Source organism: Hyla sarda, chromosome 3 (genome assembly GCF_029499605.1).
Source record: "Hyla sarda isolate aHylSar1 chromosome 3, aHylSar1.hap1, whole genome shotgun sequence".
NCBI lineage: Eukaryota > Metazoa > Chordata > Amphibia > Anura > Hylidae > Hyla > Hyla sarda.
In genome coordinates this window covers 354,093,573-354,237,751 of record NC_079191.1, presented here as the reverse complement: position 1 = coordinate 354,237,751, position 144,179 = coordinate 354,093,573, and positions in this window count along the sequence as shown.

Genomic DNA, 144,179 nt, shown 5'->3' with positions numbered 1-144,179 from the left:
CCCGGTGTCCTGTCAGCTGTTCGGGATGCCACGATTTCACCGCGGTGGTCCCGAACAGCCCGACTGAGCAGCTGGGTCACTTTCACTTTAGAAGCGGCGGTCAGCTTTGACCGCCGCTTCTAAAGGGTTAATACCACACATCGCCGCGATTGGCGATGTGTGGTATTAGCCGCGGGTCTTGGCCGTTGATGAGCGCCGGGACCGACGCGATATGATGCGGGATCGCGCTGCGATCCCGCTTCATATCGCGGGAGCCGGCGCAGGACGTAAATATACGTCCTGCATTGGGTTAAAGGGGTACTCCTGTGGAAAACTTTTTTTTTTTTTAAATCAACTTGTGCCAGAAAGTTAAACAGATTTGTAAATGACTTCTATTAAAAAATCTTATTCCTTCCAGTACTTTTTAGGGGCTGTATACTACAGAAGAAATGCCTTTCTTTTTGGATTTCTCTGATGTAACGACCACAGTGCTCTCTGTTGACCTCTGCTGTCCATTTTTGGAACTGTCCAGAGCAGGAGAAAATCCCCCTAGCAAACATATGCTGCTCTGGACAGTTGATGATGACATCAGAGAAATCCAAAAAGAAAAGCATTTCCTCTTTAGTATACAGAACACAAAATGTATTGGAAGGATTAAGATTTTTTTTTTTATAGAAGTAATTTACAAATCTGTTTAACTTTCTGCCACCAGTTGATTAAAAAAAAAAAGTTTTCCACAGGAGTACCCCTTTAACCCCTTCTTGACCAATGACATACATGTATGTCTTGACCGTGGAGGTTTTCCCGATCTGTGACACACATGTACGTCATACAGATACTGGCCGCTACTCGCGGCATCTCACTGCGCCCCGTAAGATCGTGGCTATCACTGATAGCCAGCCATCTTGCCTCAGGACCTAGGGGGGTTTCGTCCCCCCCCCCCTCACAGCGATTGCTCCTATCAGTGATGGCAGCGTTTCGCATAGAAAAATCCTGAGCAGTGCAGTGTGTGTCCCCCGATCATGGGGATCGGGACACACACACACTGCTCTACTAGGAGGCCCCAGAGTCCCTTATCTGTCCCCCTTCCCCCGGCGTCCCTTACCAGTCCCGAGCTGCTAATGTTGTGTCCTGCTGGCATGCTTTACTTTCACTTTCACTTCATTTTTTTTTTTTTTTTGTAAAGAAGCTGTTTAGTTGTGCAACAGCTCCCTGTGTCCTAAACCTGGTACTGCATGTTTTGTGCACTTGACACTAGGGGGGAGCCGTTGTACAGTAGTAAAAAATGTAAATAAAATTTAAATAAAATAAATATATATATATATATATATATACACGTATATATACATATATATATATATATATATATATATATATATATATAGTACAGACCAAAAGTTTGGACACACCTTCTCATTCAGAGTTTTCTTTATTTTCATGACTATGAAAATTGTAGATTCACACTGAAGGCATCAAAACTATGAATTAACACATGTGGAATTATATACATAACAAAAAGGTGTGAAACAACTGAAAATATGTCATATTCTAGGTTCTTCAAAGTAGCCACCTTTTGCTTTGATTACTGCTTTGCACACTCTTGGCATTCTCTTGTTGAGATTCAACACGTAGTCACCTGAAATGGTTTTCACTTCACAGGTGTGCTAGTGTGGAGGAGGAGGTGTGATGGTGTGGGGGTGCATTGCTGGTGACACTGTTGGGGATTTATTCAAAATTGAAGGCATACTGAACCAGCATGTCTACCACAGCATCTTGCAGCGGCATGCTATTCCATCCGGCTTGCGTTTAGTTGGACCATCATTTATTTTTCAACAGGACAATGACCCCAAACACACCTTCAGGCTGTGTAAGGGCTATTTGACCAAGAAGGAGAGTGATGGGGTGCTGCGCCAGATGACCTGGCCTCCACAGTCACTGGACCTGAACCCAATCGAGATGGTTTGGGGTGAGCTGGACCGCAGAGTGAAGGCAAAAAGGGCCAACAAGTGCTAAGCATCTTTGGGAACTCCTTCAAGACTGTTGGAAGACCATTTCAGGTGACTACCTCTTGAAGCTCATCAAGACAATTTCAAGAGTGTGCAAAGCAGTAATCAAAGCAAAAGGGGTCTAGAACCTAGAATATGACATATTTTCACACTTTTTTTGTTATGTATATAAATCCACAGGTGTTAATTCATAGTTTTGATGCCTTCAGTGTGAATCTACAATTTTCATAGTCATGAAAATAAAGAAAACTCTGAATGAGAAGGTGTGTCCAAACTTTTGGTCTGTACTGTGTGTATATATATATATATATATATATATATATATATATGCGTGTGTATATATATATATATATATATATATATATATATATATATACACACACACACATATAGATTCAAAATGTTATTGTTCCCCAAAAAAAGTGATTTTGAACTTTTGTAGAAAATTTGTCTACAGCAGCCCAGATTATCTTGAGGGAAAAAGAATTTCTCTACAAAGATCCTATAGCCCTGGAGGAAATCATCTACACAGTAAAAATATATGCAGACTTAACAACATACATAAAGTAAGCAATACAATTTAAATATTATACACATTTCTTTAAAGAAGATATCCAGCCAAAAGTGGTAAAAAAATAACTCAAGATATACATATATATATATATATATATATATATATATATATATATATATGCTCACCATGACTCCACAAGGCATCCAAGCTGATTTGTTTCAAAATCAGCCCCCCATAGCCCCCATAAACAGCCTGAAAATGCTGTAGAGTATGCAGAAAACTTCACACACTGGGTAAGTTTTTTTGTGTGAGCTGAGCAAAGAGGGGGGTGTTGCCCTCCAGCCAATCAGGGACACTCAAACACGGAAAACTGAATCTGTCAGCTCTATGAGCTGAGGAGAAGGGAGTGTGTAGTATCGTTTACGGTAGACGCTAGTTATCAGTGTGATAAAATCTCCTGGACTTCCTGCCTCGAGAGAAACAGGGTATGTGCTCAGTAAAGATTACACTTCACATTGCAAAGTTATATAACTTTATCACGTGCAGCTATATAACGGTAATTTCAATTGGCAGGAGTTCTCCTTTAAGGACAATATAAGACTCATTCTTAAAACAAGGATAAACATGTTGCAGAGCAGCCATGAGTTTAAATAATATATTCAAAGTTTTTGGCCCATTTTGTTGAGGCTTGAAAAACATCAGTTTTTTTTAGGAAAAAAAAAATATCTAAAACTGTTAAACATGTTTTTCAGCCTTCCTTTTGTATTTAGACTGCTTTTAAGGCAATTTATTATATTTTGTGGATGATTATCAGCTGTTTTTGGGCTCTAGCAAAAGCCATAGCCAAACATGTTTCTTTTAGATATTTACATAGACGTAGTAAAAAAGGAAATCTTTGATCTAGTGCATGGATAAAAGAACTTCCGAAGTTTATTACAGCAATATAATATATAAATCCATCCAGCAGTGATATATACAAAATAGTAATGGAAAAACAGTTGCCATGGGCGCAATCTACATGTTTCAGGCTGCTCTAGCCTTTAGTCAAGATTAAAATACAAAGAGGTAACAGGATATATGTAGCAATACAAGGAACCCCACCTACCTGCTGCCTAAATTATGTTAATCCATCCCAAAAAAATTGCATAATCACATCCATATCCATACTAATGTTCATATCCATAAACAATTGACATGTCAAAATTTGTTTTTAATGACAGTAATGCTATAAGGTAAATGCAAATGCTGTTTGTAATGTCTGGCTCTGGCCGAACATGAAGGAAGGTGTATCCCTGATCACCTGCCTGTATAAGCTAGGAGCAGTGATCAGTTCATTGTCTGTGAAAGGTTATACCTTAGCTGACACCTCCTGCTTACTGGATACCTGCTTGTTTATTGGTCTTTGGCTTTTCCCTTGACTCTTCTCTTGCTCTGCGTTCCTATACGCTGCTATTTCCTGGTACCGACCTTGGCTAGACTGACATTGATTTGACCGTGTGTGTCTTAGTGTATCACTATAAGTTTGTGTGCTTCCAGCTGTTTACCGACTCCTACTGTTTTTGTATTTTATTATTTTGACAACGCTGCCCTAGAAGGGAGTTTTTGTCATTGTGGTTGTCGATCAGTCACTTAGGGCGGATAGGCAATAGGTAGGGACAGTGGCTGTGGGTGAATTAGGGCTTAACTGTTCCCTTCCCATACGTGACACTCTTCTTGCTGCATTAATAATGTCTGGCACTTGCTAGAAGCTTCCATCCAAGTTAAATTGTGATTGGTGTAAGCTGCTGTCCTTACTCCTGCACATCAGCAGTCATAATCTCTGTAGGATGAACCAGTGAAAAGGGGCCTCTGATGTATAGTTAGGTGGGTTTTTAAGTGGGATGCCCTGATGGTAAGCTACATTAATCCGGCAGACACATTTCGATAAAGGTGCAATAACAAAGTATCTTTACTGAAGGATAATTCTCTTGACAAGTAGACACCATCTTAAAAATATACAGTTCCAACAGTTTGCTGTAAATGGTTCTAGTTAAGCGACATCCTTGGTGATATGCAGATCTTTAGAATAGTGGTCTCAGTGTTCTCTACTCTAGCTCCTTGAAATGTCTAAAGCCCAAATGTCTTTCTGTACTGAGGGGTCTCTCACTGGTTGGCCCAAAGTGGTGTACTCTTGTGTTGTATTGTGCTGCAATTCTCACTTCATGTGTGCTGATCATGATAGGTGTTAATTTGTCAGCCGTGAAGGATACTAGGCAAGGCTTGAAGCCCAAATGGTCCTAATGAAGCAATGGGATATTTATAGGCCTTCTCTTCTATGTCTACCTTATTCTTTCTTCTTCTCGTTTCTCTTCCTTAGAGTGGGCTGTGTGGTGCATGCACTTTCCACCACAATGGCTTGGATGCTCCAGGCATTCTCAGGGTTTGGGCTTAAAGGGGTACTCTGCCCCTAGACATCTTATCCCCTATCAAAGGATATGTCACAAACCTCCGGCACTGCACCCGATACTCAATACAAATGCTGGGTGTAGAAGGGAGATCGCGGGGGTCCCCAGCGGTGGGACCCTCACGATCAGACATCTTATCCCTATCCTTTGGATAGGGGGTAAGATGTCTAGGGGCCGAGTACCCCTTTAAATCTATAAAAAAGAGAAGTGTGGGCTCTCCTCTCACTCTAAACTAAGATAAATCTAGATTTCCTGTCTCGAGTGGCAGTGAGGCTGTGCCAGTCCTCCCACCTTACAGAGCCATCCCCATAGAAGTGTATGGGACAGTGTAGGGCAATTGTTGTAGTGCTGTGATGAATCGAAGACCTCAGGCTTTGTGCAGCTTTCAATGAGGCTCTGTGCAGCTTTCAGTGAGGCTCTGTACATCTGTCAATCAAGTTCAGTGCAGAGAAGCACTTCCTGAATTTGGTCTCCTGCCACGCCTGGAGAAGACCAAACTCACTGTATTAATTGTGGCAGGGAACAGAACAGTTTTTTCTATTACATTTTAAACATATTTATGTTGATAATTTTAAAAGCAAGTGAATATGAACACTATATTGAAAGTTTTAATTGGTAACAGGTACTTTTTAAGTTTTTTTATTGATATACTGCTCCTCAGATTATCAAATGTATAGCTGGAGTAGGCTGGTAAAGCCCTACTGCACTAGTTGTTCAGCATTACATGTCTATTTTATGTAAAAGATGCTCTTTAACCTGTTCAGGACTCAGGGTGTATCGGTATGCCCTGCATCCCAAGTCCTTAAGGATGCAGGGCGTACCTGTACGGCCTGGTCCAGTTTACCAGGTTTAAACCGCTCTCACCAGCGGATAACGGGTTAAACCTGGTGGGTCCCAGTTGCTGAGGGCAGCCAGGACCCACAGCTAATGCCGGGCACTGGCGATCGGGCCGATGCCCGGCATTCACCCTTTAGCTGCCACGAACAAAGTTGATCGCGGCGTCTAAAATGGAACTAAAAGTTTCCCAGCAGCTCAGTCAGGCTGATCTGGATAATCACCAAGTCCCGATAAGCTGAGAGGACGATGGGAGGATCCCTACCTGCTTCACCGTAATCCGATTGGCGTTCTGCTGCTCCATGCCTTTCCAGCAGGCAGGAGCAGCAGAGCCCCGAGAACACTGATCAGCGCTATGCTATGACAAAAAAAAAGTGTAAAAAAAGGTAATAAAAGTTATTTAACCCTTCCCTAATAAAAGTCCAAATCACCCCCCTTTTCCCATTTCTGAAAAAAAGGAAGTTAATAAAAATTTATATAAACATATGTGGTATTGCCGCGTGAGTAAATGTCCAAGTTATAAAAATATATCATTAATTAAACCACACTGTCAATGGCATACACGTAAAAAAATTCCAAAAAGTCCAAAATACAGTATTTTTGGTCACTTTTATGCCATAACAATATGAATAAAAAGCGATCAAAAAGTCCTATAAATACAGGAATGGCACCACTAAAAACTAAAGACCACGGCACAAAAAAATTAGCCCTCAAATAGCCCTGTAAACGGAAAAATAAAAAAATTATAGGGGTCGGAAGATGCCAGTTTTAAACATACTAATTTTGGGGCATGTAGCTTATCATGAATATAAATAAAACCCATATACTGTAAATTGGGTATCCTTTTACCATATTGACCTTGAGAATAAAGATAAGCTGTTATTTTTTACCAAAAAGTGCACAGAAGCCTCCAAAAGTGAAAATTGCCATTTTTTTTTTATTTCACCCCACATATATTTTTTTTCTAATTTTGGTGCAGATTATATTATAAAATAAGTTATGTCATTACACAGTACAATTGGTAATGCAAAAAACAAGCCCTTATATGGGTCTGTAGGTGAAATATTTTAAGCGTTATAATTTTTAGAAGGGAATGAGGAAAAAATGAAAATGCAAAAACTAAAATTTACTGCGTCCTTAAGGTGAAAATGAGTCTTTAAGGGGTTAATGCATTTTCTATATTCACATTTTGAAACTCTATATTCCTTTTGGAAGACACTTTGTACCTAAGATGATATATATGGTCATGGCTACCTATAGGTAAATATGGCCTTGGGAATAACCATACTGTATTTGTCATATTTGCAAAAGGGACAAAAAGATATTCCAAAACAGCTTACAGCCTCAAATAACATAATGCTTTGAGCCTAATAGTGACCAGGACTCTCTTTTAGAGCTTTTGTCATTGAACCCTTTTTTTAAGACGTATACTTACAAATACTCTCTGAAAATGTAGACTCTTTGACGTTCTGTTAATAAAGTGGAAAGGAGATTTATCAAGTTCCATGCACCAAAGCGAGAGTTCCCAGAAGATCTTAGGAAGCTGTCTGTCAGCATGAACGCTATGTACATGTGAATGGTGCCTAAGGAGGGAAGGAGTTAAGAGTCAGTACATGATTTAATGTAGGTCCCTTGAGGTAAAAGCTTACAACACTAAACCACTGCTAACCCACTTAGCCATTTTCATTTCCATACTGATGTATTTTTTAATTACTACATTAATGAAATCCACAGCGTTCTACTTGTTAAAAATGCAATGATATATGCAAACACATATCGTTAATGTACCTTCCATTACACAAACTAGAAGGTCAAAAGACAAAGTAGAACAAATTCAAGCACAAGACATATATTTTAAAAAGTTGAATGTTCTTTAAATAGACAGCGCTCAATAGAAAATGATTATAATTCAACCAAAGACAAGTTTCAAAATTAGCAAATTGTCTTATACCTTTTGGTGTCACACAACAGGCGTCATTTATCAGGGTCATTGAGGCACTAGTGAATTACTAGTTAACACTGGGACTTACTAATACTGTGCATTATATATGGGTTTGGTAAACAGATAAACATGGGACTGCGTTCTCTTTTAGTACAACTCCTATATGTCTGTTGTGTGGATTTGGACAAGACTTGATGTGCAGTGATCAACAGGGAAGGTGATTCTGGGGCAAGCTGGGAGATGTAGTACTTACAGTCAACAGGAATAGTAATACCGCAGCAGAAGTGGGACCTCTGGCTCTGCTGATCTCCACAGCAGTGATAAAGGGGTGCCCTAGTAATAAAAGTGCATCTTTCATCTAGCCTCAGTACAGAAATTAGGTTGATCATTATCGTAAAATGTTCCATTGAGGGGATCTTCATTTGTTAGGTCCTAGTGGGTAGAATAAAGGATTGAACTACAATTTCCTATCGCAAGATGCAGGTATGAATGGAGACGTGACAGCTATGGAATACCATTCCCAGTCAGAAGCCCTTGCAGGTACCAGAAGAAAGCAAAGAGACTCCTGTGACCCCTATCCTCTCTGAATTTATAACTCCCTCTTGGAGGTGGCAGAATATATCACTTCTCTGAAAGGGTAGAATATCTTGTAATTTTCATTAAATAGCACTGGAAAGTTCCCCAGGAGTTGATACTTCACATGAGTGAGATTACCCTGTGCGTTTCTGGGTATGGGGTGGAAGTTGTTCCTTTGTGATAAAGAGGCCACAGGATAAAAATGGATTTTGGCCTAGCTACATTAACTACGGCATCTCAGGTAGAGTTTTCTGCAGAGGCATGTGCTTAAAGAGTACCTGTCACCAAATAAACATTTCTATGTTCCCTAACTACTCCTAAAAACCCTCCCACCCTTAAAAAAAATTTCAGAGCTTTAAAAAGCTCTCTATCTTACCTTTATTCTTGCTCACATAGTGCAATCTCCCGGCAGGAGAAAGTGGGTGTTTCCAAGCAGGCATGACATCACTGAAGCCTGCTGAAGGACCACTTCCGCCCTCACATCATTGCAGTGCTGTGATGAATATGTTGTGTGCTGTAAATTTAGCAATGTTTAAATAGGGTCCTTTTTTTCACACATTTCCGCAGAAATCTGGCACTAGATGTCCGCAAAGCATAACGACACAAAAAGGACAGTGCAAGATAATTGTAGCAATGCACAGTGATAGAACCACAAATGCACAACAACCATCAACCCAAATATGGTGGCAGGGGGTACGCAAGCATAAGAAGCTCAAGGACAGCAGTAAAATATCTTAAAAAGTGTCACCCCTACCATGTGCCATTTACAAGTGTCTTTTAAAGGGGTATATTTTTTTATTTGCCTATGCTAAAGGGGCTGTAAAGTTGTTGTAGTTCAAAATATAGTGTCTGTACCTGTGTGTGATGGTGGTCTCACAATTCTTCTGTTATTTTTGCCCCAATATTTATTCTTAACAGCATACAAAATGACTCAGGTCTCAGAATTTCCCAGGTTGCAGTTCGTTGAGACATGACATCACTAGTCAGGTGTGCAAAGCGAAGCTTGAAAAAGGAAGAGATCTTGAAACATCTCCAGTAGCGCTCACAGGTGTGAGCTTTTTTCGCTGTCTGCCTGCAAGGAAAGCTGGGTGAACGGCTAGCATGAAAGCTCCGGCAGGAGCAAAAGACTTTTATCCAATGCCACAACCCTGATCAGCGATGAGAACTTGGGTGAATATTACATGTTCCATTTATACTGTTCCCGCATTTTAGAGTTTTTTGTATGAGAACACATGGATGAAGTATTGAAATTGAGAACATGAACTTTGTTGTACGAGTGCAATTCTTGTTGGATTGATTGACATTGTGCTGAGGACTTGTGGAGGCTCAGTTGCACTACGTCACATCCAGGTGTACCTCACTCTATCCATAGGTTTCAGTGAGTGCTAAGGGAGCCTGTTTGCTTCAAGGGGTGGAGCAACCGCTGGGTATGAAAGAGATCATTCTGCAACCAATTGTATTTTTGCAATAGCTGGAGGCCTCCTGTTAGAAAACACTGGACTTTTGAATGGAATGCAGCTCATTTGTTTTTCAATGGGTGGGGTGGCTGATGTGTGGGGAGGAGAAAAGTGACCCCACACTTACAAACAAGGAACTATGGGATATGTAGTTTGATAGAACAACTCCAACAGGAAATAGCTAGTTCACAAAAAGATAGCCTCAGTGTTATGGTAATCTCACAACCTAGCCCTTTAGCCCCTAGACAAGCACAGATCCTTCCTAAGTGTGATGTCTCAGCACCAAAGGCTGTCCTGTGGCTTTAGACTACTTCGGGCAGACCAGCAGCTTTGGTGTTGGGCCCACTGAGAGACTTCTTGACATATAAATTATGATTTGCACTTTATTAAGTAATATATTTTATAATTATTTTGTTGCTGTTAGCCTTATGTTATCTATACGTTGCTGTACCCTTATGAGAGGAGCTGTGTAAACCCCATGTGACCCTGCCTGCCAATGGGAGCCCCTAAATTCTAGCCCATATGGTGAGGGCAGGAGTTGCCCCAGTCTAAGAACAGTGTAGTTCCTGAGCTCAAGTATCTGTGGTGCCATAAACTGCCAAAAACATATATCTAGTCACCTTTTCACTGATAAACAATTAAATTGTTTATTAAATGTTAGTAGTTTTTTTTTTGACTGATTACTTTTATACATGACTGTAAGTTATAAATGTTCCCTTTGGGTGTGCTCTAAGGGGATACCCTTATCAAATCGACTTTATCTGGTCATTTGGCAAGGATCACCCGCACGTTGGAAGTTCATGCCCTGGTAGAGGAAGCTTCAAGACCTTAACAAAACCCTAGCTATTAGGATCAATCTTCAATTCTCACAAGTCAGTATCAATTTATTGGGTGAAAGCACAACAATTCCAAGCAGGGCAACAGGGCTCCCAAGGGGTTACGCTGCATCCTCCCGCTCTGCACCAGACTGTCTGTGTTATACTCTCTGCTCCCTGCTCAGTAAAGACAGTTATCCATAACCTGACATTGGTGTGTTCCTTTACTCCCCATGTCTGGCCCAGGAGAAGCTGTCTCCAACCTCAGACCATGTAAAGGATAACGGTGCCCTGGCATCACGAAGTGATATGGTATTTCCCTACACCAACCATGGTACCACAAAAGCATGTTCATTTCTGTCTGGCAGGGATGTGCCAAAATCACCTTATGGTGGATAACCCCATTAATGTAGCAGAGGGATCTTTAGGCCCACTTAGGCAACAAAGTTTGTTGTTACTTCACAAAGCAGCCTTTGTGGCTTAATGTTTCCTCATTAACCAGAGAGGTTTGGCGTGCAGTCATCTAGAGTATATTCTTAATTATAATTAAAGAATATATTTAAAGGAAAAGGTCACCTGTTCACCCACACTAAACCCAATACACCAGGTTATAGTGTGGGTGAACAAGAAACCCATGTCGGCTCTCTGCAGTCCGACGCCCGGTCCCTCTAGAGATCCTCTTCTGCTTTCTCTGAATTGCACGCTGGAGGTGGGCCCACCGGCTGGATTTGAATATTCATGGATGCTGGTCACGTAAGTGTTTGTGCCTACTGAGCGCTCATGTGACCAGCAACCATGAATGTTCAAATCCAGCAGGCGGGCCCACCTCCAGCGTGCAATTCAGAGAAAGCAGAAGAGGATCTTCAGGATACTAGACCTCATCAAGTGCATGTGTGCATTAAAGAAGATGTTATAGATATATATGACTTTGGGTAAATGTCTGTTAATGTGAAATCAGATAAGCATTGGGCAAGACAGTATATTGAAGGGGTTGGTTGGTGGTAAGTGTTTTTTCTTTTTATTTTTTTCTTAAGATGTCCAGGCTGTCTTTAATTAAAAAAAAACCTGCACATACTTTCTGTTCTCCCTGCTGCCACAGGTAATGCCACTTCCTGTTTCCGGTGTTCTCCTCTTTTGAGTGCTGGTGCCCAATACGTCAATTGTCGCTGCTCAACAGTGCTGCTCAGCCAATCACTGGATAAGGTGGGACACCACTGGAGCCAGTGATTGGCTGAGCAGCACTGTGACATATTGGGCCTCAGAATCAGGAAGAGGAGCATGACCAGGGCTGGGCCAAATATGTCAATTTCCACTTTGTCAATCACTGATTGAGGTGGGACATCGCTGTGGTCAGTAATTGGCTGAACTGCAGTTGACTTCTTGAGCACCAGTCTGCAGAAGTGGAGAGCACCGGAGACCGGGAGAGACATTAGAGGAGGTAACAGTTTTTATGTTATTTATTACAGATAGCCTGTGCATTTTTGGGGAAAAAAAATAAACACTTTCCACAGGATAACCCCTTTAATGTTGCCACATACTACCCATAGGTGTTTGAAATGACTGTAATAATGCAAACACTGCATTTAGTTTTCCTGTGGAAATATAAAGATTTTCCCAAAATGTAAGAATACACTTTCCCTATATCATATAGATGTGAAATTGCTTAGATTTCAGCATTGATTATCAATAAAATAAGTTCTGATTGTCACAATACTAGACAAACCCAATGTAAGTTATTATCACACAGTTTCATTATTTACTGAACATATTTAGTAAACATTTACAATATAAGGACAAAAAGTAAGTGAACCTTCCTGTTAAATACTAATCCAGGAGTTATTTGTGTAGTTCTTTCCAGTCTGACCGGAGTGCTCTCTGCTGAGTAAGAGAAAATCCCAATAGCAAACCTCTCCTGTTCTTGTCAGCTCCTGACACGGATAGAGGTGTCAGCAGAGAGCACTGAAATCTGTAGTTTTCATTGGAACCTTGTTTTTTTTCGAACGATTTTTTTGATCGCTTTTATAAAAAATGTTCTGGTGACCAAAATACAGCAAATTTTTACTTTTATAATGCTTACACCATTTGCCATGCGGTTACAGCAACATAATACTTTAACCACTTAAAGGGGTATTCTGGGCAAAAACATCTTAGCTAGAGATGAGCGAACTTACAGTAAATTCGATTCGTCACAAACTTCTTGGCTCGGCAGTTGATGACTTTTCCTGCATAAATTAGTTCAACATTCAGGTGCTCCCGTGAGCTGGAAAAGGTGGATACAGTCCTAGGAGACTCTTTCCTAGGACTGTATCCACCTTTTCCAGCCCACCGGAGCACCGGAAAGCTGAACTAATTTATGCAGGAAAAGTCAGCAACCTCCGAGCTGAGAAGTTCGTGACGAATCAAATTTACTGTAAGTTTGCTCATCTCTAATCTTAACCCCTAGCCACAGGATAGGGGATAGGATGTTTGATTGCAGGGGGCCCACCGCTAGGACCCCCGTGATCTCCCTGCAACACTCGCATTCTATGCGGGGCTGCGTCTCCAGTTTCGGAAAGCTCAGAGTTTTTGGGACTAGAGATGTGATGTAATGCCACGCCTCCTTGTGACGTCACGCTCCCTCCATTCATGTCTATGGGAGGGGGCGTAACGGCCATCACGCCCCCTCCCGTAGATATGAATGATGTGATGTCACGAGGGGGCATGGCGTAACGTCACGTCTCCAGTCCCGGAATTGGTAATCCAAAACTGCAGTCAGCCACGGCAGGCTGAAGAAATGGAGCACCAATAAGGCCCCTTTCACACTACCGGTATTTTCCTTCATTCTGACACCCGTTATTCAGCAATTAGGGGATATGAAAAAATTGATAAAATACCGTATATACTCGAGTATAAGCCGACCCGAGTATAAGCCGAGACCCCTAATTTCAACCCAAAATCCCAGGAAAAGTTATTGACTCGAGTATAAGCCTAGGGTGGGAAATACCTCATCCCCCCCTGTCATCATCCAGACCCGTCATTAACATCCTCATCATCCCCTTGTCATCATCCCACACATCCCCCCTTCATCATCCTCTTATCATCATCCCACACATCCCCTTATCATCCCACACATCCCCCCTTCATCATCCCCTTGTCATCATCCCACACATCCCCTTATCATCCCACACATCCCCCCTTCATCATCCCCTTGTCATCATCCCACACATCCCCTTATCATCCCACACATCCCCCCTTCATCATCCCCTTGTCATCATCCCACACATCCCCCCTTCATCATCCCCTTGTCATCATCCCACACATCCCCTTATCCCACACATCCCCCCTTCATCATCCCCTTGTCATCATCCCACACATCCCCCCTTCATCATCCTCTTATCATCATCCCACACATCCCCTTATCATCCCACACATCCCCCCTTCATCATCCCCTTGTCATCATCCCACACATCCCCTTATCATCCCACACATCCCCCCTTCATCATCCCCTTGTCATCATCCCACACATCCCCCCTTCATCATCCCCTTGTCATCATCCCACACATCCCCTTATCCCACACATCCCCCCTTCATCATCCCCTTGTCATCATCCCACACATCCCCTTATCCCACACATCCCCCCTTCATCATCCCCTTGTCATCATCCCACACATCCCCCCTTCATCATCCCCTTGTCATCATCCCACACATCCCCTTATCATCCCACACATCCCCCCTTCATCATCCCCTTGTAATCATCCCACACCCCCCCCTTCATCATCCCCACCCCCCTTCATCATCCCCACACCCCCCCCCCTTCATCATCCTCTTCTCATCATTCGCCCTCAGTGGTCTTCAACCTGCGGACCTCCAGAGGTTTCAAAACTACAACTCCCAGCAAGCCCGGGCAGCCATCGGCTGTCCGGGCTTGCTGGGAGTTGTAGTTTTGAAACCTCCGGAGGTCCGCAGGTTGAAGACCACTGCGGCCTTCAACATGCGGACCTCCAGAGGTTTCAAAACTACAACTCCCAGCAAGCCCGGGCAGCCATCGGCTGTCCGGGCTTGCTGGGAGTTGTAGTTTTGAAACCTCCGGAGGTCCGCAGGTTGAAGACCACTGCGGCCTTCAACATGCGGACCTCCAGAGGTTTCAAAACTACAACTCCCAGCAAGCCCGGGCAGCCATCGGCTGTCCGGGCTTGCTGGGAGTTGTAGTTTTGAAACCTCCGGAGGTCCGCAGGTTGAAGACCACTGCGGCCTTCAACATCATCCAGCCCCCTCTCACCCCCTTTAGTTCTGAGTACTCACCTCCGCTCGGCGCTGATCCGGTCCTGCAGGGCTGTCCGGTAAGGAGGTGGTCCGGTGAGGAGGTGGTCCGGGCTGCTATCTTCACCGGGGGGCGCCTCTTCTCCGCGCTTCCGGCCCGGAATAGAGCCGTTGCCTTGACAACGACGTATCTGCGTCGTTGTCAAGGCAACGTGACTATTCTGAGGCCGGGCCCGAAGCGCTTAGAAGAGGCCTCCCCGGTGAAGATAGCAGCCCGGACCACCTCCTCACCGGACCACCTCCTCACCGGACCACCTCCTTACCGGACAGCCCTGCAGGACCGGACCAGCGCCGAGCGGAGGTGAGTACTCAGAACTAAAGGGGGTGAGAGGGGGCTGGATGATGTTGAAGGCCGCAGTGGTCTTCAACCTGCGGACCTCCGGAGGTTTCAAAACTACAACTCCCAGCAAGCCCGGACAGCCGATGGCTGCCCGGGCTTGCTGGGAGTTGTAGTTTTGAAACCTCTGGAGGTCCGCAGGTTGAAGACCACTGCGGGTGGGGGAGTTCACTCGAGTATAAGCCGAGGGGGGTGTTTTCAGCACGAAAAATCGTGCTGAAAAACTCGGCCTATACTCGAGTATATACGGTAACTGAATACAACGGATGATAACTGATGACCAATTTTGATGGACATTCTGTCAAAATAACGGACATGTGCCATCGTTTATCACCCGTTATAATCCGTTATTTTATGATTGTTATTTTTTTTCCATGATACTTTCTGGTTGTGACGCTGTACTGAGCATTCTCAGTAGCAATAACGGATCATATCAGAACATAAAAATAACAGACAATAACGGATGTCATTTGTGAACATCCATCATCCATAGACTTCAATGTTAACATTTTAACGTCCGTTAGTCGGCCATTATTTTTGACCAGACAAAAATTTGTGCATGGACCATTATTCGCCCCGTCAAAAATAACGGATGTTAGTCACAACAGGACAGAACTGATGCTAAAGGATGGTCAAAAAGTCCCATTGACAAGAATGGGATTTTTTGACGGCCGTTTGATGGACTTTCTGATGGGAGTTCATGATGGAGGTTTTTACAGGAAGATAATGGTAGTGTGAAAGGGGCCTAACACTGATCAATGCTATGCTATGGCATATCATTGGACAGTGTAAGCAATCTGAAGATTTAAATCACCCCCCTTTCCCATAAAAAGAAATATATATATATAAACAAAAATAATCATAAACATATGTGGTATGTTCGAACTATAAAACTATAACATTATGTTAACTGCATGCTCAATGGCGTATACATTAAAAAATATCAAACTCCAGAATTGCATATTTTTGGTCACTTTGTATACACAAAAAATGTATAAAAGCAATCAAAAAGTTCCATCAAAGCAAAAATTGTACCAATAAAAACTAAAGATCACTGCACAAAAAATGAGCCCTCACATTTCCCTGTATATGGAAAAATAAAAGTTACAGGAGTCAGAAGAGGACATTTTAAAACATGTTAATTTTTGTACAAAAAGTTATAATTTTTTAAAAGAAGTAAAACAAAACCTATATAATTTGGGTATCATTGGAATCATATGGACCTGCAGAATGAATATAAAGTATCATTTTTACAGCAAAGTACACTGAGTAGAAGCAGCAGCAGCCCCCAAAATTTACAAAATTGTGTTTTTTTTTCTTCATTTTTGCCCCATAAATAATTTTTTGGGGGGGTTTGCCATAGATTTTGTAATGAAATGAGTGATGTCATTACAAAGTAAAGTTGGTGGCACAGAAAAAAGGCCTCATTTAGGTCTGTAGGTGTCAATAGAAAGCGTTATGATTTTTAGAAGGTGAGGTGGAAAAAACCTAAGTGCAAAAATGAGAAAACCTGATGTCCTTAAGGGGTTACCATTTCCGCATGTGGTGATACCAATATGTTTATTTTTTGTTTATATTATTTTATTTAACCTCTTAACGACGCAGGACGTATATTTACGTCCTGCGCCGGTTCCCGCGATATGAAGCGGGATCGCGCCGCGATCCTGCATCATATCGCGTCGGTCCCGGCGCTCATCAACGGCCGGGACCCGCGGCTAATACCACACATCGTCGATCGCGGCAATGTGCGGTATTAACCCTTTAGAAGCGGTGGTCAAAGCTGACCGCCGCTTCTAAATTGAAAGTGAAAGTGACCCGGCTGCTCAGTCGGGCTGTTCGGGACCGCCGCGGTGAAATCGCAGCGTCCCGAACAGCTGACAGGACACCGGGAGGGCCCCTACCTGCCTCCTTGGTGTCCGATCGGCGAATGACTGCTCCGTGCCTGAGATCCAGGCAGGAGCAGTCAAGCGCCGATAACACTGATCACAGGCGTGTTAATACACGCCTGTGATCTGTGTAGAAGATCAGTGTGTGCAGTGTTATAGGTCCCTATGGGACCTATAACACTGCAAAAAAAAATGTGAAAAAAAAGTGTTAATAAAGGTCATTTAACCCCTTCCCTAATAAAAGTTTGAATCGCCCCCCTTTTCCCATAAAAAAAATAAAACAGTGTAAAAAGAAAATAGAAATAAACATATGTGGTATCGCCGCGTGCGTAAATGTCCGAACTATAAAAATATATAATTAATTAAACCGCACGGTCAATGGCGTACGCGCCAAAAAATTCCAAATTCCAAAAAAGCGTATTTTGGTCACTTTTTATACCATTAAAAAATGAATAAAAAGTGATCAAAAAGTCTGATCAAAACAAAAATCATACCAATAAAAACTTCAGATCACGGCGCAAAAAATGAGTCTTCATACCGCCCTGTACGTGGAAAAATAAAAAAGTTATAGGGGTCAGAAGATGACATTTTTAAACGTTTAAATTTTCCTGCATGTAGTTATGATTTTTTTTCAGAAGTGCGACAAAATCAAACCTATATAAGTAGGGTATCATTTTAACCGTATGGACCTACAGAATAATGATAAGGTGTAATTTTTACCGAAATATGCACTGCGTAGAAACGGAAGCCCCCAAAATTTGCAAAATGGTGTTTTTTCTTCGATTTTGTCGCACAATGATTTTTTTTTGTTTCGCCGTGCATTTTTGGGTAAAATGACTAATGTCACTGCAAAGTAGAATTGGTGACCCAAAAAATAAGCCATAATATGGATTTTTAGGTGGAAAATTGAAAGGGTTATGATTTTTAAAAGGTAAGGAGGAAAAAACGAAAGTGCAAAAACGGAAAAACCCTGAGTCCTTAAGGGGTTAAAAAATGGTAAAGGGGGGGTATTCACTCTTTTGTTTGGGGAGGGGCTTATTCATATTTACGTCATGGATGGGAAGTTTTTAAGAAGATCTCAGAAGACATGCAGACACATCATGCACGTTATAATTGCACATTATGTGATGAAAAATAATGTGTTTTTAATGAAGAGAAAACATTATATTTTAATAAAAAGCCACCAAGTTATCTTGTGTTAATGTGCCAAGGTGCCATAAATATAATTGTCTATTTAAGGTAATTCTTTTTTTTTTTTAAGCCCAATTAATACACTAAACCTGTTGTATTGTTCCCTGACATATAATGTTCACAGGGTTCCATGAAGCCATAATATACTGTAGATATTTATTTAGCATGGGGCTTACACTGGAGGGCTGGTGGCAATAGGACATACTATTACTGTGTACAAAACAACGGTGACCCCTATTGCCATCAGGAGCGCTATTACAATGGTAGGGTCACTATAACATTCTGGGCCACAATGGTTGGGTATTTAATGTTGAGGTCTTGGAGTGCAGAATATGTAAAGAACATGCAAACTGGATGGATGACGTCTTCATGGTGGTCTGGGTTGGATGGAGAAAATGAATGACTCCAGAGACCATGTCTTGTCTGAGTTTTTGGATGTAGTGGACTTACGTGAAATTGGTATTTACCACAAATAAATTTACTGTATGGGGATGAATCACTGTTTGCTCTGCATTTTATCTGTGGTGCCATAAACTGCCAAAAACATATATCTAGTCACCTTTTCACTGATAAACAATTAAATTGTTTATTAAATGTTAGTAGTTTTTTTTTTTGTCTGATTACTTTTATACATGACTGTAAGTTATAAATGTTTCCTTTGGCCCTTTGGTGGGGTTTTTTTTAGATTATTTTTTTAACCTAAATCAAATACAGTTTGACATCCATTGAGGAATAACTTTCATTACAAACTGTTGGAAGAGCAATCCCTGTAGAATACTTATAAAACTGCTATTTTGACATTGATCTTTTTTAGAAATATTGTAGAAAGGGTGAAGATGTACATTCTGTGTTTGTTTTATTCTGTTGACCGTTAAATAAAAAAAAATAGTTTGAAAACATTTCAATAGGTGATATTGTAGGAGAAACTGATAAAGTATGAAAGCATTTTATTTCTTATTCTTTTCTCGCATTTGATGACAGGAGATGACAGGAGTTAAGTGAAATAAACCAAGTCAGTGTGCCTCAAGCAGCTTGGCATCACAGGGTATTATCAGAATAAAATATTTTCTTAAATGAATTTCATTATTTTTATATGTATATATGTTTAATGTGTTATTGTGCCTTTAAGGGGGCTACCCAAGAGACCCTGCAGTAAAACCCATGTGACCCTGCCTGCCAATGAGAACCCCAAAGTCTCCCCAGTATAGTGCTCTACTAGAATCTGAAGCAAAGGGGATCCTGAAACTAATGTCCAGGGTAATTTGGGTTTGAATGACAGATTAAACTTTAGTCCTTTTATTTAAAAAAAATAAATAAATAAAATAAAATATATGTATATATTTATGTTTTCTCATTATTGTCTTTTGTATACTCCATTTGCTGCTGTTTTGTATGTATGTCTTTTTTACACCGTTAACATCCCTTGCTCTGGTGTCACAGGGACAGGTGGATTTAACCACCCTGAAGTAGGAGCAGGGGCGTAATCAGTAGGGATGAGCGAATCGAATCTGACGAATCCCAATTCGTTAATAATTTCAGTAAATTTTATTTACAACAAATGCGAATATCGACGCAATTCATTAGACTGCATTTAGTGTGCTCCAGGCTCCAGGGCATCTAGAAATGGCGGATCCACATGTGAGGACATTGGGCAGGAGACAGCAGTGTGTGTAGCATAGAAAAGCATTTTTACAGTAGCAATTCACCTCCCAGTCACATCAGCGTTTTATTGCAGAGAGAGAGAGAAAGAGAGCAGTGTGTATTGCACAGAAAAGCTTTTTCACAGCAGCAATTCACCTCCCAGTCACATCAGCGTTCTATTGCAGAGAGGGACAGACAGCGGAGTGTGTTGCACAGAAAAGCATTTTTACAGCAGCAATTCACCTTAAGCCCAAATCCAGCCTAGAAGCACTGATAGGGAAGAGAGTGAAATTGAGAGTGCAATTTTGGGTGTAGTACACAGCGACTGTGTGCTGCAGCACTGGTGTGTACAGCAACTGAAAAGTTTAGCTAAAAGCTAAAGCCAGCACGTTAGGGTGAGCAGAGCACGAAAAGCATATTGTCCTCTATTAAGCGTAATCTGTGCGTACATCTAAGTGGTGTACCATTTTTTTCCTGTTAAGGTCTTAAGGGCCTAGATATTGTGAAAGGCCAGGCAAAAGTACACACCGGCTGGTGTTGTACACAAATACTGTTTTAAGCGTACTGGAGCACATTGTCTTCCCCTAATAAGTGCATACCACATACTTACATCTAAGTGGTGTACTATTTTGTTCCTGTTAAAGTCTTAATGGCCTTGATACTGTGAAAGGCCAGCCAAAAATACACACCTGCTGGGGTTGTAGGCAAATACTGTTTTAAGCGTAGTGGAGCGTATTGTACTCCCCTCATATACACACTAAGTATGCCAGGTAGAGAAATGCCAGGACATGCACAGAGGAGTGGCAGAGGCCTAAATTCATCAGGCAGAGGTCGCAGCAAACTAGGGGCGAGTGGCATCAGCGAGAGGCCTGAGCTCCCGATATCAGCTAGCGGTCGTGTCTCAACCAGAAACCCATCTGCCATCATCGATTGGTTAACATGGTCATCTACTTCATCACAAGTGACATCTGACACCCCCAGTCAACAGTTGGTGGGTTCCTCAGATACAACCCTCAGCTATCATGGCCTGGGAGAAGTCCCTGTCCTCCCATTGCCTCTGTTCTATGCGGTTTCCTCCCCCACAGAAGTATCTTATGCTGTGTGTTCAGCTCCACTATTTAGTGAGGACAATCTACTAGAGGACAATAAGCAGCTAATGCCCAGCCAAAAAGTGGAGGAGACATCCACCGCTTCCTCCGCTAGTCGGGCCAGTAGTGATGAGGAGAATCGCGTGGGAGGTGGTGTTGCAAGCGTTCAGGCTCCTGAAGCAGACACTGCTGACGAACCTGAGGAGGACATCAGTGATGTGAAGACAGAACTCGATGATGATGAAGCCAATCGCACTTGGGATCCGGGTGCAGAAGGGGCTTCCTCATCATCAGGAGAAGAGAGTTGCAGGTTCCCCGTGAGGCAGGAGCTGAGCCAGCAAGGTGGTAGCATGGTTGGCAGGGAGCATGGTGGCAGAAGGAGAAAGTCTGGAGCCAAACGTGCCTGGGGTAGACCACAAGCTTTGTGGTAGCCTACCTTCCCGGGAGATAGTGAAACAGGGGTTCCTGGAGTTGGCAGCAGTAGCAATCAATCAGTGCAGACTGTTGGTGGGAAAATCAGCTACTCGGCGGTGTGTGGCAGTTTTTCATCAAGCATCCGGAGGATGTTCACCTGGCTACACGCAAGATGTGTCGGCAGAAGGTGAAGCGTGGCCAGGGTCCCAATGTTGGCACCACGGCCCTGCATCAACATATGCAGCATCACCATAAATTGGCCTGAGAGAACCGTGACTCCAATTTGGCGGTCCAGCCTGCTGCATCACCTAGTGGCACGCCGCTCCCTGTTTCAGCCAGCCAAAGCTCCACCACCTCAACCGAAGGGAGCTGTGTATCATACCCATCTTCTGTCACTCCAGATGCTCCTGCTCCTCCTACTTCGAGTCACTCATTCTGCCAGCAATCCATCGGCAATGCCATGTCCAAGAGACAACAGTATGTGCTCACTCATCCCATAGAGCAGAAGCTGAATGTGCTCCTGTGCAAGTAGCTTGTGCTGCAGTCCCACCCTTTTCAAGTGGTGGACTCCGCACCTTTCAGAGAACTGATGGCTTGTGCTGAGCCGAGGTGGAGAGTCCCAAGCTGTCATTTCTTTGCGAAGAAGGCAGTACCAGCCCTACACAATTTTGTGGAAGAGAAGGTGGGCCAGTCCTTGAGTCTGTCGGTGTGTACCAAAGTGCACGGCAGCGCCGCCGTATGGAGCTGTAACTACAGTCAGGGACAATACATGTCCTTTACGGCCCACTTGGTGAATGTGGTTCCTTCACAGCCACAACAGCAACTTGGACAGGTCACGCCGCTTCCACCTCCACTCTCTTAGGCCGTTGGTCCTGTGACAGTCTGCAACTCCGCCTCCTCCACCGTGTCCTCAGCCTCCACTGCACGGACAAGTCTCAGTGCCCCTCCAGCATACCATGTGTGCAGGGCATGGCGGTGTCAGGCGGTTCTTCACATGGTTTGCCTTGGTGAACGGAGTCACACAGGGGAGGAACTGATAAAAGTAATTCATCCACATATTGAATCATGGCTTACTCCCCAAAAACTGGAAATGGGAACCATGGTGACTGACAACGGAAAGAACATCCTATCTTCGCTTTTACAAGGAAGACGGAGCCATGCGCCCTGTATGGCACAAGTGTTCAATCTGATTGTCAAGCGGTTCCTGAAGTGTTCCCCCCATCTACAATAAATTCTAACAGTGGGAAGGAAACTTTGCATGCACTTCAGCCACTCGTACACTGAAAAGCACACCCTCCTTGAGCTGCAGCGTCAGAACGGCATCCCCCAACATAGTCTGACTTGCGACGTTTCCACACGTTGGAATTCCACCCTCCATAAGTTGGACTGACCAAACAAACAGAGAAAGACATCACCTATTTCTTGATGATCCATGCAGATAGGGGGACTCCTCTGTGTAACTTCAATGTCGACCAGTGGCAGCTTATACGTGACACCTGACGTTTTCCTCAGGCCCTTTGAGGAAGCCACATTATAAGTCAGTCACCAGGATTATAGGATGAACAATGTCAATCCACTGCTTCATCTGCTACAACAGGTGTTGGAAACGATGGCTGGTCAGGGCACTGGAGACGTGGCGCCTACATCTTTTGGCCACATGAACCCTGTGGGGACTCAACTGGAGAAGGAGGAGGGGGAGGGGCACAGAGTAGCACAGTTTAGGTTTCGCGAGATTGGCTTTTTTTTTGTCAATACATTTCATACGGTACTTATTTATCTATGGGTCCCCATAGCCAGAGTCCCTAGGACTTAGTAATCTCTGTTAGTCAGTCCGCCCCTAGTCACCTCTATTGTAGTATATAGATTTCTAATTTGTCCATAGAATAATGTATATAGTATTATTTCTGTATATAAATGGTTAATTACTTGTTCCCATGGTGTTGCAGGGCCTTCGGGTCATGTGATGCTTTCCAAGTCTCATTCTGGATGCGTTCCAGGCCTTACTTTGGTATCTCTAGCCTCATTCTGGTTTTATAATGTATATAGATCCTGTGATGTAAGCAATCCCATCACACCATGTAAAGTGAATGGCAGACATTCGGACCAATCAGATTTGCCATGCCCCCTGCCCATATAAGGGAGCGGCGACCATTTTACTTTTCTTTCTCCTGGCTCTTGATGAGAGAAGACCTATATTGCAGTAGTCGCAGTGAGTTAGGCCTGAGCCTTGCGGCAACGGCTGAATGATCTAAATTATAGGGTGTATCATCCCCTAAGCACTCTGCAGTATCACCGGACTCAATATTTCCCCTAAATCCGGAAGGATCTGCACATCATTCCCTAAATTCAGAGACTACCAGTTTAATGCAAGGTCCGCAACTTCTGCCAGTAGATAAGCTAAAGTTAAATCTGCTTGTGGACCTTCAGTTATTTCATTGCACCTATCGCTTCTGGGAAGGCCGGCGATAGGCCGGAACATAGATTCAGCATACCAGCCCTCATCCTGGCGTCACGAGTGACTGGGTTAATATTAACCCCTCATATAACAACATTATACCATCCCTACCATACATCCCCCAAGGGCTACCACACACTCACCATCCCAGGGGACTTCAAACGGCAGCTTAATTCGGACACACTGAAAACATCGGCATGAGATGTGTAGACAGCGTTCCTATGCAGCAGCAAGTCAGGTGTGCGGGCGAGTGGAGCACAAGTGAGGGGCGTGGTGCTGGGGCGACGAACTCGTTTCACGTCATTGCTGATGCTTCATCCGGCCTCTTTTTTTTTAGTCATCTGACAGGAGAGGAGCAGGAGCTGCTAGAGGAGCTAGAGGGTTATGAGGAAGGCGAGACAGAGGACCCAGACACACCGTGACAGTATGCAGTGGAGATGGAGGCAGGGAGTCCTTCTGAGTCACTTGCACAAATGGCACAATGCATGTTCACTTGCTTGCGTAGTGGCTGCCGAATTGTCACCATTCAGCAGCGGGATGACAGAGACATCCTAAGTAGTCAGTTGGCCGATGCCTATATGCGGCATTGTCCATCTTCTCACAGGTCTGACTCGGGGGGCCCTCTGTGCTCACCTTCCACTGCCATGGCTGCTTGGGAGGAGTGAGGTGGCAGGAGCAGTGCGAGTGACATCAGCAGCAGCCTGAGTCTACAGTTGCTGATGAGTAGCTTTCTTCTCCTGCATAGTGAAGCAACTCATCAGCAGCAGGTAGACATGGAGCAGGACCTGAACCAGCAGGTGGTGACATACCTTTACATGACCATGCCAACACACCTTGAAGATCTGCTGGACTTCTGGGCAGCCAAATTTGATTAGTGGCCGCAACTTACAGAGTTTGCCCTGGAAAAGCTATCCTGCCCGGCCAGTAGTGTGCCATCAGAGCAGGTGTTTAGTGCGGCGGGGGCCACAGTAACCCCAAGGAGAACTTGTCTGTCCATGAAAAATGTGGAGAGACTGACCTTTGTGAAGATGAATCAGGCATGGATCAGCCAGGATTTCCACCCACCAATGCCTGATGCTTTAGAGTAGATTGACCATGGTGCCACACCAACAGTTTACAAATATGGATAGTGCTAAACATGTTTAAGGTGCTGCTAACTGGTTACAGAAATTCAAAGGCATCAGACCACAAGTAAGTATTGAGGATGTGCATTAGCTAAAACTTAACTTTTAGGAAAAAATATATGTACCTAAATTTTTTTTTTAAATCAAACAAAAGGAAAGGTGTGCAAAAAACACCATGTGCCACCTACACCACCAAGTATTGATGTCATGCAAATACCTCTAAAAGGTGGAAGGGAACAATGTATGGTGCATTGTAACCAGTGGGGGTAAAATCTTCCCCTATAAGGCCTTACTTTTGCATTATTAATTCCCTTCTTGGCAAGTGTTTCTTGCCCTAAAAAGGTGTATTTGGCACATGGTGTTTTTTGCACACCTTTCCTTTTGTTTGATTTAAAAAAAAAATTTGGGTCCATATATTTTATCCTAAGCATATTATTAAAAGTTTAGATTTACGTAATCATATCCTCAATACTTACTTGTGCACACTAACACTTTTACAAAAGAGACTGTTATCTTCTGCCTACCGGCCTCAGCTACTATTCTGATCCTGCCACCCGCCTGATGCCACACATCTGATGACAAGTTCTCTTTTTTTAACCTACCTTTGTCACCAGGCACTGGTATTGCTACCCACCGCACCACTCTGTCACCAAGTCACTTTCAGGACTCCTGATGCTGTTGCTGCCACCTCCAGGCTGTCTCGTTCTGCCACCATATGTTCTCCTCATGCTGATGCCACCTCCTGGCTGTCTCATTCTGCCACCATATGTTCTCCTCATGCTGATGCCAGCTCCAGGCTGTCTCATTCTACCACCATATGTTCTCCATATGTTGATGCCAGCTCCAAGCTGTCACATACTGCCACTATATGTTTTCTGTATGCTGCTGCCATCTCCAGGCTGTGTCATTCAGCCACTATATGTTCTCCTCATGCTGCCGCCACCTCCATGCTGTGTCATTCAGCCCCTATGTGGTCTCTAGTGTTGAGCGGCATAGGCCATATTCGAATTCGCGAATATTCGCGAATATATGGACGAATATTCGTCATATATTCGCGAATATTCGCATATTCGTTATACCCTCGTTTTATTTTCGCATATGCGAATATTCGCGTATGCGAAAATTAACATATGTGAAAAGTTGCATACACAAAATTAACGCATGCGAAAATTCGCATATGCGAAAATTAGCATGTGCTAATTTTCGCATATGCGAATTTCCGCACGCCAGTCTTACACAGTAGTATTACAGCCTTCTTTACACCACATAAGCTGGAAGCAGAGAGGGATGATCACTGTGATGTGTACTGTGAAGAAAAAAAAAAAAAAAAAAAAAAAAAAAAAAAAACGAATATTCGTAATTACGAATATATAGCGCTATATTCGCGAAATTCGCGAATTCGCGAATATGCGATATTCGCGAATAATATTCGAATTGCGAATATTCGCGAGCAACACTAGTGGTCTCCTCATGCAGCCGCACCTCCAGGCTGTGTTATTCAGCCACTATATGTTCTCCTCATGCTTCTGCAAACTCCAGGCAGTGTAATTCAGCCACTACATGCTGCCGCCAACTCCAGGCTGTGTCATTCAGCCACTATGTGTTCTCCTCATTCAGCCGCAAGCTCCAGGCTGTGTCACTCAGCCACTATATGCTGCCACCAACTCCAGGCTGTGTGATTCAGCCACTATGTGCTTTCCTCATGCTACCGCCAACTCCAGGCTGTCTCATTCAGCCACTATATTTTCTCCTCATGCTGCCGCCACCTCCAGGCTGTGTCATTCAGCCACTATGTGGTCTCCTCATGCTGCCACCAACTCCAGGCTGTGTCATTCAACCACTATATGTTTTCCTCATGCTGCCTCCACCTCCAAGCTGTGTCATTCAGCCACTATAGGGTCTCCTCATGCGACCGCCACCTCCACACTGTGTCATTCAGCCACTATAGCGTCTCCTCATGCTTCCGCCACCTCCAGGCTGTTCTCCTCATGCTGCCACAAAATTCAGGCTTTGTCATTCAGCCACTATATGCTGCCGCCAACTCCAGGCTGTGTCATTCAGCCACTATGTGTTCTCCTCATGCTGCCACCAACTTCAGGCTGTGTTATTCAGCCATTATATGTTCTCCTCATGCTGCCGCAAACTCCAGGCTGTGTCATTCAGCCACTATATGCTGCCACCAACTACAGGCTGTGTCATTCAGCCACTATGTGTTCTCCTCATACGGCCGCCACCTCCAAGCTGTTTCATTCAGCCCCTATAAGGTCTCTTCATGCTGCCGCCACCTCCACACTGTGTCATTCGGTCACTATAGGGTCTCCTCATGCTTCCGCCACCTCCAGGCTTTGTCATTCAACCACTATATTTTCTCCTCCTGCTGCAACAAACTCCAGGCTGTGTCATTCAGTCACTATGTGCTGCCGCCAACTCCAGGCTGTGTCTGTTATGTCCCGCGCTCCGGCCTCTGCAACAGCCGATAGCGCAATGTCCCCTTGTCCTCGGCTGCCGGCGGGGCTGGGATTCACATCGCGGGATGCGCCCGCATCCTAATCCCAGCTCGTCACTCCTCTCTCTCCTTCTGCCTCCGCTCTGTCTCAGCTCCTGCACGCGCGTCGCCGTCCCCTTAGGGTGCGTGCACCAGAGCTCGAAATTGAAAGGGCCACCACGCCCATAATTATTGTGTACACCTGACACTGTCCTATCTTCAGTGCCCCTAGCCTGAGATTAAGCATTCCATATTGCCTGTTTGCCTTACCAGTGTATCCAGACTTTCCGCTTTGTAATTTGACTCCGCACCTTTGACCTTCTGCTACATTTGACTACGCTACTGCCTTATTCTTTGGTACTTCGCCTTGCCCAGTTACCTGTGTGGTCAAGCCGTGTTGGGGGTAGTGACCTGGGTGTCGCCTGCCGCAGCAATCCCATCCTGCCTTGCAGTGGGCTCTGGTGAAGACCAGCGGCACCTTAGACTCCACTCCCCGATACAGTCTGAGTCATCAGCCACACAGGTTAGTGGATCCACATCCAGCTCCGTTACAGTGTCATTCAGCCACTATGTGGTCTCCTCATGCTGCCGCCAACTCCAGGCTGTGTCATTCAGCAACTATATGTTCTCCTCATGCTGCCGCCAACTCTAGGCTGTGTCATTCAGCCACTATGTGGTCTCCTCATGCTGCTGTCAACTCCAGGCTGTGTCATTCAGCCACTATATGTTCTCCTCATGCTGCCACCACCTCCACGCTGTGTCATTCAGCCACTATATGGTCTCCTCATACTAATGCCACTTCCAGGTTCTGTCATTGTGCGGCTCTGCGAGTGATTCTAATAGCAATGCCTCTGATCTGCATGTCAAACTGAATAACAGTATTATTTCACTAACCCACCACACACCCTATGCGTGCAACAGCAAGTCAAAGTGTTCTACACCCCTATTGAGGCTCTCTGTAGGCCAGACAAAGCCACTATATGGTCTCCTCATACTAATGCCACCTCCAGGCTCTGTCATTGTGCCACTCTTAATTCGCTCATCTCTAGCAGCAGCAGCTACAATCGTTTCTTATGTGACAGACTTCCGCAAACACATTTGTCATAGTATATTAAAAGTTTGCTCGGGTTCAGCCAAGTTAACAGCCATGGTATTCTTGAAAGAGCTGCCAATTTGAATGTCGCCTGTTTTGCTGTAATAAGTTAATCGTAAGCGCAAGTAAACACTGGCAGGGAAAATAAGGTGACGGAGCAGCCGGTCCATGAGCAAAGTTAGAAGATGATGTCTACTGTGACTCGGAAAGGATAAACACTACAGATGGTGTTTAAAATGAATATGTTGCTTTGTGAAGGACAAAGTCAGATATATCATTACAATTCTGCCAAATTACGTTTATGTGATCAACATGCACCTGGCAGCTGGCACATTAAGAAATCAAGTGATTCCGAATGGCTGCAAAATATTCTGTCATTTCTCCAACAAAGTTTTGCAGGTACAAAGCGCATATAATGTTATTCCATCAATATTTTTAGGGAAATTCTATGCTATATGAAATATTGTGCCTTGCTGAGTAATCTATTATAGTCTTTGAATGGATTTCCATGGCCATGCCATATTCTATAATTTATGATTTACACATAATTTACTCAAGGGTTGGATCAAACATTGCTATCAAAGCTATTTTGGAGCCCTTTTTGTAAAACAAACAAACAAACTCCACGTGACAATAATATGTAAATATACACTACATGAAGCATATCTGCAAAAAACATTATACTACATATGTGGTCTTGAATTGCAGAGTATTATAGCCAGTTTTTCCACAATTCTGCCTTATTCTAAGCTTGTATGAAAGGTGAAGATGTGTACTGTGAAAAAAAATTCAAGAACCTTTTTTGAAATGATAGGTGTCCTCCCTTCCTGAAGAAGAAAGTTCTAGTTCTGCCTTTGCTTTACATGTTTTATGCTAGCTATTGTGCCTTTATTTTCATGATGTATTGCAAAATAACTTAACCTATTCACTGTACTATATTTTATAGCCAGGGGTGAAGTTCCCTACCACCATGACCGCTGTCACGACCCCTCCCATAGACTTGTATTGAGGGGACGTGGCCATGATGTCACCAGTCTGCTCCACCAGATGTTCTAAACGGATGTGCTATCCTTCCTTGGATTGGAAGAGTTAATGCTCTCAGCCTATGATAGCTTGAGTGTGGTTTTAAAACCCGAGCTCTGCTGGAACTCTGGGTTAGGTCATTAGTACTTACTCTGAATGTGTTATGATTCACCTTTGCTATGTCTGTCTGTTTGAGTTTTAACCATGGTTAATAGTCCTGCTTATGATATAGATTTTAGTCTGCTTGGTTTTAGTAACCTTGTTATCTTAGTCTGTGTTCACACTGTGAGTCTTGTGCTTGTACCTGCACTCAGTATTTAGTATTCCTGTTTAGAGTCCTGACCCGTAGTCCTCCATGTTATGCAGTTTGGCTTTTGCAGTTTTCTCTGGAGTCTGTACAGACTCATCTGGTTCTCAGTCTAGTGTTCCATGTATAGTATTATATTTCTGCTTCCTTCTAGGCCAGTATCCTGATCACACGGTGGAGTGTGCCCGCTGGCTAGGAGTCTATTTGGCTTTGGTATTGATGTCCCTTCAATGTTTGGAGTGGGAAGTCTAGAGAGTTCATGATTTCTGATCTTTTGTGTTTTTAGTACATGCACTGATCATAGTGTACAAGATGTACTGTGTAGAGTGTCCATTGGTCTATAGTGTCCCCTGTACTTTAACACTGATCTGTGTCCTCTGAACTATTATCTGTTTGTGTACAGTGTTCTGTGTCCAGTGTGAACAGTGTTCTGTTTTCTGACCTGTTTAGAGTTTGACATTCAGTTCATCTGTTCATCCCCTGCATCTCCTGGTTTCTGCTGTATACTTATTTCATATCGAGTCTTGTTCATTTTTTCATATCTGCCCTTTATCTTTATTCCGGTTTCTGATCTGTATGTTAGTATGCTATATCCTGCCCTGTTTGTATATTTATATCATGCCTGGTATATCTGGTTGTTGGTTGCATTCCTATTCCGTTTCTGACCTGTCCCTGACTATTTACTGTATTATTTGTGTACCTTTATGCCCATTGAACTCTATTTACTGTATTATTTGTGTACCTTTACGCCCATTGCACTTTAGCACAGGAAGGGATCGGCTCCAAATTGTCAATCCTCCATTTATAGTGGATGGGCAAGTTGGCAGGGTGAGTGTTTCTAGGGACAGCTTAGGGCTCATGCTCTCTGTCCTCCCGGTCATGACAATGTAATCTGCCAACAAGTGTTTGTTTGTTTGTTATCTGATCTCTAAGCCCATTACATGGGACAAGATGGGCCTGTTTGAATGCAAGGTGATTGAAAATAATCTGTTGGGTTTTTGGAAACATATTTAGACCACACCCATTTTAGAGGATTTATGCCCCCTTTTCAGGTTTTATATGAAAAGTGGAAGATTTTTTTTTTTTTTTTTTTTGTCACACTCTGGCGCAGATTGTGTCACATTAGTCATGTGCCACACTTAACAAAGCCTGAGAAAAAAACCACTCGGGATCGTATAAGTAAATGACCCCATTGTCTTTTAACTATGTCACTGGTAATGGTCAGGGCTGTATTTACTATAGCTACATCAAGCAAAATGGCTTAATTTGATTGTAATAAAGAATACGGATATATATATATTTTCTATAAATGATGATAACCTGGTGTTCAGGCTATGAATTGATGTGAAATGGTATATATTTATATATATATATATATATATATATATATATATATATATATATATATATTTTTTTTTTTTTTTTTTTCCCATATATATATATATATATATATATATATATATATATATATATATACTGCAAACACATTCTTGGGTTTTTTAGTGTTAAATTAGTTATCAGAGTAGTGCATCCTTTCAGTGTCTTAAATTAACATTGATTGGATGCAAATAGTTCTCTAAAAGTATTCTAAAATAGTATTCTAAAATACCATTACCATCAGGGCTACAAGGATATCTCTTATCAGATTATATTTCCATATTATATTTATCAGCAAGCTCTCTATCTATACAAGCGCACGGTATAATGAGCAGATCATTGAGGCAAAACCAATTAATCTTACTTCTTCTGAAACAGACACACAATTACTATATTGGGTGCAAACTTTTTAACTGCATGTAGCCGAGCTGTCAGGATAATGTTGTTTCTGAATGTGTATCAATGAAGATAAATGTGTGTGTGTGTATATATATATATATATATATATATATATATATATATATCTTAAAAAATTATCAAAACTTTCCAAAGGACCCCCATGTGCATTGAGTCGATCTCTTTAAAACTTGTTAAAAAATTGCTGTTTATCAGAGACATTCACAAAAATCTGAGCCCCAGTATCAAAATTAGATCAGTAGGGGTCTGATTCGTGGAGCCCCTAATCAGCTGTTTAAATGGGTCACAGTGCTCATGTGTTCGTTGCATACCAGGCACAGCTCCATACATTTAGTAGTGGCTGTATTTGGTATTGCAGCTCATAATATAAAAGATTAAAAAACATAAAAAGATATCCCCCAAGATAACAATTTAAATCACCCTCCTTTTTCCATTGAAAAAAATAAAATAAAAATAAAATATACTTTATGAGGTACCTCCGCAGGCAAAACCACTGCTATTAGGCTACGTTCACACAGCGGAATTTCCAGAAAATTCTGCTTGGAAATTCCATTGCAACAGAACTCGATTGTTTTTAATGGAATTCTGCTGTTCAGTGTACATGGCAGAATTTTGGCGGCTGAAACATTTGCCGTGGAAATTCCCAAACCACTGACATGTTAAATTCTTTCTGTGGCATGTGTTCCGAAATGCATTTCCTAAGTGCATTTCCTAGTGGTCCAAGTCCCCCGCAGATTCTGCCAGCACCTGCCGCCTGCAAAATGTCCTCCCAGAAATTGTCATGGTGGACAAACTGCCGTCACGCTCCCTCCCATAGGCTTGCATTGAGGGGGGGAAGCATGACGTCACGTGAGAGCGGAGCCGTGATTCGTGATTCATCAGACCCGGAGCGGTGTTCGCTCCAGAGGCTGATGATAGCTGGGTGCTGAGTGAAAGATTGTGGGGAGTTCCAGCGCCGGGACCCCCACGATCAGGCATCTTATCCCCTATCCTTTGGATAGGGGATAAGATGCCTTAGGGCAGGAGTACCCCTTTAAAGTATTACATACCTGATTCCGCATGGTTAACAACGTGACTCAAAAATTTATGATTTTTGATCACATCAGAATTTTTATTTTTATATAAAAGTCAAATAGTCAATACTACTCAAATGAAACGTACATTATTAAAAGTTGGTAGAATTGGAATTGTACTGACCCGTAGAATAAAATAAGCTTGTCACTTTTGCCACATGATGAACTCATTTTTTCCCCTAAAAACAACTTGTCCCGCAAAAAAACAAAAGCCCTAAAAAATGTTATAGATCTTAGAAGATGCGGAGGAAGAAGGCGTAAGTCAAAAATTAAGATTTGGGAAAATTCAGGATGTCACGAGAGGCTAAATAGTCCATTCTAAGATTATGTTCACAAGGCGGAACGTCCGCCCAGAAAATTTCCAGACCAACATGCCGCATTCCAGATGGAACATGTCGCCACTAGGACTGCTTGGAAATATGCCGTTACCATAGACGGCAATGCATTTCTGAGTGGGTTCAGCAGAAAGAACAGACGTGTCTATTCTTAATGCGGACACCAGAATCGGGATTTCTGCAGCAAAAACATCTGTTGCGGAAATTCCGCTGTGTGCACAATGCAGCAGAATCCCATTGAAATCAATGGGTCTCTGCTGCAGCAGAATGTTCCGTTGTGTGAACATAGCCTAAGGATCTCCCATTCAGTGCTACATGACTGCAATGAATATGCTAGACCACATGTTTCCAAAATGTTGCCCCCCAGCTGTTGCAAAACTACAACTCCCAGGATGTCCGGACAGCCGTTGGCTGTCCGGACATGCTGGGGGTTGTAGTTTTGCAAAGTCTGGGGGACCACAATTTGAAGGCTGTGTATGACTACAGTTAGCATTACATTACATTACATTACATATAATGCACAGTATCAGATTTACCATGTATAACGCACAGACACTATTGATTTGCTACATTCATAATTTTGTTTTCAAAACATTGTATGCATTCATTTTATTTCAGAATCCTTCTCCGTTTATATAATAATTAAAATCGAATCCAGCCTTTATACATCACAAACAGCAGCCATGGGGCCATAAGATGAGACACATAATCGTGTCATCTGTGTGAATGAGTACCAACATTACAACATTTAGTCATCGTGCCCCTCCCAGGCACGCTGCCAGTGCAGCTGCCACCATTAGCACCTTCTGCAACCCTAATTGGCACTCTTCGGTTGTGCTTATTTCGGAATGAATAAAGAAACTGCATCTTAAATTCAAAATTTATGACACAAAAAAAAAAAAAATGATCGTACAATTTAGGCGAATATGACAATACAGCTGTCACTGACACTTGTCAGGTTATTCAGTGCCCTGTGGATTTTGGCAGAATATAAACCCCTGCACATTTTCGAAGTGTTATTGTGTAGATATCCAAGCGTTAAATAGCAGCCTCGTGTCTCAGACGCCGCTGGTACCTGCACAGAAGTCACAGCTTGCTCGGATTAATTGCAGAAGCGATCCGTGATGGGCATTTACTGAGGGTTTCACAAATGTCATTGTTGTGACACTTTTACTTTGGTGCAGTGAGGATAATTGCTTGCAATAGCGAAGGATGTAGCAGAGGAAATCTAAAGTAGTAAATTCGCTGATAGCTCTACGGCAAAATAAACAAGTATGTATACTATACACTGCTTTTTAGGCTGTGTTTGCACAGAGCATTTAACCCCTTAAAGGGGTACTCCGCCCCTAGACATGTGATCATGTCTAATCGTGGGGGGTCTGGCCGCTCGGACCTACGGGGTCTGGCCGCTCGGACCTACGGGGGACCTGATCATGGGGGGTCTGGCCACCCGGACCTACCTCAATCTCTGGGCCGGTGCTGTGGCGTTCGGAAGCCTGGGGCTATCGTGTTAATGACGTCATGCCAAGCCCCCTCTATTCATGTTTATGGGTGGGGGTGTTTCGGCTAGTACACAGCCGTCACGCCACCTCCTATCGACATGAATCGAGGGGGTCTGGCGGCTGTGGTCACCAGTCATCCGGCACGGAGCGGAGTTCGCTCTGTGCACCGGATAACTGGGATGCCATTGCGGAGATCACGGGTGTCCCCAGCAGCCGGACCCCCGAGATCAGACATTTTATCCCCTATCCTTTAAATAGGGGATAAAATGTCTAGTGGTGGATACCTCTTTAAGGACACAACAATGTTTCATTTTTGTACTTTTGTTTTTTACTCTTAGAAAAGTACATGCCTGTCGCTTTTGAAAACAAGTCCCTTATCCTGATGGTTTTGTTTTTGCAATGAAATCTTAAAATGTGAAATAATATCCAAAATCTCCAATTGGGTTTTGAATACACCCTGTGACCACAGAGTCAATTTTTTAACCAAGAGTTCACCTTCTAAAAGAACATTGAATACACTTTACTTTCAAGTGGCTCCTTCACAGAGAAATTCATTCTAATCTCAGTTGGTTGGGACTCGGGAGCAAATATTCTGATCTCTCTCAAGCACTGACATTATGTCATTCCTTATTTTTAACATGTAAAATGTCAATCCTTTCTACAGTTAAAACATAGATGTTGTCCCCCTTCTGATCATTCATCAAAATTAATTATGAAATGCCTGCCTGTGGCACAAAATTACAAAAATTTACTAAATTAGTACACACCCCAAGAAAAGAACGCCTAGAATAACTAAACCCCAAAATAAGAAAATAAATGTGAAACGAAGGACACGGATGAGGGGGGGGGGGGGAAGCAAAAGAACAAAAATCAAATCTCACAGTGCAAAAAAACTGAAAATAATAAACAAAATAAGATCCTCTCACTCACTACAACTAAGATAAATGAAAAAAACACAAAATAAACTAAGGATGGCAAAGATAAATCTAAGTTTTTAGCACAGATCTCAACAACACTTCTCTCTCTATCCACTTCTCTAACCCACAAAGAGCAGTCACATGATAACCCACAATCCAACCCCCAGCAGCTGAAAAATACATTTGATTGGATAGAAAGCGCCAGTCATGTGTTTAATCATGTCTTCGGTCATTCGAACGCATGATGGTTTTTAAAATCGGTTCGTTTGCGATCATCAGTTTCATACGCTTCAAAATCGTAAAAGTGTTCCGCTTCTGAAATTTGCGCCCTGAAGTTCCGGTTTCGTATGATTCCGGACACATTACGAGTCAGATAATCGGATGCTCTGACTTTCGGATTTTCCGAAGATTTGTCCGATTTTCGATTCGGAAAGAAACGAATCACACATGTCTAGTAATAATAACCTCTTGGTGTCCCACACAGTGGGTAGATAAGTGGGTTGGGGAAGAGGGGCTACGTCTCTCACATTGAGTAGTTAGGGTGCACCAGTAGGTAGAAAGGACCCTTCACATGCTTTTCCCCATTACGCGGGTGCCCCGAGAAGGTAGGTGCCACCTGTAGATAGCTGCCTCCTGTTGGCAGTAGCAGCCCCCTTTAGGTAGGGATTACTCCCCATAGGTAAGTTCCCCTGTACATAGTAGCTTCCTGTATATAGTTGCCGCCCTGTATATATAGTAGCAACAGTTCCCTTTTAGGTAGTAGTTGTAGAAGCCCCCTTTAGATAATAGTAGTAGCAGCAGCTCCCTTTAGGTAGTAACAGTAGCCTCCTTTAGGTGGTAGTAGTAGCAGCCCCATTTGGGTAGTAGTAGTAGTAGACCCCCTTTAGATAGTAATAGCAGCAGCCCCCATTTAGGTAGTAGCCCCCTGTAGGTAGTAAAAGCAGGAGCCCCTTCAGGTAGTTGTAGCCCCCTTTAGGTAGCAATAGTAGCCCCTTAAGGTATTATTAGTAGGCCCCTTTAGGTAGCAATAGTAGCCCCTTTAAGACGCGCCTATAATTAAACGAGTCCCGGACCGGCTGGGCTTATGGACAGCACAGCCCATATAAGACTGCATTAAGAAAACCAATGCATAAAAGAAAAAAAAAGACTAGTCCATGAGAAGTGTTGAAATGACACTTTAAAATTTTACATGATTACGCTGCTGCATTAAGAAGCAGGTTATGATGTCAGGCTAACGTGCCATAAGAAAGGGGAGCTGTGGACAACTCAGTGTACATATTTTTATATAAACACAAATATGCAAAAAAAAAATAGTCAATGTGACGTGTTGAAATTGCAATTTACAATTTAGCATGATCACAATGGTGCATTAGAAAGCCAGTTAACATGGCCAACTCCCAAAAAGTGCACACATACTTATATACACACACATATGCATATGAACACACACATTAGACATACTTATATACACGGACAATCATACAGTATACTGCATATACGCATGTGCACATGGAGTGCACACATATCTATACACACACACTAAACACATACCTGTATACACACACACAGACGCATGTATATACAGTACATACACACATGAATAATAATAATATTGTTAAAACTAATTTCATCCCCTTGTTTGCTATTGTGCTCGTGCTTAATTTCTGCATCCTAGTGCTCCTCTGCTGAGACAACAGGAAGGGGGGTTCACAATCACTAATAGGCAAGGCTGCAGTTTTAGTAGACCTTCCTTTGTGATCTTGTATTCCTGTGTCATCTCAATGTAACAACTTGCCTGCAGCCATCTTTGATAGAGGAGCAGCATTGTCACGATGCCGGCTGGCAGGTAGTGGATCCTCTGTGCCAGAGAGGGATTGGCGTGGACCGTGCTAGTGGACCGGTTCTAAGCCACTACTGGTTTTCACCAGAGCCCGCCGCAAAGCGGGATGGTCTTGCTGCGGCGGTAGTGACCAGGTCGTATCCACTAGCAACGGCTCACCTCTCTGGCTGCTGAAGATAGGCGCGGTACAAGGGAGTAGGCAAAAGCAAGGTCGGACGTAGCAGAAGGTCGGGGCAGGCAGCAAGGATCGTAGTCAGGGGCAACGGCAGAAGGTCTGGAAACACAGGCAAGGAACACACAAGGAACGCTTTCACTGGCACTAAGGCAACAAGATCCGGCGAGGGAGTGAAGGGGAAGTGAGGTGATATAGGGAAGTGCACAGGTGTAAACACTAATTGGAACCACTGCGCCAATCAGCGGCGCAGTGGCCCTTTAAATCGCAGAGACCCGGCGCGCGCGCGCCCTAGGGAGCGGGGCCGCGCGCGCCGGGACAGAACAGACGGAGAGCGAGTCAGGTAGGGGAGCCGGGGTGCGCATCGCGAGCGGGCGCTACCCGCATCGCGAATCGCATCCCGGCTGGCAGCGGAATCGCAGCGCCCCGGGTCAGAGGACGTGACCGGAGCGCTGCCGCGGGGAGAGTGAAGCGAGCGCTCCGGGGAGGAGCGGGGACCCGGAGCGCTCGGCGTAACAGTACCCCCCCCTTGGGTCTCCCCCTCTTCTTAGAGCCTGAGAACCTGAGGAGCAGACTTTTGTCTAGGATGTTGTCCTCAGGTTCCCAGGATCTCTCTTCAGGACCACAACCCTCCCAGTCCACTAAAAAAAAATTTCTCCCTCTGACCTTTTTGGCAGCTAAAATTTCTTTGACCGAGAAGATGTCCGAGGAGCCGGAAACAGGAGTGGGAGGAACAGACTTGGGAGAAAAACGGTTGAGGATGAGTGGTTTGAGAAGAGAGACGTGAAAGGCATTAGGGATACGAAGAGAGGGAGGAAGAAGTTTATAAGAGACAGGATTAATTTGACACAAAATTTTGAAAGGACCAAGATAGCGTGGTCCCAACTTGTAGCTAGGGACACGGAAGCGGACATATTTAGCGGAGAGCCATACCTTGTCTCCAGGGGAAAAAACGGGGGGAGCTCTTCTTTTCTTATCCGCGAACTTCTTCATGCGTGATGAAGCCTGTAAGAGAGAATTTTGGGTCTCTCTCCATATGATGGAAAGGTCACGAGAAATTTCATCCACAGCGGGCAGACCAGAGGGCAAGGGAGTAGGGAGGGGGGGAAGAGGGTGACGGCCGTACACCACGAAAAATGGGGATTTGGAGGAAGACTCAGAGACCCTGAAGTTATACGAGAATTCGGCCCATGGGAGAAGATCTGCCCAATCATCCTGGCGGGAGGAAACAAAATGTCGCAAATAATCACCCAAGATCTGGTTAATCCTTTCTACTTGTCCATTGGACTGGGGATGATATGCAGAAGAAAAATTTAATTTAATCTTGAGTTGTTTACAGAGAGCCCTCCAGAATTTAGACACGAATTGGACGCCTCTATCCGAGACAATCTGCGTAGGCAATCCGTGAAGACGAAAAATGTGTACAAAAAATTGTTTAGCCAACTGAGGCGCAGAAGGAAGACCAGGAAGAGGGATGAAATGTGCCATTTTGGAGAATCGATCAACGACCACCCAAATAACAGTGTTGCCACGGGAAGGGGGTAAATCAGTAATAAAATCCATACCAATCAGAGACCAAGGCTGTTCGGGGACAGGCAGAGGATGAAGAAAACCAGCGGGCTTCTGGCGAGGAGTCTTATCCCGGGCACAGATAGTGCAGGCTCGCACAAAGTCCACAACATCCGTCTCCAGAGTCGGCCACCAATAGAAGCGGGAGATGAGTTGCACAGATTTCTTGATACCCGCATGACCTGCGAGATGGGAGGAGTGACCCCATTTGAGGATTCCGAGGCGTTGGCGAGGAGAAACAAAGGTCTTTCCTGGAGGAGTCTGCCTGATGGAGGCAGGAGAAGTGGAGATCAGGCAGTCAGGTGGAATGATGTGTTGCGGAGAGAGTTCAATTTCTGAGGCATCCGAGGAACGAGAGAGAGCATCGGCCCTAATATTCTTATCGGCAGGACGAAAGTGAATTTCAAAATTAAATCGGGCAAAGAACAGAGACCACCGGGCCTGGCGAGGATTCAGCCGTTGGGCAGACTGGAGGTAGGAGAGGTTCTTGTGGTCGGTGTAGATAATAACAGGAGAACTTGATCCCTCCAGCAGATGCCTCCATTCCTCAAGTGCTAATTTAATGGCTAGAAGCTCTCGATCCCCGATGGAGTAGTTCCTCTCCGCTGGAGAGAAGGTCCTAGAGAAAAAACCACAAGTGACAGCATGCCCGGAAGAATTTTTTTGTAGAAGAACAGCTCCAGCTCCCACTGAGGAGGCATCAACCTCCAATAGGAAGGGTTTGGAAGGGTCAGGTCTGGAGAGGACGGGAGCCGAAGAAAAGGCAGATTTGAGTCGTTTAAAGGCGTCTTCTGCTTGAGGAGGCCAGGACTTGGGATCAGCATTTTTTTTGGTTAAAGCCACGATAGGAGCCACAATGGTAGAAAAATGTGGAATAAATTGCCTGTAATAATTGGCGAACCCCAAAAAGCGTTGGATAGCACGGAGTCCGGAGGGGCGTGGCCAATCTAAGACGGCAGAGAGTTTGTCTGGATCCATCTGTAGTCCCTGGCCAGAGACCAAATATCCTAGAAAAGGAAGAGATTGGCATTCAAACAGACATTTCTCAATTTTGGCATAGAGTTGGTTGTCACGAAGTCTCTGAAGAACCATACGGACATGCTGGCGGTGTTCTTCTAGATTGGCAGAAAAAATTAGGATATCGTCCAGATATACAACAACACAGGAGTATAACAGATCACGAAAAATTTCATTGACAAAGTCTTGGAAGACGGCAGGGGCGTTGCACAGTCCAAAGGGCATGACCAGATACTCAAAGTGTCCATCTCTGGTGTTAAATGCCGTTTTCCACTCGTCCCCCTCTCTGATGCGGATGAGGTTATAGGCGCCTCTTAAGTCCAATTTAGTGAAGATGTGGGCACCTTGGAGGCGATCAAAGAGTTCAGAGATGAGGGGTAAGGGGTAGCGGTTCTTAACCGTGATTTTATTAAGACCGCGGTAGTCAATGCAAGGACGTAGGGAGCCATCCTTTTTGGACACAAAGAAAAATCCGGCTCCGGCAGGAGAGGAGGATTTACGGATAAAGCCCTTTTTTAGATTCTCCTGGACGTATTCGGACATGGCAAGAGTCTCTGGGGCAGAGAGAGGATAAATTCTGCCCCGGGGTGGAGTAGTGCCCGGGAGGAGGTCGATAGGGCAATCATAAGGCCTGTGAGGAGGTAGAGTCTCAGCTTGTTTTTTGCAGAAAACATCCGCGAAGTCCATATAGGCCTTAGGGAGACCGGTTACTGGAGGAACCACAGAGTTACGGCAAGGGTTACTGGGAACCGGTTTTAGACAGTTCTTGGAACAAGAGGACCCCCAACTCTTGATCTCCCCAGTGGACCAATCCAGGGTAGGGGAATGAAGTTGAAGCCAGGGAAGTCCAAGGAGAATTTCCGAGGTGCAATTGGGGAGGACCAAAAGTTCAATCCTCTCATGATGAGATCCGATGCTCATAAGAAGGGGCTCCGTGCGGAAACGTATGGTACAGTCCAATCTTTCATTATTTACACAATTGATGTAGAGGGGTCTGGCGAGACTGGTCACCGGGATGTTGAACCTGTTGACGAGAGAGGCCAAAATAAAATTTCCTGCAGATCCTGAGTCCAAGAAGGCCACTGTAGAGAAGGAGAAGGCAGAGGCAGACATCCGCACAGGCACAGTAAGACGTGGAGAAGCAGAGTAGACATCAAGGACTGTCTCACCTTTGTGCGGAGTCAGCGTACGTCTTTCCAGGCGGGGAGGACGGATAGGACAATCTCTTAGGAAGTGTTCGGTACTAGCACAGTACAGGCAGAGGTTCTCCATACGGCGTCGTGTCCTCTCTTGAGGTGTCAGGCGAGACCGGTCGACCTGCATAGCCTCCACGGCGGGAGGCACAGGAACAGATTGCAGGGGACCAGAGGAGAGAGGAGCCGAGGAGGAGAAACGCCTCGTGCGAACAGAGTCCATATCTTGGCGGAGTTCCTGACGCCTTTCGGAAAAACGCATGTCAATGCGAGTGGCTAGGTGAATAAGTTCATGTAGATTAGCAGGAATTTCTCGTGCGGCCAGAACATCTTTAATGTTGCTGGATAGGCCTTTTTTGAAGGTCGCGCAGAGGGCCTCATTATTCCAGGACAATTCTGAAGCAAGAGTACGGAATTGTACGGCATACTCGCCAACGGAAGAATTACCCTGGACCAGGTTCAACAGGGCAGTCTCAGCAGAAGAGGCTCGGGCAGGTTCCTCAAAGACACTTCGGATTTCCGAGAAGAAGGAGTGTACAGAGGCAGTGACGGGGTCATTGCGGTCCCAGAGCGGTGTGGCCCATGACAGGGCTTTTCCGGACAGAAGGCTGACTACGAAAGCCACCTTAGACCTTTCAGTGGGAAACAGGTCCGACATCATCTCCAGATGCAGGGAACATTGGGAAAGAAAGCCACGGCAAAACTTAGAGTCCCCATCAAATTTATCCGGCAAGGATAAGCGTATCCCAGGAGCGGCCACTCGCTGCGGAGGAGGTGCAGGAGCTGGCGGAGGAGATGACTGCTGAAGCTGTGGTAGTAACTGTTGTAGCATAACGGTCAGTTGAGACAGCTGTTGGCCTTGTTGCGCTATCTGTTGTGACTGCTGGGCGACCACCGTGGTGAGGTCAGCGACAACTGGCAGAGGAACTTCAGCGGGATCCATGGCCGGATCTACTGTCACGATGCCGGCTGGCAGGTAGTGGATCCTCTGTGCCAGAGAGGGATTGGCGTGGACCGTGCTAGTGGACCGGTTCTAAGCCACTACTGGTTTTCACCAGAGCCCGCCGCAAAGCGGGATGGTCTTGCTGCGGCGGTAGTGACCAGGTCGTATCCACTAGCAACGGCTCACCTCTCTGGCTGCTGAAGATAGGCGCGGTACAAGGGAGTAGGCAAAAGCAAGGTCGGACGTAGCAGAAGGTCGGGGCAGGCAGCAAGGATCGTAGTCAGGGGCAACGGCAGAAGGTCTGGAAACACAGGCAAGGAACACACAAGGAACGCTTTCACTGGCACTAAGGCAACAAGATCCGGCGAGGGAGTGAAGGGGAAGTGAGGTGATATAGGGAAGTGCACAGGTGTAAACACTAATTGGAACCACTGCGCCAATCAGCGGCGCAGTGGCCCTTTAAATCGCAGAGACCCGGCGCGCGCGCGCCCTAGGGAGCGGGGCCGCGCGCGCCGGGACAGAACAGACGGAGAGCGAGTCAGGTAGGGGAGCCGGGGTGCGCATCGCGAGCGGGCGCTACCCGCATCGCGAATCGCATCCCGGCTGGCAGCGGAATCGCAGCGCCCCGGGTCAGAGGACGTGACCGGAGCGCTGCCGCGGGGAGAGTGAAGCGAGCGCTCCGGGGAGGAGCGGGGACCCGGAGCGCTCGGCGTAACAAGCATGCACTGTGCTGTGACATTGCTCCCTACTGCCAGCTCAGGAACTGCCCTGAAATGCTTTTCCTCCTTTTGAAAATATTTTTAAAAAACTTTGGTCTGCTGCTGGCTCCCTTCCTCCCAAAGTGGCACACTAGGCATTTGTCCTCCAATACCTTTAGGAAAATACTGCCCTGTCTGTGACCTAGGTTTCTAAGTGGAAGGGTATATCAAGATCTACTATTTCCTTCACATCACAGAATTCAAAGATTGACAAAACATCTGCGCACAGAAGTAGCTTTGGTCGAAAGTTAAAGCTTGACTTGGCGGAAATTTATAGAGAAAAAATGCCAAAAACAGAAACCTATATCCCCTCAAATCGCTGTAAAGCTGAATGCAAGTTTAAATACTGTGAGGTTTTGATATCCCTGACAGAACTTCAATGATCCAATTTTTGGCATGGAAATATGTGATATAATCTATTATATCAAGTTTTATTAATAGGCATTCCTTAAAAGTGTCCTCTGGAGAACAAAAATGTTTTCAGATCAACTAGTGCCAAAAAATTATACAGATTTGTAAGTTACTTTTATGAAAAAATCTTAAGCCTTCCGGTACTTATCAGCTGTTGTACGCTACAGAGTAAGTTGTGTAGTTCTTTCCAGTCTGACCACAGTGTTCTCTGCTGACACTCTTTTTATTATAAAAATACAAAACTTATCCAATACAACAAAAAAACAAGCTTAACCAGCTATAATTTACATCAAAAACAAAACCCTGCCTAACCGGCCAGCCCAGCTTTACAAAGCAAAAAGAAAACAAACAAACAAAAACACACTGACACACATACCAAAAATGAACATAAAAACAGCACAACTTGGCTTAAACATAAAATTAGCACTACTTGGCTGTAACTCAAACCATCCATACTCAAGGGGGGGGGGGGGTAAAAAATAAAATAAAATAAAATAAATTATAATAATAATTATAAAAATAAATAAATAAAAATAAACAGCACATCTTGGCTTAAACATAAACATAAAATTAGCACTACCCGGCTGTGACTCAAAACCATCCATACTCGGGAAACAAAACAAAAGGGGAAAATAAATAAATTAAAAATATAAAAATTAAAAATATAAATAAATAAACAAAAACACATAACACAACAACTGGTCCGACTGCCATAACTATAATATGAGACAATATAAAACAATGTAGATACAAAACCAAATAGATACAAAATCACTAATAGAAATTAATAAAATATAGTATATAAACATAAATATATGCACCCTATTTACAGAAACCTACAAAAAAAAAAAAAAAAAAAAAAACAGGAAATCCCTACACTAGAACTGTGCCCTCACCCACACCACCCCTCCTGCACATGGGTCAGAGTCCATACCGTTCCTCTACAGTTTACAAAGTTCTGTCCTTAACTGACCCATGTCAGGTCCCCCAAAAACACGAAAACACACCACCACCCACAAATACACCCTCCCCACCTAGCACTCCACCCAACCAACTTATACACAAACTTATACATACTAACTAACAAACACTGAACCACAACCCACTTTAGGCCCAAGTTTGGTCGCCTGTAAGCCCTTCATGCCATATCAGCTTAAAACAAAACAAAAAAGCTAGCGTGCACATGCATTAGCCCACCACCAGGGAGAAGGATGGCAGACTTGACACACCAAAATAATTTTTAACTCTTTTCCTAACTCCCCCTAATTCTGTCCCTCCATTAAAGCTAACCCTACTCTCACCCTATCTCTATCCCTATCACACTTCCCCTATCCAAAATAAAGGTACTCTACCCAAAAGATCTAGTACCTAGGGCACATAAAAAGAAAACCCTCTCCACAGGAGAGAAGCCCTACTGGTACCAAGACTGCCATACTCCAAAGACCTGATCTTCCCGAGGTCACCGGTGATGTTCCTACAGACCTCCACCTCGGAGAGGATTTTCTGCTGGGTCGACACTAAACACCGTGCATTCCACGTGTAGTACCTAACCACTAAACTAACTAAGAATAAAGTGCCCCAGTCTCGGCCACCCAGTGTCCTGAATGCCCCATAAGCCCACTCCGGATAGGTAAGGCTGGCAAGTTGACTCCAGCCGATGGAAGCGCCCACCCGGTTGTAAACCCCTATATTAAAGGGACAATGAAGCAGGAAGTGGTCCATGCTTTCCAGCGTGTCCCCACACTCTTCTCGGGGACATCCCCGGTCATCAGAGTTCCTGCACTTCAGGTTGTCCCTTACATATAGCTTCCCCTGAAAACAGCGCCAGGCCAAGTCCCAAAACTTCTGGGGGATCCTTTTCATGTTTAAAAGGTACAACCCCACCCTCAGATCCCGACCTGGGCAGTCCCTGAGCGCCAGAGGCCTCTGGAAGTGGGTCAACAGAACCCGTTTGTCAAGGAACTGCCTTGACTGGGTCCTGATCTCCCACACTTCCAGACCCCACCGACGTATCGCCTTCAGAGTCGGGGTAGCGTAAGCCGGAAGATATCCATGGGGCGTACGGAGGTCCTTCACTTGCCCTCCTGTCTCCCATTCCTGGAAGAAAGGCCGAAACCATTCCCTGCAGGAGAGTACCCACGGAGGAGCCCTCTCTGACCAGAGGTTTGAGATGTTAGCTTTTAAAAAAGTGTTCGTTAAGAACACCACAGGGTTTACCATAGATAAACCCCCTAGTCTCCTCGTGCGGTACGTAACCTCCCTCTTGACTAGGTTCATCCTGTTCCCCCATAACAGTTGGAAAAACAGGCTGTAGATCCTAGTGTAGTAAGCCTCTGGCAAGATACATACGCTGCCCAGATAGATAAACAAGGGGAGCAGGTACGATTTGATCAGGTGTACCCTTTCCCTGAGGGTCAAAGACCAACCCTTCCACTGGTCCACCTTCTGAGTGGCATCCTGGAGCTTACCATCCCAGTTTTTGGTGGGATAATCATCCTGGCCAAATGTGATGCCTAAGACTTTTGCTGATTCTTGGGGCCCTGGAAGGGTGTCCGGGAGATCAAACGTGGGATCCCCCCCTCCCAGCCAGAGACTCTCACACTTATCCCGGTTGATCTTAGACCCGGATGCCTCCGAGTAGCGTTCCACCTCCGACATCACCACATCAACCCCCTCTCTCTCGAGGAGACGAAAATAGTGACATCGTCAGCGTACGCCACTACCCCCTGGATGGCCCCCGGCTCCGCCAAACTCATCCCGACTCACCCTCCTAAGGAAGGGATCGATCGCGAACACATATAACAGCGGGCTCAAAGGACAACCCTGACAGACTCCAGACCCCACTCCAAAAGAGTGGCCAGACCACCCGTTCACCAGTGGGAAACTCTCTGCCCCTGCATACAAGATCTTAAGCCAATTAACAAAAGTACTCGGTAAGCCATATCTCAGGAGGACGGACCAGAGGTACTCGTGGTTCACCCGATCAAATGCTTTGGCCTGATCCAAGGACAGCAAGTACCCCTTCCAGAAACCCGCACTACTCCGCTCCACTGCCTCCCTGACACTAAGGACAGCACTTAAGGTGCTTCGGCCTGGAACAGTGCAGTGCTGGGCCTCCGAAAGGAGCCGGGGTGCAAACTTCACCAGCCGATTAAACAGTATCTTGGCCAGAAGCTTCCTGTCCGTATTGAGAAGAGCTATGGGTCTCCAATTCTCAATACGGCTGGGATCTTTACCCTTTGAGAGAAGAATCAGGGCTGACCTCCTCATTGACTTCGGCAGAGTGCCCGAGGAGAGACACTCATTGAATACCTCAGTCAAGAGGGGAGCTAAAGACTCCTTAAAGGTCCTGTACCACTCAGATGTTAAGCCATCCGGACCTGGCGACTTCTTGGGGGCAAGCCCCTCGATCGCCAGTCTCACTTCCTCTTCCCTGATCTCTTCTGCCAAAACGCCAAGAGAGGGGTCTACCCCTGGCTCAGGAATGGTTTCAGCCAGGAAACCCGACATCACATCCCGATCCAGATCCTTCCTTCCCAAGAGGTGAGAGTAGAAGGATCTGACGATCTCCAAGATCCCTGATCTGGACCGATTCAGAGATCCTGTACTATCAATCAGTCCTGAAATGACTTTACTACTCACTGACATCTTACAGTTTCTGTAAGGGTCGGGCGAGCGGTACCTCCCGTAATCCTTCTCAAAAACCAAAGATGCGTGCCTATCGTACTGACACCTCATCAGCAAGGATTTCACTCTGGAGATATCCTCTCGGCTACCTCCAGTCGAGACGAGAAGCTCAAGTTTCCTCCTTAGACCCTGATACAGGCGATACCTGTTCAGGGACCTGAGTCTCGAGAGCTGGCGGAAGAACCCCGCAACCCGCTTCTTGAATATCTCCCACCACTCTGACTTACTACTACATAGGCCCAGTAAAGGTACCTGACCCTGAAGAAAATCCTCAAAGGACTGTCTTATCTCCGCTTCCTCCAGGAGGGACGAATTCAGCTTCCAATAACCTTTTCCCATCCGGGGGGTTTCTGAAACTTTCAGGGAAAACAAAATCATACAGTGATCGGAGAACTCCACATCAACCACGGACACTGCGGAAGAGACAGCTTCCTCCTTTAAATAAAACCTATCTATCCTAGACCTGCGACTACCTTGATGATAGGTGAAACCCGCGTGGCCTGAGGGGCTCCGGATGTGGGCATCCTCTAGGCGAGCTTCTCTAGCTATGCTAATCAGTGCCACACTATCGCAAGTCAGCGGACTATTGGAGCCTCTCCTATCTTGGGACCTCGTGACATTATTGAAGTCCCCTCCAAAGATCACCTGCCGACTCGTAAAAAGAAAGGGCTTAATCCTCATAAAGAGATCTTTACGGCCCCGCTTAGTTTGCGGGGCGTAGATGTTAATGAGCCGGAGCTCTTGTCCCTTCATGAAGACATCTAAGATCAGGCACCTCCCCATTTCTAATTCAATAACCCGTCGGCATTCAACAGGAGCGGTAAAAAGGACCGCCACCCCACTATACGGCTCAGCCGCAAGAGACCAGTGGGAGGGCCCGCGCCTCCACTCTCTTCTGGCTTTTACCAGAGAGGCTAGATCTGACAACCTGGTCTCCTGTAAAAAGAAAATGTCGGCTTCAACGCAGCCGAGAAAATCAAAGGCTGCGAATCTAGCCGTATCCGACTTTATGCTGGCACAATTAATAGATGCCAGCGTCAATGGGGTGAGTGCCGCCATACAGGGTGATTAAATTAGACGGCCACACCCTTTACTTTTGTTTTCCCTTCTTTTTTGCCCCCTCATCCCCCGAAGAAGAGGAGAGGGCAGGACCACTCTTGGATCTTTTTTTTGATTCAGATAGATCCATATTATCCCCGTCTCCGTCCGGCCCCGGACGAGCCCTGCCCTCTGAGGAAGGTGCCTCAATAGGACAGGGCCCAGTTCCTCCCAGAGGCTCTTTCTCCCTAGGCACCTCGCCCTCACCCTCCCCAGCCAAGGAGGGGGAGGAGATGGTATCGAGGACGAGGTACCGGTTTGACAGGTCAACCAGAGGGGGGGGCAGTCAGGCTTCCGTTTTGAACCTGGCCCGTAGTACAAGGAACAGAGGGCTCTGACCTCTTCTTTCTCCCTTTCCTTTTGCCCTTGTCTTTCTTTTTAGGCCTCTCCCCACTCTCCTCATCCACACTTTCATAGTGGGAGGAATCGGAAGGGTCGGCCATATTGCCTTCCTCTCTGTGAAGCCTCCTGATCTCCCCATCCAGCACATCCTCCTCCAGGGCTTCAGCGGTTACAGGGCCAGCTTCAGGAGCAGAGGCCGGAGCTACCCCCGTCACCTGGGCACTCTCCAGCTCCCTACTCCTTCTACAATTTTCCTCCCGCCTTAGTTTGGCGGGGCCCTTTTTCCTCCTCACGAGCCCTGTTGCGCCCCCATCCCTGCCCATACCCTCCCCGGCCGAGGCAACTTCACAGCTCTCCTCAGCCGGAGCGGCCGCTGCACGGGCGAAGGCGCTAGGACAACGGCTAAATGGGTGCCCAAGGACACCACACAGGTGGCACCGGATCTGCCTACAGGATGCGGCCAGATGTCCCACCCCACCACACAAAGCGCAGACCTGTACAGTACAGGCTGCGCTAAAGTGGGTGGGGCTGCCACACCTGTGACAGACCTTAGGCTGCCCTTGGTAGAAGACCTGGATCCTATCACGTCCAAGGAAGGCGGCTGACGGAATGTGGGCAACCGTACTCCCTGAACGCTTGAGTTTGACGGAAAACGTCCAGGCCCCGGACCAGATCCCGTGCTCATCCAAGTTTTTCTTGGGCATGTCCGTCTCATCCCCATACCGTCCGAGCCAGGTCATGATGTCATAACAAGAAAGTGACTCGTTACGGGTCAAAACGGTCACCTTCTTGACAGCATTCTGACGGGAAATCGCCTTTAAGGCGAAATCCCGCCAGCCGGGCTCGTTTTTTGCCACTTCGTAATTCGACCAGAAGAGTTCGAGACCCTCTGGCCGAACGAAACTGACGTCAAACTCAGACGATCCGTAGGGGTGAATCAGGGCAAAGATGTCACTCGCCCTGAATTCCATCTGAAGGAGGAGCTCAACCACTTTAGCGCGAGGTGGGCACGCATCCTCGCCCCTCCAAATCAGACGGACCACATTCCTACGGTTATTGTCCTGCCCGGTTGTCGGGAGGGACCAGACCACCTCCCCATTCCGCTCTCGGAAAGCCCCCAAACCGTGCCTCTCTATCCAGAAAGACAGGTCGACCTCACCCCTTCCCTCTACCTGGATCGACCTGTCACCCCTGCGTAGAGCCTCCAGGAGGCGCTGTTGCAAATGGCCCCCAGGGCCGGACGGAGACGGGGACCCCCCTGAACCCCCGGCAGTGACATTAGCATAGCTCCTAGGAGCAGTCACTGCCGGGGGGGCAGCCGGACCAGACCCAGAGCCAGAACCACTTACAACACCATTCACACCACAACTCTCAACCTCTTTATTTCCAGCCATACTACTACCACTCCCATCAACATTCAATCCACTGACACTCCCACATACACTCCTCTCACCCACAACACTACTACACCCATCAATATCACATCCTACATTCTTGTCCTGACTAACAAATTCTGGGCTGGCTGGGACTTGTAGTATGGCTGGCTTTAGTAAAGTCCTTTGTGCTTGCTTAGCCACTGCTGGGGTCGACGCTGATGGTTTCTCCTTCATGGCTGATATCATATCTTGATTCTGGGGCTGCCCCACCGGGCGCACCCCAGCTCCTGCCACAGCGCCAGCACCTGCTTCACCCAACTTCACAGGCTCTGTGGATAATCCCGGCGCCCGGACACTCCCCCCCCCCTCACAGGGGAGTGCCCCGCAGTGCCGGTAATGCCCACAGTACTCGGGGAACCGCCCCCCGAGCACACAGGGGCATAACTCGCGCTGCCCACCATGAGCCCATCCTGCCCCTCCCTACCGGCAGGATGGGTGGGCTTCACATCTATTGCGTCTGCAGCTTTTACTGACGCCATGCTGTACCCCCCATGCTGGCTCCGTTCCACCACAGAAACGGAGTCTGGCAGTCTGGGGGGCCCAGCAGCCTGAACCAGCTTTGCAGCTGGCCCAGACTGCTGGAAAGGAACAAACACATACTTCACTGATTCTTGTGTCTTTTGCTTTTTCCTCTTAACTGCCACATCATCACAGAGATCATCACCAAAGGTGAAATGCTGGAGGTGGGCTGGGGACTCCTGCATGACTATCGCCCTTAGCAATCCCCCAGCCTCACTCTCCACATCATCCTCCTCGCTCTCACTTAAAGGAAGAGCCACCTGGGCCGGTTCAATATAGCTGTCCTGCGTGGCCTGGGTGTCACAGGGAGCAGCCACAGGCACAGCGTCTTCCTCCACATTCTCATCCTTTTCCTCATCACCACCATCCTCACTTTCTTCACCGCCACTACTCTCCCCATCATCCACCTCCACCTTACCTGGGGATTTCGTGGCGGCAAACCGGTCTTCATTAATCAGCTTTTCCTGGAAAAGACCGCTTCCCTCAAGGATCTCGTCTCTCCTCTCCTCCAGCTTCACAATCTCGCTTTTCAGCGCTGTGATCCTCTTTCTTAGCTCTGGCCTGTTCTTTTTGGACCCCGTACTCACCAGATTCTGAGCCACACGTAGATCCTCCCTGGCCATCCTCAGCTCCTTACCGCACTGGTCATATTCCGCAAAGCGTGCGGCCATGCGGGAGCAGTATGTATCGCTCGACTCCTTGGGCCCTCTCTCTGCCCACATCTCCACTCTTTTCCTCCTCGCCTTGCTTCCTCCAGATCTCTGGTTGGCAACCGTCGCCGTGGAAGCAGAGCCTGCATTGCTGCAGACTCTGCCAGATTTTCTTCCTCCGGCCGGAACAATGGCTGTTGCAGTTTTCTCTCCACCCCCCGCCAGCCTGGAAGAACGGGGAGTGGAGGCTCGAGATTTCCGGGGCTCCATGCAGGGGAGGCTCTCCCCAAGAGTCTGCCACCCTCCTGGGAAAAGCAGTTAGAACACCTGCCTCTGTGGTCCTCTTGGAAGTCCTGGAGAGCTCAAACAGGGACACACGCTTCTCACACTGAACAGCTGTGTTTCACAGGATGTGCTCTCTGCTGACACCTCTGTCCATGTCAGGAACTGTCCAGAGCAGGCGAAAATTCCCATAGCAAACTTTTCCGGCTCTGGGGAGTTCTTGGCATGGACAGAGGTGTCAGCAGAGATCACTGTGGTCAGACTGGAAAGAGCTACACAACTTCCCATTGAGCATACAGCAGCTGATAAGTACTGAAAGACTTAAAGGACAAGTATCATGATAAAAATTAATCCCCTATCCGAAGGATATTGGATAAGTTTTAGATCACGGGGGTTCGTGTGCTGGGGCCCCCCACGATCTCCTGTTGGAGCCCCGGGTCTCCAGCACAGGAGCGCGTCATGACCCCAGCCCGAAGTGGGAGCTTCCACGCCCCCTCCATAAAGCTCTATGGAAGAGTCGTAGATTGCCGAATGGCTGTCCCATAGAGCTGGATGGAGGGGGCGTGGCGGCTCCCGCTACAGGCAGTGGTCGTGACGCACTCCTGTGCTGGAGGCCTGGGGCTCCAAACAGGAAATCGCGGGGGGGGGGGTCACAGCGCTCGGACCCCCGTGATCTAAAACTTATCCCCTACCCTTCGGCTAGGGAATACATTTTTAATCATAATACTTGTCCTTTAAGATTGTGAATAGCCTATCCTAATTTACAGCCCTGTATAACTTTCTGGCCCCTTGTAAAGAAGAGGGAGGGGAGGAATATTGATGAGCTTGGTGGTGCTGCGCCAGAGTGCCAGTAATCCCAGCCTGTGCCAGTTAGCACCTAATTAGCATATACAGAAAATTCGGACGAACAGCAGGGCGGATCCAGGCACGGTAGGCATCAAACTGATCAGTGTCCCCCACACTACCAGCCAGTAATGCGGGTTAGTGTGGGGGGAGCAAGCTGACAGTTTTCCTTTAATGTCTTATCCCAGTTTTGTCCAAAGGGTAAACCATTCTAGTTTCTACACACTGGCCTATCCATAGTTCTGTCTTTCTGGCCAATTAGGTACCTAGTGTGACCAAACCTGGCCAGCTGCTTATTTAAAGGGGTACTCCACTGGCCAGTGTTTGGAAAATTTTGTTCCAAACGCTGTGTGTGCGCTATGGGGGTCGACCACACCCCCCCATGACGTCACACCACGCCCTCAATGCAAGTCTATGGGAGGGGGAGTGACAGCCACCACACACCCTCCCATAGACTTGCATTGAGGGGGCGTGGTGTGATGGCACAAGGGGGCGTGGACGACCCCCGCAGTGCACACACAGCGTTCAGAACTAAATGTTCAGAACGCTGGCCAGTGGAGTACCCCTTTAAATCTGTAGTGTGCTAATACACCGCGCCTGTGAAAGAAGTTAATTCTGAAGCTAGCATTTTCTGTATTGTATCTTGTATTCCGGCATTCTGACTTTGGCTGTTTCCTGATTGACCCTTCGCTTATTGATTCAGCATCTCTCTAGTCCTCTTGTTTCTGACATTGGCTTGCTCACTCTGATTTATTAGTTTTGTTAGTCCCCTCTGTATTAACCCACTAACGACCACGGACATAAATGTACATCCTCGCGCAGCGGTACCAGGACGTTTATGGCGTAGATGTCTTCAGATGAATACAGATCACGGCATTTGTGGCAGTGCAGAAACATTTTATGCTGATCTGATCGCCTGCGGCCCTATGCATAGCACTGAACAGTATTAGCAATCAACTGATTGCTATAAATAGTCCCCTATGGGGACTGTTAAAGTGTAAAAAAAAAGAAGTAAAAAAAAGTTTAAAAAAAAAGTAAAAACATTGAATGAAAAAGTTATAGGCCGTCAAAATAGAAAGATTTTAAACGTACTAATTTGGTAAAAAAGTTAGCGATTTTTTTTAAGCGCAACAGTAATAGAAAAAGTATGTAATCATAGGTATCATTTTAATTGTATTGACTAGAGATGAGCGAACTTACAGTAAATTTGATTGGTCACAAACTTTTCGGCTCGGCAGTTGATGACTTATCCTGCATAAATTAGTTCAGCTTTCAGGTGCTCCCGTGGGCTGGAAAAGGTGGATACAGTCCTAGGAAAATATTTCCTAGGACTGTATCCACCTTTTCCAGCCCCCCGGAGCACCTGAAAGCTGAACTAATTTACGCAGGAAAAGACATCAACTGCCGAGCCGAGAAGTTTGTGATGAATCGAATTTACTGTAAGTTCGCTCATCTCTAGTATTGACGCACAGAATAAAGAACACACGTCATTTTTACCGTAAATTGAACGGCATGAAAACAAAACCTTCCAAAATTAGCAAAATTGTGTTTTTCCTTTTAATTTCCCCACACAAATAGTATTTTTTGGTTGCGCCATACATTTTATGGTAAAATTAGTGATGTCATTACAAAGGACAACTGGACATGCAAAAAACAAGCCCTCATACTAGTCTGTCGATGAAAATATAAAAGAGTTACGATTTTTAGAAGGCGAGGGGGAAAAAATGAAAATGCAAAAATAAAGTTGGCTTGGTCCTTAAGGCCAAAATGGGCTTGGCCCTTAAGGGGTTAATTTAGATGTTTCTATACCTTTGCTACCCTGACTGTATTCCCTGACCCTTTACTGTGTTTTTGTAGTTTTTGTTATTCTAACTTGACATCCCAGCACTTTACTTAGGAAGGGACCCTCTTCATGGGTCGTAGATCGGTCATTTAGGGCGGATATGCAGGTGATTGTAGGACTTTACTGATCCCCTGTCCATACGTGACACTTTCCACCAAGTCATTGGTATGATGTTTTATCAGGATATAATATTATTCTGTCTTTAAACATTTCTGACTGGTGCCAACAATGAGGTTTCATTCAGTTTTTGACCATTGTACATCTGCCAGGGCCTGACAATACTGATTATCTACTGTGAGATCTTAGTTCCGAGGCAATCTACTGCTTTAAATTATTTCGCTTTTTCTGTTGCCTGAATGCATATGGAGAAAGAAGAAACTAACCATTCTGTCCCTCTAATGCATTTAAATGACATTTCACAACGTGCAATGACCTTTTCTGTATGTCATAGTGTTTTTTCTCTGCAGTCAGCATTAACATTCATACTTATTACAGTGTGCCATATGTATCATTATTTGTTACTGTTATCCCTTCAAACTGTTCTTTTCCACCTACAGACTTGACAATTAACATATCTGTACTATTCAGAGTAAAACGAATTCTGGCACTTAAAATTACCTTTTCTGCATCAAAGTCACCAAGGATAGTCTAAGAAATTATTTTTTAATGTAGTATATTAATTTTGTGCTCTACACGTTTAAATAAAATTATAACATATTAAAGGAGCAGTACGGAAGAAAAGTTATTCCTTATGCAAAGGATAGGGGATAAGTTTTAGATCGGGGGGGGTCCGAGCACTGGGGCCCCCTGCAATCTCCTCTTTGGAGCCCTTTCTCTCCTTCACAGCAGCACGTCACGACCCCTGTCTGAAGCGGTGGGCCACCACGCCCCCTCCATATAGCTCTATGGGAGAGCCGTCCATGGGAGAGCCTCTTCGGGTGGGGGTTGTGATGCGCTGCTGTGAATGATACTTCCTCTCTAATGTTCTAAGGCAGATGATGTTTTGGGAAAGAGAGGCGAATGGTCAGGATCAGGAACAATTCATGTTGAAAAATTCAGGAGATCATAAGGCAGGAGAAAATGCTAAAAAATAATGCGTAAAATGTTATCTTATTAATACAACCCCTAAAATGTTTAGGGGTGGCTTCTCCTAGCATGTCTTAGTGCCAAATATAACATTATCTAGGCACACATTTGCTATAGTTATCTGAATGGCTATTTATGTAATGAATGGAGGCTCTGGGTCTGCTGGATCTGTAGCTAATAACTGGTCACCATTGTGATCATTGACTGCCATCTTGATGAGTGAGCAGCCTCTTAGATACATAAAGTAGTAGTGATGAGGGAATGACTGCGTGATATGAAACCTGGAACTACAGGACAAGGGAAGAAAAGTAGGTGAGCATGACTTTTTTAAAGACCACCCTAGCCATTTATAACTATAAAGAAAACCAACAATCCTTGTAAGACTCTAATTGCAATCGACATGGATAACAAGGGGTTAGAATCATGGTTTCTGGATTTTTATTTCTCACATGAGTCTTTCGTAATGAGGATGTGCTGGACAACTCCATTCACTAAACTCATTTCCCAGAAGGTCAGCAACAGCAAGTCTTGTAAAATTTAGCTTAAAGGGGTTATCCACCATAAGGTGATTTTAGTATGTTCCAACAATGCCATTTTCCTCCTTTCACACATCAGCCACCCCACCCATTGAAACAAAAGACCTGTGGTTTTCAGAGTGCCTCCAGCTGTTGCATTAGTTGCAGATTGATCCCTCCACCCATTGAAGCAGACAGGCTCCCTGTCATCAGCTGACTAGAGAGTCAGGTCTCGGCCGGATTGCAAGCTGGGAAAAATCTGAGACAACAGTCATTTTGTATGCTGTTAAAAATAGAGGGGTTAAAATCACAGAATAAGTGTGAGAAAACCGTCACACACAGGTACAGACACTATATTAGGAACTACACTAACTTTACAGCCCCTGTAGCATAGTCAAAAAAAAAAATTCCTGGAATACCCCTTTAAGAGTGGTCAAGAAAGTTTTTCATATGATCAGTAGAGATGAGTGAATCGAATCGGACGAAGTCAAATTCATTCCGAATTTCATGAAAAATTCAATTCGGACCAAATCCAAACTTCCACCTGATTCGAAATAATGAATTTCTTCATTAGCGACACCCGCTGCGATCATCCTGTATAATGTATAGATGCGATTGGCTTTCTCCTGAGCTCACATCTCTGCAATAGATAGGATGATCGCAGCGGATGTCAGGAGTGACACCTGCTGTGATCTGTCCTTAACTGCAGGTACTACTGCCCCCAACATGGAACACACTCTGCTCCATGCTGAGAGCTGTAGTACCTGCATTAATAGAAAGATCGCAGTGGGTGTCACTTCTGACACCTGCTTCAATCTATCTATTAATGCAGGTACTACAACTCCCAGAATGGAGCAGAGTGTGCTCCCTGTTGGGAGCAGTAGTACCTGCAGGTAAGGAAATATCACAGCAGGTGTCACTCCTGACACCCACTGCGATCATCCTGTATAATGTATAGATGAGGGCGGCCGGCCGCTCTTCTCTGGTCCCACTGTAGTATGAGTATATGCCGTGTATACCTATTATTCATATTTCCCGCAGAGAGCTGTGATTGGCTGAAACCATCTGGCCAATCACAGCTCTCTGCGGGAAATATGAATAAGAGATGGGAATTCTATATAGAGTATAGTGCAGAGATACGAGTGCAGCAGAAAGCCGCTCCATCTCTGCAATAGATAGGATAAGGCAAGAGCGAATTGAATCTGACAAATCCAAATTCGTTATGAATTTCAGGAAAAATTAGATTCACAACAAATGAGAATATCGCCTCTATTCGATCGCTCAAATCACTTCATTGAACTCCATTTAGTGCAGTCATAGCTCCTTGGCATCTAAAATGGCGGATCCATATGTCAGGACATGGGGCAAGGAATCCTGGGAAGGCGGAAACAAGGGAAGGTGGGATGACCATGAATCACATGCAGCATGCAGCCTATCAGCAGCCAGCCACCCCTGTGATGTCACGGCCCTATATAATCGGCAGCCATCTTGCGGCCAGTCACTTCAGCCTTTTATTGCAGAGAGATAGAGAGGGACAGAAAGCGCTTTGTGCTGCATAGATAAACCTTTTTCCAGCAACAATTCACATCCCAGTCACATCAGCATTCTGTTGCACAGAGAGAGGGACAGAGAGCAGTGTGTGTTGCACAGAAAATCATTTTATAGCAGCGATTCACCTCACAGACACTACAGCATTCTATTACAGAGAGGGACAGAGAGCAGTGTGTTGCACAGAACAGCAGCGATTCAACTCAAGCCCAAATTCTGCCTAGAAGCACTGATAGGGAAGGGAGGGAGATTGGGAGTGAGTACACAGCAACTGTGTACTGCAGCACTGGTGTGTACTGCTGGTGTTGTACACAAATACTGTTTTAAGAGTACTGGAGCGCATTGTCCACCCCTCATAAGTGCATACCACCTATGTACATCCCATTGGTGTACAATTTTGTTTCTGTTAAAGTCTTAAGGGCCTAGATACTGTGAAAGGCCAGCAAGTCTGGCGTCAGCTGTTTTTCTGTTGAGCTGAGGAAAAAAATCGGGCCAGCAGTATTTGTTTTCTCCACTCAACTCTTGTTATCTGAACAGACCCAGCCATCGGAGCTCCCCTAAATGGAGCTCGACTCTAATGTAAACTCGGCCTTAAAGGGAACCAATCATCAGATTTTACCCTATATAACTCTTGGCAAAGCTTTTTATATGGTAAAATCTTTATCCTCACCCTCCTCGGGGGAAGCACCTGCCCCCAGGGATGGTGAGGATATGAACTTATAAACTAGTCACCACTGCGGCCGTAAGTAGTCCCCTGGGTGGGGAGCTCCTCTCACCTACTCCCGTTGTTCGGCCGGCAGTGACGCCTCCTCCACTTGATCGATGAGCTGTGTCATCGCTCTGCTCACTGAACAGACGGAGCAGAGCGATGACATGGTCCATCAATCAAGCGGAGGGGGGCGTTTCTGCCGGCCGAATATTGGGAGCATTATATAGGGTAAAATCTGATGATTGGTTCCCTTTAAAGGGTTTTTTCCATAAAGATAAATAGGCCAAAACTGATACATTATGTCAAATTAAATATATTTGCAAATACAAGTAATTGTCAGAAATCAATGTTGCTGATAAATATATTTGCAAATACAAGTAATTGTCAGAAATCATTCCTACTAATATTTGCCTATTACCATGGGATACATCCTCTAGGCAGTTTCCTCTTCTGAGCAGGCTTAGTTGCTTAGTTCTCCTCACACTCAGAGAATATACAGCCAAATAGAATGCAGATTATACAGCTGCCACACTGCATACAGTTCATTTACATACTTATATATATGAGGGTCTGCTTGCCTGGCTGAATATTCACTGGCCAGGATGAGGTAAAAATACATTATATACTGCTAAAGCTCCTATATTACAGGCTGTAACAGTAAATTCACTTGGCAGGAGGGGAAGGGGGATATTATTCAATATAACAACACTCTACACTGTTTGAGGAGAGTAGAGATAACGTTACTATAATGAAGATTAGATTCTCTATGGATGACTTACATTATTCAGTACAAGAATGAGCATCTGCACTAATGACTAATAGGAAATGAAGTTCAAAGCAAACATGTGTCAGTCAGAAACTCCGCCCAACACATAGATTTTTACATAAAAAAGGGGATTGAATAAAAAGAAGACAGAGACATGGAAAAAGGTTGTGTTTTCATTATTTTTTAGAGTCAAATATTTAATTTCATTCATCCTAATAAAATATTAAGTTTGCTGTGAAAAATGGATAATGGTAAAACCCCATTAAAGGGGTATTCCAGCTTTTTGTTAATTTAAGGTATGTTTCCCTGTAGTACATGTCAGGAGTGGCTCGTCAGGCAAGATGAGAAGAAGCCAAGCCCCCTGTAATCATCTGTTTTTTTTAAGCCACTCAGGATCCCGGGAAAGGCTCAAGGCAACAGTAATTTATAGTTCAGAGGAATGCTGAACCTGGGCATGAAAATCCAAAAAGGAGACGATCCACCCCTGACAGGTACCACATGTGCATTTAACACATACATAACATGCCATCACGGGCACATACCTTAATGGTATATTCACAGGTAAAGTATTCTGCGCAGATTTGATGCGCAGGATTTGATGCTGCAGATTTCAATGTAAACTGAAAGAGACTGAACACAGCTTCAAATCCTGCACAACAAATCCTGCACATTAAATCTGCGCCGAATACTGTACGTGTGAATTAGACCCTAAGTCTACAAAAAAGCTTTGATACCCATTAAATGTGTTTTTTTTGCAAGTGCATATATCCATTTGTATGTTAGAATGTGAATTAATGTACTTAATGGGCATTCACACACCTCTTAGCTGTGGTCACCTTCCTAACCATCACCCACAGCCCAGGAGCCCTTTGACTCCTTAGATGGCAAAAATAAGCACTCCAGCTCTTTAGACCATTTGGCCACTTTCTCCAACTCAGAATAACAATACCCAGCTAACTATAACCCAGCTAACTAATAACCATTCTTTCTGGTTGAGTGATGATGCTCAAGTCTCACTAAAAACAAAATTTGTTTCCTTCTCGTATTCGTATTTCCTCATTCATTTCTAGGTGTCGCGTCTCTTTAGATAAAGCTACAATAGTAAACCTTTTATGTAACTTAAAATTGAGTGCATTTCATTTTCAGGTCCTGACAATATATTATTTTTTAACTGGTAATTAATTTTTTATCAGTTTTAAAGTATATGCAATTTCTCTGTGTGATCTGTAGAAAAAGTTCAGGTCGGACATTTTTATTTGCAATTCATCACCTATACTCTGTGGCAACTTTAATGCCTGCCGTATGTAAGAAATGCCTTGACATGGGAATGTAAATCCTATTTTAATTAGCTTTCTAACCCTATTTCTGTAGTAAAACATGGTGTATGAACAACTTGGTATGTTATTAGAATTACATAAATCTGAAATGTGAATAGAATTTACCACTTAATGTGCTCCCACAGCTCTTCAATTGATATGTTCATGGCAATAAAAATGCATCCTACTGATATTTTGCTTTAGGCAAGGTGAGTCATATAACATCAAAATAACCTGCTATCCAAAGTAAATAAAATTGCTATGCAGCACTAAAAACCTGCTGAACCATTGTTAATCTTCCACAGCAAACTCAATCCAATCCCTTTTTCATATTAGGATGCAGTTAAATTTTGCATTACATAGAACTTTCCATGCGTAAATGGTTTCGTGGCCATGTCAAGATAAATATCAACCTATATTTCACATGCAGGGTTATTACTTTGTGTAAAGCTTTGAAAGTCAAATTTTAAACCTTGAATTCAATGAACAGAAGCTCAAGAGTCGGAGAAGGTTATTGGTCAATTTTATCATGTTTCTGTGGAAAACCATGAATAAGAAATGTCAAAGTTACTGTGTTTATATCTTATTGGAATGTGTCTCCTTTTGATCAACAGATTATCAATAGATATAATCTATATGAACAGTTGGATATCTTTATAAATTGGTTGTGTTACTCATGGTATAGTGATCCTGAGCCTGTATTATAGTCCAGAGCACTATGCCCTGTACATCAAGCAGAGCAGGCAGGGGTGGTGGAGGGAGGAGGTGTGCATGCTACAGATCAGCCCGGCCTCTATGACATTTGAGCTTAGAAGGAAAACAGGATTTATAACTTTACAGCCATCAGGTAAAATACAGGTTTCATTGGTTTTATCTCCCTATCAGCTGTCTGCCCATGTCTGCAGCTCTGAGCATGATGTAGAGTTTCCAGATTTTCTTTAAAACTAAAATACCACTCATGCCTGAGTATGATATAGAGCTAATGGTTTGCCTTGAACCAAAAAGGAAAAAACAAAAATATTATGAACTAGTGTGGTGCCGTTTATGGACAGCACCTACACTAAGCAGGGAATCCTTGGAGATTTCAGCTCTGGATCATGGACAATAAAGAATGCATTGAAGATTGGAATATACACAATGTATGCTATCAATAAAGATTATCTCTCTAAGGCACTGTGGAATCTATTATGTTAACGATGCAAAAAGCATTAGTACAGTATGTTAATGATAACTATAAGGGTCCACCCTTACTCATTGCAGCGATCAGCAAATCAAGTTTATTCCAGATGTATTACAGCTGTCCTTGTGTCTGTGAATGTGTGAGAACAGTGGCAGTACTTTCACAATCTTCTTGACATAGTGATTCAAAGTGTACCAACTACTTGAGGTCGTAGACATTAAGCGCAGGAAAGTGTTAATGGAATTTTCTAGCTGAAAGAAAAATTGCACAGGGACAAGGAATGAAATTATATTCACCCCTCCCAGGACTGGTGCAAGGGTTTTTGCCACCCTAGGAAACAGCTAATGTTGGTGTCCCGACTTACTACTTGGGTGACACATTGTAACAAACCCCCTCCCCATGTTATCAACTTACTTCTAGGGTAACTTACTGCACCAACCCCCTCCCACTGTCAGGATGCTAGACAAACCTCACCTGGTGATCGTGCCTGTGTGCTCTGACAGGCTGAAGAATGCTAATTATTATGGTATGGGGGGGGGCGTTGGAAGTGGTGCTGGCTGTGAGTGAGGGGTTCAGATGCAGGCTGGTGTTTCTTGTGGCAGGCAGAGCAGCTCCCCCCTCAAGAGGGCGACCTAGGCGGCTGCCTATTTTGCCTGTAGGCAGAGCTGGCCGTGACCCCTCCACTTACTTCACATCCTAAATTGCTTTGAGTTCATGGCAAAAGTGCCCTGGAAACATCACTCAATTTCTGAGAAACAACTATGTAACAAATATTAAATGTTATGTGATTTCCATGACAATATTGCCTGTGACTGTAGTGATGTCTCCTTGCAGGCTGATTTTTAGAACTTCCAAGCCACATACTGGCAGGAATGTGAAGGAACCGCAACACATAAATATGTTATTTTTAAACTATTACAGTTTTCAGAATTTAGAGGGGAAGCAGAAATGGGAATCAAATCCATGCAGATTGTTGTTGTAAATCTATCAGATAGGTTCTCCCTGCATATTGCATGTCTAGGGACCGTTTTGTTATTATGCATTCAATATGATATGAAAAACAGATAACACCATATGTCAGAAGGGAAATTCTTATTTTCTGTCCACATGTGTAGAATACATTGAGTCCATACCATTAGTCACCAATTAATGACTAGTAAAATTTTACACTAACTATGGAGATAGCCTGGGAACAGATAAAGATGTCCAGGGCTTTCTCTTGTAAAAATATGTAGGGGGCATACTAGTGATGTGCCCTAACTGCTGCTTGTGTATATATCCATGCACAGAATAATATACTGGAATTAGGGATGAGCGAATCGTATCTGACGAATCCGAATTCGTTATGAATTTCAGGAAAAATTTGCATTGCAACGAATTTGAATATCGCCATGATTCGATAGCACAAATCACTTCATTAATCTCAATTTACTGCTGTCCAGGCTCCAGGGCATCTAAAATGGCGGATCCACATGTGAGGACATGGGGCAAGGAACTCTGGGAAGGCGGGATGACCCTGAATCACATGCAACCTATCAGCAGCCAGCCACACCTGTGATGTCACAGCCCTATATAATCGGCAGCCATCTTGCGGCCAGTAACATCAGCGTTTTATTTCAGAGAGAGCGTTTCACTGCAGGGAGAGATAGAGCATTGTATGCGTTGCACAGAAAAACAGCTTTACAGCAGCAATTCAGGTTGTTGACACCTCCAGGCAGGGTCATTCTCTCACATTATGATTGCCTCATGCTGCTGCCACCTCCAGGCTGTGTCATTGTGCCACCATATGGTCTCCTCATGCTGTTGGCACTTTAATTTAAACTTTTACAATTTTAATCAATTTTAAATCTTCAAATAACATTTTACAAAATATCTTTAATATTTTCTATTGTGAGGCCCTATGATCTCTTCAGGCTGCTGCCAACTCTAGGCTCTGTCATTGTGCTGCCATGTGACTCCTTGCTATATTGGGTTTTGCTGTCATACAGTATTAGTTGAAAGTAAATGCACCAGGCACCCGTGATACTAAACTTGTGAATCTAATCAAAATCTTAAATTTAAAAAAATCAATGTAATCTTTTCAAGACTGAGGCCCTATAGTCATCAACGTGATATATTACCTGTGGAATTACCACAAGAATCCAATGAAACAGGTTGGAACGATAACAATGAACCATAACTGATTAAATGAAACATTCACAGTTCCACACAGAGTAATACAGTAGGGGGGGGGGGACGCTGAGAGCAAGGGGCTGGAACAGGTGGTAGCATGTCTCGTAGCAGACCGCCAGGTCGATGCTCACCAGAATGGGTCCTCAAAAAAGGATAAAAAAAAATTAAAATTAATTAAAATTAAATAAAATAAAAATATCAAAAAAATCTCTTTAATCACTTCAATTTTGATGCCATATGGTCTCCATGCTGTCACATCCCGACGCTGCGCGGCAGTGATTCTCATAGTGATGCCTGTAATCTGCATGTCATACTGAATAACAGTATTATTTCACTAACACAGCACACTCCCTATGAGTGTTATGACAAGGCAAAGTGTTCTCTACTCCTATTGAGGCATGCTGTTTTTAACAGCAATTTGCCGCAAATAAATTAGGACAGAACCATTTTTTTTCAGAAAATTCGTAGAATCACCCGAATCAAATTTTTCAAAATAAAAAACATTTTATTGTAGAAAACAGGAATATTGGGGCATCTTGATTACTGTCAAAATATGTGTTACGCCGATCGCTCCGGTTCCCCGCTCCTCCCCGGAGCGCTCGCAACATCCTCGCAATTGCAGCGCCCCGGTCAGACCTCCTGACCGGGTGCGCTGCGATACCTCTCCCAGCCGGGATGCGATTCGCGATGCGGGTGGCGCCCGCTCGCGATGCGCACCCCGGCTCCCGTACCTGACTCGCTCTACGTCGGTCCTGTCCCGGCGTGCGCGGCCCCGCTCCTTAGGGCGCGCGCGCGCCGGGTCTCTGCGATTTAAAGGGCCACTGTGCCGCTGATTGGCCCAGTTGGCTTAATTAGTGTGTTCACCTGTGCACTCCCTATTTATACCTCACTTCCCCTGCACTCCCTCGCCGGATCTTGTTGCCATTGTGCCAGTGAAAGCGTTTCCTTGTGTGTTCCTAGCCTGTGTTCCAGACCTCCTGCCGTTGCCCCTGACTACGATCCTTGCTGCCTGCCCCGACCTTCTGCTACGTCCGACCTTGCTCTTGTCTACTCCCTTGTACCGCGCCTATCTTCAGCAGTCAGAGAGGTTGAGCCGTTGCTAGTGGATATGACCTGGTTGCTACCGCCGCTGCAAGACCATCCCGCTTTGCGGCGGGCTCTGGTGAATACCAGTAGTGACTTAGAACCGATCCACTAGCACGGTCCACGCCAATCCCTCTCTGGCACAGAGGATCCACCTCCTGCCAGCCGAATCGTGACAGTAGATCCGGCCATGGATCCCGCTGAAGTTCCACTGCCAGTTGTCGCCGACCTCACCACGGTGGTCGCCCAGCAGTCGCAACAGATAGCGCAACAAGGCCACCAGCTGTCTCAACTGACCGTGATGCTACAGCAGCTACTACCACAGCTTCAGCAATCATCTCCTCCGCCAGCTCCTGCACCTCCTCCGCAGCGAGTGGCCGCTTCCGGCCAACGACTATCCTTGCCGGATAAATTTGATGGGGACTCTAAGTTTTGCCGTGGCTTTCTTTCACAATGTTCCCTGCACTTGGAGATGATGTCGGACCAGTTTCCTACTGAAAGGTCTAAGATGGCTTTCGTAGTCAGCCTTCTGTCTGGGAAAGCTCTGTCATGGGCCACACCGCTCTGGGACCGCAATGACCCCGTCACTGCCTCTGTACACTCCTTCTTCACGGAGATTCGAAGTGTCTTTGAGGAACCTGCCCGAGCCTCTTCTGCTGAGACTGAACTGCTGAACCTGGTCCAGGGTAATTCTTCCGTTGGCGAGTACGCCATCCAATTCCGTACTCTTGCCTCCGAATTATCCTGGAATAATGAGGCCCTCTGCGCGACCTTTAAAAAAAGGCCTATCCAGCAACATTAAAGATGTTCTGGCCGCACGAGAAATTCCTGCTAACCTGCATGAACTTATTCATCTAGCCACTCGCATTGACATGCGTTTTTCCGAAAGGCGTCAGGAGCTCCGCCAGGATATGGACTTTGTTCGCACGAGGCGTTTTTTCTCCCCGGCTCCTCTCTCCTCTGGTCCTCTGCAATCCGTTCCTGTGCCTCCCGCCGTGAAGGCTATGCAAGTTGACCGGTCTCGCTTGACACCTCAAGAGAGGACACAACGCCGCATGAAGAATCTGTGCCTGTACTGTGCCGGTACCGAACACTTCCTGAAGGATTGTCCTATCCGTCCTCCCCGCCTGGAAAGACGTACGCTGACTCCGCACAAAAGTGAGACAGTTCTTGATGTCAACTCTGCTTCTCCACGCCTTACTGTGCCTGTGCGGATATCTTCCTCTACCTTCTCCTTCTCTACTATGGCCTTCTTGGATTCCGGATCTGCAGGAAATTTTATTTTGGCCTCTCTCATCAACAGGTTCAACATCCCGGTGACCAGTCTAACCAGACCCCTCTACATCAATTGTGTTAACAATGAAAGATTGGACTGTACCGTGCGTTACCGCACGGAACCCCTCCTAATGTGCATCGGACCTCATCACGAAAAAATTTAGTTTTTGGTCCTCTCCAATTGCACTTCCGAAATTCTCCTTGGATTACCGTGGCTTCAACGCCATTCCCCAACCCTTGATTGGTCCACAGGAGAGATCAAGAGCTGGGGTACTTCTTGTTTCAAGGACTGTCTTAAACCGGTTCCCAGTACTCCCTGCCGTGACCCTGTGGTTCCCCCTGTAACCGGTCTCCCTAAGGCTTATATAGACTATGCTGACGTGTTTTGCAAAAAGCAAGCTGAGACTTTACCTCCTCACAGGCCTTATGACTGTCCTATTGACCTCCTCCCGGGCACTACTCCACCCCGGGGCAGAATTTATCCTCTGTCCGCTCCAGAGACTCTTGCTATGTCTGAATACATCCAGGAAAATTTAAAAAAGGGGTTTATCCGCAAATCCTCCTCTCCTGCCGGAGCTGGATTTTTTTTTGTGTCCAAAAAAGATGGCTCCCTACGTCCTTGCATTGATTACCGCGGACTTAATAAAATCACGGTAAAGAACCGCTACCCCCTACCTCTTATCTCAGAACTCTTTGATCGCCTTCAAGGTGCCCACATCTTTACCAAACTGGACTTAAGAGGTGCTTATAATCTCATCCGCATCAGGGAGGGGGACGAATGGAAGACTGCATTTAACACCAGAGATGGACACTTTGAGTATCTGGTCATGCCCTTTGGCCTGTGCAACGCCCCTGCCGTCTTCCAAGACTTTGTTAATGAAATTTTTCGTGATCTCTTATATTCCTGTGTTGTTGTGTATCTGGACGATATTCAGATTTTTTCTGCCAACTTAGAAGAACACCGCCAGCATGTCCGCATGGTTCTTCAGAGACTTCGAGACAATCAACTTTATGCCAAAATGGAGAAATGTCTGTTTGAATGTCAATCTCTTCCTTTCCTAGGATGCTTGGTCTCTGGCCAGGGATTACAAATGGACCCGGATAAACTCTCTGCCGTCTTAGATTGGCCACGCCCCTCCGGACTCCGTGCTATCCAACGTTTTTTGGGGTTCGCCAATTATTACAGACAATTTATTCCACACTTTTCCACTATTGTGGCTCCTATCGTGGCTTTAACCAAGAAAAATGCCAATCCCAAGTCCTGGTCTCCCCAAGCGGAAGACACATTTAAACGGCTCAAGTCTGCCTTTTCTTCTGCTCCCGTGCTCTCCAGACCTGACCCATCTAAACCCTTCCTATTGGAGGTAGATGCCTCCTCAGTGGGAGCTGGAGCGGCCCTTCTACAAAAAAATTCTTCCGGGCATGCTGTTACTTGTGGGTTTTTTTCTAGGACCTTCTCTCCGGCGGAGAGAAACTACTCCATCGGGGATCGAGAACTACTGGCCATTAAATTGGCACTTGAGGAATGGAGGCATCTGCTGGAGGGATCAAAATTTCCAGTTATCATTTACACCGATCACAAGAATCTCTCCTATCTCCAGTCTGCCCAACGGCTGAACCCTCGCCAGGCCAGGTGGTCGTTGTTCTTTGCCCGTTTTAACTTTGAAATTCATTTTCGCCCTGCCGACAAGAACATTAGGGCCGATGCCCTCTCTCGTTCCTCGGATGCCTCGGAAGTAGAGGTCTCTCCGCAACACATCATTCCTCCTGACTGTCTGATCTCCACTTTTCCAGCCTCCATCAGGCAAACTCCTCCAGGGAAGACCTTTGTTTCTCCACGCCAACGTCTCGGGATTCTCAAATGGGGTCACTCCTCCCACCTCGCAGGCCATGCGGGCATCAAAAAGTCCTTGCAACTCATCTCTCGTTTCTATTGGTGGCCGACTCTGGAGACGGATGTTGTTGATTTTGTGCGGGCCTGTACTGTCTGTGCCCGGGATAAGACTCCTCGCCAGAAGCCTGCTGGTCTCCTTCATCCTCTGCCTGTCCCCGAACAGCCTTGGTCACTGATTGGTATGGACTTTATTACAGACTTACCCCCATCCCGTGGCAACACTGTTGTTTGGGTGGTCGTTGATCGATTTTCCAAGATGGCACATTTTATTCCTCTTCCTGGTCTTCCTTCAGCGCCTCAGTTGGCAAAACAATTTTTTGTACACATTTTTCGTCTTCACGGTTTGCCCACGCAGATCGTCTCGGATATAGGCGTCCAATTCGTGTCTAAATTCTGGAGGGCCCTCTGTAAACAGCTCAAGATTAAATTAAACTTCTCTTCTTCTTATCATCCCCAATCCAATGGGCAAGTAGAAAGAATTAACCAGGTCCTGGGTGACTATTTACGGCATTTTGTTTCCTCCCGCCAGGATGACTGGGCAGATCTTCTACCATGGGCCGAATTCTCATACAACTTCAGAGTCTCTGAATCTTCTGCTAAGTCCCCATTTTTCGTGGTGTACGGCCGTCACCCTCTTCCCCCCCTCCCTACTCCCTTGCCCTCTGGTTTGCCCGCTGTGGATGAAGTGACTCGTGATCTTTCCACCATATGGAAAGAGACCCAAAATTCTCTTTTACAGGCTTCATCCCGCATGAAAAGGTTTGCCGATAAGAAAAGAAGAACTCCCCCCATTTTTGCTCCCGGAGACAAGGTATGGCTCTCCGCTAAATATGTCCGCTTTCGTGTCCCCAGTTACAAACTGGGACCACGCTATTTTGGTCCTTTCAAAGTCTTGTGCCAGATTAATCCTGTCTCTTACAAACTCCTTCTTCCTCCTTCTCTTCGTATTCCCAATGCCTTCCATGTCTCTCTCCTTAAACCACTCATCATCAACCGTTTCTCTCCCAAACTTGTTTCTCCCACTCCTGTTTCCGGTTCTTCTGACATCTTCTCCGTGAAGGAGATACTGGCCTCCAAGACGGTCAGAGGAAAAAGATTTTTTTTGGTAGATTGGGAGGGCTGTGGTCCAGAAGAGAGATCCTGGGAACCTGAGGACAACATCCTAGACAAAAGTCTGGTCCTCAGGTTCTCAGGCTCCAAGAAGAGGGGGAGACCCAAGGGGGGGGTACTGTTACGCCGAGCGCTCCGGGTCCCCGCTCCTCCCCGGAGCGCTCGCAACATCCTCGCAATTGCAGCGCCCCGGTCAGACCTGCTGACCGGGTGCGCTGCGATACCTCTCCCAGCCGGGATGCGATGCGCACCCCGGCTCCCGTACCTGACTCGCTCTCCATCGGTCCTGTCCCGGCGCGCGCGGCCCCGCTCCTTAGGGCGCGCGCGCGCCGGGTCTCTGCGATTTAAAGGGCCACTGCGCCGCTGATTGGCCCAGTTGGCTTAATTAGTGTGTTCACCTGTGCACTCCCTATTTATACCTCACTTCCCCTGCACTCCCTCGCCGGATCTTGTTGCCATTGTGCCAGTGAAAGCGTTTCCTTGTGTGTTCCTAGCCTGTGTTCCAGACCTCCTGCCGTTGCCCCTGACTACGATCCTTGCTGCCTGCCCCGACCTTCTGCTACGTCTGACCTTGCTCTTGTCTACTCCCTTGTACCGCGCCTATCTTCAGCAGTCAGAGAGGTTGAGCCGTTGCTAGTGGATACGACCTGGTTGCTACCGCCGCTGCAAGACCATCCCGCTTTGCGGCGGGCTCTGGTGAATACCAGTAGCAACTTAGAACCGGTCCACCAGCACGGTCCACGCCAATCCCTCTCTGGCACAGAGGATCCACCTCCTGCCAGCCGAATCGTGACAATATGTACTATAAAAAAAAAAAAAATTTTTGTAAGTTAACAAGGAATAACACATAAAAAAATGAAAGAACATGCCAGATTGGACTAATATAAGGTATCTGTCAAATTAAATTAATACAAAATGAAATGCTAAAAAGCATGTTTAGTCTTTGCACCAAGAAGGAAGAGAATGCTCATCACTGTACAAAGAGATGAGTGGAGCAACAGAGCTGGGCATGCAGAAATGAAGACGTTTTGGGAAGCATTTGGGAAAATAAAGTAGAAACAAACCAAGATAGGCCACTTTTGAGGGTGAGATCTCTTTACACAAGCATTTCTGATAAATGATTGTTACAGATTTTAACGATTTTTAAAAAGAGAGGCAATTGAGGATAATTATTCTCTTGGTAATTCCCAAGATGCTACATGTAAAAACTACAATATATCTCACAAAAATCAAGATCACAAAATGAACACAGATTATAAAATTGGAGATGTTTAAAAGTATCCTAAATTGGTTGAAAAGTTGAATAAATATGTACAGTGGGCAATAATTAACAAAAAGATAAAGCATTTGAGCTACTAAAACAGGAAGGCGGCGAAGGAGCCTAAAAAAAACTCTTTGGGGAAAAAAATAAAATATGCAAAAAAAAAACTAAAGACTACTTTTTCTTTGACAGCTTTGCACACTCCCCACATTTATTTTTCTTAAGCAGTAGACGTAACGGTTTTAAAGACCGCCTTTTTGAAGAGTAGGCCGGAACAGAGAGAAGAAATGTTATTTTAGAAAAAAAAAAACATTGACAGATGAGCTTTTCCGAGCATTATTTGGATCTTCGTCAGAAGTTCCACTACGAAACTTCCGTAGCGTGCACTGAGTAGCAGAATCTAATTTACACCGGGAGGCCCTCTTCTCTGCTTGCTCCGGGCCGGCCCCGGACTAGTGACGTTGCCTTGACAATGACGCACAGGGACTTTCATGTACATGCAACATCACTAGTCCGGGGCCGGCCCTGAGCGAGCAGAGAAGAGGGCCTTCTGGTGAAAATGTACAGCCCGGAACGACTAACCCTCTCCACCGGACGGTCCCTGCAGCATAGATGGCCCGGACCGGCTCACCCTTCCTTCCCACCGAGGGGAGGCGAGTAGTAAACTAAAGGGGGGGGGGCCTGGATGATGACGAAGGCTGTCCGGGCATGCTGCAAGTTGTAGTTTTGCAACATCTGGAGGTATGCAGGTTGAAGACCACTGAGGGGATTGACAGGCAGTGATGATGAAGGGGGGGGGATAATGACAGGGTGATGATGACAGGGTGATTTTGAAGGGGGGAGATGATGACGGGGTGATGATGACAGGGGTGATAATGACAGGGTGATGATGACGGGGTGTTAATGACGGGGGTCTGGATGATGACATGGGGGATGGTGACAGGGGGATGATGACATGGGGGGATGATGAGGGGGGGATGATGACGGGGGTCTGGATGATGACAGGGGGGATGATGTATTTCCCACCCTAGGCTTATAGTCGAGTCAATCACTTTTCCTGGGTTTTTGGAGTGAAATTAGGGACCTCGGCTTATATTCAGGTTGGCTTATACTCGAGTATATACGGTGTGAGATATCAATAAAATATAACATGAAAGTCTACTTTTTAAAGTAGGTGACAGATGAGAATGATACCGCTGAGAGTCTGAATAATAATTTAGCTCTTGTATATGTAGAATTTCATGAAGGCCAAATATAAGACTGGAACATGTTTTGCTTTCGGCATATAGAGTGTGGGAGATTAAATATGGATAAGTAAGCTAGGAAATAAAAACTTAACTAGTAAAACATAAAGTTTTATTTTATATTATTTGTCATGTACATTGAATATATATTTACTTATTCCCAACATACTAGTATAGTAATATCTAAAATATAAGCACGAGCAAATTATCTGTACAGTATATAACAGGTTATTTACCCTTGCTTTTGTTTTCAATTTTACTATTCTTTTTGTTATTTTTGTTCAGTCAAAACAACAAACACCTTGGTAAATCCCAAAAAACCATATATCTATAGAATTCCTGCCATTCTGTTTTTAATGGAAATTTTATGCAGATGTGAACAATGTCCAAATATAGAGGACCTGCTTTTCGGTTGCTTCCCAGCACTAAAATAGAATTGCAAACAAATGTTACATGTAAACATTTCCATTTGCTAGCCTTAGTGTTCCATATTAAATAAATATGTGCACGATTGTGGCAAAACCAAAAACAATTCAAAGGGAAATTACAATGAAAATGTATCCAGCCTCATGTCTGCCAAGAAAAATAAATCAGTATCTCTCCATTTATTGTAGCCACTTGCAAGCAGCTTATATGGCTTCTAACTAGATACTGTGTTTTCCCTTTATAATCATGTATTTGTTTTACTGCAAGGTGCCCTTTTTATTACAAGCTTTGCTGAATGAATTATAAATAATGCAAACAAGATTTCTGATCATAAATTCAGGGGGGAAAAAAGAACATTTTGTTTCATTGCACATTTCATTTTCTTATGCATCTGCAGAAACATAAAATGAAGTAGCTTTATATTATTCCAGCTGGTACAGTAATTCAGTGGTACATACCTATCTATTTAAATAAATCCAACAAGTATAAGGATCCACAACATCTCATGTTCAAATATAAAATTCAAGTACAATATTTGGAAAACAATGAATTATAAAAGTAATGAAAAACTGTAAGAGTTCCTGATGAGAATTATCAGGAACTCTATGAGCATGATGGTTGAAGTATCCTTGTCATCTTATTAAAAAAAAAATTGACATATCGCAGGGATCAAAAGTTTTGATCAGTCAGGGTCTCAGTGCTGAGACACCCACCGATCAGAAAAAAGAGCAGGGAGAAGGATATAGTTATGCTTCACTCCCTTGCTCACTGCCATCTCCATCACGTTGCATTAGATGGGCCACATTATAAGTCTGACAAAGATCGCAGCAAGATAAAGAGTGAAACACATAAGCAGACTGCTCGCTTATCCCAGTTTATTCTTATGATCAATGGTCTCTGCATTGAGACCCAGACCAATCAAACTTTTGCTGCGTCAATTTTTTTTTTTTTTATGGGACACTTTAACAATACTCAAGTGTAGCTGAACCTCATGTAAAAATGTAAAGTAATGACAACATTGTTTGACTGTTAACATGTATTATAATTAAATATAAAGTTGTAGTATGGTGCTCAAAGGTGAATGCACCCTTTAATACCCATAGCAATAAAAAAAAAGGCATTAACACAATAAAATGGTTACCTAGGAATAAAAATTAAAAAAACATTGTTGCTTTCTTCCAAATACAGCATTACATTTGTCCTTGAGGTGTGTGTGGCATTACAACTCAGCTCTATTTACTTGAATTAAACAGAGCTGCAAAACTACACACTGACATAGACAATTGTGGTGCTGTTTTGAAAGAAAGCTGTTATGTTTTTTTCTGGATAAATTCTTTAAATATAGCCTAGGCTTCTACAGTGTTTTGTTGGGGTTAACTGAGAATCTAAAGTCTGCTTTGCTTCCAGTCCCTTACTTTACACATTGGGATAAAGGCAGAGATGCTTGGACCTCAGTAAAAAAAAAATCCTTTACGAGGTCCCCAACTACTAATCATTTATAGTTCTTGTTTTCTCATGTCTGACAGAGGGATCTTTTGATCCACGTCGATCAAAACTGGGGATCTTTTGATCCCCAGTTTAGGTGAAAATATTTAGATCAAAAAGGATACAAATTATCCTGTACATTCATATTGTTTTCCCTTTGAGGTGATCCTTGTGCCATTCAATGTTCTCTGTTCCCGCAGACTTAAAGGAGATATCCAGTGGTGAAAAACGTATCCCCTATTCTAAGGATAGGGGATAAGTTTCAGATCGCAGAGGGTCCGACCGCTGGAGCCCCCGCGATCTCCTGTACGGGGCCCCGACAGCGCATGGGAAGGGGGTGCGTTGACCACCGCACGAAGCGGTGGCTGACGAGCCCCCTCAATTCATCTCTATGGCAGAGCCGGAGCGCTGCCTTCGGCAATCACCAGTTCTGCCATAGAGTTGTATTGAGCGGGCGTGTTGGCCGCCGCTTCGTGCTGTAGTCAACACCTGCTATCTGGCCAGCGAGCCGGGGCCCCGTACAGAGAGATCGCGGGGGGCCCAGTGGTCAGACCCCCCACGATCTGAAACTTATCCCCTATCCTTAGGATAGGGAATACGTTTTGCACCACTGGACTACCCCTTTAACCCCTTAACGACGAAGGACGTATATTTACGTCCTCCGCCGGCTCCCTCGATATGCCACGGGGTCATGCGGTGTCCCCGTGACATATTGGGTCGGTCCCGGCAGCTATCAAATGCCGAGACCCGCGGCTAATACAGGACATCACCGATCGCAGTGATGCCCTGTATTAACCCTTCAGACGCGGCGATCAAAGCTGACCGCCGCGTCTGAAGTGAAAGTGAAAGTGACCTGGCTGCTCAGTCGGGCTGTTCAGGACCACCGTGGTGAAATCGCGGCGTCCCAAACAGCTAACAGGACACCGTTAGGGACCTTACCTGCCTCCTCGGTGTCCGATCGACGAATGTCTGCTCCATGCCTGAGATCCAGGCAGGAGCAGTCAAGCGCCGATAACACTGATCACAGGTGTCACGATGCCGGCTGGCAGGAGGTGGATCCTCTGTGCCAGAGAGGGATTGGCGAGGACCGCGCTAGTGGACCGGTTCTAAGCCACTACAGGTTTTCACCAGAGCCCGCCGCAAAGCGGGATGGTCTTGCTGCGGCGGTAGTGACCAGGTCGTATCCACTAGCAACGGCTCACCTCTCTGGCTGCTGAAGATACAGAAGAAAGGCGAGGTACAAGGGAGTAGGCAGTAGCAAGGTCGGACGTAGCAGAAGGTCGGGGGCAGGCGGCAAGGTTCGTAGTCAGGGGAGATAGCAAAGGTACTGGTACACAGGCTATTAAACACACAAGGAACGCTTTCACTGGCACTAAGGCAACAAGATCCGGCAAGGGAGTGCAAGGGAGGAGACTAGATAAAGCCAGGGAACAGGTGGGAACCAATTAAGCTAATTGGGCCAGGCACCAATCATTGGTGCACTGGCCCTTTAAGTCTCAGGGAGCTGGCGCGCGCGCGCCCTAGAGAGCGGAGCCGCGCGCGCCAGCACATGACTGCAGGAGACGGGAACGGGTAAGTGACCTGGGATGCGATTCGCGAGCGGGCGCGTCCCGCTGTGCGAATCGCATCCCCAACGGCCATGGCAGAGCAGCGCTCCCGGTCAGCGCTGACCGGGGAGCTGCAGGGAAAAAGACGCCGTGAGCGCTCCGGGGAGGAGCGGGGACCCGGAGCGCTAGGCGTAACAGTACCCCCCCCCTTAGGTCTCCCCTTCTCTTTATCGGGTAACTGCCTCCCCTGGGATGAGGACACCGGGAAAGGATGGAGGGATTCCTCAACGGCAGGCAGAACCGCAGGAGTAGGAATGGGGAGAGAGGGCAGAGGGCGAGACCTGGCACGGGGCAGTGTGACACCAGGACGAGGGCCATGAGGGGACACAGAAGCTTGCCTGATGGAACTGGGAGGGGGGGAAGGGCATTTCCTGTGGCAGGCAGAGTCCTTAATGACCTTAGGGGGACCGGATACAGGAGGAACCACAGAGTTACGGCAAGGGTTACTGGGAACCGGTTTTAGACAGTTCTTGGAACAAGAGGACCCCCAACTCTTGATCTCCCCAGTGGACCAATCCAGGGTTGGGGAATGAAGTTGAAGCCAGGGAAGTCCAAGGAGAATCTCCGAGGTGCAATTGGGGAGGACCAAAAGTTCAATCCTCTCGTGATGAGATCCGATGCTCATAAGAAGGGGCTCCGTGCGGAAACGTATGGTACAGTCCAACCTGGCTCCGTTGACCGCGGAAATGCGGAGTGGCTTGACAAGACGGGTCACCGGAATACGGAATTTATTCACAAAGGAGTCCCGAATAAAATTCCCAGAAGCTCCAGAGTCCAGGCAGGCCACGGCTGAGAGGGGAGAGCTGGCTGAAGTGGAAATCCGAACTGGTACCGTGAGACGTGGAGAAGCCGACTTGGCATCAAGAGACGCCACACCCACGAGAGCAGAGTGCGAGCGTGCGTTTCCCAGACGTGGAGGACGGATTGGGCAATCCACCAGAAAATGTTCAGTACTGGCACAGTACAGACAAAGATTCTCTTCCTTGCGGCGATTCCTCTCTTCCAGGGTCAGGCGAGACCGATCCACTTGCATGGCCTCCTCGGCGGGAGGCCTAGGCGCAGATTGCAGTGGAGACTGTGGGAGAGGTGGCCAGAGATCTAAGTCTTTTTCCTGGCGGAGCTCTTGATGCCTCTCAGAAAAACGCATGTCAATGCGAGTGGCTAGATGAATGAGTTCATGCAGGCTAGCAGGAGTCTCTCGTGCGGCCAGAACATCTTTAATGTTGCTGGATAGGCCTTTTTTAAAGGTCGCGCAGAGAGCCTCATTATTCCAGGATAGTTCAGAAGCAAGAGTACGGAATTGTATGGCGTACTCGCCAACGGAGGAATTACCCTGGACCAGGTTCAGCAGGGCAGTCTCAGCAGAAGAGGCTCGGGCAGGTTCCTCAAAGACACTTCGAATTTCCGAGAAGAAGGAGTGAACAGAGGCAGTGACGGGGTCATTGCGGTCCCAGAGCGGTGTGGCCCATGACAGGGCTTTTCCAGAGAGAAGGCTGACTACGAAAGCCACCTTAGACCTTTCAGTAGGAAACAGGTCCGACATCATCTCCAAGTGCAGAGAACATTGCGAAAGGAAGCCACGGCAAAACTTAGAGTCCCCATTAAATTTGTCTGGCAAAGACAGGCGGAGGCTAGGAGTGGCCAGTCGCTGCGGAAGGGGTGCAGGAGCTGGCGGAGGAGATGGTTGTTGCTGCTGTAGCTGAGACTGAACTTGCTGTAGCTGTGACTGGAGCTGCTGTAGCATGGTGGTCAAGTACGACAGCTGGTGCTCTTGTCGGGCGACCACTGTAGGGAGGTCGGCGGCAGCTGGCAGAGGAACTTCAGCGGGATCCATGGCCGGATCTACTGTCACGATGCCGGCTGGCAGGAGGTGGATCCTCTGTGCCAGAGAGGGATTGGCGAGGACCGCGCTAGTGGACCGGTTCTAAGCCACTACAGGTTTTCACCAGAGCCCGCCGCAAAGCGGGATGGTCTTGCTGCGGCGGTAGTGACCAGGTCGTATCCACTAGCAACGGCTCACCTCTCTGGCTGCTGAAGATACAGAAGAAAGGCGAGGTACAAGGGAGTAGGCAGTAGCAAGGTCGGACGTAGCAGAAGGTCGGGGGCAGGCGGCAAGGTTCGTAGTCAGGGGAGATAGCAAAGGTACTGGTACACAGGCTATTAAACACACAAGGAACGCTTTCACTGGCACTAAGGCAACAAGATCCGGCAAGGGAGTGCAAGGGAGGAGACTAGATAAAGCCAGGGAACAGGTGGGAACCAATTAAGCTAATTGGGCCAGGCACCAATCATTGGTGCACTGGCCCTTTAAGTCTCAGGGAGCTGGCGCGCGCGCGCCCTAGAGAGCGGAGCCGCGCGCGCCAGCACATGACTGCAGGAGACGGGAACGGGTAAGTGACCTGGGATGCGATTCGCGAGCGGGCGCGTCCCGCTGTGCGAATCGCATCCCCAACGGCCATGGCAGAGCAGCGCTCCCGGTCAGCGCTGACCGGGGAGCTGCAGGGAAAAAGACGCCGTGAGCGCTCCGGGGAGGAGCGGGGACCCGGAGCGCTAGGCGTAACAACAGGCGTGTTAATACACGCCAGTGATCAGCATGAGAGATCAGTGTGTCCCTATGGGACCTATAACACTGCAAAAAAAAAAGTTTAAAAAAGTGTTAATAAAGGTCATTTAACCCCTTCCCTAATAAAAGTTTGAATAACCCCCCTTTTCCCATAAAAAAATAAAACAGTGCAAATAAAAATAAAAATAAACATTTGTGGTATCTCCGCATGCGTAAATGTCCGAACTATAAAAATATATCATTAATTAAACCGCACAGTCAATGGCGTACGCGCAAAAAAATAAATAAATAAAAAGTGATCAAAAAGTCCAATCAAAACAAAAATTGGACCGATAAAAACTTCAAATCACGGCACAAAAAATTAGTCCTCACACCATCCTGTACGTGGAAAAATAAAAAAGTTATAGGGGTCACAAGATGACATTTTTAAACGTATACATTTTCCTGCATGTAGTTATGATTTTTTCCAGAAGTGCGACAAAATCAAACCTATATAAGTAGGGTATCATTTTAACCGTATGGACCTACAGAATAATAAGGTGTCATTTTTACCGAAATATGCACTGTGTAGAAACTGAAGCCGCCAAAAGTTACAAAATGGGTTTTTTTCTTCGATATTGTTGCACAATTATTATTTTTTCTGTTTTGCCATGAATTTTTGGGTAAAATGACTGATGTCCCTGCAAAGTAGAATTGGTGACGCAAAAAATAAGCCATAATATGGATTTTTAGGTGGAAAATTGAAAGGGTTATGATTTTTAAAAGGTAAGGAGGAAAAAACGAAGGTGCAAAAACTGAAAAACATGTAGGCAGGGAGAGTTTATATAGGGCTAACTCTCCCTGTCCACCCCCAGTCATGACATTTTCATTTTGTTGCTATGCCACATGGTTTTTTTCTATAAGGATTTTACTATTTGATCGTTTAACTGTAATTTTCCTTAAAAAGTCATATGGATGGGAACTCCATTCAAAAAATGAGGGTGGTTTAGGCTGAGGGAATATGAATATGAGTCTAAAGAGGTGTGAATCAGACTCAGGAGGTGTAAGTATGAGGCCAAGGGTATGTAAAATTACCCCCCCCCCCCCCACATATATACACACACACCACCTCCTACCCCAGCTTTAGCATGCACACCGTTTCGTGAAATAAAGTTCCTATTTAGAAAAAAATGTAGATCGTCAGCCAGGTAGTAAAATCACTATACATTATGTTAGAGGATCAGAGTACCTAAAAAATGTGGTGAGATCCTACTAAGAAATATCAAGAATAACTTGGACTCCTAATCTATATATATAAAACTCAACGTGTGTATGTATGTATGTATATATGTACATATGTATGTATGTATTTATGTGTGTATGTTCCAGCATCACGTCCAAACGGCTAAAGATATTAACATGAAACTTGGCACACATGTTACTTATATGTCAACAACAAACATAGGATAGGTAATTTAACCCTTACTCACCCCCATTTGCCAGGGGCGGGGTTTATGTTTAAAGTCCCATGCAAGTCAATGGGAAATATATGTTACTGCATAACTTCCAAAAAGCTGGAGATATTTCGATAATACTTGGTCACATGTTACTTATATATCCACTTAAAATATAGGATAGTTAATTTAACCCTTAACTACCCCCATTTGTGATGGTCGGGGTTTTTGTTTAAAGTCTCATGCAAATCAATGGGAAATGTATGTTCCCATATAACTTCCGTACGGCTGTAGATATTTCAATAACTGGTACACATATTACGGGTCGGGATAGGAAGTCGACATAGGAGGTCGGGATAGGAGGACGGGATAGGAGGATGGGATAGGAGGACGCGATAGGAGGACTGGGATAGGAGGACCGGGATAGGAGGACGCGATAGGAGGACGCAATAGGAGGACCGGATAGGAGGTCGGGATAGGAGGTCGGGATAGGAGGATGGTATAGGAGGTCAAGATAGGAGGACGGGATAGGAGGTCGAGATATGAGGACGGGATAGGAGGTTGTGATAGGAGGACGGGATAGGAGGACAGGAAAGGAGGACGGGAAAGGAGGTCGAGATAGGAGGACTGGATAAGATGTCGAGATATAAGGACTGGATAGGAGGTCGTGATAGGAGGACGGGATAGGAGGTCGAGATATGAGGACGGGATAGGAGGTTGTGATAGGAGGACGGGATAGGAGGACAGGAAAGGAGGACGGGAAAGGAGGTCGAGATAGGAGGACGGGAAAGGAGGTCGAGATAGGAGGATGGGAAAGGAGGACAGGAATGGAGGACGGGAAAGGAGGTCGATATAGGAGGACGGGATAGGAGGTCATGATAGGAGGACGGGATAGGAGGTCGAGATATGAGGACGGGATAGGAGGTTGTGATAGGAGGACGGGATAGGAGGACAGGAAAGGAGGATGGGAAAGGAGGTCGAGATAGGAGGACGGGAAAGGAGGTCGAGATAGGAGGATGGGAAAGGAGGACAGGAATGGAGGACGGGAAAGGAGGTCGATATAGAAGGACGGGAAAGGAGGACAGGAGGATGGGATAGGAGGACGTGATAGATGAAATGGATAGGAGGACGGGATAGGAGGACAGGATAGATGGACTGGATAGGAGGACGGGATAGGAGGACGGAAAAGGAGGACGGGAAAGGAGGACGGGAAAGGAGGTCGAGATATGAGGATGGGAAATGAGGACGTGAAAGGAGGACGGGATAGGAGGATGGGATAGGAGGATGGGATAGGAGGACGAGATAGATGGATGGGATAGATGGACGGGATAGGAGGACAGGATAGGAGTACGGGATAGGAGTACGGGATAGGAGTACGGGATAGGAGTACGGGAAAGGAGGATGGGAAAGGAGGACGGGAAAGGAGGTCGAGATAGGAGGACGGGAAAGGAGGATGGGAAAGGAGGACGGGAAAGGAGGTCGAGATGGGAGGACGGGAAAGGAGGTCGAGATAGGAGGACGGGAAAGGAGGACGGGAATGGAGGACGGGAAAGGAGGTCGAGATATGAGGACGGGAAAGGAGGACGGGATAGGAGGAAAGGACAGGAGGACGTGATAGGAGGACGGGATAGGAGGATGGGATAGGAGGACGAGATAGGAGGACGGAATAGGAGGTCGGGATAGGAGGTCGGGATATGAGGACGGGATAGGAGGTCGGGATATGACAATATATGAGGACGGGATATGAAGTCAAAAGCTTCCTCCTCTGTTTATTTTCCTCCCCAACAAGAATTTGGAAGGAAAAACCGGGCAACGCGGGGTACTCAGCTAGTCTATATATATAAAACTCATCGTGTGTATGTATGTATGTATGTATGTATGTGTGTATGTTCCAGCATCACGTCCAAACGGCTAAAGATATTAACATTAAACTTGGCACACATGTTACTTATATGTCAACAACAAACATAGGATAGGTGATTTAACCCTTACTCATCCCCATTTGCCAGGGGCGGGGTTTATGTTTAAAGTCCCATACAAGTCAATGGGAAATATATGTTACTGCATAACTTCCAAACGGCTTGAGATATTTCGATAATACTTGGTCACATGTTACTTATATGTCCACTTAAAATATAGGATAGTTAATTTAACCCTTAACTACCCCCATTTGTGAGGGTCGGGGTTTTTGTTTAAAGTCCCATGCAAATCAATGGGAAATGTATGTTCCCACATAACTTCCGTGCGGCTGGAGATATTTCAATACCTGGTACACATATTACAGGTCGGGATAGGAGGTCGGGATGGGAGGATGGGATAGGAGGACGGGATAGGAGGACGAGATAGGAGGACATGATAGGAGGACCGGGATAGGAGGACCGGGATAGGAGGACCGGGATAGGAGGTCGAGATGGGAGGACGGGATAGGAGGATGGGATAGGAGGTCGTGATAGGAGGATGGGATAGGAGGACGGGATAGAAGGACAGGATAAGAGGTCGGGATAGGAGGTCAGGATAGGAGGATGGGATAGGAGGATGGGATAGGAGGTCGGGATAGGAGGTCGGGAAAGGAGGATGGGATAGGAGGATGGGATAGGAGGATTGGATAGGAAGACGGGATAGGAGGACGGAAAAGGAGGACGGGAAAGGAGGACGGGAAAGGAGGACGGGAAAGGAGGTCAAGATATGAGGACGGGAAAGAAAGACGGGAAAGGAGGACGGGAAAGGAGGACGGGATAGGAGAACGGGATAGGAGGACGGGATAGGAGGACGCGATAGGAGGACGCGATAGGAGGACGGGATAGATGGACGGGATAGATGGACGGGATAGGAGGATGGGATAGGAGGACGGGATAGGAGGGCGGGAAAGGAGGACGGGAAAGGAGGACAGGAAAGGAGGTCGAGATAGGAGGACGGGAAAGGAGGACGTGATAGGAGGACGGGATAGGAGGACAGGATAGGAGGACGGGATAGGAGGACGGGATAGGAGGACGGGATAGGAGGACGGGATAGGAGGTCGGGATAGAAGGTCGGGATAGGAGGTCGGGATATGATGACGGGATAGGAGGTCGGGATATAACAACAATATATGAGGACGGGATATGAAGTCAAAAGCTTCCTCCTTTGTTTATTTTCCTCCCCAACAAGGATTAGGAAGGAAAAACCGGGCAACGCCGGGTACTCAGCTAGTAATAAATAAAGATTAATTTAACTATGTAAATAAAAGGTGTCCTCATATACCTGTTATATATTGCCTACCCAAAGTCCACCAAAATTAGACAAATCCCCCCCTCCGCCGGGGCTCAGTGTCTCAAGGATATACAATACTATATCTATTTATGTACACTATTACTCCTACATAAAGAGGGCAAGAAGGTAGTAGAGGTGATCATATGTAAGGATCCAAGAATGGGGGTAGAATGGAGGGGGTTAATAGGGATAGGGTGGGAGGGGCATTTCTACCTCCAGAGTGATGGGGACAAAGTTCATCCCCAGTTATGTCAACCTGTTCCTGTCTGTCTAGGAGGAGAATGTTATCCTCCAATGAAAAGTATTAAAATAATAATATATTAATGTAACATAGATAATTGTTCTTATGGGAGAAGGAGGAATTTAAAAAAGGTAAACAAGTCTAAATGATAATGAGCTCAGCCTTGGGAAATAAGTAAGGAACAAGTATACTATTTAGATCTGACTATTGATAGGAGTGGAAATAAATGTAGTCCAAAAACCTATGATCAAGAACATGGATCGGACTAGTTTTATTAACAAAAACAGCTGCTCAATATCCCCTGGCTATGGACAGAGTGAGGTTGTGTTATGGATATTTACAGAAAAAGGATATTTCCAGATAGTACAGCTATAGCAAAAAAAAAAAAAAAGTAGGAATAATAATAGGAAGGTGCAATTGGATGAGAAAAGTAACTACAAAGAGAATGAGAAATTTAGGGTGACATTTTTCACAAATTATAGTAGGGTTGCATAAAAAAAGTAAAAATGAAAACTTTTAAATAAAATCTTGGCTATACTTTAAGTGTGAAGAGATTTTAGAAATGTTACCAATTGTATGGACTTTTAACTATGAATTCTAGAAAATTAGATTTTAATGTGTTTTAGTGTATGAATATAAATTATGTAATAAATAAAATAATGAAAAAACCTACCGTATATACTCGAGTATAAGCCGAGTTTTTCAGCACGATTTTTCGGGCTGAAAACGCCCCCCTCGGCTTATACTCCAGTGAACTCTCCGCCTGTCAATCCCTTCTCAGTGGTCTTCAACCTGCGGACCTCCAGATGTTGCAAAACTACAATTCCCAGCATGCTCGGACAGCCATCAGCTGACTGGGCATGCTGGGTGTTGTTGTTTGGAAACCTCTGGAGGTCCGCAGGTTGAAGACCACTGCGGCCTTCGTCATCATCCAGACCCCCCCCCTTTTGTTTTGTACTCACCTCCCCTTGGCGGGAAGTTAGGGTGAGCTGGTCCGGGCCATCTATGCTGCAGGGACCGTCCGGTGGGGATGGTTAGTCGTTGCGGGCTGTCCATTTTCACTGAGGGGGCCCTCTTCTCCGCTCCAGCCCCGGACTAGTGACGTTGTCTTGACGACGACGCACAGGGACGTTGCGCATGAACGTCCCTGTGCGTTGTCGTCAAGGCAACGTCACTAGTCCGGGGCAGGCCCGAAGCGAGGAGACGAGGGCCCCCCTGGTGAAAATGGACAGCCCGCAACAACTAATCCACCCCACCGGATGGTCCCTGCAGCATAGATTGCCCGGACCAGCTCACCCTATCTTCCCGCCAAGGGGAGGTGAGTACAAAACAAAAGGAGGGGGGGCTGGATGATGATGAAGGCCGCAGTGGTCTTCAACCTGCGGACCTCCAGAGGTTTCAAAATTACAACACCCAGCATGCCTGGACAGCCGATGGCTGGTTGGAGACCACTGATGAAGGGATTGAAAGGCGGTGATGGTGAAGGGGGGGGGGGGGATAATGACAAAGGCCGCAGTGGTCTTCAACCTGCGGACCTCCAGAGGTTTCAAAACTACAACTCCCAGCATGCCTGGACAGCCGATGGCTGTCCGGGCATGCTGGGAGTTGTAGTTCTGCAACTTCTGGAGGTCCGCAGGTTGAAGACCACTGATGAAGGGATTGACAGGCGGTGATGATGAAGGGGGGGGATGATGACGGGGGTCTGGATGATTACATGGGTGGATGATGTATTTCCCACCCTAGGCTTATAGTCGAGTCAATAACTTTTTTTTTTTTTTTTTTTTTTTTTTTTTTTTTTTCCTGGGTTTTTGGGGTGAAATTAGGGGCCTCGGCTTATATTCGGGTCGGCTTATACTCGAGTATAGACGGTAGCATGAATTCCTGGGAAGAGTAAAATTATATAAGATGTGGAATAGATACAGTCATGTGATTTTATTTGGAACAAAACTAGTCCAAACCACAGGACTGTGAACTGCCTTTAGTGATATGCTATACAGCCTAGAGGTGTATCTAAGGCTAGGTTCACATTGCCGTTGGAATCTGACCCATTTTTTTTTTTTTTTTGCCGATCGGACCCTAAAATGGTTTGGATGCAAACGGCTACTACCAGGTCCCGACAGACCCTATTCACTTGCATTTGCACAAGGTAATTTTACCAGAATTTAGCGGAGAAAAACATATGCACTATTTTTTTCTCTACTAAACTCTGGTTCTTCTGGCTGGATTGTGGATGGAACTTCGAATAGCGGAGTCCGACGGCAATGTGAATGAGGCCTAAGTAGAATAAAAGTGGTGTATCTGAGTAAAATAAAATAGCATATTTTAAAACTTCACTATGTGCCCGGCACAGAATTGTTTCTCCTTTTCTCCCTTTTTATGGTGGCTGCCAATGGAAGATTCCTGTTGGTGTTACCTGTTTGAACCTGAAGGTGATCAATCAAGGCTGCAGAGCTGAAGGAGTTAATGGTGCAGAGGAGAAGAAGAGAGGTGGAGGGGATGCTGTACTAGCTGACATTAGAGTACGCTTGTGCCAATTGTATAGATATTTTTTACAAATTTTTTGCACATTTTCTTGCATATACAATAGAGTTATATCATATATATGGGATTTACACATTGACACATTCACAGTATTGTATTATGTTTACTAATGTACAGAACAAATAGAAAAAAAGATTTCTCAACGTGACTTTGGTGTCACATAAGACTATGTATTTTGATTTGTGTTTAATATTTATTTTATTGTTTTTGGATTGATATATACTGTTATATGCTTTGTAATTGCTATATTTGGCCTATGTGTTGTTTTATTATTATTTTTCACCATTCACGAATACACTTATTGTCACTCGCATGTTATCATATAAACCGCTCACTGTGAATAGGCATTGGGTCGATGCAGACGTTCCCCGTACTCTAATACAGCATTATTCTTCAGTGCGCCTGCGCTAGGCTTCCCCGTCTGTGACGTGGCTCCCCTATGCGACAGAAGTCCTTGTGCGCATGCCCGGAAATGATTGTTCCCCAGGCCTGCGCACTGGGATGGAGACGCCGAAAGTGGGGCTCACAAATAGTTCCGGCGGAGTAGCACGCAGGTGCCATTGCGATGATACACTGCTGTAAGTAATTTAGTTTATTGATTCACCATATAAATTCCGATAGTGACTGATACTATTAGTGCCTCTTGAGAAAAGGAAACCGAAACGATCGTAGGGTCGGGGCGATGGCTGCTCTCCCACATGGGTAAGGTTATACCAGTATACTGATGTGATCGCTCATTTTCTTTTGTATGAACTATGGGGGGCATTTATCAATGTTTGCTTATGTATTCCTTTTTTTAGTTATTCTTTTCTTACAATTTTTTTGCGACTTATTTATCAACTGCTTTCAGCCTGTTGATAAATTTATTTCACTTAAGCAATTTTTCTTTTTTTGCTTTGGTAGTGGCTTATTCTGCTCCATGTCTGAGCTGGAGTAAATTTAGTAGGTTTTTTCATGCGATGCAACTTTTTTGCGACTTTCGCACTTGATAAATCTCTGACCAATGCAAGTCAAAAATCACTTTTTGCTTTGGTAAGCAAGATTTTTATTTTTTGCTTAGGACACTGAACATGCAAAAAGTCGCAGAAAAAAGAGCGTAGTCGCACGTGCGATTTTTTTGCGACAATTTTAAGCAAAAAAAAAAACCTACTAAATGCTTCGATAAATGTCCCCCTATGTCTGCATTTACCCAGTACTTATGTTATACATGTGATTGAGTCATATTTTGAGCTCTTAGTGGGAATAACTAATGGTTATCCCCATAGATATACTATACTGACACAAGCCCATTTCTAATATATGCATATTATAAAGGAAATACTTTTGTTGTATTTGAGATTTTGCATGTTCACGCATGTTATTAATTTTTCAGTTGGATCATGAGCGGTTATATGAATATATTTTTCTGAGCAACCATTTATTGCCCCTTTTGTTGAATTGGATACCCATCCTTGTCACTTCTCTATTGCTGCATGATACATGTTTTTAATTGAATATGTGTTTAATAAAGATGTACCGTATATATTTTTTACATAGGTGCTGTTTGAACTCTTTTTTTTAATGGTGTTTAATTGTATAGATAGGCTGCTGTTTCAAATGGCAGTTAGAACAGAAGGTGGAGAGAGTGATGTGAACGCTGTAATGCCTGGTATTAGTGTCTGGTGGAAGACAATAAAGGGAGGATGTTTGGACAACTCAGGGAGTGGGGAGAGCACTCTGCCAAGTGAATATACTGTATATCTAATAATGTTATCATTTAAGGCAAAAGTAGGTGTCGTTTGTGAGACAAGGAAAGGTAAAAATGGGACACCTTGACTGCCCTGCGATATTAGTGCATTTTGTATGTGTTTTTTTTTTTTTTTTTATACCCATGCATTATTTGCATAGTAATTGCACTTTAATGCCTAATCTCACGGACTTGTGGCTAACATAGGTATCTGTCCAGGATCCAGCACAGCCTCTGGTCTCTGTTCGCCATGATCCTTAGTGTAGTGCATTGTCAGGACGACGACCCTGCACATTTGCACATTGTAGGTTCGTTTTTCACTAATGATGCAGCCGGTGCCAGACAATCAGAAGGTGGGACCTCTGGGCCAATCAACTGTGACACCAACGCTCATACCCCCTGGAAATTAAGGAGATTAAGGGGATTAAAATAGGCAGCTGACAAACTGAGTTGCCTGTGACAGTGGTTAATGCCTACATTAGCATTCCCAGTATTCCTGTAACTTTTAAATTGTGGTTACTGGATGGGGGGACACGTTTTGATCAAAAAGTGTGCTAAGAGCCTCTATTTTGTTGACCAAGTGTGCTGCTGCCATTTTCTTTTTTTACATGTTTTGTACTTGCCACAGCAGCGTGCACCCGTGTATTGAATTTAGGTGCTGGCTACATTTTAGTTTTTTTTTTTTTTTGCCTTGCAATTTGGGGGGAGTGGCTCCCTCTGTAGCCATGCACCCCCTCCCCTATTTCACAGGAGGTGGTTTGGATTGATAGTGGATCCAACATGTCACCAAGTCAGAGGCTGTATGTCCAGCAAAGGTAAGTTAGTGTTAGGGTCCCATCCGATATGAGGCCACCTCCGCGTGGTGGATGGGGGACATGTTTTGATCAAGAGCCTCCATTTTGTTGACCAAGTGTGCTACTGCCATTTTCTTTGTTACATGTTTTGTACTTGCCACAGCAGCGTGCACCTGTGTATTGGGTTTAGGTGCTGGCTACATTTTTGTTTTTACTGACCTTTACCTGTAACCTGACCATACCTTGCCTTCATGTTTTGTATTACTCTTTCAGTTTGACCTTTGGCCTGTTTACTAATGTTGTCTTTTTCCTACTGTTTTTGTACTACACTGCCCTCTAGGTTTACCCATTGCTTCTTCTGACTGTGTCTTGAATTCTGATTTTGTAGTGTTTTGCCTATGTGTTACGATCTGTTCCATCTGACTATAGGTCGGGGCAATCATTGGGTTAGCTATAGTCTACACTGATCCCTACCCTCCCCCCCCCCCCCCCCCTTAGACATGACAAAATCTATCTTTCTTTTCTCATTCAAATTTTTTTTACTGAGGTTTTCAAATAAACAAAAGTAAACAAGATATATATATATATATATATATATATAGAGAGAGAGAGAGAGAGAGAGAGAGAGTGAGAGAGAGAGAGAGAGAGAGAGAGAGAGAGAAGGGGAAGGGAAAATCCAATTTTTTTGAATCAACTGGTGCCAGAAAGATAAACAAATTTTTAAAGTACTTCAATTTAAAAATCTTAAACCTTCCAGTACTTATTAGCTGCTGTATTCTTAAGAGGAATCTGCTAGAAGCTCTTCCATTGGATGTAAGTGAGTACTTTCGGCAAACCAGTCCATATTTGAAGGCGGGTTTGTAACATCTATTTTTTTATACTGACCACAAGCCCTCTTTAACAAAAAAATATTGATTTTGTTTTACATACAGTTAATGCAGTCTTCCCAATCATGTCCATTTTACAGCATATTCACATTTAATTCTATGTTTTTTTTATACAAGTCAATATCAAGAACCTGGACACAAGTACTGTTCACGGTAAGAAGCAATTAAAGAAAGTGGAAAAAATCGTTAAGGAATGATCTAATCTTTTACTGCTTGAAGACATCAGTGCCATATTTAAAGGACTAGAAGAAGTGAGAAAAATAATATTAGTAATGGAAAGTACAGAATAAAATAAATGGCTTCATATTATCTTCACATTACTAAGCAGATGCACACAGCAGCCTTTGGGCCACCTCCTGACTATTTATAATGCACAATATACAAGATTATAGTGAAGGAGAGAGTGACTCAGGAGCATGTGAACTCATCAAGATAAAAGCGAAATCTTGTTGATGTGTTTTCGCCTTCTGTGCACTGTATAAAATATCCACTTTAATGAAGTTTATGCTAAATGTTATTAAAGGGAAATCAGAATCCTTTTAGGCACCTGGGATGTAGAATGAACTATGGAAATGACTACTGTGCAAAACATGGAGATGAGATGACTCAGAGGGTAACAAGTGCTGATCTTCCTGATCCCTTTTAATTAAAAGAATAGACTTTATAAAATTAAACTTAAAAAATTCTATGTTTGTCTTATCTGATCCAGCAACGGAAAAATTACCATGCAAACTCTGTTATGAAAACAGGAAGGTCTCTTCAATGTTAGACTGGGCTGAATTAATACATCCTTGGTTTACTAATCTCTGTCAAAAGAAAGCCAAGGCCCCATGCCTACAGCAGAGCTATGTGCATGCCACTAATATGGCTGGATGACGAGTCCTTTAAGCTAGAGCTACTACAGAGCTGTAGGCTATCTGTGTGCTACCTCTTCTTGCCTTCATGTTTGCTTAAACTCATGAATACTTCTCAGACATTTCTTACTAATCTCTATTTCAAGTGAGGTGAGCAGCAATGCATACTTATCTACTGTTCGGTTTGCCGGACTCACCGAACTTTTCAAAAGTTTGGGTGGGCTCGGTTCGACTCAAACTGGCAATGAAATAAGCCTAACTGCTCTAAACCCCTGTCTGACACTGTTCAAAATGTATTCAAGTAGTCTTAAAGTGCTTTTAAGGATCAGTTATGGCGGCATGTGGTTATCCATGGTAACTAGTCCAGCTCGCCCATTTTTTAGGCTTATTCATACCAAAATAAAGCTGCATAAAGTATCCCTAGTTGCGGCAGATGCCTGCCAGTGTTAATATGCACACAGAGGCATGGGAAGATGCCATGGCTTTATCCCAACGTGTCATAAATGATCCTTTTTTGGGGAGTAGTAACAGGTTCTTAGTCCAGCAAGTGAAGAAGACGGCATGGATTCTTCCAAGCGTTCCACAAAAGATCCCCTTTTAGGAGGAGTAACAGTTTCTTAGTCTAGCAAGTGAAGAAGATGGCATGGATTTTTTCCAGCGTGCCAAAAATTATCCCTTTTTTGGGAGCAGTAAAAGGTTCTCAGTCTAGCAAGTGAAGAAGCCAACATAGATCTTTTTCAAGTGTTCCAAAAATTATTCCTTTTTTGGGAGTGTAGCAAGTGAAGAAGACATCATGGATTCTCCCAGCATGCCCAAAATTATGCCAAAAAGTATCCCTTTTCTGGGAGAAGTAACAGGTTCTTAGTCTAGCAAGTGAAGAAGCCGACATAGATTTTCTTCGAGCGTTCCAAAAATTATGCCAATTTTGGGAGAAGTGACAGGCATTCTAAAATAGTGAAGACTGAAGAAGAAATAGCTCTTGTATAAAAAGCTGAAAAAAATATCCCTTTTCTGGGGATGATGGTTTATGTATGGGTAGGCCTGGCTGGAAGTAGGGCGATGGTGGATTGGTGTTACTAGTAGTTTCCCGCATACAGCAGGTGGTGGATGGTGATGTTAATAGCGTACAGCATGAGATGGTGGACAACTGTCACTAGCATACAGCATGATATGGAGGACTGGTAGTGGCAGGAAGGTGGTGGGCTGGTGGCTAACTGATGTTACTATTGTATAGCATGAGATGTCGGGCACATGTCACTAGCATACAGCATGAGATGGCGGACACATGTCAATAGCATACGGCATGAGATGAAGGACAAATATCACTAGCGTACAGCATGAGATGGCGGACTGATGTCACTAGCATCCAGCAGGGGTGATGGTAGTACTGCCAAATCAATGGCATTTGGCACAGGAGAATTAAATTCCTCACTGATCCCTGCCTGATTCATTTTAGTAAAAGTTAGTTTTTCTATGCTGGTGGCTGACAAACTTTTCGCTTGCTGCACTGAACACTCTCTCAAAAACGATTCTAGAGGGTAGACAAGACAGGACACTCATGGCAAACTGGGCAAGTTCTGGCCAATGGTCTAATCTGGTGAACCAGAAGTCCATGGGGTCTGGACTCATGGTGTCTTTCAGAGAAAGGGCACTGCTGAGGTAGGCCTCAACCTGGTTATTAAGGTGGTGATTTACATCCCTCTTATTTGCCAGGCAAGAAAAAGCACATAGGGGAGCACACCAATTGTGCAATATGTATTTTTATTAAGTCATACTAAAAAGACAAAGAAGGTGTATATACAAGATTTAAAAACAATTAAAAGGTGGGAGCCAGTAAAAACATGACCTCCCTATGCCACGGAGTAGGACCCCCAGATAACTGGAGAGTCCCCTCAAGGGACACCCGTAATCCTTATATGCAAGTAAAACAAATACTCCCCAGTTACTTAGTACCCCAAATACAGATAAACTAATAATGTTAAATAAATTGCACTAGTCCTGGCAACAGTATTAAACACACAAAGTAATAAATGATCGCAAATCCTATTATATTATTTGTGCAAAAAAGCTAATAGAAGCAACAATGATTAAGAAATATAGAATCACAATACCCATCATAAGCCACAAACTAGTCACAAGCTGGTAGTAACACAAGTCTTTCTGATTACATCGCTCTCATGACTCGTATCAGGGGAGTATACAGGATGCAGAAACTTCGCCATCATGTGCTCAAACGTCAAGATGCTGTCACACTGCTGCTGATGCTCCTGTCTCTTGCTGGCATAGTGCTGGCAGAAGCAGTGGAGTGTTGACTCTGCGGAGAGCGGAGACTGGACCCCCGTTCAGAAGGTGTTTGTTGCTGTAAAGCTGTGGCAAGCTGGCTGCCTAGCTTCTCCTTTTCCCCATTTTGGGTTTCTACCAAGAATCTAAGAGTGTTGCTATCCATTACTCCTCTCTTCCCCTCAAGCCCACAATATTCTTGTTATTGTGCAAGCAGGAAAGCATACACCTTGTTCCACCTCCGTCCCATACTGCCAGGGTTGGTCATGCTCCTCCTTGTCCTCATCAGTGTCACCTGGAGTCCTCGTCCCCTCTTCTCTTTCTTCCATAGAGTCCATCACAGAATCCTCCTCTTCAGGTCCCACTACCTTCTCATTCTACTCATCCTCCTCAAGGAGAACATCCTTATTGCTGTTATCAAGATGTGAAGTCTCCTCCATCACTCCTTCTGCCATCATCGCCATGAGCGTCTGCTCCAAAATGAATATCAGAGGCATCACATCCCCAATGCCACTGTTTTCCAAGACATATCTTGTAGCCCAAACAAAAGGCACAAGCACGCAACATGTATCCCTGATTAGCTGCCAATCCCTGAACTGTAAATCACTCTGGCTCCAGAAGTCGTCTTGCTGTTGCATGAGAAAGTCGCTCACTGCTTTGAGCTGCTGGTAGTGGTGGTCCAACATGTGTAAGGTGGAGTTCCACCATGTTGGAATGTTGCAAATAAGGGGATGTTGGGAAAGACCGTTTTGGTGCTGTATGTGAAGTCATCTTTAAAAGCATAAGAACAGCTAAACCGGACACAAATTGTCCTGCACTTAGACACCGCAGGCTTCACACCCGGTCAAGTTGTCAAGATACGTTTGACCACAAGGTTTAGCATATGTGCCAAACAGGGAGAGTGTGTCATGCCACATACATGCAGCACCTTGATGATGCTTGTGCTATTATCGGCGTTGTGTCCCAATGTCAGCTCATGACCTGTAAACCAGTGTGAAACCTCTTGTTACAGACCGAGCAGCAGCTCCTCTGCTGTGTGGCTTTGCTTGCACAAGCTCAGCAGGTGTAACACAGCATGGCAGCGCTTAATTTTGCATCGATGAAAGCAGGGGAGGAGGAGGAGAATAAGCTAAGCTCTTCCCTGTGGGGTGGAAGATGTCCGTGGAGGAGGTGGATAGGTGTCAGCAGTTAAACCCTATCGGCACAATTGTGGAGGTGTGACAACAATTTCCTAGCCTTGTTAGGGTGGATCCTCATTCTGCAGGATGTTGACCCAGTGGGCCATAAAAGACATGTATTGCCCCTGGCTGTAGCTGGTACTCCGTGTATCATCAGTGTTATGCACTGTTCTGCACACAGACAAGTTCAAAGAGTAACCCACCCTTTCCGCCACATGATTGGGAAAAGTGGGGAAGGCTTTCTTTGCAAAATAATGGTGGCTAGGTATTTACCACCTGGGCTGGGCAGTGGAGTCCACAAGATGATATGGCACAACAACTTGGCCAGGTAGGAATTGAGGTGCACTACAACAGGGTGACTGGGATAATACTGTTGTCTGGAAGACATGAATTCCCCAATGGATAATTGATGGGATCAAGGGGTAGGAGGGCATGACACAGATGAGTCAAATGCCAAAAATTTGCTGCCTGTGGAAGAGGCCTGGCTGTTAGACAGTTGGGAGGGATCTGGAGGATCATCAATAGCAGCAGCATTTTCCTCGTGTTGTGGGGGCATCTTGACTGTCCCACACAGCCTTGTGGTGACGCTTCATATGCCCGTGTAGAGACGTAGAGACACTGGCCACGGCTTGTAAATGAATCCTAGACAAAGCAGAAATAAGGAGCAGATTGTTTGTTCATTCCCATGGTTATTAGAGTGCATATCAAGCATTTTCACAGGGGAAGTTTTTCACAACATTAATTGACCATAAAATAAGCAATTTCACATTATTAAATATAAAATAAAGTAAGAGAAAATCCAAAAGTCATCATTTGAATGTGCACTGTGATCTGTTTTTGGAAGAAAATGTATTCATAGCATGATTATTTTTAACAATGCACTTAGGTGCATTAACTATTGAAAGAAATACTAACTGTGAACTGGAACCAGCACAATCATTACAATACAGTCAAAGAAAGTTAAAAATTAATTAGAATATTACCTGGTGTCAGAAATTTTCTAGTTGATAGCCAGTAGGTGCTGGAGGTGCTGGAAAGCCAATATTATGGTCCACCATTCTGAGGGAAAATTCAAAAAGGTCCTGCTCATTGTTTTTTTTTTACAATGTTCTGATGGGGACACCCGCAGCAGCATGTTTACTGATATAAAGATCATGTGCAAGTTTATCTCTATGAAGCTATGTTCACACAGTTTTTTATCCTAATTTTAAGCTGTGAACAGCAGGTCAAATGCTTCCACAGAAAACTCCCCCCAACCATGCCTTTATGGCCTTTGCTTTGTGCACTGTGGTACAGTAATGTTGAGGAAGTGCTAGTTAACTCTTTCCTTGCTGGGCTTGCGCATGGGTTGTACCCATGGCTGCATTGCCCTGACATTATCAGTTTAAAAGTTCAGAGAGCTGAGGTCCCCCTTAAACATGAGCACCACACTGCTATGTGAAAAGCAGGAAAGGGATTTTAGTGAAAAAAAAATGTAATTTACACATCCGACTTTACCGAAAAGTCATCAAACACCTGTGAGGTGTTAAAACTCACTGTATCCCTTTTTACGTGCCATGAGGGGTGTAGTTTCCAAAATAGTATGCCATTATTATTATTATTATTATTATTATTTTGCTGTTATGGCATCATAGAGGCTTCCTAAATGCAACATGCCCCCCAAAAAACATTTCAGCAAAATTCACTCTCCAAAATCCCATTGTCACTCCTTCGCTTCTGAGCAGTCTAATGCACAAACAGAGCACTTTATGTTCACATATGAGGTATTTTCTTACTCCTGTACTGGGCGACCACATTATCGCCTATCCAAAGGATAGGAAATAAGATGTCTGATCGTGGGGGTCCGGCAGATGGGATCCCCCCCCCCAATCTAGGGGTCAGCACTGCGGGTCTTCAGAACACAGATGCTCGGAGCTTCCATGTTCATGATATCACATCACGCCCCCTCCATTCAAGTCTATGGGAGGGGGCATGATGGCTAGTATATCACCGTCACGGCTCCACCCATAGACATGAGTTAGCTCCGTGCACCGGATGACTCCGGTGTCACAACAGAGATTATGTGGGTCCCAGCGGCGACCCCCGTGATCAGACATCTTATCCCCTATCCTTTAGATAAGATGTCTAGGGGCGGTGTACCCCTTTAAGTGAATGCACTTGATCAATGCTTTAATGAACACAACCCCTGTCCATATTCCTTACTAGGGTATATGATATTCATTTATTACATTAATAGCCATTCATCTGAACTCCTACCATGTAAATACTACTGCCTGGCTTGCCTCTTCTTCCCATAACTGATGTGACAATCTCTTTAGGCAGCTAGATTGGTAGTAATGATATTAATATCGTGTTTATAAGGCAGAAAGGGAATTCAGTTTTCTCAGGTGAGATATGAGTTGTGAGTTTGGGGCTTTTTATGCTGTCTGAATACTGGAAGTGTAAAGCAGCAGTATGTAAGGAATACATTACAGAACATAGTTTTCAGTATCATTCTCCACTTCAAAGTTTCATGCTGGCAGCTGAACATTGTGTGCTGGGAACACCAGGGATTGGTCAAATAAGAAAAACATGTTTGTTGCTTTTTCTAGATGTCTCAGAAACAAAGGCTTTGTTCTTAATATCATTGTTACTGTTTGACAGCATTCTGAAAAAAATATTAAAAAACTTTTTTGGGAACGATCTACTTTTCAACTACAGAGAAATGTTGAGTGTATTACATTTTCTAGGTCAGATTGTGTGGAGATGCATGTACAGAGAAATCTAAGTACAGCTCGCATTACCGGAGAGCAAACCTGTCTCAACTCACTTACATTGCGCTAATTATGAAAAACCACGGGATAAATTTACCAAGATTAGCGTTTTCAATTGTGGTCTTTATTAAAACAACATTAGAGTAAAATATGTTACATTTGTATGCCTTCTAACACATTTGGCTGTTGTTTATGCCAGCTATGAGCTGGAGTAGATTGTACCTATAATTGATGCTGATGTCTGTCATTAAATATGGAACACAATGCCCCTTCTACTAAGTTCAGATCACTTTTATTTTTTAAAGAGGCGTGCATAAGGCAAAAATGCTTTAAACTATATTTTTCTTTTCATGCAAATGGGCCATGTGCAAACATAAGCAACTTTTCTATTCCAGTTAACCGACATACAGAACTTAAAGGGGTACTCCGGCCCCAAGACATCTTATCCCCTATCCAAAGGATAGGGGATAAGATGTCTGATCGCAGGGGTCCCGCCGCTGTGGATCCCCGCAATCTAGCAAGCAGCACCCACCTGTAAGTATTGCCGGAATCGCTGGAGGTACTCAGTCTTTTGCCTCCCGAATACGGGGACGGATTATCATGATGTTACGACTCCGCCCCTGTGTGACATCACGCCCCCACCCCCTTAATGCAAGTCTATGGGAGGGGGCATGACGGTAATCCTGTCCCGCTCCACAGCAGCGACGGAGAGAAGAAGCGCTGTGCAGGACAGGTGAGTGTGTCTGTGTCTGTAGGTCTGTCTGTGTGTCTCTGTGTAGGTCTCTGTGTATGTCTGTGTGTGTTAGGGGGTTGGGGGACTGCTACCTAATGTGGGGAGCTGCTAATAAGGGGGAACTGCTATTGTGGGGGAACTGCTACCTAATGTGTGTGAACTGCTATTGTGGGGGAATTGCTACCTAATGCGAGGGAACTGCTAATGTGGGGGAACTGCTACCTAATGTGTGGGAACTGCTACATAATGTGGGGGAACTGCTAATGTGGTGAAACTGCTACCTAATGTGGGGGAACTGCTATTGTGGGGGAACAGCTACCTAATGTGGGGGAACTGCTAATGTGGAGGAACTTCTAATGTGGAGGAACTGCTATTATGAGTGAACTGCTATCTAATGTGGGGGAACTGCTATTGTGGGGGAATTGCTACCTAATGTGGGGGAACTGCTATTGGGGGGGAATTGCTACCTAATGCGAGGGAACAGCTAATGTGGGGGAACTGCTACCTAATGTGTGGGAACTGCTACATAATGTGGGGGAACTTCTAATGTGGTGAAACTGCTACCTAATGTGGGGGAACTGCTATTGTGGGGGAACAGCTACCTAATGTGGGGGAACTGCTAATGTGGGGGAACTTCTAATGTGGAGGAACTGCTATTGTGGGGGAACTGCTACCTAAAGTGTGGGAACTGATAATGTGGGGGAACTGCTATCTAATGTGTGGGAACTGCTACCTAATATGGGGGAACTGCTATTGCGGGGGAACTGCTACCTAATGAGGGGGAACTGCTACCTAATGTTGGGGAACTGCTATTGTGGGAGGAACTGTTACCTAATGTGGGGAAACTGCTATTGTGGGGGAACTGCTACCTAACTCGCTGTAAACTCCCCGCCCATGTGAATGTACCCTTTACATTCATTTGGGGGGAAAACCTTAAGCTGCTGCAAAACTACAACTCCCAGCATGCCCTTTGGCAGTCCATGCATGCTGGGGGTTGTTGTTATGCAACAGCTGGAGGCACACTGGTTGCAAAACACTGAGAGTTTGTTACTTAACTCAGTGTTTCACGACCAGTGTGCCTCCAGCTGTTGCAAAACTACAACTCCCAGCATGTACGGTCTTTTACTGCATGCTGGGAGTTGTAGTTTGCAACAGCTAGAGGCACACTGGTTGCAAAACACTTACAGCCAAAGGGCATGCTGGGAGTTGTAGTTTAGCAACAGCTGGAGGCATACTTTTTCATAGAAAAAAATGTGCCTCCAGCTATTGAATAACTACAACCCCCAGCATGTACAAACTACCAAAGGGCATGCTGGGACTTATAGTTGTGCCTTCTACCGATGCATAACAACTCCCAGCATGCCCTTTTGAGCATGCTGGGAGATGTTGCTAGGCAACAGCAGGAGGCATGGCCTTACCTCCTGCTTCTGCTCTGCCGGATCCTGCCTGACACTGCTCCTGGGGCCCCAATCCCGCTGCCGATGCCAGGGATGGGGGGCCCCAGGTCCAGGTGAGGACTCAACTGCTCTCGCCCTTTGGAATAGAGGCGGAGCGGGTGTCATTAGGGATGCCCCCAAAGCAGGAGTCCTGAATCAGGACGATCGTGAGGTGGCACCAGTGCCACCTCACTCCTGCTGCTAAAGGGTGATAGGTGCTGTCAATGGGGACCCGACTGACCTGGAATTGCTGCAAATCGCCTATCTGAATTGATCTGAATTGAAATGCTAGCTTTCCCTCAATTTTTATTTTTTTTTACAAGGGATAATAGGACAAAATTACCCCCAATAATTGTAACTAGACTTGTGCATTAGAAAAATTTTCGTTTAATTTCGTTTCGTTTTTTCGTTTTGGAAAAAAATTTCGGTTCGGCAATATTTTCGGTTTAGATTTTTCGGATACATTTGGTATTCGGGTATTCGGGTTGTTTTTTCCGGATACATTCGGTATTCGGGTACATTCGGTAAATCTTTTTAGTCTTTTTTTAGACTTTACCGATCCTAATAAATTATGGAGATACCTTTTTTATTAAAATTTCGCAGGGTATCACAAAAAAATCATAATAAAAAAGATACAGTGGTGATGAAAAAATTGTATCTAACGAAATGTATCTTTTTTATTATGAAATGTTTATTCATTTTTAAACAGGGATCATTTTATGTGAGCGGGTAAAGCACTAAAAATGTAGCCGACAATAATGAAAATGTAGTGTGTGCGTGTTTTTCAATTTTTTTAAAAACATTTTTTAGGTAGTATTACTACTCCCAGCATGGAACACACTGTTCCATGATGGGAGTAGTAGTTACCTGTACTTATTGATAGATCGCCGGGGTCCCTTGCGATCCTCTTGTATAATGTATGGATGCAGCGGCTGCTCTTCTATGGTCCCCTGCACTCACGTATATATACACATATTCATATTTCCCGCAGAGCTGTGATTGGCCAGATGGTTCCAGCCAATCACAGCTCTCTGTGAGAAATAGGAATATGTGTATATATACGGCCGTGCAGGGGTCCATAGGAGAGCGTCCGCCGCATTCATACATTATACTGGAGGATCGCAGCGGGTGTCAGGAGGGATACCCGCAGTGATCTTTCCTTTACTACAAGTACTATCACTCCCAACATGGAGTACACTCTGCTCCATGCTGGGAGCTGTAGCACCTGCATTAATAGACAGATCGCAGCGGGTGTCAGAAGTTACACTCGCTGCCATTTGTCTATTAATGCAGGTACTACAGCTCCCAGCATGGAGCAGAGTGTGCTCCATGTTGGGAGTATTAGTACCTGCAGTAAGGGACAGATCCCAGGGATGTCACTCCTCCTGACACCCGCTGCGATCCTCCTGATGTGAATGTCGGGATCAGCTGTTCTCAGGGCTACAGAGCCGGGAGAACAGCTGACGCTGAGCCGTAGGTATACATCGTATATCTACTGCCCAGCAAGAACTTACAGTGAGCCTGCAATGTGTATACAGTATACACATTGCTGGCTCACTTAACCCCTTGCTGAGCTGTGCGCTATGCGCAAGCCCAGCAAGGGAAGCGTTAACTTACACTGCTGGACAGTGTAGGTTAACCCTTTGGGCGGTATACACTTTATACAGCTATCTATAGATAGCTGTATACAGTGTATACAGAAGACGAAGTCCAGCTTACTTCCCTCGAGTCCCGGGCCGGGTTCGTGTAGCTCCGCCCCCTAGTGATGACATCATTGGGGGGCGGAGCTACAGAAGGGAACAAGGCTAGTTAATCTGAAGCTCTGTTCACATTGTAGGCTGTCTGGGCATGCTGGGAGTTGTAGTTTTGCACCAATTGGTGGCTCCCTGTTTGGGTAGACATTGCATCATGGGTGCTCTCCCCAGCGGACAGCGCCAAAAATGTCATAACCAATTTGTTGTGTTTTTTTTTCTTCTCTTTTCAGATCCGTGTATGCAGAGGATTACTGCGGATTCGATGGATTACGACGGATTATTTATTTTTTCCTTTAATAAAATGGTTAACGAGGGCTGTGGGTGAGTGTTTTTTTAAATAAAATAATTTTTCCAATGTGTTGTGTTTTTTTTTATTTTTATTGAATTTTCAGGGTTAGTAGTGGAAGCTGTCTTATTGACGGAATCCATTACTAGGCCAGGGCTTAGTGCTAGCCCCAAAAACAGCTAGCGCTAACCCCCAATTATTACCCCGGTACCCACCGCCACAGGGGTGCCGGGAAGAGCCGGTACCAACAGGCCCGGAGCGTCAAAAATGGCGCTCCTGGGCCTAGGCGGTAACTGGCTGGCGTTATTTAGGCTGGGGAGGGCCAGTAACAATGGTCCTCGCCCACCCTGGTAACGTCAGGCTGTTGCTGTTTGGTTGGTATTGTGCTGAGAATGAAAATACGGGGAACCCTATGCGTTTTTTTTTTAAATTAAATAAAAAAAAATAAAAAAAATAAAAACGCATAGGGTTCCCCGTATTTTCATTCTCAGCACAATACCAACCAAACAGCAACAGCCTGATGTTACCAGGGTGGGCGAGGACCATTGTTACTGGCCCTCCCCAGCCTAAATAATGCCAGCCTGTTACCGCCTAGGCCCAGGAACGCCATTTTGACGCTCCAGGCCTGTTGGTACCGGCTCTTCCCGGCACCCCTGTGGCGGTGGGTACCGGGGTAATAATTGGGGGTTAGCGCTAGCTGTTTTTGGGGCTAGCACTAAGCCCTGGCCTAGTAATGGATTCCGTCAATAAGACAGCTTCCACTACTAACCCTGAAAATTCAATTAAAAAAAAAAACACAACACATTGGAAAAATTATTTTATTTAAAAAAACACTCCCCCACATCCCTCGTTAACCATTTTATTAAAGGAAATCCATCGAATCCGCAGTAATCCTCTGCATACACGGATCTGAAACGAGAAGAAAAAAACACAAAAAATTGGTTATGACATTTTTGGCGCTGTCTGCTGGGGAGAGCACCCATGATGCAATGTCTACCCAAACAGGGAGCCACCAATTGGTGCAAAACTACAACTCCCAGCATGCCCAGACAGCCTTTGGCTGTCTGGGCATGCTGGGAGTTGTAGTTTAGCAACAGCTGGAGTCTCCCTGTCTGGGTAGACACTGCCAGGAGGGTCTGTTCACATTATACAAAACGTACAATGTGAACAGAGCTTCAGATTAACTAGCCTTGTTCCCTTCTGTAGCTCCGCCCCCAATGACGTAATCACTAGGGGGCGGAGCTACACGAACCCGGCCCGGGACTCAGGGAAGTAAGCTGGACTTCGTCTTGTGTATACACTGTATGCAGCTATCTATAGATAGCTGTATATAGTGTATACCGCCCAAAGGGTTAACCTACACTGTCCAGCAGTGTAAGTTAACTCTTCCCTTGCTGGGCTTGCGCATAGCGCACAGCTCAGCAAGGGGTTAAGTGAGCCAGCAATGTGTATACTGTATACACATTGCAGGCTCACTGTAAGTTCTTGCTGGGCAGTAGATATACGATGTATACCTACGGCTCAGCGTCAGCTGTTCTCCCAGCTCTGTAGCCCTGAGAACAGCTGATCCCGACATTCACATCAGGAGGATCGCAGCGGGTGTCAGGAGGAGTGACATCCCTGGGATCTGTCCCTTACTGCAGGTACTAATACTCCCAACATGGAGCACACTCTGCTCCATGCTGGGAGCTGTAGTACCTGCATTAATAGACATATTGCAGCGAGTGTAACTTCTGACACCCGCTGCGATCTGTCTATTAATACAGGTACTACAGTTCCCAGCATGGAGCAGAGTGTACTCCATGTTGGGAGTGATAGTACTTGTAGTAAAGGGAAGATCACTGCGGGTATCACTCCTGACACCCGCTGCGATCCTCCAGTATAATGTATGAATGCGGCGGCCGCTCTCCTATGGACCCCTGCACGGCCGTATATATACACATATTCCTATTTCTCACAGAGAGCTGTGATTGGCTGGAACCATCTGGCCAATCACAGCTCTGCGGAAATATGAATATGTGTATATATACGTGAGTGCAGGGGACCATAGAAGAGCAGCCGCCGCATCTATACATTATACAAGATGATCGCAAGGGACCCCTGCAATCTGTCAATTAGTACAGGTAACTACTACTCCCATCATGGAAGAGTGTGTTCCATGCTGGGAGTAGTAGTACTACCTAAAAAATGTTTTAAAAAAAAAGTGAAAAACACGCACACACTACATTTTTACTATTGTCGGCTACATTTTTAGTGCTTTACCCGCTCACATAAATTGATCCCTGTTTAAAAATGAATAAACATTTCATAATAAAAATGATACATTTCATTAGATACAATTTTTTTCCATCACCACTGTATCTTTTTTATTATGATTTTTTTATGATAGCCTACGAAATTTTTATAAAAAAGGTATCTCCATAATTTTTTAGGATCGCTAAAGTCCAAAAAAAGAATAAAAAGATTTACCGAATGTACCCGAATACCGAATGTATCCGAAAAATCAAACTATCTATATCCTTTTTATTATCTTTGTTATCAGAACGAATTCTTCACATTCGTTTACGGATAACGAATGCATTCGTTATTTACAGCATATGGCCGGGAAATAACGAATGTATTCGTTACTTTGCTATTCCTATTATCGTGGCTATTCGGGAATGTTCAAAATATGTTTTCGTGCATTCGGATCGGTCCGAATGCACGAAAACGGTAAAATTCGGTAATTTAGACATTCATGCCGAACCGAATTGCACATGTCTAATTGTAACCCCATCTCTTCTGAGTATGGAAATACCCCATGTGTGGACGTCAAGTGCTCTGCTGGCACACTACAATGCTCAGAAGAGAAGGAGCGCCATTGGGCTTTTGGGAAAACATTTTTGGGAATGGAAGTCAGGGGCCATGTGCGTTTACAAAGCCCCCCGTGGTGCCAGAACAGTGGACCCCCCCACATGTGACCCTATTTTGGAAACTACACCTCTCACAGAATTTAATAAGGGGTGCAGTGAGTTACATTTTTCATTTTCACGTACCACTGTTCCAAAAATCTGTCAGACACCTGTGGGGCGTAAATGCTCACTGTACCCCTTATTACATTCCGTGAGGGGTGTAGTTTCCAAAATGGGGTCACATGTGGGTATAAATTTTTTTGCGTTTATGTCAGTACCGCTGTAAAATCGGCCACCCTTGTGCAAATCACCAATTTAGGCCTCAAATGTACATGGTGCGCTCTCACTCCTGAGCCTTGTTGTGCGCCCGCAGAGCATTTTACGCCCACATATGGGGTATTTCTGTACTCAGGAGAAATTGCGTTACAAATTTTGGGGGTCTTTTTTTCCTTTTAACGCTTGTGAAAATAAAAAGTATGGGGCAACACCAACATGTTAGTGTAAATGTTTTTATTTTTTTACACTAACAAGCTGGTGTAGCCCCCAACTTTTCCTTTTCATAAGGGTTAAAATGAGAAAAAGCCCCCCAAAATTTGTAGTGCAATGTGGCCCTAAACCATTTCCTTGAAATACGACAGGGCTCTGAAGTGAGAGTGCCATGCGCATATGAGGACTAGATTAGGGATTGCATAGGGGTGGACATAGGGGTATTCTACACCAATGATTCCCAAACAGGGTGCCTCCAGCTGTTGCTAAACTCCCAGCATGCCTGGACAGTCAGTGGCTGTCCAGAAATGCTGGGAGTTGTTGTTTTGCAACAGCTGGAGGCTCCGTTTTGGAAACACTGCCGTACAATACGTTTTAAATTTTTATTGGGGGGGACAGTGTAAGGGGGTGTATATGTAGTGTTTTACTCTTTATTATGTGTTAGTGTAGTGTTTTTAGGGGACATTCGCAATGGTGTGTTACAGTGAGTTTCCCGCTTGGAGTTTGCGCTGCGGCAAAAAATTTGCCGCAGCCCAAACTTGAAGCAAGAAACTTACTGTAAAACTGCCTGTGTGAATGTACCCTGTACGTTCACCTGGGAGGGGGCAAACCTCCAGCTGTTTCAAAACTACAACTCCCAGCATGTACTGACAGACCGTGCATGCTGGGAGTTGTAGTTTTGCAATAGCTGGAGGCACACTGGTTGGAAAACCTTCAGTTAGGTTCTGTTATCTAACTCAGTATTTTCCAACCAGTGTGCCTCCAGCTGTTGCAAAACTACAACTCCCAGCATGTACTGATCACCAAAGGGCATGCTGGGAGATGTAGTTATGCAACAGCTGGAGGTACGCAACTACCACTCCCAGCATGCCGAGGCAGCTGTTTGGGCATGCTGGGATTTGCAGTTTTGCAACATCTTGAGGGCTTCAGTTTTAGAGACCACTGCAAAGTGATCTCCAAACTGTGGTCCTCCAGCTGTTGCAAAACTACAAATCCCAGCATGCCCGGACAGCAAACAGCTGTTTGGGTATAATAGGAGTTGTAGTTTTGCAAGATCTGGAGGGATACAGTTTAGAGACCACTAGATAGTGGTCTCAAACTGTAGCCTTCCAGCTGTTGCAAAACTACATATTCCAGCATGCCCAAACAGCTGTCTTGGCATGCTGGGAGTTGTAGTTTTGCAACATCTGGAGGGCTACAGTTAGAGACCACTATCTAGTGGTCTCAGACTGTACCCTCCAGATGTCGCTAGGCAACTCACCGGCTTCCGTAGGATCCAGCCGCACAACGTTGTTGCCGCCCGCCGATCTCCGTCGCTCGCAGCCTCTGGATCGGTATATGGATCTTCGGCGCCTGTCCCTGTCGGGTTTCCCCGTCCTTCCCCGCCTATTGTGGGTGGGCAGAACGGGGAAAACTAAAGTTAACCCCCTCGCCCCCGATCTGCTATTGGTGGTCGCGTCTAGACCTCCAATAGCAGGGATAGGAGAGGTGGCACCCCTGCCACCTCACTCCTATCCCTTCAGGAGGATTATGGGTGTCATGGACACCTGCGATCCCCCTTCTATTCCGGGTCACCATAGACCCATAATGACCCGGAATCTCGCAAATCGCAACTGTGAATTCACTTGCGATTTGCCGCGATCGCCGACATGGGGGGGGGGGGGTCTGATGACCCCCCTGGGCCTTTGCACGGGATGCCTGCTGAATGATTTCAGCAGGCATCCCGGTCCGATCCCCGCCCAGTGTCATGGCGTACACGTAAGTCAAGGGTCCTTAAGGGGTTAAAATAGATGATCGGATCGCTCGCAGCGCTGCCGCAGCGATCCGATCATCTGTAATGGCAGACGGAGGTCCCCTCGCCTGCCTCCGTCTGTCTCCTGGCGTCTTCTGCTCTGGTCTGAGATTGAGCAGAGCAGAGCAGAAGATCACTGATAATACTGATCAGTGCTATGTCCTATGCATAGCACTGAACAGTATTAGCAATCAAATGATTGCTCTAGATAGTCACCTATGGGGACATAAAAAGTGTAAAAAAAATAAGTTGGAAAATGTAAAAAAAAAAAAAAAGTTGAAAAAAAGTGAAAAATCCCCATCCCCAATAAAAATGAAAATTGTCAGTTTTTCCCATTTTACCCCCAAAATGCATAATTTTTTTTACATAAACATATTTGGTATCGCCGCGTGTGTAAATGTCCAAACTATCAAAATATAATGTTAATGATCCTGTACGGTGAACAGCGTAAAGGTAAAAAAAAAAATTTTTAAGTCCCAAAATGCAGCTTTTTTGTCCCATTTTATTCAAAAAGAATTCATAAAAATGATCTAAAAGTTTTACATATGCAAATGTGCAATTGATAAAAAGTAAAGAAGACAGCTCAAAAAATGAGCCCTCACACTGCCCTATATACAGAAAAATGAAAAAGTTATAGGTGATCAAAATAGGGTGATTTTAGATTACTGATTGAGTACAAAAAGTTTTAGATTTTTTTTAAGCGGTACAAAAATAGAAAAGTATCTATCCATGAGTATCATTTTAATCATATTGACCCACAGAATAAAGAACACGTCATTTTTACCGTAAAGTTTACATTGTGAAAACGAAACCCTCCAAAATGTGCAAAATTGTCATTTTCATTTAAATTTCCTCCCTAAAAAAATTATTTTTTGAGTTTGCCATACATTTTATGGTAAAATGAGAGGTGTCATTAAGGGGTTAACGGTAAAGAATTGTGGCTGGAAGAAATGGTCATGATGGCCCAGACTAGATGGAGAAGAGAAGGGAACGACGCTGATTATAGAAGACATCAAATGTGAGTTGCTGCATATAAAGCAGAACTGTAATCTACATACCCACAGATATAGATATAGTGCATTACGTTTTTTTCTCTTCTTTTGTCAACGCGAAAACATTTTTTACCAAGGGGTGCCCCGACCCGAAAAAGGTTTGGAAACACTGCTGTACACCCTGGGTCCTTAAGGGGTTAAGGGAAGATTTTGAATAAATATATAAATAAATATATTAAAAGAGGGTGATAGTAAGTCGACCGAAATATCTGCCATGTATGTGTCAACCCCGATTTAAATCAATTGAAGCTACCATCTATTATTATTTACACAATTCAGCATAGCATTTGCATTATTTACATGAAATTGTGAGAAAATGTTAAATTACCATAGGCATCCAATGTTTAGTGACATATAGTGGCATTTCCTAGCAGGAGCAGGGTGAATGAGTGTATTGAGGATGCTGACCTTTTATGAAAGAATACACTATTAAGACGGCACATTTATTTGTCAGGAGGGAAATCATTCTAATTAAAAAGTAAATGTTTCTATTACAATACTTGCAACCAAGCTAAAAAATGATATTACTATACAACTTAATCATTGAGGCAAAACAATAATGCATTTGGGAAGAAATATTTAACAGGGACATGAGAACCTTACGAATACAAAGGCCAAACACCAATTCTACATTTTACCGGAAGCACTGTGACTACTAAATATTTTACACGACAGATGCTGCGCAAGATTGGAAATCAGTTAAAAGTGACAGAAAGAGAATTTACCATAATTAAGTTAGCACCTATGGCTACAGGTAATAAATAGGAGAATTAGTAAAATGACAATTAGAATGTTGCATTGTTCTTCAGGTTTCTTCTGTAGGTTTCTTATTCTCCATATACTTAAAAAAATCTGTGACACACCTTTTCTTACAAATTAGTAAAGCTTCATGGCATGGACTCTGTATGGTGGTATACAGGAGGTAGATAAAGTGAAAAACCGGTTTGGGAGGCGCTGCACAGATTTTGGACGACAAGGAAAGACTCGAGCAGCACAGGACAACGAACATTTTATGGGACTTTACCCAGCTCCCATTATCAGATCACACAAAACACTTTCAGTTCTTTATTATGCATAAGGCACACAGCCCGTAGCGCTCCCAAGTCTTACGCTGTCAGCGCTGCTCGGTCTGTACTGAGTGCATGTTCCATACAGCGTCCCTCATCTCCATGCCAACCCCTGCCGGAAGGGACGTATCAGCACTCACACTGCCTTATACGCGTGCTCCCGGTGTAGTGCCATATTTTGTGTTTTGCCATGGAATGTGTTACACTTTCTAGTGCTAGACTAAGACAGCTTCATTGGCTGACACACGCACACCTGTCCCCTACCATTGGTTCCTGGGGGGGCTGTGGGCAGGTGTCATGTGACCACAAATATGCTGTCTCAAACACCGTTCCCTTAAGTGTGAGTTTGGCTACCAAAGCAAGAAGATGTCTCCTGCTGTGATGTAATTGATTCCCCGGTATGGGGACCGCACGTGCACCCGCGGGGGGATCTCAGTGCTGCGGCTGACATTGCATTCATTCCCCGCTATGGCGACCGTGCACCGCGGGGGTCATAAGCTGAGCGAAGTGGCTGTCATTTCACACAGATCCCCCTTTGGGAGCACGGCCCCCATAGTGGGAATCAATTACATTACAGCCGCAACGCGAATAACATTGCAGCCGCAGTGCTTCGGCTATCACAGCAGGAGACATCCTCTTGCTCCAGTCCCCCCCAGAAACCAATGGTAGGGGGCGAGTGTGCACGATTCAGCCAATGGAGCTGTCTAAGTCCAGCACTGGAAAGTGCTGAGTCATGTAACACATTCCATGGCAAATCACAAAATATGGCAGTATACCGGCAAGCTGTCCCAGACTGTGGCAGCGCGGAAACCTGACAGGACCTCCATACCAGGTATTTATTCCTCCCTAGAAACGAGCATTTTCCCTCCCTCAGCCGGTAATCCTCCCTGTGTCTTTGACTACCACTTCTTATCCTCTCCACAGCACCCCAGAATGCAGCATATTTTAATCCTCACTAAAGTCTAAAATCTGATCTTTTACCAAAGTCTGAAATGCACTCCGGCTTGCAATCTTAACTAGAAAATACCATGCCACGGGCTCCGCAGTGTTACCGATGGGGTTTTTCCTTCACAAATTATTATGCAACAATCCATTCTACATATTATTAAGATTTAGGTAATACTACACTATAATTGTGTTACAATATTGCATCTGCATTTCTGTATGTCACTATTCCCAATGGTATATTTTGTAGTCCAACTCATGTGATTTCTTCCCTCACAGCACCACATGTATGAATGTTCACATGAATTTGCCCCATATACGGCTATGTTTTAGAAAATATCATCTAACAATTGGGTCATAACATTGGAACATTCTATGTATATACTTGTTTCTTTTGAGAGCGGTTAGTACACCTGAGGAAGTCATTAGTGAATGCCGAAATGCGTTGTCCCCATTACCAAAATAAAATTTCCATTGTCCTGTGCTGCTCGAGACCTTCCTTGTCGTCCAAAATCTATGCAGCGCCTCCCAAACCAGTTTTTCACTTTATCTACCTCCTGTTATTCCCTATCAGCCTCTAACCTTGGAGTCTGATACCAGCCCAAGCCCAGCAACCAGTACCTGCAATCACCTCCGTCATCACCACTGTTGCACATTGGTGCAGCTACGAATAAGGTCTGTATATCACTTCAATGTGGTAGAAGGTGCACACCAGTGAATATACCTCTATGGGGAGCGCCCCCTGTGTGTTTTTTACCTCTCCTCTCAAACTCTAATGGTGGTATAGAGAGAGACTCTACAGGTTAGAGGTACAGATGATATGACAGTGCCGTGGGCCAGTACAGGATGGTGTTTCTCTGTACTTCTCCTGCCAAGTCAGGCAGAGTCTCTCCATGTCCCCAGGGCCCCCTTTATCTATTATCCCCTGTGTATATAAGTTCTGATATTAATAATGTACTGTTTTTTTTTATTGTTATACCATGTGATTGTTACCCAGGAGGCACTAGTGACCAGGTGACCCCCAAGGGACCTATGGGCTCCCCCCCATATAACCAGGGAGGTGCTGCAATCTCTCTCTTAGTTCCTGAGGTCCAGTGCAGTCAAGTCATCTCAGTGTGTGTGTGTCTGTAGCAAGTCTGCAGCCACCTATCAATTGCAAGTAAGTCAAAGTCATCTAATTGTCAGTCACCAAGTCAAATCAAGTCTACTGTTTAGTCACTGTGGCCTGCACCAAAGTCTGTCTAACTATTGCAAGTCCCAGCAAGCCTGTGAGGTCCCCCTGTGTCACTGATCACCTCCTTGGGATATTGGCTGTACTGAATAGACTGTATCACCTGTCTACGCTCAGTAAAGCTACCTAGCTCTGGACCAGCAGTATTACCTTCGGGTGATTAAGGCTAAACCATGCCCTGGCATCACCACAAGATGGGGTTAATAACATCTGCCTCTTGGGTTATAACATCTACACTGCACATCACATCCCGATGCCACGAAAGATAAAATAATTAAGGATAATGTAAAATTTACACCAAATGTTGGCTGCGGAATATACAAAGGTATGGATGACAGTCACTACTAAGTTCTGAAGGAGATATAGACCCTTAATTCTAATACTTTTTTTTAATGACAGAGGGATTGTCTGCAGAATGACAGGATTTGAGAATAGATTTGTTCTGGTCTGGACTTCCCTTAGAGCTTCACACACAACTCACAACTTTACAAACTGCACTGAAAGAAAGGTTGATCGGCACCACTCAGCAATTTAAGTGGAGGGACTTGCAGTGTATACGGACCTTCCCTTGAAATACACGGTGCTACCAGATCCACAGTAAGGGCAATTTCATAATAGCCAAGAAAGAAAAGAAGTCCTCAGCACTCGTGTTTCTTAATGGAAATAAAATACCATATTTTTATTGCAGCATAACAGGTACACACAGGAGGATAGCACCATTATAGTGCTATCCTCCCATGTGCACCTGTCATGCTGCAATAAAGACAAGGTATTTTATTTACATTAACCCTTACAGGACCCATGACGTACCGATATGTCATGAGTCCGCTCCCGTTCTATATCGCGATGTCCCGATCAGCTAGGACGCGAGCGGAGGTCCCCTTACCTGTCTCCGCGGCGTCCAATCAGGGTTTGATTGCTGCAAGCCTGAGCTACAGGCTTGAGCAATCGAGCCCCTATCTCACTGATCCATGCAAAGATCCATGCAAAAAGTTATAGGGGTTAGAAGATGAGAATTTTTAACATATACATTTTCCTGCATGTAGTTATGATTTTTTTCGAAGTACGACAATATCCAACCTATATAAGTAGGATATCATTTTAAACGTATGGACCTACAGAATAAAGGTAAGGTGTTATTTTTACCGAAAAATGCACTGCGTAGAAACGGAAGCCCCCAAAAGTTACAAAATGAAATTTTTTCTTCAATTTTGTCCGCACAATGATTTTTTTTTTCCGTTTCGCCTTGGATTTTTGGGTAAAATGACTAATGTCACTGCAAAGTAGAATTGGTGGCGCAAAAAATAAGCCATCATATGGAATTTTATGTGCAAAATTGAAAATGTTATGATTTTTAGAAGGTGATGAGGAAAAAATGAAAATGCAAAAACGGAAAAACCCTGCGTCCTTAAGGGGTTAAGAGCATCCAATGAGAAATGTATAAATCTCTGCTGGTTATAATAGATGTAATTAATCCAGTCTACATTCTTGTTTATGGAAATCTGGGGTATTATAGATTCAAATCTTTACTTGATATTTAGCTTTAAAGGGGTATTCCAGGCAAAAACTTTTTTTTTATATATCAGCTGGCTCCAGAAAGTTAAATAGATTTGTAAATTACTTCTATTAAAAAATCTTAATCCTTCCAATAGTTATTAGCTTCTGAAGTTGAGTTGCTGTTTTCTGTCTAACTGCTTTCTGATGACTCACGTCCCGGGAGCTGTCCAGCTCCTATGGGGATATTTTCCCATCATGCAAGGGATATTCTCCCATCATGCACAGCTCCCGGGACGTGACATCATCATTGAGCAGTTAGACAGAAAACTTCAGAAGCTAATAACTATTGGAAGGATTAACATTTTTTTATAGAAGTCCTTTACAAATCTGTTTAACTTTCCGGAGCCAGTTGATATATAAAAAAAAGTTTTTGCCTGGAATACCCCTTTAAACTCATCTGGGACCCCCCCTTGGGACTCCTATAGCATCAATATACACATGGGGGGGGGGGGGGGTCAAGGCTCCCATCAGGGGCTGAACGTTTACTTCTAGAGTGTGGTTTGGGTTCCTTTGTAGGTTCGGTAGTGAAAATGTGTATTGGTAGAAGAGTCTTGACTAATGTACATTCTCCAGTCCAATTCCCTTCTAATTGGGCTCTGAGCTTCATATCCCCAAGTATTTCCTACCTTACGGTAGTTAACATTTACTCATCCCACTAGCTAGGCCAAGTATTCCTTTCCTTCATAACATTATCACCCACTAAGATGCTTACTTCATCTCGCTATTTGTACATGTTCACCCACTGATTATCCTCACACAATGTCACATCCTAACACTCCGTTGTGATTATCCTTCCCTCTGGAACAAACATGGTTATGTATAGACATATATTTAACAGTTATCAGAGAATATATCTTAGACACATCTATACGGGATCATCATATGTTAGCATCTCTATCCTCACTTATTTACTGACACACACTCATAGGTTTAAGGAGCTGGGTAACAATTACAGAATCTGAACTAGGCACAACTCTACAAAAGGTTCTTAGTTGTATTCCTTACTGTATTTATGGTTAGGGAATCGGGACAATCAGACAAGGACATACTTATATTGGTCCCCCTTCGGCAGTTAGATGAAGTCTATAGTGTTGAGCGGGATAGGCCATATTCGAATTTGCAATATTTCACGAATATATGGACGAATATTCATATATACGCTAAATTCGCATATTCGTAATATTTGCGTTTTATTTTCGCATATGCACAAATTCTATATATGTGAAAATTAGCATATAAAAATTAGCATATGCAAAAATTTGAATATGCAAAAATTTCGCATGCCAGTCTCACACAGTAGTATTAGAGCCTTCTTTACACCACCCAAGCTGGAAGCAGAGAGAGATGATCACTGTGATGTGTACTGTGGAAAAAAAAAGAATGAATATTTGTAATTGCTAATATATAGAGCTATATTCGCGAATATTTGCGAATTTGCGAATATGCAATATTCGCGAATAAAATTAGCATTGCGAATATTCGCGAGCAACACTAGAAGTCTACTCATAGTTTCTGAAACAGGTAAGATGATTGTGGAGTGTGTTGGTCAGGTACCTTTATTGTGTTACCTCGGTCATAACAGATGTAAATAATGAAGTCTGTGCAAACCTTCTTTCTGCATTGTTGAATCCTGAGGCCATTCAATGTACAGACATTACTACACACATAGCTTCCTTCTGCTTAATGTAGGGGGCCATATATGTCACCATGGGGTACAAGACTGTTGACAAACACATTTTCTTACCAACTCTCCAGATGCCGTCTTTGCCCTGTTTACCACCTCTTTCTCCTTCCATTGGTCTCTCTCAGCATGCATTGCTTGTTCCTGTAAGAGACCTAACCAGACAGATCCACACTCCATATCCACGTGTACACTCTGTACCATAACTGTGGGAGGTCAGGAACACTGCAGCCTTGGCAGCCTTCTCCACCATCCAGTCCCCCTGGCTTCTGGGGGCTGTTTCTTTCATGTGGGTCTGATCTTTATAATGGCCACCTTCTCTGGCAGCTCTAAGACTTTGAACACTTAAATTACAAACTTCAGATTCTACATTTGATTTGTTTACCCATGGATTCAAGAAAACCTTTACTCCAATAGGCCCATATTTGTGGGCGGTAATAAAAATGTACCCATACTCATTATGTCTTACCTTCAGATATCTTACACATTTCAGTTAATATCATCAACTCTAATTTCTGAACCAACAGTTCGGATTGAGTGGTTTATTGAAGTAGAACTTCATTCTGCATGTGGTCACCATATATCCTGCCTTATGTATTACATGTTTGCATTACTTGGAGTAAGCTTACATTTACAACTCAGTATCAACCATGGATTCTCTGATATCCTATTATGGCTCTTGAATTTTTTAACCTCATAAGTTCAAGACAATCAGAATCTTAGTGTTACACTAAATTATCATTATAAAGTTATCCATTCAAAATTGATGTTATTCAAATAAATGCAATGTAGAATGTATAGGTATATCACATTGTGTATGCAGGTACTATAAACATACTCAAATTCAAACAGTAGATATGTAGTTTCTTCATATCTAACGTGTGTGTCAGTAGACAGTCTGTCAATCTCCCTATAAGCCTCACCTTTCTCCTCCCACTCCTCTACATCACTGTTCACTGCTCCTTTGAGTCTGGCTTTTTGTTCTCCCTCAGGTTTGATCGGTCTTCAATAACATTGAACGTCTAGTATCTGACTGGATTCCGGTGTTACTTTACAAGGAGACATATGGTACACATGTAACAGTACCGACATATACAAATACACAACGTACAGCACACAGGGCCCACATTCTCACCACCAATGAAAAAGAATAAAAAATATATAGAGCTCTTTCAAAAATTGGGGAAAAAAAATCACCTTTAATGCTCGTTGTTTATAATCAAGAAACCATTAAGCTGATTTTAAATGCTTAAGGTAAAATGCATCAAATAGTGATCACTTTTTTAATAATTTTATATCTTATTTTATTTTTCTTGGCCAAACTTCTTCTCTTGTTACTCCTATAATATAATCAGACAATGAATTGCATTTCCTTATACATTTCATTTTTGGTATCCATCCTGCTCAACTGTGAAAATAAAAATTATTAGGAAATGAATAAAATATCATCAAATAGGTTCAATTAATTCCATGTCGATTTTCTTTTGTTCTATACCAATCTAAAAGGATACATTACAACACAAACACTTACATAAACAGCTTCACAAGGAAACATTTATTGTTCACACTCCATGTATTCCTGATTCATTAATACACATCATACATACTTCCCTATACTAGGTGTGCTAAGATGGCTGCGGGGGGCAGAAGGGGGAGGAACAGTCACTTCAGGGAGTGGTAACATGGCTGTCACTTCTTGGTATAGAAGGGGCGGAGACTGAAGCAGTTCTAAATAGTTCAATCTGTATACAGACGGTACTATTTTCACATTCCTTTGTCCCACAGCTACCCCCATTCAATCTCCATTTCCATTCATGGAATCTCACACATCTGGGAGTTATTATCCACACCCTAAAACAAAGGCGCAAAAAAAGGATGTCTTTTACATCAGTGTTAATTTCATTTACTAGTTATTTTCATTAGATTTTTGTCTCTCAAGAATCACACTGCTGTATATGAATACTTTTGTCCATCAACCATCAACTTTTAACTGCCTTAATATCCATAATATCCATTCTTCATTCACCACATGCTTTCCCATCATGCTGCTAACAACAATATGCTCCTCTTTCACTTGTCTTATCACTTGTACTACGACTCCCAACATACTTTCTATTCATCCCTTTATACACACACACTTTTCCAGTTTCTCCAGATTTCATTACCATCTCTATAAGTTTCCCATCTTTGCACACTCATACACTCTTCAGGGCTGGTGGCCCCCTCCCCCTTTCCTTTCAGCAACTCTACCAGTAAGGTCATTTTAAACTGCAGCTCCATGACCTTTTGCTTCTTCCTGTCTCATGCAACTGCCCACTGACCCCCCTTGTTCCATTCAAGGTGGTACCTATTTGTTGGCCCTCCATCTGCTGTTCAAACTGCTCTACTGAGTTCAATTTACACACACATTTAAATGCAGTTCTGCCTTTTTAACTAGCTCTAGCATTAGAAAAGGAAGATCTACTCCCTCTCTTTGTCTTCATTAGCTTGTTTAACATTAATCTATGAACACATGAAGACATGACATGACACAGGTACCATATACAATTAAGGGTCCCGGAAATATGTTATTTTAGAGAGACTTGTGTACTGTATACACTCTGTCCTAGACATGCCATGTCTGCTTATGACAGTCTTACCCCAAAATTAAAATCCCCTAAGAGACATAGGCCCAGTTATTCGGCGTTCAGTGCCAAACTCCACTAATATCCTCTCTATGGATCATCAGCTTACCCCAAACAATTCAATCTCTCCTGTATTCACTCACTTACATTTCATACACATTCGGGTAGTAGATAGTTACTTTATGACAGGTACAGGGTAATAACACTGGGCGAATTACCTCACTCTAGTTGGTCACGAGCCAGTTGACTTAAGGCACCAAGATAAATCGAAAAGGGAGACAGTGATACTGTGGCTAGGTACAAGAAGGTGTCCTACCGTATTTTCAGAGACGATCCACTGCCCTCTGTTCCATCTCTTTTGGTCCAAAATGATGCCTGGTATCTTGCGGGACTGACTTATGATCCAAAACCCAGGTCCCTGTTTGGGCACCAAAACTGATATGGATTTTATAAGTTACCTACTAACTATCTTACTCCCGTCCAAATCTATATACAGAATGTATATACCAAAGTATACCAAAGTAAATCAAACAAAGTCATGTCAGTTTCAAGTCCGTCAAAATTCTGTTTCTGCTTTATTGTCAAAACGTCCATGCTTATATCACCATTGCAATTAAAATAAGTTCCCACCCCCACTAGGGAGGTGTTCTTAGCCCTTGCATACCATATGCATACCATATAAGGTATGGTCCTCTGTGTGTTGGCGGGCTCCAAAACCTCCTTTGTCCAGGACGAGGAATCTTCTTACTCGATGGAGGGGGTGAATGAGGAGAAGAGTAGTATGGGGGATGGGGCTTTACCAAAATGGCCATGAGGAGACTATATAGTGGCAGAATGACGCAGTGTGGAGGTGTTGGCAGCATGATGAGACCATATAGTGGCTGAATGACACAGCGTGGAGGCGTTAGCAGCATGAGGAGACCATATAGTGCCTAAATGACACAGCGTGGAGGTGCTGGCAGCATGATGAGACCATATAGTGGCTGAATGACACAGTGTGGAGGTGTTGGCAGCCTGAGCAGAACATATAGTTGCTGAATGGCACAGCTTGGAGATGGCAGCAGTATGAGTAGACACTAGGGCTTCACAATCCCTAAGATTAAAAGATTAATTTTGAAATTCAAATTGAATATTTATGGTAGCTAGTGCTACCATAAATGTTTTTAGGCCCAGGCCCAGCAGCATCAGAAAACCATATATTGGCTGAATGACACAGCCTGGAGGTGGCTGAATCACGAGGAGACCATATCTTGTCAGAATGGCACAGGCTGGAGGTGGCTGAAGCATAAGGAGACCATATCTTGGCAGAATGGCACAGGCTGGAGGTGGCTGAAGCATGAGGAGACCATATAGTGGTAGAATAGCACAGCCTGGAGGTGGCTGAAGCATGACGAGACCATATAGTGGCTGAATGGCACAGCTTGGAGTTTGTGGCAGCATGAGGAGACCATATAGTGTCTGAATGGCACAGCCTGGAGTTTTCAGAAGCATGAGGAGATAATTGAAATGTAAGATTTTGAAATTGAAATTTTAGATTTTGAAATTGAAATTGAGGATTTTAAAATTGAAATTTTAACTCCAAAGTTTTAGTGTCCCGGGCCCTGGCGTGTGGGTTCAAAGGACCAAATGTAACAAGGACCCACATGTCACATGGCAGCACAATGACAGAGCCTGGAGGTGGCATCAGTATGGGGAGACCATATAGTGGCTGAATGACTGCATGGAGTTTGTGGCAGCATGGGGAGACCATATAGTGTCTGAATGGCACAGCCTGGAGTTGGATAAAGCATGAGGATACCATATAGTGTCTGAATGGCACAGCTTGAAGTAGGCAGAAGCATGAGGAGACCATTGAAATTAAATTAAATTTTGATATTGAAATTTTAGCTAACACTCCCAAGTTTTTGTGTCCCGGGCCCCGGCGTGTGGGTACAAAGGACCGAGTCTAACAAGGAGTCACATGTCACATGGCGGCACAATGACAGAGCCTGGAGGTGGTAGCATTAGCATGAGGAGACCATAGAGCAGCACAATGACAGAGCCTTGAGGTGGCAGCAGCAGCGTGAGGGCCATGCCAACTGAGGGTTGAGTCTGAGAAACCCACTGACTGTTGACTGGGGGTGTCGGATGTCACTTGGGATGAAGTGGATGACCGAGTGAACCAATCAATCATGGCTGCTGGGCTGCTGGGACATGACTGCTAGGTGACACCGGGAGTTCAGACCTCTCGCTGCTACTCCGGCAGCCACTCCACTGTGCATGTCCTGGCACTACTCTGCCTGACATACTTATTGCGTATATGAGGGGAGTACAATACGCTTCACTACACTTAAAACAGTATTTGTCTAGAACAGCAGCAGATGTGTACTATTGGCTGTCCTTTCACAGAATATAGGCCCTTGACAGATTAACAGGTACAAAATAGTACACTACTTAGATGTAGGTATGTAGTATGCACTTATGAGGGCAGAGAAATGTGCCACAGTATGCTTAAAAAATGTATTTTAGTAAAAAACAGCTGGTGATTACTTTTGCCTGGACTTTCACAGTATCTAGGCCCTTGACAGATTAACAGGTACAAAATAGTACACTACTTAGATGTACGTATATGATATGCACTTATGAGGTCAGAAAAATGCGCTACAGTATGCTTAAAAAATGTATTTTAGTAAAAAACAGCTGGTGATTACTTTTGCCTGGACTTTCACAGTATCTAGGCCCTTGACAGATTAACAGGTACAAAATAGTACACTACTTAGATGTACGTATGTGGTATGCACTTATGAGGGGAGAAAAATGTGGTACAGTACACTTAAAAAACTTATTTAAGTAAAACACCAGCCGGTGATTACTTTTGCCTGGACTTTTACAGTATCTAGGCCCTGGACAGATTAACAGGTACAAAATAGTATACTACTTAGATGTAGGCATGTGGTATGCACTTATGAGGACACAAAAATATGCTACAGTCCGCAAAAAAAAAAATTGCTCACAACTCAAGCAGTACACAACAGTGCTGCAGACACAGTCACTGAGTACTAAAAGCAAAATTGCAAAAAGACTCTCTCTCAAATTCTATTAGTAATGGACTGCTGGGTATGGATTTTACCATTTACAGACTAGTATAACCAGCAGACCAGTTGTTGTGGAACAAAGACACAGAATTGCCCTAAAAAAATATTTCTCCCTCCTCTGAAAACTTTTCTGCAGCTGAGGCAGCACACAGCTCTCTGCCCCTCTCTGCAATACAATGTTGTTCACAGTGACTGAGCGGTTAATCGCTGCAGTAAGAATCATTTTCTGTGCTCTGTGTCCATCAGAAGGCTGAGGCGAAGAGGTGAAACTTTGCTGCAAAAAGCTTTTCTGTGTAACACACACACACAGCAATGTCCGTTTTATCTCTATAAAGAGTAATGAATGCCGTGCATGAAGAGATACCCTGAGCTTTACACAGCACTGGGGAGAAGGAGAGCTACTGGCGCCATCTGAACAACAGTGTCTCGGACCTGTGCTACGCAGCACAACACAGCGCAGCGCATATCAGCTCTGCTCACTGGCCTCCTGCACCCGGCCTACAAGTAAGGGCAGTGTTCGCAAGACACCCTGAGGCGATCTGCAAATAGCCGGGTTAGAGCCTACCCTGCTGCCTGCTATTACCGGCTGAGATGGCTCCCGGACTCCGTCACAGATACGCAGTTAGCTGCGTTACAGAGCACAGCTTACTGCTGCCTCAGTAAGCCCCCAAATTAAACGTAAACAATTGGCCCCTCTTTATGACCCTTTACGATCTCTGAGATGACCTTGATTATTAGATGACTGCCTGTCGGTAAATCCCCTGGACCAGATGGCCTGACCGCTGGCTATTTCTGTACTTTTTCCTCCATTCTATCCCCGCCCCTATTAAACTTCTTTGAGGAAGCAGTGCTGCTTGGCTCCTTCCCTAGAGAAAATCAGGAGGCCCTCATTGTCACTCTGCCGAAACCGGGGAAAGCCCCTGATAGACCCAGCAATTTAGGCCCATATCCATTTTAAATTTAGATCTTAAGATTTACGCTAAACAAGTAGCTAATAGAATAGCACCCTTGATGACTTGTCTTGTGGCATCTGACCAAGTAGGTTTCAGGCATATGAAAATACAAGACAGGTGATCAGTTAGCTCCATTATGTGGAGTCAAGGAAGATCCCGTCGGCTTTTTTGTCGCTCGGTGCCAAGAAGGCGTTCAACTGCATAAACTGGTCCTTTGCCTTCTCGGTGCTATGGAGGATGGGTTTTGAGGGTGGTGTCTTGATGGCAGTTGAGGCTTTATACTCAGCTCCAGGTGCAAGGGTTTTCTCTAATGGTACTTTATCCTCTAGATTTTCCATATCCAATGGCACTCGCCAGGGATGCCCAGTTTCCCCTCTTATTTTTGTGCTTTGCATAGAACCCTTGGCGGAGTCCCTGCGATCTCAGATTGATGTAGAAAGGGTGCAGGTGGGGGCACAAAGACATCTGATCTCTTTATATGCAGACAACGTTCTTTTGACCTTAACCAATCCAGTACAATCCCTCAGAGGTGTATTGAAAACACTTGAGCAGTTTAGTAGAGTGTCTTATTATAAAATTAAACACCTCTAAGTCACAAATATTGCCCATGCATCTAGAGCCTCATCTATTTGATATTCTTAAGACTAAATACCCCATAGACTGGCAAACAGAATGTGTCATGTACTTGGGCATCAAGATCCATTTTACATACTCTAAACTATATACTGTAAATTATCTTGCTTTCCTTAGTGACTTCTGTAAGGAATTGGAGGCATTTGGGAGATTAGAGGTTGGGCCACATTGCCTCTTTCAAAATGATGGTACTTCCAAAACTACTCTACCTTTATCAAACATTGCCCATAGACATACCACAATCCTTCTTTACACGCATTAGAACACTACTTTCTGCTTTCATATGGAAAAACATAAGAGGAAGAGTCTCTATTAAACTGTTAACAAGACATAGGGATAGGGGAGGCCTGGGGGTTCCCGATCTACATAAATATTATATAGCGACACTATCCTCTCAATTAAAAGCATATAGAAATCCTGATTTGGAAACACCATGACTTCAAATAGAACAATTTTACTGCAACTTGACCCCACTTCAGGTCTTCCCTTTCCTTCATACATGGCACATCGGGTTGGTCCACTTTACATGGCACATCGGGCTCTCACAGAACAAGTTTCCCATGGGATACCCCTCTACAACTTGTCTCATTTGCTATTCCAGACCTACAAATCCCCCACTGGGTAAATAATGGTCTGCAATACATCCATCAATTATACGATAAAGATGTGGTGGGCCCTTTTGAGAGACTTTTCAATCTGTACTCTATTCCCAGTAAAGATTTCCATAAATTCCTTCAGATCCGACATTTTCTCCAGTCCTATGGAAACACTCAGTGGTTATAAAACCTAGAGGCATTTCAGCTTCTATGTTTACAAAATAAAATGTATGATGTAATGATGTATGATCTGCTGGAATCCTCAGATTCTCTAGTCTCATTCACTCAATATAAAGCATGGGAAACTGATCTTGCATGCACAATTCCACAAACCAAGTGGGTAAGGTAGTTTAAATGGGCTCGTAAAGCACTACCCTGTATTTCGCACTTGTAAGCAGCAATTAAAACAAGATTGCGCTGGTATCTCACCCCAACTAGATTACATTCCATATTCCCTTCATCCTCTCCATTGTGTTGGCGCGAGTGTGGAAATAGGGGAACCCTTACTCATACTCTGTGGTCCTGCTCAGCTACTGGAGAGAAGTTGAGCTAATTGTTCAGAAACTATCGAATACTACTATATCACTGACCCCTTCCACAGCATTGCTTTTAATTGGAATGGATCAATTTCACCCCAGGGACCGGTTGATAATATGTAAAATCCTAATTCTTGCTAAATAAACAATCACCAGACATTGGAGATCCACTTCTCCCCAATCCATTCTAGAACTGACCTCTCTCCTTGATCATTCCTACGGGCAGTATCATATAACACTGACAAAATTCCATCACTAGAAACTTTATGGCCACCCTGGCTGCAATCTCCATACGCCAGAAACATTTCTGGTTGATTCCTAACGTTTTACATTAGGGTGCAAGCACACCCTCTCTCTTATTCTTCCTCTATATCTATTTTTTTCCCCTAACCTTCCCTTCTCTCCCTTCTTTCTTTTTGTCTAAACTCTTATGTTTAAGAGATAGTGCTTTAGTTTATTTCTTATGTAACAGCTGTCTACGATTTGAATGTTGCCTATAGAGATTGAGACTCCAGCATATTATTTCCTACAGTGTCATCTGAGATGCATTTTCTTGTACCCCAGTTGGGTCTCTCCACCTATGTTCGACACCCAGCTGTTTCTTTTCTTATTGTATTTGTTTGTACAAAAAATGTTTTAATAAAAAGATTGAAACAGAGAAGCTTTCAATGCAAATAATCACTATACAGCATACAATGACCAGGGATTTGAAATACCTAGTAACATTAAATTACCATTAAAACTAGATTTTGAAAACAACAAAAATAATTTTATTGATGAAATATCATGACATAATATAGCAACTGAACATTGTGTGACCACATAGTTGTGCTATGGGGACCAATGGACTAAATGTACAGGCAAGGTCAAAATTGTTGGTATCCTTCCATTAAAGACAGAAAAACCTACAATGCTCCCTGAAAGAAGTTATGAACTGATGCAAACCAGACATTGCTTTTAAACAGAATCATTAAAATAAAAAAATAATAAAAATGGTCTGGACAAAAATTATGTTCTCTTGAACGTAATATTGTGGTACACAACCTTTTGAGGCAGGCAGTGCAATAAGGCATTTCTGTAACTCTCAATGAGATTTCTGCACTTGTCTCTGGGTATCTTGGCCCAATCCTTATAAGATACTACTCCAGCTGTCTCAGGCGTGAAGGTTATTATTTTTTCACTTACCCGGTGAGGCGGGGGGGGGGGGGATATGGCTTCACAAAGCTTGAGGCCAAAACGCGCCCTGTCCTCTTTGGATATGGAATAAAACTACCATTGATTAATATTTGGTGAATGCTGGGACTTTTTTCTACTATGCATTGATTACTTCTATGGTGCACCACCGACCACAGAAGTACTGACCTTTACCTACTTCAGATGTACAGGTATCTTAGCCCACTTCTCATAAGATACTGCTCCAGTGGTCTATGATATGAAGGTCAGGGCTCATCGAAGGCCACATAAAAAAAAGTCCAACTCTTAGCCATTGGGTCTTTTTAGCTGTTTGTTTTGGGTCATTATTCTGTTGGAGGACCCACGACCTGTGACTGAGAACAAGCTTCCTGACACTGGGCAGCACAATTACTTCAGAATGCATTGATAGTCTTGATAGTCTTAGTCCTGAGATTTCATTCTACCCTATGTAGATTCAAGACACCCTGTGCCAGATGCAGCAAAGCAACCCCAAAATATAACCGTGCTTCCTTCAGGCTTCACAGTAGATACAGTGTTTTTTTTTTCTTTGTATGCTTCATTGCTGCATCTTTGAAGAGTTGACGTGACTTTCCAAAAAGTTCCAGTTTTGTTTTAGGTTGGGTTCACACCACGTTTTTTGCAATACAGTTACCGTATACGTTTTAAATTTGAAAACCGTATGGAACCATATTGAAAACCGTATGCATTGACTCTCCATTGAAAACCGTATGACAAAAGATGCATCAGGTTGTGTCCGTTTTGCATCCTGTACAGTTTTGTCAGTTTTTTTTCCTATACCCAAAACTGTAGCCTACTACAGTTCTTGGTCTGGGTGAAAAACTGTATTGAAACGTATATGGTTCCATCCGTTTTTTTACCATACAGTTTTTTGTTTTTTTTTTGCACACTTTTTTTTTTATTGGAATTTCAATCAAACAAGTGAAACTTTATTCATAATGGAATGAAAAATTAAAAATGTATACATTTTTTTCTTAAAAAACGGATGCAACCAGACATAAATTTTCAAACCGTATACACTTTTCAACCCTATACGGATTAAAATTTGTACACACGTTTTGATACAGTTTAGTCAGGTTTTGAGGAATCCTTTTTTTTTTTAATCAAAAACCTGATACGGGAACTGTATTGCAAAAACGTGGTGTGAACCCAGCCTTATCTGTCAAAAAAAGAAGCCACAATGCTTCTAGGAGAATGGAGTACATTTATCATTGTTGTACAACACAAATAGAAAAACACAGCCGCACATCCACCATTTGTATTTTGATCTACTTGCTTCTCAGCATAATATAAAAAACGAACAGGTTGTTAGTATACATTTTGATCAAGGCCACCTAGTCAAGGCCACCTAGTTCTAGTGGGTCCCTAACGTAACACTGGCGTGGCGGCGATCACTGCCTCCGAGACACCATGCCCCCAGGGGTAACTACCCAGTGTCCAGGAACCCCCCCTTGGCTTTGGGCCGCACCACCGCACTGAAAAAGCATCACAGAAACAATGGCCGCCACAGAGAACCACAACAGTGTGAACATTTACCATGTGCTCCCTACCAGAGGGCTGGGAGAATGTAAGGAGGAGGTTAGTGTTTGAATTTATGCTGAGAAGCAAGTAGATCAAAATACAAATTGTGGATGTGCTTCTGTGTTTCTTTTTCTCTTTGTTTCACAATTGTAGTCTCTCCCTTTCTTTCATAGCCAGCACTCTGCTCCACCCAGTCGGCCCAGGCATTTTTAATTAGCAGGAGACTCCCTCTGGGAGCATTTGGTAGGTATTCACATTGGTGTGGTTGCACTGTGGCGGTCATTGTTACTGTGATGCTTTGTCTGGGAAGTGGTGTAGCCCAGAGCCAGGGGCTTGGTCGGGCAGCAGTGGGGCTGCCTGGCCACTGGGTGGCTCCCCCTGTGGGCATGGTGTTGCGGTGGTGGGTTAGGGACCCACTCTATACAGGTGGCCTTGACGTGGCGAGTAGGCTTGTACTTTTTGATCAAAATGTATACTAACTACCTGTTAGTGGTTGAATTTATGCTGAGAAGCAAGTAGATCAAAATACAAATTGTGGATGTGCGGCCGTGTTTCTTTTCCTCTTTGTGTTTTACATTTATCATTGTTGTCTTTGGAAAGTGAGTTTTGAATTATTTTTTTTATTTGATTTTTCTTATGTGTGATATTTATCATACTATCAAGGGGAAGGTGATACATTTGGCACACATTGGCAAAAAAACTATAAATCTCTTCAGAATACCATTTTGTATGATTCCTCCTGCTCTCTGCAACTTTTCTGCACAGAGTTGCAGTTGCTACTTTTTGTGAAACCTTTTAAAAGGCATTTTTGTAAGACAAATCTGACTTGGCTTAGGTTTGCGACATTTTGGAGGGGTTAGCGATTAATAAGCCTATGTGTGACTGTAACACTCAAAAGACAGGAACCCTGGTGGATGTGGATCCGCTGGACCTGTGTGGCAAATGACTCAGACTGTACCAGGGAGCGGAGTCTGTACCAGGTCATTACCCCTGGCACAGCTTGACCACACAGGCGGCTGAGGAGATGCAAGGCACAGGAGGGATAAGACAGCTTGTAGTAGCTATGCAAGTCCCAGCCCCGCCGGCAGCAGTAGGTAACGGGACCATGCGCTCACAGCCAGTGTGTGGGGCCGGAGTGCATAACGTAACAGCGACATTCACACTTGATGAATTCGTGACCACTGCAACGTGAAAACTGAAAATTGTTTAGGTAAAACTGTTTGCTACTTTAGGCATACCCACAAAAGTCACAACATAGGCGCTTAGGTGCACATGCTGCAATGATGAATCTCCCCCAATATTTTTTGGACAGATGAGACAATAAGGTTATATACACTCTCCTGGACTGCCCATTATTTTCTTTTAGGTATCATATAGACTTTAGTGATAATTTGTTTCCACAAAACATAATTTATGAGTAGTTGCACATACAGTCCAACAAGTTATCACCAAACATATAGGGGGAGATTTATCAAAACCTGTCCCAGAGGAAAAGATGCACAGTTGCCAATAGCAACCAATCAGATCGCTTCCTTCATATTTAACAAGGCCTCTGCAAAGTGAAAGAAGCGATCTGATTGGTTGCTTTGGGCAACTCAGCAACTTTTCCTCTGGACAGGTTTTGATAAATCTCCCCCTATGCTATAATGCTGTTAAATGCTCTAAAAACGACATTCTTTGTTACACTTGTTACACCAAATCTAAGTTTTATTTTTTTTATATTTAACACGGCAGGAATCCCTATAATGAAATACATCTTAAAGGGTATGAATTATACTGCAATATTCTTTGCTCAGCTTGACCGTTCCTTTTACAATTATGTGTTTTTGTGGAACACTCTGAAAGGATCATCTTAAATTGAATTCATGTGGCTTTTTCCACTGCCTTTTCAAGCTTTTCAAATGAGATATAGTTTACCCTTAGGGAAGCGAAGATACTTCACCGGTAGGACCACGGGGCACTCTGCCATCACCATTGACGGCTATGCAGTACTCGCGGAATTCCGATCAAAGAATGAACATGTTCTTTCTTTGTGCGGAACAATTTCAGTGGCGGAATTGTCCGCCGCTGAAATTCTACAGTGTGAACGGGTCATTTACACTGATGATGATGTTCACAGCGTGGAATTCCGCAGTGTGAACATACCCTTAGAATAGGAAAGATAAAGCAGCTTCTTTTAATCCAACTGAGCAACATTTTTATTTACTGCTTCAGCTACAATGTTTATCCTAAAAATCAATGTTCGTGCCATGGGGACTGTTAAAGGAAAACTGTCAGCTTGCTCCCCCTGCACTAACCAGCGGTACTGGCTGCGGGGGACGCTGATCAGTTTGATGCCTACCATGCTCAGAACCGCCGGTTTTCCGTATATGCTAATTAGGTGCTAACTGGCACAGGCGACGTAACTGGCACTCTGACATCAGCGCCGCCCAGCTCATCAATATTCCTCCCCTCCCTCCGCCTTTCTCTCTTCATTACAGAGTGGGGAGAAGAGGCAGAGGCGGAGGGAGGGGAGGAATATTGATTAACTGGGCGGCGCTGCGGTTGGCGGCGCTGCGGCCGGCAGCCACTGATGTCAGAGTACCAGTTACCCCGCCTGGGCGGATCGGGGCAGGGTAGGCATTAAACTGATCAGCGTCCCCTGCAATCAGCCAGTACCACTGGTAAATTCGTGGGGAGCAAGCTGACAGTTTTCCTTGAAATTAAATGATTGTATGCATCCAGAATTAAAGATGCTTAACTGAGAAATTATCAGTTAAATGTAAACTTTATCATAGTTACTGTAATAATATACATATAGCAGGGGTAAGGTTTAAATGGTTAAACTGTTTGATACCTGTTATTGCCTACCGATCTGGCTAACAGGCATGTTTACAGCGGAATTGAGGGCAAGGCTGGTGCAAGGATTTTTGCCACCCTAGGCAAAAGCTAATTTTGCCACCCTCTTGACCCCGCCCATTGGCTCCTGCCTTTAACATGCCCCACCTTACAACTGGGGTGACACACTGTAACAAATCTCCTCATCATGTAATCTCCTTACTACTGGGGTGACACATTGTAACAAACCTCCTCTTCATGTAATCTTCTTACTACTGAGGAAACACACTGTAACAAACCTCCTCTTCATGTAATCTCCTTACTACTGGGGTGACACTCTGTAACAAACCTCCTCCTCATGTAATCTCTTTACTACTGGGGTGACACACTGTAACAAACCCTCTCCTCATGCAATCTCCTTACTACTGGGGTGACACACTGTAACAAAACACCTCTTCATGTAATCTCCTTACTACTGGGGTGACACACTGTAACAAACCTCCTCCTCATGTAATCTCTTTACTACTGGGGTGACACACTGTAAGAAACCTCCTCCCCATGTAATCTCCTTACCACTGAGATGACAAACTGTAACAAATGTCCTCTTCAAACTCTTCATTTAATCTCCTTACTACTGGGGTGGCACACTGTAACAAACCCTCTCATCATGTAATCTCCTTACTACTGGGGTGACACACTGTAACAAACCTCCTCTTCATGTAATCTGTTTACTACTGGGGTGACACACGGTAACAAACCTCCTCCTTATGTAATCTCCTTACTACTGGGGTGACACACGGTAACAAACCATCTCTTCATGTAATCTCCTTACTACTGGGGTGACACACTGTAACAAACCTTCTCTTCATGTAATCTCCTTACTACTGGGTTGACACACTGTAACAAACCTTCTCTTCATGTAATCCCCTTACTACTGGGGTGACACACTGTAACAAACCTTCTCTTCATGTAATCCCCTTACTACTGGGGTGACACACTTTAACAAACCCACTCATCATGTAATCACCTTACTACTGGGGTGACACACTGTAACAAACCTTCTCTTCATGTAATCCCCTTACTACTGGGGTGACACACTTTAACAAACCCTCTCCTTACATAATCTTTACTCCGGGGGTGGGGGGAATATTATTTCTTAGTGCCCTGTGCAGAAGCGCTAATGATTTTTATGCCCAAGCGAGCATTGAATATGTATATATATATATATATATATATATATATATATATATATATGCGGTATAGTGTTATTTCAGGGGGGCCCTGTGTTAGCATTTCCTGGAGGCAACCAGGGAAACACTGTTGTGTGTGTGAGAGTGTGTGTATAAACAGGTTTCCCCACCCAGGGTAGCATTGGTGTGTGTGTGTGTGTGTGTGTGTATATATACATATGTACACACACACACACTTATGTACACCCCCCCCCCACCAATGCAACTGGGGAGGTGTAAAAAGGTTTCTTCAGATGGCTGTCTGCGCTGGGATGGTGGCACGGGTGATATGGTACTGGTTTGACTTTGAGCCAGACTTGGGAACAGAGTCTAAGTGATCCCCTGGTTTTAACCCTCAATTCGGCTCCAGAATGTGAAAGCTGGACTTTAACTGTGGGGGAGATACCGGGTCACCACTGCAAATGTGGTCTGGTTAGGTGGTGGGTGGCCTGGCAGGCTAAAATATTTTGGTGCCAAGCATCAGGGATACAGGCAGGAGGGTTGAGCTAATTAATGCTGTAGGTGGTAGTACCACAGCACAGAGCAGTAAAATGTAGTAATGCTAAGTAGGTGTTATGGCTGAGCTGGGTATGTAGAACAGCAGAGCTTAGATGCTCAGATTCAGCCAGGTGGTGCAAGCTTGATGAGAACACAGGCGTGGTTGACAGTCCGGGTCATATACTGGAGAAGCAGCAAGGTACAGAGGGATCAGGCAAAGGCAGTTTCAAGATTTCAGGCACAGGTCAGGTACAGAAACACACGAACAGGATGCAGATCAGACACCTTTACTTGTGTAAACTACAATATTGGTCAGAGGTTTATATAGGCAGTGCCTCGCAGGGATTGGAGGAGGGCAGAAATCATGGATGTGAATCTTAAAGAGACAGTACATGCGCACATACAGCCCCACATAGAGGAGGACCAAAAACTGCAACAGTACAGAGCAGGAAGTCTGGAGCCTGCAGCAAGGAGGCATGGCTATAAGCCTTCGTAGACCAAACATAGACTACTTCTTACTAAATTTGGTCCTCTTCATATTGTAAACATTTTTATTTAAATAGTATAAAAGCGTAGAAGACAGTGGTTTTCTATCTTTCAAATAAACTGCAGAGTCAAAGAATGCTCTGGGCAATATTCTGCTAGCAAACTTTGAGTCCTCTCATGTATTTTAATTATTATTTTTTTTTATATTTTAGGTTGACATTTCGGGACCTTTGGAGCCAACTTCCAGTTTTCCATAGAATTATAGTCTCAACAGTATAGCATGTAGCTGGTGTTACCAGTCCATACTGATTAGCTGGACCACCTGCAAGCAGACACTTATCCCCTGTCATTTAAATATAGAAAAGCTTTAGTTAACTGGAGTACTCCTTTAAACAAAAAATCCTTACGCCGAGACAGGCATTAGAGGTATGCCTGAACTATTCAGTGTACTTGAGCTGCTGCTGCCAGGGCTAACAAAGTCATGAGATGTATCAAGAGAGGTATAGGCTCAGGACAGGAACATAGTTTTGCCTCTGTATAAATCATTAGTCAGACCACATATGGGGTGTTGTGTCCAATTTTTTGCACTTATATATAAGAAGGATGGGGGGAACTGGAGAGGGTGCTGAGGAGGGCGACAAAGATAATTAATGTTATGGGGGGGATTACAGGACCAAGACAGGTTAACAAGCTTTGGGTTATTTAGTTTAGAGAAAAGACATTTTAGGGGCGATTTGATCACAATGTACAAATATATGAATGGACAGTACAGAGATCTTTCCCTTTATTTAGATCAGCACAGTAGGGCTATAGCTTGAACTTGATGGATTCTTACCTTTTTTCAACCTAACAAACTATGTCACTATATAACTATAGCAAATATGTAATCGCCAAACTGATAGTTCATACGATTCTGCAATATAGCATGGAACACATATTTTGCTCTCGTTAATGTGCAAAATAAATGAGGTACCATTGAATGTTATGAATGACTTACTTTGTAAAGTATATTTTTATAAGATGCCTGTGAAAAGAGATTGTGCAGTTTTTTTTTTTTTTTTTTTTATCTTAAATGAAATTCACATACAGTACTGTAATTCCGGATTGTCCCTAAAGGGAAACAAAAGGCATTAGGAAGATGTGAAAAGCTCGGTGACATTATTTCTGGTTGAAATGAAATGGTTCTGTCACTGGTAAACCAAATGCAATCAGGATCATAAATTTTACTTAAATCACTGTTAGCAGTGAAGCCAACCAGATTAAATGATGCTTGTGAACAGTAATACACCACAATTTGGCATTAAACTTTAGCAGGAATGATCATGGTTCCTTCAGGAACAAACATCTACAGAACAAATGAGGGAAACAAGAAATTGTGCAGAAGATTATCCATTTCAAGAGTGCTGTGCACTGAGAAAGGGGCGCAGACAAAAAATAAAGCAGTGCTTCCCACTCAAGTTAAAAATTGACTTCAGAAGATGCAGTTGGAGAACATCTAATCCAGTTATCTAGGCAGTCGTATGACATTGGAAGGTTCTCCTGCTCCCGGCTTTGTCACTGTTAAACATCAAATGGGATGCACATCCATTCATTTAAAACTGGATTTACATAGCACTCAACCCTGTTCACATTTTAATCTAATGTAGTTGACGCAATCAATAATACTTAAGGCGTTAGTGTCAAACAACTTTTGACATTTTGTTCAGACATGTCAAAAGATTTTATTGCACCAGGTCTCACTCTGGAGGCCTGCTGCAATCGGGAGTTACAGCCAGGAGAATTGTTCGGCACCTCACTTCTGGGCTGTCAATCAAATCTGACCTTTTTTCTTCATAATTCTGTGCAGTGAAAAGTTCGGATCTGCTGCGGCTCACTTCACCGGCATATAAATAATGATCACAATGGGTCTCAGGAGTGAGACCCAGTGCAATCAAAACCTATGGCATGTGTTACAGCTAGTGCTCCGACCGGTCACACTGGCCATGAGCGATCTCTCCCTCTGTCCTCTGGCGGGCCGGTATTTGCATCGTGGGAAGCGCCCACATGGGAATCTCAGGCCGTCACTCACCTCCTCCTTCTTCTGTCTCCTCCACGTTCTCACACCACGCGTGTCCCCGCCTCCTAGGGTGGAGCTCTGGGATTTAAGGGGCCAGTGCGCACAATAATTAGTGTTTGCACCTGTCTCTTCTCTATAAGTATGTGCACCTCCCTCTACCTCTTGATGGATCTTTGTGTGCCCAGTGCCCTAGCGAAAGCATTTACTGTGTCTTGCCTTACCATTTTCCTGACCTACCTGCTCTGTGACATGACCATGCTCCTGTGCCACCTGCCTACTGACCTCTTGCTATGTCCCTGTTCTCGCTACCGTGCTGCCTACCGTGACCTTCTGCTTTCCTGACCACGTTTTCTCCTCAGCAGCCTGTGTGGACGAGCCGTGCCAGGGGTAGCGACCTGGGTGTCACCTGCCGCAGCAATTCCATCCCGCTTTACCGCAGGCTCTGGTGAAAACCAGTGGCACCTTAGACTCTGCTCCCTGACACGGCCCAATCCATCATTCACACAGGCTCAGCGGATATACTACCTCCTTGCCACTTACAGCATGTCGGAATAAAATGTCAAAAAATGTTTTAAATGACACCAAAACTTTATTCTAAAAAAAGATCACCCTCGTATATGGCAATGCCAAACACACTCTACGGCCAAGAGTATATGGACAACCCTAGTTATTATTGAGCTCAGGTTTTTTAAACTTGCAAACAAACGTATAAAGCAAGTATTCAGCCAAGAAATCTCTGTAGACAAACCTTTATTGTAGTATGGGTACAGACTATCGCAAAATCATTTTGGCAAATTTCTGACCTGTCTTAATCAATTGTTAGTATTATTGTAAATAGAAGTAAACCACTGCATCCATTCTCTCAAGGGAAAATATTAAAATCTTGGCATTAGAGCCCTTTTGGGCACAGGCGGTAATGTGGTTGTTGAGGGCGGCTGCTGGCAGCCACATAACATACCCAGCAAAATCTTGTGGAATACCGCAAATGTCTAAAATTCCTCTGGGGGCTAATGAAATGGCAAAAGAGGGTGATGAAATGGCAAAAGTGGGTAATGAAATGGCACAGGGGATAATAAAATGGCAGGGGGTACTATCTGTAAAAGCTGTGACAAAACTGTGTGCGGGAGCGGGCGGAATTGGATACAAATGCAACAGCGGGGTAGAGTGCACAGCACTTGTGGGAGCTGGCAGTAATGGTCAGAAACAGTCATGAAATTGGTATGCAGTCTTTACAAAGAGGACTCCAGGTATAAACAAAAAAACAAAAAACCCAGAGGTAAGTGTGAAAAGTTTTTCTAAAAATGTTCCCTGTTTATGGGCAATAATGTAGTTGTAAATTGGCCCCAGAAAAGAGGTGGTCTCCAGGGAATGTTTCACTTAATTCCCTTGTACATGTACAAATGAGTTTGAGAGATAATTTGTGCAAATGGAAAAACATTGAGCTGTATCTTGCCTCACATTTCCAGTAATGTTCCCTTTTGATGTCCCTGTACGAGTACAGAAGCCTCCTGAAAGTGACATGTTTGCCATTTTTAATCTTGTTTATGATGTACATTAGGCAGTCATTTTCAGAAAATGAAAACTCTATGCAGGCCAAAGTTTTGAAATCTGTTATAACTTACTGGAAATTCAATGTTTTTTAAAGTATATGTAAGCTATGTGTTCTTGTTATTCTAAAGGCATTCCATAGCAAAGATCAATATTCTTCTATGAATAAATGAGGGCATTTCAAAAGAAGAGGGTAGTGGATTGTACTGGTGAAATCGTAGAGCCACATGAAATTTGTAATAGCTTTGGAAATTATGTTCGATATGGATTCAGGCCAAACCATAAATATTCTGCAGTTCATTCTGTTTTAAAGTGTTATTGTCTTTTTTACAAACTTTTAATATGTTGTCCAGCATGCTGTAAACACACCTAATTTTTCCCTAAATGGCCTACAAAAGATATGCAGTGACCCCCCCCCTACCTAGGATGGCCCCGAGATACGATAATTTCAACATGCGATGGCCTCTCAGAGGCCATCCCATGTTGAAGGCAGCATCATCATACAATACTTTTGTATGTCGGGGCCATCGCATAAACAGCTATCTGTCAGCGCTGACTGCTTCAGCTGCTGCGGGATAGCCGTTCACGGTGCCCCGTGTGCTCCGGTGATGGTCTCCCACCTGACCTCGGGGCTCCGGAGCGTCATTTTCACGATCCCCTCCATCGCCGGCGCTCTCCATCGTTGTCATCACGTCGTTCGCATGCCGTCCCGTCATCCAACATGATGACGGCGATGGAGAGCAGAGAGCGAAGATCCCGGGGAAGCAGAGACGTCTGGAGCGTCGGGGACATCACGGGAACATGGTGGCAGTGATGGAGGGCGACATCCAGGGCAGCGGTGACGGGTCCGGAGCGGCAGGGACAGGTGAGTACAGCTTCCTATACTTTACATTGCACGGATCCCTCAACATACGATGGTTTCAACAAATGATGGTTCATTTGGAACGGATTACCATCGTATGTTGAGGGACCATTGTATTTGTATATATGTATATGATAGTAAGATGGTGATGTAGCTGTAGGGGCTGGTCAGAGATGATGACATCACTCAAGGAAAAGAGCTAAAGGTCAGAGACTCGGGCGGAGCTGGGGAGCTGTTGAAACAATACCACACTGAAAATAAAAGAACTATAAAACTTCCTGTCAGGTGCGATTTACACAAAAGCATGCTGAAGCAAGTACAATTTGTGATAACACCATATTAGCAAGTTATATATTGTTGGGAAGATAGTCTTACTTAAATAAAAAATAATAATACCAGAATACCTCTTTAATTCTTTATGAAATAACAATGGTGAAGCATGCTGTTATTCCTCCTCTTATTATAAATAAAGTGCCAACTGGGTATTACCATTCCTTTTGTCAAAGAATGGGTCTACACTACAATGGGCCTACACTGTCTGACACTGTTCAATGGTTAGAGTGAAAAGTGAACAGGCGTATGCCCCATTTAAAAGGGTAATAACAACAATTAGTTGTCACTAGGGGGCATAACAAAAGACCAAGGGGGAGATTAATCATTGTTGTCTTTGGAAAGTAAGCTTTGAGGTAATTTTACAATAAATTACGTTAGAACACCATTTTGTATGTTTCCTCCTCTCCTCTGCAACTTTTTTTGCACATAAAGTCACAGTTGCGACTTTTTGTGAGACTTTTTAAAATGGTTTTCCAAGGGCAGTTTTGTAAGCCAGGTCTGAACTGGCTTAGGTTTGCAACTTTTTTACCCCTATGTGCGATATTGGTACTTTGAAAAATTCATGACCTCTGCAAAGTGAAAACTGAAAGTTGGTACCTTAGGCGTACCCACAAAAGTGAAAAAAAAAAGTGCTTAGGCACACGTCTAACATTTTGTGCACCCGGCTGTCACGATCACACCCTATCGGTCCAGCCGAGACGCTAGAGAGAGTGTGATGGTGCAAGGGTTAAACCGCCAGACCTCTGGGTATCCACTACTAGTCCCAGCAAGTCACCAAATTAACCCTTAGATAAACGTGTTTTACCAGAGCCTCCTTCAGAAAGGTGAGTTCATATATTTAGAGATCAAAGACCAGAGCTGATTAATTAAACATTTCATCCGATAAAAGGTATCACAGTGCTGACTATGAAAATACAGAAACAAATGACATACAGGAATAAAAATATATAAAAGAGTTTAGCAATACAAGTTCAGAAAAGAAAAAATGAAGTTTTTACAGCGTAATAGTATAGCAGTCCATGAGAGTGAGTCTCCAGCTGTCCTTAGGATGGTCTTATCAGCTTGGGGCACAGATCTTAACAACCAAAACTTTGAGTCTAGCATTTTTTAAATATCATATCTGCTTGTTTTTTGGAGGGAAGCTCCACTCCCCCCTCCCCTCTGATCCCCCCAGGGGGCATCTGTTATCTCACATATGGGGCCAGAGACTCCTTACATCCTGCCGCCTCAAAGGAGCCCTTGACTTCAAACAAACAACCAGCCAGGCCCCTAAGAAAAATGCAATACACAAAAGGGACACACCATCTGAATGACCCCTCACCCATGTCCTGGATAATACATTACACACAGTACAATTATAATACACATGTATGATTTAATACTCAGGCCTGGGCCTGACACCAGCATAAGAAAAAAAAAAGGCTCTAAATGCAATGATAAATCTCCCCCAACTTTTTTTTCCCCATATACGGGGATGTGTGAGGGTTCACTTTTTGTGCCGTGGTCTTTAATTTGTATATGTACCATGTTTGTTTTGATGGGACATTTTGATTACTTTTTTTTATACATTTTAAAGGGTATACAAAGTGACCAAAAATACACAATTCTGGACTTTGGTATTTTTTTACGTATACACCATTGACCATGTGGTTAAAGTAACATTACATTTATATAGTTCTGACTTCTCAGCACGTGGCAATGTTTATGTTTATTTTTGTTAAAAAAATTTTTTATATTAAAACTTTTATAAGGGAAGGTGTTAAATCACTTTTATTAACTTTTTTAAACTTTTATTACACTTTTTTTTGTCACCATATTACATACCTATTACATGCAATTTTCGGATTGCATACACTGTTCAATGCTATGCCCTAGCATAGCACTGATCAGTGTTATTGGTGCTCTGCTGCTCCAGCCTGCCATGGCTGGCTGGAGAATCAGATAATCGATGGGACAGCGAGGAGACAGGTAAGGGCCCTCCCGTTGTCCTCTCAGCTGATCGGGAAAATGCAGGGATGTGTTTTTTAAATATTTTAGGTGCTGCGATCAAAGGGGTTAATGCCAGGCATCACCGAGATCACAAGCATCCCCATCCCGCTATGACCCGTGCTCAGCTCCTAAGCGCGCGTCATAGAGGGGGAGTGGGACAAGGGTGTAGATATACGCCCTTTGTCCTCAAGAGGTTAAGGACACAGCCCATTTATGAGACATAGTTATTATTTATTTTTTTCATCCACGGAGCCATATGAGGACTTGTCTTTTATGGGGCCAATTTTACTTTCCAATGACACCTGTCGTCTTTCTAAGCAGCAGCATGACTGTCAGGAAACAACTAGTGTTGCTCGCGAATATTCGCAATGTGAATTTTATTCGCGAATATCGCATATTCGTGAATTCACGAATATTCGCAAATTCGCGAATATTTGCGAATATAGCACTATATATTCGTAATTACGAATATTCATTTTTAGTTTTTTTTTCACAGTACACATCACAGTGATCACCCCTCTCTGCTTCCAGCTTGTGTGGTGTAAAGAAGGTTCTAATACTACTGTGTGAGACTGGCGTGCGAATTTTCGCATATGCTAATTTTTGTATATGCTAATTTTCGCATATGTTAATCCAGCCGGATAATCCCTACTTCAGTTATGAACCAACTATATTTACTTGAGACATAAATGTAAAGACTAAAATAAAACAGTTTTTGGAAGAGTTATTACAAGTAAGGTGGTTTGCTTGTTTGTTTTGTGTTTTTTTTTCTTCTTCAATAGTTGAGGCCTTGCGTGAATGTAATTAGATTGTCCCAGTCATACTGATGGGCCAAGCAAAGAAACTATTGACAACAACAAATGCTAATGCAACAAAGATTACACCTATGGTTCTTTTTTCTGTGTAATGAAATTGTCTTCAATTTAGTCTACAATGAAAAATCTAGATATAAAGATTTGTTAATAGTTTCTTATTAATAATGTATAGGTTTTTACACATTATTACATTTAAGTAAAATAGCCATTTTCATTTACTTCAAATCCTTTTTTTTCTTCCACATTTTAATGGCATATATATAATATCTTGCTACATTTTCTCAGGGAAAATCAAATAAATGTTCTGGTCTTCCTACTGTGTAAGCAGTGTTCTGTTGCTGGTATTAATTGATTTCCCTGTTGTGTAGTGCTAAGCTCATGCTTCAGCGTCTCTGTCAGTTTTGTCGACTTACACCAAATAGCATTTCTAGTCCCCATAGATGTGGAACTTCAATCAATATACAGTACCTATATGTTCTGTATTTCATTTGCCTAAGACATTTTTTTATGGATCATAAAGCAATAGGATTGTCCTATGTGGACTACTAATCTGGCTTTTATTAGTGTAATGTTTGCTACACATTGTAATTTGTCAGTCCTTGTTGCATGCTATACAATTGTGTTTTACAAGTGAACACAGCGATTTAATGTCTATTTTGTATATAATGTAGAGATTAAATAATGACATTATCAACTATAATACATTGCCCAGGGAATCTACCGAGGAAAACATTGAGTCAAACAAAGGAAAAGAGTGTTAGTTACATCATCACTGGAACTGAGAAATTGGCTTTTGTCTCTCAAAAATTGATATATTTTTTCTATATGTTTCTCTCATATTAGGGTTTATTAATAAAAATACATAATACATAAATATAAAACAAAATATATCAGTTAAGGATTTGTTTACAATAGACTCATTGCTACCCTTTTTAAAGGAGCCATGATGGTTTTCTGTTGGATCATACCAATCTATATTTGACTTTTATTATCTAGTATCCTTTTACATAACTAGCTGAGTACCCGACGTTGCCTGTTTTTTCCTTCCTAATCCTTGTTGGGGAGGAAAATAAACAAAGGAGGAAGCTTTTGACTTCATATCCCGACCTCCTATCCCGACCTCCTATCCCGTCATCCTATCCCGTCCTCCTATCCCGTCCTCCTATCTCGACCTCCTTTCCCCGACCTCCTATCTCGACCTCCTATCTCGACCTTCTTTCCCGTCCTCCTATCCCGTCCTTCTTTCCCGTCCTCCTTTCCCATCCTCCTTTCCCGTCCTCCTTTCCTGTCCTCCTTTCCCATCCTTCTATCCCGTCCTCATATCACAACCTCCTATCACGACCTCCTATCCCGTCCTCCTATCTCGACCTCCTATCCAGTCCTCCTATCTCAACCTCCTATCCAGTCCTCCTATCTCGACCTCCTATCCAGTCCTCCTATCTCGACCTCCTTTCCCGTCCTATCTCGACCTCCTATCCCGTCTTCCTATCTCGACCTCCTATACCGTCCTCCTATCCCGTCCTCCTATCGCGTCCACCTATCGCGTCCTCCTATCCCGGTCCTCCTATCCTGGTCCTCCTATCCCGACCTCCTATCCCGTCCTCATATCCCGACCTCGTAACTCGACCTCCTATCCCGACCATCACGCCCTCCTATCTTGACCTCCTATCTTGACCTCTCATCCCGTCCTCATATTCTGACCTGTAATATTTGACCAGGTATTGAAATATCTCCAGCCATACAGAAGTTATGTGGGAACATACATTTCCCATTGATTTGCATGGGACTTTAAACAAAACCCCCAACCCTCACAAATAGGGGGTAGTTAAGGGTTAAATTAACTATCCTATATTTTAAGTGGACATATAAGTAACATGTGACCAAGTATTATCGAAATTTCTCCAGCCGTTTGGAAGTTATGCAGTAACATATATTTCCCATAGACTTGTATGGGACTTTAAACATAAACCCCGCCCGTGGCAAATGGGGGTGAGTAAGGGTTAAATCACCTATCCTTTGTTTGTTGATGACATATAAGTAACATGTGTGCCAAGTTTCATGTTAATATCTTTAGCCGTTTGGACGTGATGCTGGAACATACACACATACATACATACATACATACACACGTTGAGTTTTATATATATATATAGATAATGTACTTAATGCAAGTAGATTAGCCTATGTTCTTATGTGTACACAGGGTTTCGAACACACCAAAGCATGCCCGAAAACAGCAGTTCTGAAAAGACAGTCTGTAAAGCTGGGGGCACATGCCCGTTGACATGGGGAGTTCCCGAAAGACACAGCTGCCAGCTTACATGTCACTGCCCAGTCGGAGCATCTTCCCTTTGTGCTACTGCTGCCTTTGTAGTACCCTTTGCAACACATTATACTTCCTACCTCTATCCAGAGGGTAGGGGCTAAGTGCCTGCTGATCACGGGGGGGAGGGGGGGGGGTCCTACCGCTGGACTACCCCAATAATGTGCCAGAGTGTGGACCCAAACCCGTTTCCCAGCCAATTCCTATAGGCTATTCCCTGTTTAAGCACTCACACCAACTCCACTTACAAAAGCATTCTAGATTTGCTTTTGCTTTTTGCCCATGTAATTCATACTCACTTATCCTATAGTGCCTTCTGATTCCAGCACAATTGCATACATGCGTTTCATTACCGTAACTGGATCATGTGATTATCAGCTTGACCAACAGAAAATCACAGTGTTTAATCTGTCAAAGAAGGTGGTCTGTCCTGGGTCAGCTGACTTCCTGTGAACTACAGGACAAAACTACAAGAACTACAGATTCCTTCTGGGAGCTCATAGACTCCATCCCTTTCCCACCCAGATCTCTCTGCTGATGCTGGTGATATCTCTATACTCTATAGGTTTAGAATATATAGTAGTTATAATCCTCACCTGAGGCTGTGTTCACATTTTTTTTTTTTGCTGCTCCTCCCCCCCCCCCCCCCAAAAAAAAAAAAAAAAAAAAAAAAAAATATATATATATATATATATATATATATATATATATATAAATAAATAAATAAATCACAGGACAATTGCATTCACTTACTATAATTACACAAACCACTGAAAAAAATGCATAATTTTTACAGAAATTTTGGAAAGTCACTGCAAAAACACAGACAACACTCTGTAAAAATGTTAAAAGAATGTCGTAAAAATGCAACACTTGAACACATTAAAGATTATGTCACTTTTACCTCATGGCACTATTTCCTCAAAATACACATCAAAACTGTGCATAATGTGAACTAACCTCAATTCACTTGTGAATCTCATCAGTTTAGGCTGTTGTCTGCTGGTGTCTAGCTAAGTGATCTCCAGGTGTTCTAATTAGGGGAACTGCAGTGATGAGACTCCACCCCCTCTCTATGCAAAGCCAATTCTTATGAGAAATGTAGGCAGCGACATAAATTAGAATCAGTATGGCTTAAAATGCATGCCTGCCACATCAGCTTAAACAGGTAATCAATTAATAAACAAGAACCTCTACATTATTCTCTAAAAATTGCTTATGTTGCTCTATATAAGCACTATAAAACCATATGGAGGTTAAACTGTGAAAACTTAGGGACTACTTAGATACAGTCAGGAGTGGCCCAAAACCAAACCAGTTGGGTAGCACCACAAGACCTCATCCATTCCACATTAAACAGCTCTAAATCAAAGGGATATCTCTGCTTTGTTTTTGTTTTTTATGTGTGTATTATTATTATTTATTTATGTATATAGCCTTCTTGGTTCCAGGACCCTTCCCATTCCGCTTTGATGAAGACATACAATTTGTTAAACAAAAAAAATTTTAGATTTCTCGGATCCATGTCTTAAAAATAGAACCACAGCTGTGTTTTTTAGCCATGGTCCTTTTCCTGATCATAAAGCTAATCAAAACACTATTATAGTACAAAGTAGGTCCTCTGTCTACTATTATGGTGTGGATTATCAAGAAAATAATACTCTTTAACCGCTTAAGGATCAAGCCCATTTTGACCTTAAGGACAAGGCCAATTTCATTTTTGCATTTTCATTTTTTCCTCCTCGCCTTCTAAAAATCATAACTCTCTTATATTTTTATCCACAGACTAATATGAGGGCTTGTTTTTTGCATGACCAGTTGTCCTTTGTAACAACATCACTCATTTTACCATAAAATGTATGGCACAACCTAAAAAATACTATTTGTGTGGGGAAATTAAAAAGAAATCCGCAATTTTGCTAATTTTGGAAGGTTTTGTTTTCATGCCGTACAATTTACGGTAAAAATGTTCTTTATTCTGTGGGTCAATATGATTAAAATCATACCCATGATTACGTACTTCTCTATTATTGCCGCTCTTAAAAAAAAATCGCAATTTTTTTAATTAACCAAATTTGTAGGTTTAAAATCCCTCTATTTTGATGACCTATAACTTTTCCATTTTTCCGTAAAAGTGGCAGTATGAGGGCTCATTTTTTGCGCTGTGATCTGTACTTTTTATTGATACCACATTTGTGTATATAACACTTTTATTAATTCACATTTACGCAGATGGCGATACCAAATATGTTTTTATTTTATTTTTTACACTTTTTGAGGGTAAAATGGGGAAAAGGGACATTTTAAATTTTATTTTCACTTTTTTTTTTACACTTTATTAGTAGTGTTGCTCACGAATATTGCATATTCGCGAATATTCGCAAATATAGCACTATATATTTGTAATTACGAATATTCGTGTTTTTTTTTCACAGTACACATCACAGTGATCATCCCTCTCTGCTTCCAGCTTGTGTGGTGTAAAGAAGGCTCTAATACTACTGTGTGAGACTGGCGTGCGAATTTTCGCATATACTAATTTTTGTATATGCTTTTTGCATGACCAATTGTACTTTGTAAGGAAACCTCTAATTTTACCATAAAATGTATGGCAAACCCCCCAAAAATTTTTTATGAAAACCACAATTTTGCGCATATTGGAGGGTTTTGTTTTCACACTATACACTTTACGGTAAAAATTACATGTGTTCTTTATTCTGTGGGTCAATATGATTAAAATGACACCCATGGCTAGATACTTTTATATTTTTGTACCGCTTAAAAAAAAAATCTAAAAATTTTTGTACAAAATCAGTCATCTAAAATCGCCCTATTTTGACCACCTACAACTTTTTCATTTTTCCATATATAGGGCGGTATGAGGGTTCATTTTTTGCACCATCATCTTTACTTGTTATCGATACAACTTTTTCATATATAAAACTTTTAGATAATTTTTTATTAATTTTTTTTTATGAAATGTGACAAAAAAGCAGCATTTTTGGAATTTTAAATGTTTTACGTTTACGCCATTCACTGTACAGGATAATTAACATTTATTTTGATAGTACGGACATTTATGCACGCGGCGATACCAAATATGTTTATTAAAAATATTTTACGCTTTTTGGGGGTAAAATGGAAGAAACTGACAATTTTTATTTTTACTGGGGGAGAGTATTTTACACTTTTTTTTACTTTTTATTTTTACAATTTTCAATGTTTATTTTACACATTTTATGTCCCCATATAGCAATCCTTTGATTGATAATACTGTACAGTGCTATGTACAGGACACAGCACTGATCAGTATTATCGGTGATCTTCTGCTCTGGTCTGCTCGATCTCAGACCAGAGCAGAAGACCCCGGGAGACAGCCGGAGCCAGGTGAGGGGACCTCCAGCCGCCATGCTGGATGATCAGATCGCCGTGGCAGCTCTGTTGCGGATGTCGGCCATTACTGGCTACTACCAGCCGGAACCTGCCATGTATGACGCAAGCACCGTTCCGATGCTCGCGGTCATACACAGGACGTAAATGTACATCCTGGTGCGGGACGTCCCGCCAAACCAGGAAGTACATTTACATCCGTGGTCGTTAAGGGGTTAAAGAGGTACTCTAATAGAAAAAAAAATTCTCCATATCAACTGGTGCCAGAAAGTTAAACAGATTTGTAAATCACCACACAATTTGACTACTGAGGAAGGGGTCGGTTCTAAGCACCCTGAAACGCGTCTATGCTTAGTCTGAACAGAGCGATATAGAGACGCACTGCCTATATTGAAGTAAGCTGTATATTGCATTAATTAAGAGTTCCACCTAATGGGTGTACTGCTAGTTTGCTGCCTTTACCACAAGTATCCTGTTCTAGCATCTGAGTGAGGGTCCGATACCCCAACGAGTGTACATTGCCACCTCGGACCTCCAACACAGGAGTCTCCTGCCGGAGCCCTACTTATAGCAGACTCGTGAGGATCATTCTGCACATCCACAGCCGGTAACATCGCAGCAACCGCAGGACTTACCATCTCCGGCCCGTCGCAGTACGGGACCAGCGGCTACGATGAGAAATAACTACTTATCTTCCTAAAGACTATGGGCAGCTCAGTCTAACCAGCACAGAGACTGATTTCACACCTAAATATCTAATTGCCAGATTAACAGTGCATTCCGGATGGTCAGCATTCGCTAATACCTGATATTGCAGGCTCCCAAAAAATCGCCAGTGCTATATACATTATATCTCAATCTCTGCCATTAGGGCCCAATGGCAGAGCTTTATAATAATTTTACAATATTGTTCTGATCATTATGTTTTATATGTGAATGGATTTTTTATAATTTACTTTCTAATTGTATTTAAATAAATCTCTACATTTTTCAACACAACATTTTCATTGTGCACCCAGTCGGGTGGTATTCTTGAGGTGTGGTTAATTTTTTCTATATTATTTATTTCATTTGATCAGTGGGGATCGATCTTTTAACCACATCAACCTCGGATACATGGTTGTGAGCTGCACACATGCTTTCACTTGTGTCAGATTTGTAAATCTGTTTAATTTTCCGGCACCAGTTGATTTGAAAACATTTGTTTTCCATTAGTTTTGCACTAGTTAAGGCCAGTGAGACACAGGAGGGCATTAGAGGTAATATATGGTGTTGAATCGAATAAAAAATGTTACAATTTTATAATGATTAAACTTTTATGAATCATGAATCTGTTAAATCTGTCTTTCAGAATAGGACAATAGTGTGGAATACTAAGGCTAGGTTCACAGTGTTTGTGTTTAACGTATACATTTAAAAAGGATAAAAACATACAATAAAGGATGCTAAAAACAAATTCGGCTGTATGCCACGCAACAGCAGCGGAATATGTTTCTGATTGACTTACATTATTTAAAAAATAAATATATATATATATTTGTTATATACACTTTTTTTTTGCTGCAGTAGTGTTGTCAACTATGCTTTTGTGTACTGTAAAATGAAATGAAATAAAACAAATTAAACGTTAACACAAAACGCAGTGTGAATCTAACCTCATTTCCAGGCCATCTGCCACACATTACTACATTGGTTTAGGTCCAAAAATGTTGAGTAATTTCATAATTTATCTTTATGGGGGTCAGGGCCCTATTTTTCTGGTATAAACCTCAAAATCTTCTACAAAGAAATAGATTAAAATGATATGATTATGGATGTCTGGAGCCACCACTACAGAAAGTTTAGAAGCTAATTGTATTTCTACTTATTTTAACATATAGACAGTATGGATTTATTGCCTAAGCTCCTCAAGTAGGAGCTGCAGGCATCTGAAATAAATTACATGTGTAGGTATTTACACCATGCATGGAATGATGAATTTCAAACAGTTACCAATCTATTTTACAATGTCATGTCATCCACTTTGGATAGCACTCCATTGGTATAAATGTTATCCTGCATATATCAGCTACATAAAAGCTATTTGGTATGTGTAGCCAGTTGTGACCTAGAATTATTTTTAACCCCTTCCAAATCCTTGATTTACCGATATGCCAAGGGACGGGTAAGATATAGCGTACACAGAAAAATGTGTAAAAACTGTATAAAAAAAAAAAATAAAAATAAAGGAAAATGAAATATAAACTTTTTAAAAATATAAAAAAATCCCCCCTTTGAGAAAAAAAGTATAGCCCCCCCTTTTCTCATTTTGCAAATTAAACACTATTACATTCCTGATCCTGTACAGTCAATGGTGTAAACACAACATAATTCAAAACACCACAATTGCTGATTTTTGGTCACATGACATCCCAGAAAAAGATTTAACAAATAGTGATGAAAAAGACAGAACAAAACAAAAGT